The sequence below is a fragment of the Brachionichthys hirsutus genome, chromosome 19 (genome assembly GCF_040956055.1).
Source record: "Brachionichthys hirsutus isolate HB-005 chromosome 19, CSIRO-AGI_Bhir_v1, whole genome shotgun sequence".
Lineage (NCBI taxonomy): Eukaryota > Metazoa > Chordata > Actinopteri > Lophiiformes > Brachionichthyidae > Brachionichthys > Brachionichthys hirsutus.
In genome coordinates, this window is record NC_090915.1 from 10,820,914 (window position 1) to 10,941,184 (window position 120,271).

Below are 120,271 nucleotides of genomic sequence, written 5' to 3' on the forward strand. Positions count from 1 at the left end.
ACTGTTTGACGGCCATCATAAACAAGCCTCAGCCCTAAACAACAACATGAAAGCTTTAGTTTAGTGTTTAAAATGTTAATATGTAAAGTTATTGATAATGAGAATGGGGGTGTTTGAATATGTTTGTTCTTCTTCCAACTCCTTTTCAAGTGTAAATGTATGATTTCGAATTTCTCTACTCTACTCACTTGAAATAAACAAAATTCAATCAATCAATCCCAAAAAAAAAAAAAAGCAGCTGACTATTTAGACAAAAGTCCATTTTGTCATTTTCTGAGAGTCGGCTTCTTTATTCTCTAATTGTTCCCAGTTAGTCGCCGCATCGCCGCATCGCCGCAGCGGCGTAGAAAGCATTGCATCGTTCCCGCGAGGCGGCTCTGAGCTTTCAGCTGAAGACCGGAACTTCTCCGAGAGGGGCGCCACTGTTGCTTCCGATCCGGCAACCAACCACAAAATAGAGCAGAGCTTGTCAACCGCCATCGTTACAGCCACGACAACAGAGAAGCTTATTGTGGCCGCGTGTCTACCCCGAGCTTGAGCCTGTTTAACGGGGCAGATGGAATCGGGCGCTGAACGTAGCTGTTGAGCGTTGCAGTTCGTTCCAGCCCTCCCCAGCAACCTGCCAGAAACGCCATGTGGACATGAGGCCTTGGGATTAATGAGGCCCCTCCCTGACATGGAAGTTGCTGTTTGGCTATTTCAATATGGTAACGAAGGATCCCTTTTGTCCAGCACTAACACAAAGCTCAACGAAGACGACATGCAAAAGCATCAAGTGGTGCATTTGTGTCACCAACCCTGAACCGATCTCACACCAAGTGAAATTGTACTGGTAGTAAAAAAAAAAAAAATCACATTGAGGGTCGTAAAACAGAATTTCATTTTCCTGCGAGTTGATGAAAGGTTCAAGATTTGTGCAGTCATTCTTTGATCCCTGTACTTCCTGAATTTGAGCGGCCCCCCGTCCCAGCAGCAGCACGGGCCTGATCCATATGGCTTTTAATGGCTCTCTCATTTTGTGACAGGGGCAAAGCCTGAGCCGCTGAAAAACAATTACGCAGGCTGTCAACAGCTGCTGCACTTTACGCCCATGCGTCAGCAAGCAGCAGAGAGAACGCACACGCACACACACACACACACAGATTTCCCACAAAATCATAGCGAAAGTCAGGAAGAGCCTCAATCTGTGGCGCGTCTGCCCGTCACACACAGCGAGGCCTGGTTCCTTCATGTCGACGATGTGGCCTCATGCAAATCAGCGCAGCAGAGTTTATCCTGAACTCATTACATTTGAATTAAGCATTGAGCGCTCAGATTGAGTCTGGCACGCCAAGGTAAAGCTCCGTCATTGTGGATGTGATGAGTCTCCTCTCCACAGTGGGAGTATGAAAGAAAGAGCACGCACACTCACATGCACCAACTCCTCCCTCACAAAATGAACAGATGCTCAGATATTCTTCATCATCTGCCTCTTGTTCACTATATATAAGGTTTGAGTACACAGTAATGATGTTCCTCGTGTCATTGATTAAAGAACCCGAGCTAGACATTCATTAATACACAACAGACAGATTTACAAATATGTAATCTCTATTTTTATTGTGCAAGTAAGACTTATTTCGTACATCTCACAAGATGCCAAGATGATAAATGATAAGTGATTTTAAAAAAAGTAAGATCTGTCATTACCGTCACAGCAAGAGGGACAAAAAAAAGACGTTTTTTCTTATCATTAAATCCAAAGCACAAACTTCCAGACTGATCTGCGCAGGTGAAAACGCTCAGCCGTGGCAACACACCAGGTCTCAGGCTAATGTTTAAAGCGCTAATACATAAGCCAAAGAACGGAGCCCGTCTCCTGCAGGATGGTCAGCAAACAGAAATAGAAATGTTGCTGTTGAAATGCTGCGCAGTTGCCATTTTTAATCTACACGTGGAAAGAAATGTGGGCCGGCTGATTGATGGCGACCGAGCCACAGTAACAGATTTATCAGCAGCTCCACCCCACCTGCCTTGACTGCACTTGAAAGAATAAAACAAGGGACCCTGCTCGCCATTTATTTTCCATCAGATTCCATTTCTCTCAAAAAGCACCCTTAATAAACTCCCAGGCATTGATGCAGACAGCGACACGTGCTGCTGCAGTCTCTGGGGAAGCACGGCGCATTCGTTCAGTGGATTAGGTGGTTTCAAGGCTGTTTGTGTACATTTACTTCAACCAGAGAGCGAGTAAATGGGGGGGGGGGGGATCAAACTCGTAATATGGAAAGCTTTTGTTGTCAGTGTCATCACAGTACAACTACAGTGCAACATTGAAACTAGAGCCGGCCAAACAGCCAAATATCTTCCACATCCTCCACAGATAGGACCGTGAGAAAGACCACTCTCCATTTCTCCCAGGGATCCATGGCGTAGCCTGCTGCGTGGGTCCCATCTGGACAGGTGGGCTCCCCCGGAGCCCCATGCTTGGGTGAAAAGATGTGATCAATTCCATGATTTCGTAGACCAGAGCTCAGCAAGCAGACAGGCGAGACGAGACAAAGAATGCAAGCAGAGAGGCAGAGAGGAAAAAACGTCTGCTCTCGTCAAAGACCGGAAGAAGAATATGATGCAACTCGAAGGGGATAGACAGAATAATGTAAAAGAAAAAAGTGATGGAACTGAAATAGTTTCATATATATATTACCTCTTATTCAGAACTTCCCTTTTTACTTTCAAACTTGGCACTAGCGTTACCCACAATGCTATTATTGCCACCCTGTCATGGACACAGGCTTCAGGCTTTTAGCAGATCCACCTTGTGATTCAGGGCAGTTTAGAAAGGCGTAAATGGTTCCTCAAAGAAGCCGTTTGCAATAAGGTCCGTGACCTATCCGCTTTTATTTTTGCCACTTTGAGATGCACATTCTGAGTGCTATTACGACACCTCTGCAGCACAGCTCACCAAAACAAGTGCAGACAGACAAATAATCATTAGGGGTGCACCGATTGCAATCTTCTGGCCGATTACGGATTTAAAAAAAGTCCTGACCTGCTGATACCAATTTTTTTTATTAACTGACAGCACACATATTTCAATGTTCCAATCTGATTTTACTGAAAACAAACACAATTTGTGCAACAGGTTACCGTGCAAACACTGTTTTGAGCCACTCGCCAAAAATAGAGTGCACAGCACAAATAAAAAGGAAATGACAAGGTTTGAGGTCGTTAATAAAATAGCTATCTCCAGGAAAATATAACAAAACAACCTAAACCACCAACAAGGTGTCAAAACACAAAATGCCCAAATGCAGCAACTTCGTGACTATTTCAATGTAAAATAACTTGCAACAGATTCGAGGACAAAAAGCTCCTAAAAGTCAAAACATTCTACAAAAACATAGTTCAACATGTTTAACATGTTCATAAGTCAACGGCCAATAACAAGAATTAACACGGTACAGGTCATCCCTGCTTTTTCACCGGACACGTGACGTCTTTACTCACCTCCATGCCCAGCCAAGCTCAACAGGCGGTTCTAATGCAGCAGGGGGCGGAGCTATAGGCTCGGGCAAGTAGGCGGGGCTGTCAGTGACTTAAATGACCGAGCAGCTGGTGAAATCTAGTCATGACATCACGGTTCTACAATTCACAAGCAGCCATTGTCTCGTCAGTCTATAATTATGCAAAATAGTGTCTGAGCTGTCAGAACAAAAAAAGGTCTATGGTTTTCCAAAACATGGGGAAAATGTCTTCAGATCGCATGTTGCTGTCAGAAGAGCCCTTCCATTCCCAAGATGTGCAGTCAGACGGGACAAAAGCAAAGAAGTCAGCATTCCAAATGAGAATGTGAAAGCAATTGACCATTGGTGTTCGACCGAATGACGGATGGCTGAGGTCCTCCAGCCGGATGGAATGCAAGAAAGAGTTTGACGTTGTATTCCTTTTCACACTCGGTTACCAAAACAGAGTCCTGAGACGAGACGTGAAATCAAAAATATGAATTATAAATATGCAAAGGGTAGAAGCGCTTCAACTTAACAATGAAAGACGAAGCAAAGAAGTGGCATCTCGACCATTTACAGTCTGACGGGTTGAATCTTTCATGATCAGGCTCTTGGTCTGACACGACTTTTTTTGTGAGGAACAGAAATATCATAAGAAAACAGCTCTAAAAGGGAAGCTGAGTGCTTGAAGATTTTTGCCTCTTGACTTGGACTAAACCTCACATTTATGTTTGTCACATTAAAATTTAAATCCTCTATGTGGTGTTTTCTCTTTTGTTGCTTTGCTTAGTCGTCTGTTATCAGATTATAAAAAATAAAACAAAACAATGAGCCGATTAATGAACTTCCCAGAGGGCTTGATGCACAGGTGAGGCAAAATGTCTGGCACATGTATACAACAAAGAATGTTGTATACATTTGCTTTGTTGCTAAATAGCATGTTAAACCGCAGCCTTTGCGACAGATATTTGCGTAAACGAATAAAGCAAATGACGTCATTCTGTTCTTGTGTAATCATTTTATGGCTTATAAAGTATTTACGTCATCAAGGCCTTTTCTTTTCCCTTTCATTTCCCCCTCTGAGAGCTAAAGAGGCGAGTGACAGATTGTTTGCCTTTGGCACAGGTACGCACCGACTCTGCTTCCAACCTCCTAAGCCTCAAGACAAAGTGAACATATTTCTGTACGATCTCGCCACAGTCGCGTCACAGTGCTGATTGAGAGCAACCGCGATGACACTCAACCTACTTTAATCCCCCCCCCCCCCCCCCCCTCCGAAGCAGCCGTTTTTCATCTGGTCTCCGGGTTTGCAGTTTATTTTGTCTACGCTTTAAAGTGTGCACTTTCATTTTTCATAGCTCAGGCACAGCTTTATGGAGCAATTTTCAAATTTCAACCCAAGCTTCCAATCACAATAAGAAGACGCCGAATAACTCAAGTTCAATTTTACTCTGTCCCATTCGCTGTGGGACAGATTCAAAAGGGATGAATCGGGGCGTTTAAGCTCTCTTACAAATCAAATAGCAGGAAGATGAATTCAAATGAAGTGAAACAGTATCTGACGTGGAGCTGCTTTGGTCTGAGAAAAGTCGTGAAAGGCTATTTAAAAACACACACACACACACACGGCTGGTGTTATGCAAAGTGTGCGCGTTGTACTGTTATCCAAAGCAACATTCAACAATATCCGCATGAAGGCATCTGGTTTTTGTGGCTAAATGTAGCTCCTTAAAACCGAACTGATTCCTGGTTAAGCTTAAGAGGATCTGGAATCGTTCGAACTCAAACGATGGAAAAGGATGCTGCTTTTACCAGAAAGCAGAAAGTCATTAAATTTAGGATTCACGCCAAAGAGTCCACACCTCGGGTTAGAAACCGTAAATCCTGCACAGGAGGCGAGTGTGAATCTAAGGGAGGCAAGAAGTGGACAAGCCGAACGACATCTACCCTAAAGATCATGAAAATCTATTTTGTGTGCCGGCCTCTTACCACACACACTTTTGTATGCTGAGGCGACAGAAACCTTTCCAATGTGTGATTTCAGTTTACTTACCCCCCCCCCCCCCGACTAAACTAAAAAGGTTGGGGCCTCATACTGCACCAATCAGCAGGAAGCAACATTTGAATCACACAGGTGATAGTTGGTCTGTCCAAACTCCACCCACAAGGTTCTGATGAGGAGAGCGCTTGAATCTCATGAAGAACGTGTTTCTTTTCTTTCATTGTTATGAATGCTACTTTTGAAGACGACAACCTCCTGCCAGCTTTACCTCGATTCTGGTTTTAATCGTTTTTAGTTGTAGCAGACACTTTGTGGACGTGGCCCCCACTGATCTCCGCTAACTACATTAGCGGAGATTCCGACTGAATCTCCTTTCACATTAAATCGACGTTTTAAAAAATGACAGCAGGCTTTTGAGTTTTGAAGGCTGCACTCAGATAAAGAATGAGCTTAGAAGAGTTACTTCATTCCAATTCCAGTATTAAAAGGGAAGCGTTTATAGCATCCATATTTTAAGTGGTCAGGCCAGTCTTTGTCCTTTACAAAATAGTACTTATTATTTATTTCCAGTGCATCCATCTGGCACCTATAACAATCAAACCATAAATATGATGTGAAATGAGTAAATGCACCCGTGTGAAGGACGATATGAGAATATGTCTTCTATAATCTGCAAGATAAATAGTGACGCTGGCCTCAGTAAAACCCTGACAAACAAAAAGAGATGAGTTTTCATATTCTGGATCAGGCTCTTGTTATTGTGATTGTGAGGTTGGAAATTGTACAATATCTATGGTGTGGTTAAATGTGCCGAATAAGATAAAGCCCTGGACGGCTTGAAATGACATGGGGCAGCAAAAGTGCACTCCTGGGTGCCTTCAGGGTAGATAAAACATGCTACACACAGTGTATATTCTTGAAGAGCAAAAACAAAGAATAAACAGGACTTGTTCAAGTTTGATTGAAGACGTTTCGCCTCTCACCCAAGAGGCTTCTTCAGTGCTGAGACTGGTAGAACGTTTAGGTACATACTCTTGTTGGAGCAGAAAACAAAGAAGGGAGCGAAACCACCAAGGCAATCAGACTCCCCAGGAGTCTGATTGCCTTGGTGGTTTCGCTCCCTTCTTTGTTAGTATCGAAACTACATCTAAACTCTCTACCGGTCGCTCAGAACTGAGAGGTGAAATGTCTTCAATCAAACGTGAACAAAATCCAGTTGATTCTTCTGTTTACACTCTTCAAGAATATACACTTAACTCATCGGCTGTGTCCTTCCAGTGGATAGGAAGTGAGGAAGTGCCTCTAGGTGAGGTGCTGTAGCCTCACATGCTAAAATGGAAATGGCGGACCCAGAAATCTTGGGTCGGCCAGTGGGACAGGCTACACTTATTAGCTCAGACTCTGCTCCCCTTTGAACCGGGAACCGTAAAATATAAGTTCTGCTGAATGAAAAAGGCCCTCAAATAATTATACACGACACTAGTTTACAGTGTTGTATTTTTAAAGACCCAAATGTGCATTTAAGGTGATGAGAAAGACACAAAATTGCTTATCGAAGCTCACGTTTCCGGCCTCACTGTTGTCTCAAGGTTTCAAATGCTCAGTCAGAAAGAACTCTGTTACAAAGGTCGTAAAACACAAATAAAAGTAAATGAGAGAGAGAGAGAGAGAGAGAGAGAGAGAATGAGCATGAATTATTAACGCTGCGTCTGGAGTTACTGAAGCTGAATTCAACCTCAACTATATTCCAGATCAGTTGTTTCCCCCATTACAGTGAACCCCCCTTTTATAAACTTCATTGCTGCTGTTTTAAATTGTGAGGCACCCCGTCGGGGGGGTGAAAGGACATTAATCACTCACCAGTTCAGACAATCGATCCTCATCCTGCCAAGGACAGAAACATGCAGAGCCGAGTTTGAACTTATTCTACTGGAGCTCGGCTTCCTTCTTCCCGTGCGTGCGTCCAAACTCCGTGCGTCCAGTGCGCGCCGCCCGCCTAACAAGAAGCGGGCCTGAAACACGAGCGCGCTCTCTTCATTCAGAGCCGCAGGTAACAGGTGTTCGTTTTTCAGGTGAGGTGACGCGGCGACGCGCTGCCCCCCCCCCCTTTGTCCGCTCCCTTTATTCTCGCCTGTTCTCTTATTCTAAAGACTCAACCCACACAAAGTTCCCTCACCAGCCGATGGAGCCTCTCCAGGTCTAAAGCCGAGCCATGTTTGATGAGAGGGTGTTTGTGGAGGCGCACCCCCCCCCCCCGACGGCATCCAGTTCAGTGGTCACCACAAGAGGGTGTCCTTCACCTGACCAAGCAGACCAGGAGAAACTGTTTAGTCACATAAATGGTCTTAAATTTGAGATCAATAGAATTACTAGGGAGTTCCGTGTTCATCTATGCTCGAGTGTGTTGTGTAGTGCGTCTGTAATTTATCGATACATTGATTCGTCTCGCAGTAGATTGGATTTATTGGTTAAGAAAAATTACTTGTTTGCAACCGCAAAAAAAAAAGGAACCAAAAAAACCTGATGATCAGTTTTAAAAGCTAAAGGCAGCAGGTTGTCAGTTTGTTTCCCAACATAAAATGCTTTCATTACCTCCGCCTGCCCGTCTGTCTGTCTGTCTGTCTGCCTGCCTGCCTGCCTGCCTGCCTGCCTGCCTGCCTGTTTGGTTTCTTAGCAACATAACTCAAAAAGACAAAGAAATCTTGGTGAAATATTCAGGAAATGTTGGAAATGTTACATTTTGGTTACGAACCAGACGATAATGTGAATGCGCATCATGTTTGCAGCAGCTCATAGCAGAACTAAAGTAATTATAAAAAACCATTGGAACAACTTTGAGACGTTCAGTCAGTGAGAAGCGTCGTTATTTTGTACCTCAGTCGTATCGAGCTATTGCGTGAGCTGACACTCAAACAGCTGATAAATACTTCTGCCAGAAAATCTAATATACAGTGGCAGTTGAATAACTTCCAAGTGTCTTAGTATGTAAATGATTTAATTCATCAAGTGCAATTGTTTTTCACTAGTTTCAAATTATTTTATTTCTTCAGTCAAGCAAATGGTTTTAATGTACATCAATCTCTAATGTAAAAAAATAAATAAAAAATAATGATTGTTCACTAATAGCAATACTTCAGAAAGTAATACATTATATTCAAAAATATACTTGGTATTTGACAAGGTCATTCATCTTTGGATGGTAGCAATCATTTAGGAGAAACGCAGCCGCAGAGCTTTTCATTATATCTTATCGACCAGTCACAAATGCATATTTAAGCGACACAATGAAAGGGCTGCGCAAAGATCCTCAATCATCCAGCTCATGGGTCTTCAAGCAGTAGTAAACAAGAAGCATCAACACAGAGTCCAGAACAATGCTCTCCTGTTTATCATGTCTCGCACCACCTGCAACCATCGCGTCCGAATCTGACATCCTGCAGTCAATACATTTACCTTAAAAGCTTTTCTCTCACCGGCCGAACGTATAAAACATCTCAGGTTCATCAGGCCTTTGTGCAGAAAACCCAATACGAGCACACGACAGACATAAAGATGTACATACACATGCTAAAAAGTCTCCAGCCTCCATTCCAGGAGTCATAAAGGTTCGGCTTCAGTTGCTACAAACATTCAGGAAACTCAACAGCAGGCAAGAGTCGCAAAATCAGACTTAGAAGAGGGCGTTTGTGTCAGTCGCCAAAATCTGGGATGTCATCATAGGAGTAACCCCGGTAACCCTTGGCAGCATAGTAGGCGATTCTCAAATGGTAAAATCCAGGGAGGAAGACGAGCACCCCGATGATGATGACAGGAATGGTGCGGTCTGGGTGCTGAAACAAACAGAAGCAGTGATGAGGGTCGACGTGTCTCCCCACCTCTGTCCTCGGCCAGAGGGATGCCTTCATGTGGTGAACAGGCTTTAATGTGCTCATCTAGACAGAGCAGAAAAACTCCCTGTAAATGGAAAGGGGGGGGGGGGGGCACACAGACGGGATGACTTCATCCGTCTGAGGTCTCGTCTCATTTAAAGCAGTCATCTCATGTACATAAATAGCTGCTAACTAGCAGTCAACATCAAGGGCAAGGGAAGAGTTTCATTTCAACACCAGATGGCAGTCTTGAGTTACACCCTCAGTTTTTTTTAAAGATGGCCAGATGAACTAATCCCAAGGGTATCGCTGCGTGTTTCATGTGGGTATTTAAACTTTATTTAAAGCCTTATACCCTAAGCTTTACACAGGGGCATCCGTAAAGTGATGCATCTTCACAAGAAAAGAATGAAACTAATTCTTTCACCTCCCCGAGCTCACAGGTTTCCGTGTAACAGAGTCATCCGACATTCTTTCCGTCTCCGGTGGGCGAGCTGATTGGCAAGTGAGCAGCTCAAATATTCCAATGCTACGTTAATAGGGCAGATTGGAAAGGGAAAAAAACCTTTGGTTTTTACCTCCTACTGATAATTACAAATATAATACGCACAGACTCGCCCACACAGACAGGAAGTAAGGAAATGGAACCCACAGTCGGAGCTCGACCAAAATTGGCACTCCGAGGTATGAAATAACAAAATCATGAACTGCATTCAAGCACAAAAAAAGAATCTGGCAGCAAGGGAATAAAATGTCAAGGCATCGATTCAGTTAGTTATTTAAAGGGTAGATTAACAGCAGGTTGGGCTTTTTCTGATTACTGTCAGATGAAATTTCATTTGAAAGGTTGTGTTGGCTTTCATTGCATGTCAGTGCAACACTATTTTGGCAAATGCTTTTTTTTAAACTGTCAAGCACTGGAACATTGCATCCGTTAAAAATCCCCCAAATACTCAGGTTTGATCAGATAGTTCCTGGTTCACAGATGCTGCCGATTTCTCATTTAGGATTTTTTTTTACTCCTGTTGCTCTTTTTGTTAAGACAATATTTAATATTTGATAATTCAAAAAAATGAAGTTCAGAGAATAACATGCATATTTACAAAAGGTAAGTAGTGAGAAAAATACCCGGACCAACCCCAGAAACCAAAATACAAAAGTGCTCATGTCATCTAGCGTTACTCACCTCCACTTTGATGGTTCCCGACAGAAGAAGGGCCCCAAACATTATCAGCAAGGAGCCAATTAGAAACAGAAACACTGCCAGTGCGATCGCTTTGTATGGGACCTTTGGTGGGCTTTTTTTGAACTGCAGAAGAAGAGAAAAAGCTTTCAGATGCTGTAGTTAGCAGGGATATGCTAGTATCCATTTTGGTACAATCACAGATTTCCAGATTAATTGCCTGTGTAGTGAAACGTTTATCGATTGCGAGGCTCCTCTACAACCCATACAGAAGGCATCAGATAGCAGTAATAGCATCAATCAACAGACAAACACGCCTTACCTGTAGCTCTATGTAACCTTCATCGTCAGCAGCCAGCCGTGAATACTTCACCTTGTTGTTGGACATTCCTGCCCCCAACATATTGCCACGAGCTGCCTTCATTAAGGTAAGGGAGCTGTTGGAAAAAACACAAACACAAAAATCCATCGACAATGCCCCCAATGTATTATTTGAGGCTCTAATGTTGCACAAACACATATCAGATATAAGTGTGTGTCCCGGGACGCAGATGTTTCTACAACTGGAAAAGGTGTATCTGATCCCTTTAAGTCCAAGAGCGTCTAAAAATGTAGAACGAAGCAAATTGAAGATAATCAATCATGACATGCACTCCTTTGATGTCTCTACAAAGCATATGACAGTTCACTACATTCTTTTGGGAAGGTTTTGTGGACAGACTTTATTCTATACTCCCCTTTCACGGAAGGAATAATAATACGGCACACCTCGTAAGTGGTGAGCGAGCAGAACGATTCCATCCCCTCTTTATAGTTCAGCAGTACGAACTCTTCTTGGAGATGTAAGACCTTAAGTCAGCACAACTGACAGAAATTTCCACTTGGGTTTTCACAGTTTAAATAAGGGCGAGATGAAGAGCGTCTGTTTAAATTGGGAGATTTAGAAGTAGGCATTAGGAGCGACTGAAGCCGCTCTTTTTCCCACCCTTGAAGCACCGTCTGAAGGCACAGCAGGGAAAGAAGTCATTTATCACCGTTTCTGCTGAGGGGAATTTGCCTTAATCTTTCTCGGCTAGAAGATGTTCGTAATATTTTTTGTATTTCTCATACAAAATCCAGCATTCTTAAAGACTGATTATCAAATAAACACATTACTGGTATTGATACACACACAGAAGTGTGGCTGCGTGTGTAATCGTATATTTCTTTTTATTCATGACATTTTTATTATATGGATTGATGTGCTTGTCCCCCCCCATGGGACGCTAAAGCCATGAATAAAAACTGATGTTACTGCTTGGACTGAGAATGGAAGAGCTTTCAGAAGCTAGCAGCCGTCACATGAAATCAAGGCAAACCCTCTTTGATGAGGAAAGCTGCAGGTTGTAGCTGTCTGAGCAGCGTGGGAGCACTGTAGATTTAGCAAGACCATTTCTGGATGTCCCTCTGTTATCCAAAATAATACACGCATTCAAAGGCAAGCAACAGAACCCTTCATGCTGTTGAGCTTGTATGATCTTCTCATGTTAGAATATGAGACTAAAGCTAGTGGAAACAGAACTGAGCAGTGAAGAGCAGGACATCCTTCCCAGAGCACAAAGAAAAACGCGTCTGAAGTCATTCCATCAAAACAGGTTTTTCTGTTTGTGTTCTCCTCAATAAAAGGAATAGAACATTAACATTAATGTTAATACATGAACTTAAGATACTTTAGCTTTCATATGTGTCTTCATAAAGCACTTTACTGCAAAATGTCAAGCCTCCATTTGCATGACGGACTATAGCTGATTACTGCTGAGTAACGTTAGCCTCCGTGACTTATTATATTATGTAGCTGAAACTTTTATGTCGCAAACGGTGACGATGCGTGATATTGCGTGACAAGCTAAACGTATCCACGTCGACTGTTCAACGCACCTCAACGTAATTAGCAGCGGGATTAGCTTCCAAAGCTAACGAAACAATAAATAAACCAGCTCGTTCATCTCCTACCTTAAATCGAGGATGAGTTATATTAGCAGCGTAAATACTTTAGTGCAGACCGTCGCATCGTGAACGTCGTCAACAAACCTTCGTTGTTGACTTTGATGGAAATCTACAACTTCCTTATTAGCACATATCGCGCATGCGCACTGCTTCTTGTTCGATCATACGGTCTCGCGCTCGTTGACCACTTCCTGTCCCGCCTGGTTTAGTTCGCAGCTGATCATTACGACTCTGACTGACCCAAAGGTTTTACAATCATTGTAGTTTTTCAGGTGTTTTTTGCTTTTTAGAGATTCGAACTAGAGACTTTATGGCATCTGAGGCAACGTTTGAACACGTGATCAAATTCAATTTGACATATTACTTTCTGGAAAATTATAGAAACTTTGATCTCTTTCTCTCTTTTTTTTGTTGAACCAATAAGTATAGAAATTAAAGCCGCAAGCGGCGTTGTAGGCCCTCGCCGGCCGACAGGCCGTTGAGCTGACCCGCCGACGCACGCCGCTTTTGTCCTGAGTGCTTCGCAAGTGTTTAGATTTGAGCTGCATGAGTAGCTCACAGTTCAGTCAAATCGTTATTTGGATTATATGGCCATCTGCCATCAGGAGTTTCAATCCAATATGGCCGCCTTCCTGTGTGTCTGGGGGCGTGGCCATAATACTTTTTTTTTTGCCCTGACATGACGCATGTCTGTACCGAATTTCGTGGCTGTCCGACAAAGTTGGCGTCGGACCGCTCCCCATAGGAGGGGTTGCCATCGCCACGGCAACACCGTAAAAACAACAACATGGTTACGATTGTGTTTTTTGATCGGTACCACATGAGGGACTTTTCTGGTAAATTTCAATCATTTCTGGCAAAGTATTTTTTTAATTCCCTTTCAATTTTTGTTATCGTTCTCTAGGGGGCGCTGTAAGGCTGATTGTCAAAGTTTCCCTTTTAAAGTGTCCAGGTAGAAAGGGTCAATAAGTGTTTAAAATTTGGTTTGGATTGGAGTGTGTGTGTGTGCAAACGCTGACTCTGCAGTTTTTAAAATTATATCCAATATGGCCGCCTTCCTGTGTGTTTGGGGGCGTGGCCATAATATTTTTTTTTTTTTGCCCTGACTTGACGCATGTGTGTACCGAATTTCGTGGCTGTCCGACAATGTTGGCGTCGGACCCCCCATAGGCACAATGCATTGTGATTTTTGTAGGTGGCGCTAGCGCGCCACTTTTTCATGCCCAATTTTAAAACACATAAAATAATTAATTTTTCGCCGGTTCTGAGCTTGGTTCAAAGTTTGGTGAGTTTTCGAGCATGTTCAGGGGGTCAAATTGCCGTTTAAACAGCAGAACAAAGAAGAAAAAGAAAAAGAAAAAGAAAAAGAAAAAGAATTAAAGCCGCAAGCGGCGTTGTAGGCCCTCGCCGGCCGACAGGCCGTTGAGCTGACCCGCCGACGCACGCCGCTTTTGTCCTGAGTGCTTCGCAAGTGTTTAGATTTGAGCTGCATGAGTAGCTCACAGTTTAGTCAAATCGTTATTTGGATTATATGGCCATCTGCCGTCAGGAGTTTCAATCCAATATGGCCGCCTTCCTGTGTGTCTGGGGGCGTGGCCACAATACATTTTTTTTTTGCCCTGACATGACGCATGTCTGTACCGAATTTCGTGGCTGTCCGACAAAGTTGGCGTCGGACCCCTCCCCATAGGAGGGGTTGCCATCGCCACGGCAACACCGTAAAAACAACAACGTGGTTACGATTGTGTTTTTTGATCGGGACCACATGAGGGACTTTTCTGGTAAGTTTCAATCATTTCTGGCAAAGTGTTTTTTTAATTCCCATTCAATTTTTGTTATCGTTCTCTAGGGGGCGCTGTAAGGCTGATTGTCAAAGTTTCCCTTTTAAAGTGTCCAGGTAGGAAGGGTCAATAAGTGTTTAAAATTTGGTTTGGATTGGAGTGTGTGTGTGTGCAAACGCTGACTCAGCAGTTTTTAAAATTATATCCAATATGGCCGCCTTCCTGTGTGTCTGGGGGCGTGGCCATAATACTTTTTTTTTTTTGCCCTGACTTGACGCATGTGTGTACCGAATTTCGTGGCTGTCCGACAAAGTTGGCGTCGGACCCCCCATAGGCACAATGCATTGTGATTTTTGTAGGTGGCGCTAGCGCGCCACTTTTTCATGCCCAATTTCAAAACACATAAAATAATTAATTTTTCGCCGGTTCTGAGCTTGGTTCAAAGTTTGGTGAGTTTTCGAGCATGTTCAGGGGGTCAAATTGCCGTTTAAACAGCAGAACAAAGAAGAAGAATAAAGAAGAAAGAATTTTTGCAAAAACAATATAACTTTTTTTCTGAGTATGCGATTTTTACACAAAATACATTTTCGGAATGGTCTCGACGAAGGCCACGCGTCTGTGGGGGCACACAGACACACACAAACACGAGTTGACTCGCTGCGCTCGTCAACTCGTGTTTGTGTGTGTGTCTGTGTGTCTGTGTGTCTGTGTGTCTGTGTTGTTCAGTGTCGGGGTGTGTGTGTGTGTGCTGTTGAGTGTCGTGGGTGTGGGCGTGGGTGTGTTGGTCGCCCGATGGTTGACTCGCTGCGCTCGTCAACCATCGGAAGACAGTTACAAACACAGTTGACTCGCTGCGCTCGTCAACTGTGTTTGTCGATGTCTGTGTGTGTGCGTGTGTGTTGTTGAGTGTCGGTGTGTGTGTGTGTGTGTGCTGTTGAGTGTCGGTGTGTGTGTGCGTGAGTGTGTTGGATGCCGAGGGTTGACGAGCTGCGCTCGTCAACTTTGTCGAGGGTTGACGAGCTGCGCTCGTCAACTTTGTCGAGAGTTGACGAGCTGCGCTCGTCAACTTGTCGTCTTCTGCGTTGCAAAAGCAATAGCCCCTTACGCCTAGAATAGGCGCTCGGGCCTAATAAAGAATTTTTGCAAAAACAATATAACTTTTTTTCTGAGTGTGCGATTTCTACACAAAATACATTTTCGGAATGGTCTCGACGAGGGCTACGCGTCTGTGGGGGCACACAAACACGAGTTGACGAGCTTCGCTCGTCAACTCGTGTTTGTGTGTGTGGTGTGTGTCTGTGTGTCTGTGTTGTTTAGTGTCGGGGTGTGTGTGTGTGTGCTGTTGAGTGTCGTGGGTGTGGGCGTGGGTGTGTTGGTCGCCCGATGGTTGACTCGCTGCGCTCGTCAACCATCGGAAGACAGTTACAAACACGAGTTGACTCGCTGCGCTCGTCAACTCGTGTTTGTGGATCTCTGTGTGTGTGCGTTTGTGTTGTTTAGTGTCGGTGTGTGTGTGTGCTGTTGAGTGTCGGTGTGTGTGTGCGTGAGTGTGTTGGATGCCGAGGGTTGACGAGCTGCGCTCGTCAACTTTGTCGAGGGTTGACGAGCTGCGCTCGTCAACTTTGTCGAGAGTTGACGAGCTGCGCTCGTCAACTTGTCATCTTCTGCGTTGCAAAAGCAATAGCCCCTTACGCCTAGAATAGGCGCTCGGGCCTAATGAAAACGAAATGAAACTAAGTTCAATGCACAGCTGCGTGCACACAATGAATGTGCGTGCATGTGCACACACATCTTGTGCACGTTCTAACAATGTGACGTCACATTAACAAAGATTTCTGCCAGGCGCGTTTCAGTAGGTGACTTGATGGTTTATTGAGCTGTTTTTGGTTTGATAATGACCCAAACCATCCATAACAGTCTAGAAAATTGGGAAAAAGACATTCATAATATGGGACCTTCAAGTCAAGTGTGAGATTTCTGTGCAATGCAATTTCATTTTCATTAAAACATTTTCTTATTGAAGAAATACTTTTTGGTAATCACAAAATATTTGTAATTTGATTTCATACCAAGATCTGACACTGAAGGTCCAGAGGGGTATAAAGATATCGCACTTGTATTTGTTTGACTCTTTTTGTTAAACATCCTTTTCACTCCCCTTTATTCAGTAATGCTTGCCAATACCTTTCAAATAAAATGGCAATGCACTTTCAGAAAAATATCTACTTGAGCTCAGTACAAGGTTAGCTAGAACTCCACAAGGAATCTTTTAATTTGTGTCATATTGTTGCGGATTTTTGAAGGATAAGATGATGGCTGATATTAGCTGTGAATCAATAAATGTATTATCATGTAGATATCAAGAAGATGAAGATGAATGAATGTGATTGTTTGCGGCTGTCTACATAACATAAAAGAGAGGTAGATGGAAGGAGAGAGAGAGAGAGAGAGAGAAGCATTCAGAAAACGGTAAACTTAAATAGGCCCAACAGAAACAAAGATACAAGCGCGTTAGTCCTCTAAGTTAAAAACAGCCGTCCACTTCCACCCGCTGGTCTGGGGTCTTTGTCGGTTTCATTACAGCGGCTGCTACGAGCTGGGAGATTGGTCCCAGATTTCTGTAAAGTCTACAGCGCTACACAAACATGAGGAGGACCAAATGGTGAAATGAATAAAGTTTTGTGTGCCAGAATGTTGTCAGTTCAATCCTTTTCCATGTGTTTGTTTTGGCCTTGCATAGAGCAACAGTGTAAAACTCTGCACGCTGCGACTTCTGGGTGCTGAACCCCTCCAAAGGTGTCAGAATAATAATAATAACGCAGTGCAGGCCCATTTCAGGAAGGTTATGGGTTCAAATCCCTCCCTTCCATCTAAAACATGCCCACGTAGATGAATTGATTGTTCTAAATCACCCATGTGAGTGGAAGTGAGCAATATTTGTTTAATTTCTCAAAATGTATCAGCCCTGTGATGAATTTCAACCTGTTCAAGGGCGTACTTGAACCTGGTCCAGTGTCCGCTGGGATAGGCTCCTCCAGCTCACCTGCAAGCTTGTGAAATGTGGTTAGAGAAAATGGATGGAGGGATTGTAAAATCTCTGAATGAAACTTCCAATGTGAAACGCAGCAGCTGCTCTATTGGCAGGAGTTAATCGAGCATCCCTCTAGTTGGCTCAGCCTGCCATCAGTTACATGTCAAGGGCTGCCATTCTGTTTATTTTAGCTATTTGTTATTTTTATTTGTTCCTTTTTTGTCCCAACTGTTGATGTATCCATCCTGATTTTCTGTCACCCCCCCCCCCCCCCCCCCCGAGGCTTTATAAGTTAATGAAACAAAAGTGCTCCTTTCAAATTCCCTTTGCCCATCTCTAAGTGCATTCCATGATTAATTGGACCCCACATATCTTATTTTTCCCCCTGAACAAGTCCCCCTGGCATCCCGGCCATCCACCGACATCTCTGCAGAGCCATTCCCTGCACAGGAAATCAAATTAGAGTTGACGTCATTTCTTTGAAACCTCGACCTTGTTGTTTCTGCAGTGTGTCGTGCATTTGATGGATTGAAGTGCATCTGGGCTTATTATTAAAAGCAAACCTCGGAATCAAAAGGCTGCACAAAGATGAATATCAGTTGCCACGCTCAGCTATCAGACCTCAAGCTGCTGCTGCTGTGTGACAGCTAGATGACGTATTAAACAGTTAGCCGAGCATGCTGGGAAAATGGTCATGCTAATGCGAATTGTTGTTGCAGCGATTCGTGCAGGCGTGCGACATTTCAGTCAGAATATCGCGCATGAAAACATGAAATGTCAAGGCTGCAAAGGTGGGCTTACTTTGTGTGGCCCTGCGATGCGCTGGCGACACATCCGGGGTGCACCCCGCCTCTCGCCTATAGCAAGCTGGGATAGGCTTCAGCGACTCCCATGACCCGCGAAGAGGAAAAGTGGAAGAACATGGATGGATTTGAATCTCTTATTAGTTCGCTGATGGTTAAGGGTGTGATTGAAGAAAACAAGACTCCAACTAATTGCCAAATATTTGTTCAGTTGATCCAAAACCAAAACAATGAGATCAAAGAGGCAAAAAACTAAAAAGGAGTCGCACCGATTCTAAACTATCACATCATTTACCATTTTTCTCTGTCGCTTTCGTTCGATCTCCACAACATTTAGTCATTTGTGCACGCCATAGTATCAATTTCTCCTTCCTCTGAACACATTGCAAATGCTTTTGGACTTGCATAATTTGCTTTGTACAATTGACAACATGATCGTTCGCTCATGTCATGCCAGTCAAAATGAACTACACTTATGGATGCTGAATAGTCTTCATTTCATTGCTTCATTCATTACATACAAAATTGTAGAACTAGTTATCAAATTCTGTCAAGCAAAGTTGATTCTTTTCTTCCTGCAGCACGTGATGACATCACAGCAGTGTCATGCAGAGAGGGTGGATCCGCCACTCCAGGAGATTCTTTCCTCGCTGCATGGCAACGAATTATATCCGTTGTGATGTAAATGAAAATATGTGGCCAGACAGACAGGAACGTCTGGATGTTTCAGAATGATTTACCCACCTAGTTACAATGTGTACTGTTATATTCTTCGCATTTGTGCACAGCTCTACCAAAAAGGTGTTTCTTATGGTTGTTCTATATCTGTGACTGTAGCATATTTTTCTTTTGCACAATGCTGTAGAATTGCAAAGAGCACAGACAGTAGAAATGTGAAATGTACATATTCAGTGTCTTGTACTCACTTGAAGAATGGACTATCCATTTTGAGCAAGTGACGTGCTTTTGCAGGCTACCCACTAGGTTTTGCAGATTGCACTAATTGTCTTGAGAAATGCACTAACTGCTGTGCAAATGTTCATAGTGATGTGAGAAAAGCACCAAAGCGACTGAGGAAAACTGTAATGATTCACTGCAGAATGTAGTGAGGCTGCAGCATCACTCTCTCTTTCCACAGCCATCAGCAGGAAGAGTTTAAAGACTGACTCATATAGGAAAAAATACAAAAAAAATAACATCAGAGCTGTTAGACAATATGCAATATGCTGCATATGGATTTATCATCAGCTGCAGCTCCACAATCCCAGCTTCAGTTAAACTCCAAAGTCACATGCATAATCTCTGTAGGTAGGTTGGTAGACAGACAGACGGATAGACAGATAGATGGCCATTATCACTGAGGTCATTTGCATTAGAGAGTCCTGTAACTTGTTTCTGAATGTCATGCCTCCTTTTCTCATTAAGGGAATCATCCGGGCTGCTGATGTTCAGCCAGTCTCGCTCCTGCGGTTAAGCAGGAGTCTGGATGAACAATTAGTCGCAGTAATCTCACGAGGCCAAGCCTTTACCTCCCATGAATAATTTAGCATGAAACGAGCTGAAGCTGATAATAAATAAATGCATTTCATTTACCAAGTAGAGGCTGCATTCTCTGGATATGTTTCTTACTCATTCAGTGGAAGGATGGGGGGGGGGGGGGGGGGCTCTGCCAATGAAGTAAATGGACTGCACTTGTATAGCGGTTTTTCCACCTCAGCGGTGCTCAAAGCGCTTTACATGAGGCCTCACATTCACCCATTCATACTCCAGTGGGCGACTGCTGCCAGACCCACTGGGAGCAATTTGTGGTTCAGTGTCTTGCCCAAGGACACTTTGACATGTGGACAGTCAGAGCTGGGATTCAAACCACCTACTTTCTGATCACTGGACGACCCACTCTACCAACTGAGACACAGCCATCCTGTTTTTGCCAGAGTTTGTTTGTCTGGCTGGCTGATAACTCAAACATTTAAGGACGGATATTGACGACATTTTCAGGCAATGTTGGGAATGTTACCAGAAACGGAAGATTACATTTTGGTGATGATCCAGAAGAGATTCTGGATTCGGCCTGTGCTGTAGAACATATCATAATCATTGGTTAGGATCCAGAAACAAGCATATTTTTTATATTGTGTTTCTTGAGTGATTATCAAACTATAAATGATGCCAACGTGGTTCTGATTCCTAATGGTAGAATTCATTGGCCATGGATTTATATTGAGAGCATTGCATATCAAATATTTGATGCTGATATGATGTGGCTCTGCAAGTATTCTCAAATAAATGCACCAATCCATCCGTGCAATTCTGAGACATCTGACTGGAAAATTGAAACCTTTGGCCCATTTGTCACGCTTGAAAGCAAAACTGTCACTTTTCCTCTCCGGTCCACGAGTGTCTGACCTCAACACAGAAAAACCGGAACAATGAAATGCAATTTAAAGACTCCTCGGAACTTAACTTGTGCAAATAAAGTGCATGGTTTACATCATGCAGTTAAGGAGAAGTTGCACATATATTATCCTGCTCAGCCCCTGCTAAGTACGCCAACATAAAAAGTGCATCACCACATCCTGGTAGCTGCTACGTTCCTCAACACTCTCTGGGGGGCACTGGGATCAGCTGCAGTTTTCATGGGGTGAATATAAATAAGCAGTTTCTGTTTATTGTCTTCAGTTCAGTGTCTCGAGCACTCAGCAAAGTGACTCTTATGTGGGTGTGCTAAACCTATAAGAAACATTTTCAGCATGGAAAATTTCCTCTGCTTCTCCATCCTTCATCTTCTCGGTGAATCGTCTCGTCTAGTTTAGTTTAGTTTAGTTTATTTCAAGCAGAATAAAAATAAAAAATAAAATAAATAATACCTTTTCGTGTACAAGAAACCATATTTCGGCAAAAGAAAATCAATAAATATGTCCAAAACAAACACCAAATGTCATGTACACAAAAAATAGCAAAGAAGTCATTATATCGTGCTTGAAAAGGAGAGGGAGGAAGATAACTTATTAAATACCACCTCCTTTATACAACAAACATTTCAAATCTGTTGTCTATGGCCGCTTATCCGCCTTGCACGGGTCCGCTGGAAACCTCTCCCAGCTGACTACCGGCGAGAGGCAGGGTACACCCCGGATGAGACACCAGCTCATTATTGTGGGGTGACATGAAAGATAAGCCACCATTCACGCTCGCACCCACACCTACAGACAATTTGGAGTGACCAAGTCGCCTGAGTTGCAAGTTTTTAGAGGTGGGAAGAAGCCGGAAAACCCGGATGGAACCCACACAAACGCGGGGAGAAAATACAAACTCCAGTGCACAGAAAGGAATCGAACCCGGAACCTTCTTGTTTTGAGACAACAGCGAACCATAAACTCATAGACGAGAACGATCCCCGCGCTATATGTCAGAGCACCCAGCGGCGGCAGGCTTGTGAGACAACTCTGTCTTTTGAAGATGATGAATGCGTCACCAGGGTATTAAAGTGAAAAAATAAAAATACTCAAAGAGAATACTGCTGCTGGGGCCTTCAGTAGTATCCGAGACACCACCTGCGATCAGGTCACAGAGCCGCCGCGGAAACCGGAAATAACTGAAACAATAGCCCGAGAGAACAAACTGGCTGTTTGTAATTCTTGATGCTTTGCTGATGGAGTTCTCCCAACCACGGTCAGACTCTGTCTCGGTATATATGGTGTCTCCCTGCAATGTTTAAGGACGCCGTTCCCTTCGGCCTCTGGGATCGCACATTATCAGCCATCATCCGACCGACTAAAAGTCCTCTTGACAACGTGCTTCCAAATTTATGGCAGCAGTTTAAGCATAGGTCCCCTCCTTCCTTTAACCTGGCCGCGTCCCCGTTTGCCAAATCGGAAAGAACTTCAAATTGTGTCAGCCTGAGGCTCGTCTGTCGCCTTTGGGATGAACGCTGGCAAGCAAACCACATTTTAGAAATGAAGATCAGCTGTGGATCTGACTAATGCCCTCATGGCTGCATGTGAGGCATTCCTCTGCAGCCAGGAAGCCTTTAATGAAGAGCGGAGTTGTGATAACAGATGAACGCCTGCAGCCTTTGGAGTAATGTATTCAACAATATTACTTTTTTTGGGTGTCCAAGTGCTCACAGCTTATTACCACAATCCTTCTAACATTTACACTTTGGTGTATTGTTGGTAATGAAAGTTGCACTTGAGTAATGTAAAAGTGGATTTATCACATTGGGGGGGGTTAAAGAGTGGTCTGCCAATTGCATCAAAGTGATTCCACTGGATTGTTGGCTATTCTCTGCGCATAAATATCGACCTAGAGTAGCAAGTTTTCTTTTAAATTATGCATAATTGAAGAATGTATTATTGATGCTTTGTAGAAAGTTAAATCCTTTCACAGGGTCACATTGACAACCTATTCCAGCCATTATTCTGTCCTCAGAGGCGTGTCAGGGGAAAAAAGCAACAAACGAAAAACCATTTTGTGTTTGAATGACCCATAGATGCTGTCGTCTTTAAGTTTTAACATTGTTGCTGGAGCTGGACGCCGTCATGAAAATCAAATTGTAATGATCGGATTTATAAAAACTGGTCGGATCTGTCACTTGAGACAGAAGCTCTGGGAAGTATTTACGACAGCAATAGATCAATGTCTCATCTTCACACTAAACTGTGTGTCTTCTCACAGTAAGGAATGTGCCAGTCACAGTAATGGCTCCGCTCACGCTGGTGTGTGTTTAATGCTAATATGACAGCTTTTCTCAATGGCACAGCAGAATCACATACATCAGCCTGTAGCTACACTATTAATAATAATTATACAGGTTGGAGGATTTTTCACTGTCCGTCAAATATCAGTTCCAAGTGCATTTTGGTGAGGTTGTCTTCATTCTCCAAATTTGATGTCCTCTGCTGTAGTTTTAAATACACAATATTCACTGGAGCCTTTCACTCATTAACGCTGGAAAGGGAATTTAAACAAACAATATTTTGTTACACCTTAGGTGTAACAAAATATATTGTTGCTTTTTTAATACATATGTTGCTTTTTTGCAGCAGCAGCAGCATATTTCAGTGCTTTCTATATGTGGCCCTGCAATGAACTGGCGGCTTGTCCAGGGTGTGCCCCGCCTCTTGCCCTTTGACGGCTGGGATGGGCTCCAGCACGACCCGTGACCCGGTAACGGAGAAAACAGTTCAGAAAAATGAATGAATGAATATTTCAGTGTATACCTAAAACAGATGATGGTAATACACTGTATTATTTTTTTTATATTAAAATCGAAAATTATGCAATTTATCTTTACAAATTACTAATTAAGTATTAATTATGTAAAAAACACAAGTTGATATTATTGTTCATCTTGTTAGGTTGCATGCGTAAAAAAAAAAAAAAAGTAAATAAGCGCATAAATAAACGCCTAAGCATGTCACGTGACGCTCCTAAATACAAGGTATGCGCCACTGGCAGGGGGCGGAGTCTGGGAGCATCAGGTCGGGCGGTCCACAGTGACTTTCTGTCACCGCAGGACGCGTGAGGATGGCGGCGTTCAGGGGAAGCTGCCCCGCACGGTCTGCGGAGGGGGAAAAAGAAAAAAAAAACACCGCATGCTGCGTTCAGGGACCCGCTTTTAAAATCGGAGGTAAGTCTCATCATCTTACAGTTTCTCTTTCACAGTCTGAGCGATGGATCAGCCTGATGTTCTGTTTTGATTTATAGCATATGTCTCAAAAGTGCATAAATAAGATCAACAGGTAGAGCACGTTAGCATGAGAGCGCAGATTATAAATAGACTCACTGATAATAAAGAACAATAAAGGAACTTATGAATGATTGTAAAGGCTCTTGATTCAAAGAAGCGTCCTCCTCCTGAAGGACTGTTTGGAATAAATATGAACAAGAAAATGTTCTAAGTCAAAACTTATCACGAGCTATTTTGCCTCGTTAAACTTGAACACACGAAGCCGTCTGTCCTCAGAGACGATAAGAACGAAGACAGAACACTTTAGGTCTCTACGCGCGTGGAGGAAATCCTTGTCTGCTTCAAAGTCGTGACGTAATTCAGTGAAGTCGTGACGCCTTCATCAATAATAATAGGTCAACACATGAATCCACCCGTCTCTCCTGCCCTTGTGCACAAGAGGTATCGTAAATCTCACCTGTTGCAGGTGAGCAGGCTGGAGAAACAGTCTTAAATCAGTCTAAGGACGGGCCTGATCTGCTGCACAGAAGCGCCGCCAGGAAGATAATGTGTTAGTGTGCACATTACTGTTGAGGGAATAATGATGTCCTTCGCATGCAAAGCGGCCGCTGTGATTAAACATGCTCATGGCCAGGCTGCGTTAGCTCAGTTACCTCGGATAATCCGTCCAATCGTCTGGGGAGGCTCTCTCCAAGGGCAGAGCGATGCACTGGTGCAACACGTGGAACTGGTGCGCACTCGGTCGTTTAACACATCTTTGATCAGTTCTCGCTGGGGAGCGTTGAGCATTAGAGAGAGCGTAGGGCAAACAAAGATGGCGACGGCGCTGCCCGGAGACGGAACTGCACAGCACTGCGGGGAATGGGTTCTGTTTGACATTGTTTGACCTTCGTTTAATATTTCTTTCTCCCGTTTTGCCTCATTTCAATTCAAATCCATTTCCTGCTTCATGTTTTTTTCCACAGTAACACTAGTCCTTTAACGCAGCTGGGATGGGAGCATTTTCTTTTGTCGGCTCTTCAGCACGCCGAGAAATCTCATTACAACAACAAATGTCTTCTAAATATCGCCGCGCTTCACCCCAATTGTTTATTCACTGCCCCGTTTCTGCTTTTCCATTCCCATTCCTCGGCTGGCTACCGATCCCAGCGTCCACATGGTAGATTCTGCTCGACCTTATGGTGGGATGTGTCGGGCTCGGGCTCGAACCTGTGATGGGCGCGAATGCTCCCGGAGGCCTTTATCTCCAGCTGCTGCTACGCTCGCTTCGTCCTCGTCGGTGTTTATCTCACTCGGTGACATCCCAGATCTCTCACACGTATGCCGAGAGTGCTGCTGGGCGGGACTATTGCCACAGTAATGGAGTTCACTCCTCAAGGCTGTCATCCTGCAATTGAGTTAGAGCCCAGCTTTCAGGCTCTAGACCTGCAAAGGAGCCATCAAGGCTTCCCATTCATGTCTGCTCCTCACAGAATCCCTTCCTTCTACAAGGTAAAAAAAATAGAAAAAAAGATAAGAAAAAAAAAAAAAAAGAATCCCTTCCTTCCAATCTTCCTCTCTTTCATTTATTTGATGCCCTGGCTAGTTTTCTCCTCGTGACCGAGATGCCCCCCCCCCCCACCTTCCTTTAGGATTATTCCTGCCCCTGCGATGTCCTTGTTGTTACCCCTCTAGTTCTTGATCATATATAATCAAGTTGTGTGTCTTTTTTGGGAGGGGGGGGGCTTCTATTATGAGCCCGACTCTCCTCCTGAGTGAAAACTCAATTTTTCCTCCTCGCAATCACTGGAAATAGATATTTTGCCTGGTGAAGTAAAGCATAAACAAAGATTTGATATTAATAATGGGATGTTTCATGCTTGCCAGCTTTCTGTTTGCAGAGGCAAGTGGGCCGTAATGCTTTTTTTTTGGTTTTCTGGGATGAAAGAGAATTTGTGAATGCCACTTAGTTCATTCAACCATAACCTCTGTTTCCCTTAATGTGTCTGTAATGAGGGCGAATAATTTCCAAATTGAGAGCCTGTTCTTCTGGAAAGGAGGCTGCTCAATGATGTCTTCGCCCGTTAATCACGGCTTCCCGCACGATGATTACTTTGGCTTTAACAATGCCCGTAATGGCTTTTCATTTTATCTGTCACATTTTGCTTGTTGCAATGTTCTCAGCGACGGAACTGCAAGCGGTAATGATCCTGTTTGGGGTTTTCAGGAAAGCTGCGGAGGAGTTGTTCAAAATACTTTCTCTCTTTTCTGGTTCTAACAGGCTTCCTGCATTAAATCTTTCCGCGTGGCCGAGCACGAAGACCCGGAATCCATCGGCAACTGCCTCTCGAAGCGTGTTTGTCGTTTTGCACGAAGCTGTGTGGGACTGAAAATACGCAAACTGCCCGGTGGTGTTTGCTTCTCCCCGTCCGACTTCCTGCCAAGGATCCCGCGCCAAATACACAACTGGGCGAGTTTTGGCAAGAAGTCACTTCATCTACAGATGAATCTTTGGGGCGAGGTGTGCCGCAGGAAAGCCGCTTGTCCGCGGGAGGAGCAGGAGAAAAGACGAGTCACCGAAGCTGCAGCGAGTACGGATCAGATGAGCGCGATTACAGCTGGCAATGATTCCCACTGAGAACGTGAGCGCTTCCTCCGCAGCAGAGCTCTGTCCCAACTGCAGCTCCTCCACCTACCCGGAGGTGAATGTGGCCAAGGCGCTGGTTCTGGGGCTGGTGTTAATGTTGTTCCTTGTGTTCGGGATCCTTGGCAACATCCTGGTGATCCTCTCCGTGCTTTTCCACAACCACTGGCGCTCCGTTACACACTATTTCATCGCCAACCTGGCGGCAGCGGACCTTCTGCTCAGCTCCGCCGTGCTTCCCTTCTCCGTCACGTCCGAGGCTCTCGGCAGATGGGTGTTTGGCCGGTCCTTCTGCAGCGTTTGGGCTGCCCTGGATGTCCTCTGCTGCACTGCCTCCATCCTCAGTCTGTGCGTGATCTCCATCGACCGCTATCTGGCCGTCAGTTACCCGTTGCGCTACCCAGCCATAGCTACGGGGAGGCGAGGCCTCACCGCGGTGGCTGCTCTCTGGGGGCTTTCGGCAGCCATATCCGTGGGGCCTCTTTTCGGTTGGAAGGAACCAGAGCCAGAAGATGAAACGGTGTGCCGAATAACAGAGGAGCCCGGCTACGCTGTGTTCTCAGCATTGGGCTCCTTCTATATACCCCTGGCCGTCATCCTGGCCATGTACTGCAGGGTTTACACTGTGGCAAAGAGAGAGACAAAAACCCTGAGGAAGGGAAGTGAAGGAGACGGCTTGGAGACGGAGGGGGTAACGCTGAGGATGCACAGAGGAAATGCTGCTCAGGTGGAAAAGCAGGAGGACAATGAAATCCCTGCAAGGCATAAAAGCGCCACGTTTTCCCTGCGCAAGATGCTGAAGTTCTCACAAGAAGAGAAGGCAGCCAAGACCCTTGGCATCGTTGTCGGGTGCTTCGTTCTGTGTTGGCTCCCGTTTTTCCTGGTTTTACCCATCGGTAGGTACCGCTTTCATTTTCAACATTGACGAAACCCAAAATGTGTGCATGTTCTTCTAAAATAAGTACAATATTTGGTCACAAAGCTAAGGCAACATCCCCAGAAACCTACCAAATAAAGAGTCTGATGTCGTCATAGGTTCATTGCAACATTTGGTCCTGAGAAATATCCTTTTTTTTTGCCGGAGATTCAAAAGATATTCAACTTGTTGCCTGAACTCTGACTGTCTTCTTAAGCCTTTACTTTACAATGATTTGTGCTTACAGCAGCAGCAGAAGCATGATATGACATATCTTCACCTTTAGATTCAATAAAGCAAAAGCGATGCCTATTTCAGCACCCAGCAGCTACGAAGCGATATCATCGCTCCAGCTGATGCAGCTGATGCAGGTATACTTCGCAGCTCTCGTCATACTTCGCTCTCGCTGCGAAGTATCTCCTGCATCAGTGAGCCTTGCAGTGATTGATCGATTGATCGAAGAAATAACGTCACGTTCTCTGGCTTTAAAAACTGTTTTAAATTATCCAGGCATTACCTAATGTTAATTAAATACTAACATTTACACACAAATATAAAAATGCTTCCGGCAGAAATTAGACTGATCTCGCGAAGAAGGCTTCAGCGGCAAGCGTCTAACAGCGCTGTCAACATGAACGTAATTAAAAAAATATATCAGGATGAATGTCCAGTAGACATTTATTTCACATTCTATTAAATAAATTAAGCTCTGTCACAGAAGGTGATAACAGTGATGTTATCAGAAATGTAAGAACGCCGTCGAAATAAAACAACCGCTGTCAAGGCTAATCTTCGATCTTAATTGCTTCTGAAATAACTTTGCCTGCCTGAGATCAGTGAATGTCTGTGTAATTAGCGGTAGCAGTCTGGCAGCAATTACCTCGCAGGTCACAGATGGTGAGATTATTACCCCGACATGGGCTGAAATCTTATTTAAGGAGGGAGGAAACATAGACGGAGCACATCTGGATAATCAATAATGCGTTGTCTTTGTTCTTTGTTAATAACGACAGTATTGAAATCTCCTCGTGGAATCGAAACCTGCACGGAGGGGTTGCTGCATGACAAACCGACCGTTTCACCACGACAGTTTAGAGTAGACGCTGCGTTTTTAGAAATCGTCCTTAAATGATTGGCCATGTCTATCAGTTCCAATTTCTTTACAGATGATTGGTGGCACGCGATTGAAATTCAGAGAACCAAAATCTACCATTTATGGAGAAGACGTTTGCCATTTTTATGCTTTTTAAGTAAAATATTTCTTATCAAAAGTTAAATACGAGACTGACTGAAACGCTTGTGGGAAGAACGTAATGTAAGATTCCTTCTATATTCTTCATAATCAGCAGATTTTTTACTTCATTTGTCTCCAATGAATCTGTCTCACTTTAAGATTTGACTCCACATCTGATTGGACATGAAAAATTGAATAACATTAATCACAAAGCAGTGCAGCATATATAGAGAGATATTTATATATATATATATATATTGTGGATTTGGATTGGACGGGATCTTGGTCCAAACCCCAGATCTCAGACTGCCTATTAATTGTCTCAAGGGCGATGGAGAAAAATCACTTAATGGTCAGTGACATCATCAAAGTCATGCGGATTCATTGGCTGGACACGAAGGATATCTGCACCAAATGCAATGGTTGATGCTAAAAAGCATCAGCCTTCATGGTGGCCATGGGGGGGGGTCTGCATCCCGCAGCAATCTGTCTTGTAGAAAAGCACAAGAGCTAACGTTGTAATCTTAGGAGCTGTATCCCTGTCATGATTAAACGTAGCCTCGAGTCTAGATCGTTCTTTAGCGCATGCAGCCCGCAGCCCGCAGCCCGCAGCTCGCAGCCCGCAGCCCGCAGCCCGCAGCTCGCAGCCCGCAGCCCGCAGCCCGCAGCCCGCAGCTCGCAGCTCGCAGCCCGCAGCTCGCAGCCCGCAGCCCGCAGCTCGCAGCTCGCAGCCCGCAGCTCGCAGCCCGCAGCTCGCAGCCCGCAGCCCGCAGCCCGCAGCCCGCAGCTCGCAGCCCGCAGCCCGCAGCTCGCAGCTCGCAGCCCGCAGCCCGCAGCCCGCAGCTCGCAGCCCGCAGCCCGCAGCCCGCAGCCCGCAGCTCACAGCCCGCAGCTCGCAGCCCGCAGCCCGCAGCTCGCAGCTCACAGCCCGCAGCTCGCAGCCCGCAGCCCGCAGCCAGCCTCCAGTGGTTCAGCACTGCAGCAGAAACGACTGTGATTGAAAAGCTGCCGAGGCCTGAAACTGTTGCATAATGTCGCTTTGTGCTACGTTCTGCTCTTTGAACACATCAGGAAAGACCTTCAGCCGCCGTGTCTTGACTCTACTGTTTTGAGTTCTTCCTATGGGAACCCCCCCCCCCCCCCCCACACACACACACACACACAAAAATCCAATTACAAGCAAACAAATAGACCAAATAAAGCAGTACGCTGGAGCCGAATGGGCTGTGCTATGAAATGGAACGAGGCAAACTATTGCCATGAAAGCTATTAGAGATAACAAGCATGAGGCTTAATGTGCTGTAATGCTGGAAGGCCTCCTCAGTCACCCTGCAGCTTCCCGAGGAGCTGGTCGTGGGGGGGGGGGGTTGCATTTCAATAGAGACGGACCGCCGTGGCTCTCAGTGCCGCGCTCATTGGAGCTCGAAGGTGACGATGGGCCGTGGGTTGACAACATTCTGCATATTTTCTGTTGGTATTTCCTCCAAGCAGCTGAAAAGCCTGTTTTTGTTTTTGTTTTTTTGCCCAAAGCACTTGGAGTGGTCTTAACAGCAGGAGAGATTTGGAACAAAGAGACTGACGTTCATCAATGGCAGCTCAATCAAACTGTTGTGAAGGACTATTATCATAAAACTAAACAAAATGTTGTTTTTAACAACTTTTCTTTCTTTTTTTTCCACACCAATAAAGGAGAATATTTTTTCTGTCTTCTCTGGAATGATTTGGAATAGTTTGAAAGCCCCCCCCCCCCCCTCCCTCCCAGGTTTAAACGAAGCTGGTGGAATATTATGTCATGTGATTGACTGGTCATTTATATAATATATGATTGTATGTATCTATGAAAATCCGCTAATCTGAGTAGGATTAGGATTAATGCTTCGAGTTACATCCTTGTTTGCTGGGTTGCTTGGATGGACTGAAAAGAATTATTCAACAAATTTCAACAGAACTTGGCGGATGGAAAGCAGGATGTATTTTGATGAAAGGGTAGAGGCTGAGTGGCTGCGGGTCTGTGAAGCGTCATATTGGAGGTGTATTCATCTCAGATTTTCATTTTTGTCCGTTTGTGCGTGTTCTCTATAGGATCCATCTTCCCCTCCTGTAAGCCTTCTGAAACCGTCTTTAAGATCACCTTCTGGCTGGGTTACCTCAACAGCTGCATCAACCCCATTATCTACCCTTGCTTCAGCCAGGAGTTCAAGAAGGCCTTCCGCAATGTGCTTCGCGGCCGCTGCCTGAGAACCGGGGCTGCCCATTCCACCAGCATCGGCCCGACGTCGCGTCCGTCCGTTCTCTCAGCCCAAAGCTGTGGCGCCGCTTCCTCCTGGGGTCGCCGCAAGATGCCAAGCTCATCGTCGGCGTCGGCCGGTGGTCGGGAGCAGGTGGCTCGGACGCAGCGCGAGAGCCTGCTGAAGGCGTGGTGCTTCTCAGCGAATCAAACGCCGCCGCCGCAGAAACCCTGCCGTCACGGATCAGCCAAGGTCTTGCGTCTTTCTCTCAGCATTCCTGGAGAGGCTGTGTGATTTAGACACCGTCAGTCAACGGAGGAACTTCAGGTTGCCTCAGGGCGATCGTCACAACTGTTGCATGCGTATTTAAACTCCTCTGAGATGTCCTCTGATTTGACTCCTCAGCAGACTGAGGTTAGATCAAAGACACTCGACAGCCGCGGCTGAGCTGCACATACGAGTAGAAGAATCTGAATACGCATTAAGAAACACCCCCCCAAAAAGACACAAGTGCGGAAGCCGAGTTAGTCGGGATGAGTAGCTGTGCTCGGCAGGGAGATCAAGGCGTTTGGATTGAAAAGGCTTCGTAAGATGTCTTCAACGCAGTCGCGTTTCTGCAAATTGCACCAAATCCCTGAAGGGGGCCGAGATACTCATCAGTCCCAGAAACAATCGGCGCTGCGAAAGTCACGTGCAAAGCGTGTTTGTCTTCTGCCATTGGGTGTGGCCGCCGGTTAGAAGCAGGCAGGAGCCTATAAATGAAATGCTTTTTCGCTGTTTGGCTTCTCGTGTTAAATAATTGAAAAGGTGTGAGCGCCTTTAGGTGCCATCAAAACCAAAATAATGAGTCAAAAGATGCCAAAAAAGCCCCCACGGTTTTGCAGGGTTGGCGTATTTTTCTCTTTTAATTATCTTTTTGACTCCTTGTTGACTGAATAAACAGTTTATTAGGTTTTAAACCTTCCATTTAAGGTTGACTTTTTATTTACAGACAATGTAGCTGTCGCCTTAACGTGTGTGACCACATTTGTGACGTGCAAGATGTAGAAACTATTGAAAAAACACAGCGTCGCCTCATCGAAATATATTTACATTTGCAGATGGTGTTGAAAATAGACTTGTGCCAGAACGGAGACGCTCATTTGCATCAGGCGCACTCAGTGAATTAAAGCAGCTCCATCTCGCCACGACAAAAAGCGACAGCTTTACAGAGGCTTGCTTTCATCGCGCTAGATTGAATTATGCCTCGTGGAACGCCACGGCGGACAAACCCCACTTTCACTCGTTTTAATCAAGTAGCAGAAAAAAAAAGCTTCTCTTATTTCACAATTAATAAAAATAAAAAAAACTTCCAACAAAAACACGACTATAAGTAATTCCTTTCACAAACATGTGACGAATGATTCATCGTTTTTACAGTCACCTGAGGTTGTGCAGCAGGAAGTCGTCTCAGCCGCCGCGACGTAATGCGCTCGTTCCAAAGGACGACGTCTGAAAAGTGCATAACATTTGGATTTAATTTCCCTGAACATATTATCTATCAGAAGACAATTTTTTTTTATTAAGTCTATAACCCTGAAACATTTCAAACAGTCAACTGCATCAGTTTGACCATTTTAAGAAAAACAAAGAAAACGCAATTAACCTTACTTCGCTGCATTTGTCTGTTTTATATGAATGCATTCAACACAATTTTAACTTGTTAAAGTTAACTTTAACTTTAACACAATTTGCCATCCCTGTAATAAGTCGCTGTGCGCCAGCATCGTTGAGACAATCGCCTGATTATCAAAACACAGACGTGAAATGAGCAGAGATAACATCTGCAACAACTTACAATGTCCACGTTCAGTTGATTAACTCGATTTGAAACATTTAAAGAAGACCGCCCCGTCTGTGTGATTCTCGAAACAGAGAAAATGTTACCGTCACTTCTTCTACCTCGTTAGCAGGCGGCCTGTTGATTAGTTTTAGCACTGCTGCCACCTAGTGGCTGGAGACTTATTTGCGGTTCAAGCATGAATAAAGACGGGTGCTTTTCACACTGCACCAAGAGGACTCGGTTCGTTTGGGAGCAAATTCTTGATTGACAGTGAATTCGCTTAATTCACTGTCAATCAAAGAGTCTGCCTCGGACAGATCGTCCAATCATCATGCCCCAGAGACGCTGATGGGCGGGACAAAGCCCCGCATTTATCCAATGACCGTCCAGTTTCGCGCTGTGGAACAGCCCACTCTAAACAGTGACGGCAGCGACCTCTTTCAGCAGGATAATGCTCCCTGCCGCAAAGCAAAAAATGGTTCGACGAACACAACAAGAAGTTTGAGGAGCTGACTTGGCCTTTAAATTTCCCAGATCTCGGCCCAATCAAGCATCTGTCGGATGCGCTAGATCCGTTGGATGGTCTGGAGGCGTCCAGGCCTCCAAGGGTCAGGGCTGTTTTCAGCAGCAGAAGGTGGACCTGCAAAATATTAAGCAAGTGGTTATAATTTCGAGGCTGCTCGGTTTATCTAATATCAGTTCGAGGTGCAAATGAGTTATTTTACTTTAATAATTTTGACTATCGTGCTGCAGATTCGACGAGTTCGCACAAGCACATTTTAGAATCCACCAGCTCTTCTTTCTGCTGGCTTCCAAAAGGTAAACAGGAACCTTGAAAAGTCATAATTCATTAGACGGAATCAGTGGGAGAATCATCAAGCCCTTTCTTCTATGCGTGCTGTACATCCGTGCCCAAGTGCGTTTGAGTTCGTCCATGCGCGTGCACATCTGCGTTGTAGGTTGAGCTGCTTTGTTAGTGTGTGCGCGCATGGATTCCAGCCCTGCGACGTCTGCGCCCATCAGCGTCACTATTATGTATGGATAAATAAATCAATGCATCACATCCCTGTTTCACGTTTGTCTCTCAGTTAAGCATCGTGGGATTCAAAGAGTTGCAGCAGCTGCTCAGGCGCTGCCGCGATAAATGGATCCAGGCAGAGTGTGTGTGTGTGTGTGTGTGTCTGTGTGTGTGTGCTGTCGAACCCGATCAGTCGACTCAGTGATTCATTCCAAACAGCGATTGTGATTAATAACATTGTCGATCAGAGAGTAAAGCAGGCGACAAGCGAGGGGAGGAAGTCTGAAAGGCCTCGTTCCTAGAATGAAATACAGTCTGTGTTAAATATCAAACTGTCGAGACTCGTTTAAAACTTCCTCTGAGAGGTTTCGCTTGGGTTCCTTCCAAAATACTGAGCGGCATCAATTTGACATTTCTTAGAAGCGCTCCCTGTAACGAAGTCCAGGAGCCAAATGCCTCTGCGTTTGGCAGCATAATGCGTCTGTATGCAAATGAGGGGATCTACTGGCAATTGCGACTCCCAGCATTAACAAGGTTGCATGTGTTGTTTAACTATGTTCCGTTTAATTGACTTGTAATGTGTTTAATACAAGATGTGGCACATTCTTGACTCCCGGCTGGAATTAAATGGGACTTGGAGGTTCCTGAATTCTTTATTCCTACTTTGGAGTAAAGGTTTTAAATAAACATTTCCACACACACACAGCATGCTTTGGATAGTTTCTTGGATTAGACAGCAGCGACGTGGAAAAACAAAAACCTGTATATACGGCATATATGCCAAAATAAAATGAGTGAGAATGACTCAGCGGCTTCATTTGTTGAGTCAATGCAAGGCGGAGTCTTCTATTCAGTAATTCTATTCAGGCATATTCATCAGAACATCTTCAGATTGATATACAGACCAAAAATAGTAATTCAATTATTTCAAAATAACAATTAACCGCATTAAACAAAGGCAGCTAATTAATCAGCAATTCCCAAACCACACATTTTACAAGCGCCTTTATTTTAAGTTGGACGATTACTCGAACCATGAACTCAAGTCTCTCCATGACCTAAACCCGCTGAACGACACGTCCAGACTGAGAAAAGCTTCTACCTGCATTTGCTCATCCATCATGAAGCTCCGTGATTCAGATAGCTGCAGCAGGTGATAGAAGGTAATCTGTCTCCTTCAAAGATGAGCAGACGGGAGCCTCACCGTGTCGAGATTGCCTGACCTCCCTCAGCCTGTCTGGGTTTACCCCTGCGGCTCCATCTAAATGATGTTATCTACGCTACCCATAGCTCTGAAGGTGGGAATACTTGCATGGGTCCCCGCCAGAGATTGTGCCCCCCCCCCCCCCCCCCAATGACCAGAAAAAGTGGGCACGGAAAATGAGTCAGAAGGAATCTGAATCTGTGGGAGAAAAGCGTTTGGACTTGATGTGCGCCCTGCTGTGTGAAAGACATGACAGACTTGATATGAGGCGACATCAAGGACAGGAAGGAACAACGTCCAACATGGTGGAAACTGGGCTTCCTGAATATGCCTGATAAAATTCACAATATGCATCTAATTTATTATTTAATGGTTGAGAATTCAGGCAGATCTAATTAAAATACAAGGTTCGAACAAATTAATTAATTTGATGAAAAATGTCATTTATTATTTTTTGCTTTATTCCACGTGGCTCCGTTTTAAATGTTTAAATTCATTGCAGTGCGGGAAATTACCTCTTTTTTATTTATTTTTTTACCGGAAAATGACTCAGCGGCTTCATTTGTTGAGTCAGTGCAAGGCGGAGTCTTCTATTCAGTAATTCTATTCAGGCATATTCATCAGAACATCTTCAGATTGATATACAGACCAAAAATAGTAATTCAATTATTTCAAAATAACAATTAACCGCATTAAACAAAGGCAGCTAATTAATCAGCAATTCCCAAACCACACATTTTACAAGCGCCTTTATTTTAAGTTGGACGATTACTCGAACCATGAACTCAAGTCTCTCCATGACCTAAACCCGCTGAACGACACGTCCAGACTGAGAAAAGCTTCTACCTGCATTTGCTCATCCATCATGAAGCTCCGTGATTCAGATAGCTGCAGCAGGTGATAGAAGGTAATCTGTCTCCTTCAAAGATGAGCAGACGGGAGCCTCACCGTGTCGAGATTGCCTGACCTCCCTCAGCCTGTCTGGGTTTACCCCTGCGGCTCCATCTAAATGATGTTATCTACGCTACCCATAGCTCTGAAGGTGGGAATACTTGCATGGGTCCCCGCCAGAGATTGTGCCCCCCCCCCCCCCCCCAATGACCAGAAAAAGTGGGCACGGAAAATGAGTCAGAAGGAATCTGAATCTGTGGGAGAAAAGCGTTTGGACTTGATGTGCGCCCTGCTGTGTGAAAGACATGACAGACTTGATATGAGGCGACATCAAGGACAGGAAGGAACAACGTCCAACATGGTGGAAACTGGGCTTCCTGAATATGCCTGATAAAATTCACAATATGCATCTAATTTATTATTTAATGGTTGAGAATTCAGGCAGATCTAATTAAAATACAAGGTTCGAACAAATTAATTAATTTGATGAAAAATGTCATTTATTATTTTTTGCTTTATTCCACGTGGCTCCGTTTTAAATGTTTAAATTCATTGCAGTGCGGGAAATTACCTCTTTTTTATTTATTTTTTTACCGGAATGTATGCCTCTTGTAGGTTGAGCATTACTCACATCTTAATGTGTTAATCTAACACGAACATGACTTTAATTCATTCATGCATTTTACTATTTAGCCAGTTAATTCGCTAATATGGTTGGTTCATAATGAAAACAGCGTGAGATTTACCGTAAACCTGTAAGGAAATCCCACCAGACTGGGCAGAGGAGGAGAGAAGATGGCAGCACTGCCCCCTAGTGGCCGGACACGGAACACACGCGCAAATCTAAGAGGATCCGATGGTGGAGTGGTACCGGCATCTGTTTACCCCATCCAGCAGGAGAAGAGTCCAGCATGCACTGAGCACAATGCAGGGCTAACAGAACGCCAGACGCATCCTCAATGCTGCACTGTCAAACGCTGAACACAGAAAGAACATGCTTCTGCACATGTTATGAAGTTCCAGACTGGACATCCTGATGCTGAGATGTCAGTGTTAACACTCAGCCACCAGGATCCAGAGGTGGAAACCATGAATCAGAAAATTTAAAGAGTTTTGCTTATACCTTTCGCAGCAATGCCTCCAGTGATCAACGGTTCTGAAACGAGATGCTTGTTAGCAATTTAATGCAGACTTCTTGCAAAGCGCTAAACAACACCTCTGAAAACACCCACATCCTTCCGAGCTACTCTTTATATCCTTTTTTCCATGTTTGATTGAGCTCGACATCAAGAATCCCTCAGAAGGGAGGCTGTTTTTAGGATTATGTCGAGCCCACTAGAATTTCTGATGAAGTTCCTGTCAGATTACTTTTTCATCCACCTGACGTGATTAGTTCTGGCTTGGATGTGGCTTTTATGATGTTCCTATAGGATGTGCATGATGAATTAATGTATGCGAGCTGAGCTGATGGTGCTTTCCTTCATCAGACTGTGGAAAACTGGAGCAAACATCCACTGATGCAGCCACATAAAGGCGTGGGTGTTCATTTGTACGTAGAACAACACTAAAGCCGAGGCCTGCGTTGCATTTCCAAGAAATACTGATCAGTCCGTACGTGACGCGAGTATCTTATCTAATGTTTCTCGTCATCCAAAGCAAAAAGTCTTCTTAGAAAGCGACAGGTTGATTTGAGTCCCTTCACTATAGAAATCCTCCGTGTGGAGCCGACATGTTTTGTCTGTGTATTTACTTTCACGCAGATTCTTACATGAAATTTTAAAAAAAAGGAACGTTTCATTCTTTTTATGAGTACATTTTTTTTTATTGAGATTTGACACATTTCCCATCGTGAGCAAGCATTCCAGAAACCCCACAGCCACCAAGACAAATACCATCACACAGTTTCACGTTCACAGAGGGGGGGGGGGGGGGGGGGGCTCACAAAAGGGAGCTAAAGGTTTATGGGACAAGACGTTGTTGAACAGCGAGCTCAGGACGGAGAAGCTCCTCTGCAGCGTGTTGCGTACGTACATATCACTCGTATATCGTTAGCATAATATGGCATAGAAAAGCATCCAAGCATTAAAGGAGTATGTGTGTGTGTGAGCGAGCGTGTGTGTAAATCTAGGAGGCATGGGACACGTTCAGGATGCCAGCTCTGGCAGCTGGTTTTTAATATGCAAGCCAATTCTTTCAGTATGGCTGCTGCCTCACAGCAACGGCTGTGTGTGTGTGTGTGTGTGTGTGTGTGTGTAGGCGCAACGTCGTTCTAATAGCACCAGGTCAGGATGGGTTGCCATGACAAATAAAAAGCAGAATGAGTCTGTCGTCGGGGCAACAGCCAGAAACAAAAAAATGAAGCAGGGAGGGAGGGGGGAGAATGAATGCAAGAAGAAGAAAAAAGACACGCTGAATAGGAGTGACTCGGAAAATACGAGAACTGAGAGCGGAATTGTGTGAGGGTTTGAGGGTTTTCACCCATTTGGCTTTGGTGTAGTAGCAATGAGCTATATATATATAGAGAGAGAGAGAGAGAGGAAGAGGAGGAGGAAAGCTAAAAGTACGACTAGGGTTAGACCTCGTGAAAGGCTTGTGATGCGTGGGCCGGAGGTTCTTTCTAATTTCCAGCGTGGATTCTGGCCGCGTCCACGTCCAGCATTGCCCTGAGGCCCGGCGTTGAAAGATGGCTGCCGGCAGATGGTGGCCAAGACATCGCTGACATAGGAACCAACAGGAAATGAGCTGTTTGGCTTAATGAAACCCAGAACATGGGAGAAGAAGGGGGTGGGGGGGTGGGGGGGGGAAGAACAGAAGAGTGTGCTGCATGGCCTGATGTTAACATCGTTGGGGGGGGTGCTGTACAATCGCCTGCTGCTCGTGTCCCATCCCTTGCACATCAACACTGCACTAGCAATAAGCGCGTTAGCTCATGTCTACTTTCAAGCGTAAATCAAGTGCTCAGCCCTCAGGCAACCAAGTTACAGACGGATACTATTAAAAAAAAACATCCGACAAGTTAAAAACTCTAAAACATTAGAACATTTCAAGATATCGAGCGTTTCTCTTCTTTACAGAGGCTCTACCGTCGGAATAGGCCCGATGAAAGCTCAAAATCTGGCACCTTTGAATCGGTTCATCCGGGCTATTTTACATCTTACATCCTTCACTTACCTCGATAACGATAAGAAAACAAGAAGAAGAGGAAAAAAACTATCAGTACAACTTCTGTGGGTTCAGGCACATAAAAGGTCGAAAGAAAGGAGAGAGAGGTTTCAATGAGTATAAAACGGTCACATGTGTAGGAGGAGAATCATCATCATCATATATAAATGCACAGGTTGGCGATGAACGTATATTTACAATTCATGGGAATGCAGAGTGACCTGGAAAAGATGTCGCTGCATCGTGAGCGACGCCTTCCCTGCACCGCCGAAAGAACGGCGTTGATGGAGAATCGGGCGAGGAACGTTTGAGCCTTCTCTTCCCGCCGCTAATCTTATCTTCACTTCCTGCACTTCGCGGTGCGCTAATGCTCAGAGACGAGGCATGAAGCTCTATTCACTACTACCGGCTAGTGCTTCGTCTGCTCTGCAGGACTCGCAGGCTGAGGCAGCTGCCAAACATGCAATATGGATTTTCACTCATGTACCGAAACAAAAAGCCACATGTGGGGAAAACATGAAAGGAGAGACTACGGCTACGACCCTCCAACCCCAATTCATTTTCATTTCTTTCAATCTTAAGGCCGTCCTCAGTGCAAATAATCAGTGAGATATTGATAGTAGCGTTTGATGGATGGGGATGTACCGGAAAAGTGAAGCGGATGAATTGGACCATTCTCAGCTGAAGAAATGAAGACTTGTGGTCTGCATGAGGAGAGAAATAAAAACGCTGACTTTGTACCTCGAGCGCATTTACACTGCACCCAAAATGAGAATACATTTATGAAAATGATCCTTTCTTCATTTTGTGACTTCAGTTTAGTTTCATTCAATGACAGTAAATCGAACATCAACAGGATTCAGCGCTGGGGGGGGGGGGGGCTAGTAGTTAACAGAACGATGCAGTCAAAAGTGCTTAAATAAAGAGTGTGTTTGCTTTTTCATTTCTAACCGTGTCCTTTAGGGTCGGGGTTTAAGGAGGTGGAGAGTGGGTGCATGAAAATCAGCAACCGAGGAGGTGTTGGGTGGCCCCGTCTGGAACCGCTGAGGGTTTAGCTCCTGATGTCAACGACACGGCTCTCGACCCCCCCGCCCCCAGATCTTCAGTTCCTCCTTAGGAGCCAAGGGCAGACGTCTAACCCAGGGTGGTGATGTTGGCCCTGCCCCCGGGTGGCGCCACAATGCGCTGGGTGTTCCTGCGAGGAATGTTGTCATCAATCTGAGCACCTGTCCGACCAAATGGAGAGTTGGTTATAAATGATTGCGTTTAGAAGACTCCAAAAATGCTAAATAAAGAGTTTATTCAGTAACCCCCCCCCCCCCCCCCGCAGTACAGAGCCACTCATTTAATAGAGTAGCGACGCAGATGTATAAAACATTATACATTATATAGCCGCACTGACCGGATAGGCTGAAGCCAGACTGATGTAGATTACGGGCGGGCTGGCTGGGTTGTTTGGCCGGGGAGGTTTTAGCAGAGGATGCAGGAGTCATGGCTTTGGGTGTGCCTGACACCTCGCAGACCGGCCCATCGTACAGTCCTCTGGGCACGCCTCTCAGCTCAGCCAGCTGCATGGAGGAAGCGGGGGGCAACAGTCAGGGCAGTGGAATCAAACCGGGTAACACTCGCCTGAGAGGCCGATCTGCAGCTGCATCGCCCTTTGACATTTCTGCCGCCATCACTCATTATGCTCAGTATTGATGTGGGCTTCATGACCGACTCTATGGCTGCCCCCCCCCCCCCCTCCCCCGACCACACAAGGGCTGAAAGTGCCGCTGTACCCTGCTGCGAGCTTTTATCCTCTTGTAGACGTAGTCAGGGAAAGGTTTTCTGGCCACGTAGCGCCCTGAGCCCTCAGTGGCGTGGAGGTTCCCGTCCTCCAGGACCATCTTGCCCTGGCTGATCACCACCAGCGGTCCGCCGCGCACCTCCATGCCTTCAAAGATATTGTATTCCGCAGTCTGCAGAGGAGAGCAACGGCATAAATGAAAAGGAAGTCAGGTGCATGAGTTAGTAAAGATTCCGGTGGGATCAGTAATTATAGCTACAGCCTCACCTGTGCATTTTGTTTAAATGTCTAACATCATATCACAATGTGTCGCAAAGTATCGTAACCAACGGCAACATATCCTGACATTCCAATTCGCTGGGAACCCTAACCCCCCCCCCCCCCCCCCCCACAATCATAACCTCCCTGTAGCGCAAATGCTGTATCTGGCAGGGCTTTAATTCACATATTTACCAAAATCGCTTTGAGAGTTTATCTGAGTAACCTCCAGTCTGTGCTCACAGGATGCCACCATGTAGAACTGGCAGAATATTCACGGATTAAAGCGCACTTAGGAAAGGAGCTTAGCGGATTCGACTTGCACAGAGTTAAACGGGATCCCTTTGGCACATGGCGCCGACGCTGAGAGTCAAGCTGATTGCTGCGGAACAACGGCCGATGTGGCGGAGAGAGGACATGGCTGTCAGACAAGAGGAAGGAGAAGCCGGGGGGCGGGGGGGTGGGTTGTTCTGGGGGGGGGGGGGGTGTTGGGGTTTACGTCCACAGCACAGGGTGGGGACGAATGAGTTTGGAAGCTAAATGACTTTCTCTTTCTTAAAAAGCTACCAGAGCTGAGGCTGAGGTCATGGCAATCATGGTGGACGGCGTTAAATGAGGTCACCAGTGTTGCTGGGCTGTACTGTGACACACACACACACACAATGAACACACACTCCATATGAGCAGCTTCTTCCATGAGTAGAAGTCTGTCATTTTCTGATTCAGCAGAAATAAGGGAAACCAAAGAACATGACAGGCTTGAGCAAACAGAGTCCAAGAGCATGCACACACACACACACACACACACACACACACACACAGCAGTCTGAACTCAGAAACAATGTGTTCCATCCACCGACGGATTTGAAGGATGACATCACTCCCTTGACGGCGTGCGAGCGCCCCGCCCTGCTCACAGTGAAAAGTGGACTAATAGCCGTCGCTGCTAGCCCTGTGAGCCGTTCGTTAGAGCTTCATTCACCACCACACCACAGATGTGTTGCATGCTTCTTCATTTCAGGCTATTCTAGCTTGTTGTGGCAAGTACGAGGACCAGGGCGGCGCCGTTCACATAGTTTTTGTGCCTCGTCGTCTGGGGGGGGGGGGGTTAAATCACGGTTCATTTCAGTGATACCCTGCCTGGAAAAGCTGTTGCACATGGAGGGAAAATGAACTGAACTTCATTAACAGAGAGGAAAGGAGACTAGGAAGAAGGGATAGAAAGAACCAGAGTGTGAAAACCAAGACAGATGCATCGTCGTGCAAAAATAAAAAGGTCCCTGTTGGACTCACATTTACAAAACTAGGACCATGTAGCCTTTAACAGAGTCTGGCACGAATAATTTATACCACCTCAGTTTGGCACCCCCTCAAACGTAACGCTGAGATGGTGCTGATGGCCACCATGCCCAGATTAGCTTCAACGTTCAGCGTTAAGACGACTCGGTCTTATTATAACCAGGGAGCAGGGCTAGAGGACGACCCAGGAGACGATACATGGACGTAGTGAGGGAGGACATGAGGCTGGTGTTGGGGAGGACGATGCAAAGGACAGGGTGAAGTGGAGACGGTTGATTTGCCGTGGCGAGCCCTGATGGGACAAACAGGAAGAAGAAGAGGAAGAAGAAGATACCGAGTTGTGACTCTTAGCGGAGATAATCCTTGTGGCGTCCGGGTCCCACAGCACCAGGTCAGCGTCTGAACCCACGGCTATGCGGCCCTTGCGTGGATACAGGTTGAAAATCTTTGCCGCGTTGGTGCTGGTTACCGCCACAAACTGGTTTTCGTCCATCTTACCCGTCACCTGAAAAGGATCAGAGCTGAGAGTGAAGCTGATCGAATGGCTGCTCTCAGGTCAGATTCTGTCGCTGGTCATCTCTGCATCAATCAATCATTCTTTCGTTTGACTGTTATGTGTATTGTGTTGTGATGTCCTTTTGGCGCACGCTTTGTGCTCCATTGCCTTCTCCTGTGTCGTGCTATCGGCTGTGCATACTTCTTGTGTGACTATCATGAACCAAATGTCGGCGGCACCCGAAGAAACGTTCAGCATTGAAATAAGTCATCAAGAATCTCCTTCTCTCGAACTATCAGTGAAGGCTTTCATGATAATCAAAAAGTTACGTTTCACTGAAAGCCAAAAGCTCCAGCCTGATGCTAGCATTGGAGAAGAAGACGCACCACACATTTATCCCAGATGACAGACATCCTCTCCTCGGCGCCGTTGACGCCTTCGGGAATCAGGCTGAAGTCGTCTTTGCCCACGGCGCGCTGGGCGGTGTTGAAGGGGCAGTGCGCGCTCCCGGTCACCTGCAGGTCACCACTGGGCAGAATCAAGGTACAGAAAGAGTAAGGAAGGGACATTATGTCCATCAACGTAGTCATTCTGCAGAGAAATAAGATGGCTGTAACACAAACATTCTTACCAGGACAGGAGAGAGTTGAGATAGTCGGCCGTGGTTGGGTCGGGGCTCAGGGGCGGAGAGGTAACGTAGGCAGCTGCCTTGGCCCAGTTCTTGCTCCAGTAGTGGGATCCATCTGTCCCCAGGCTGGCAGCGATTGGTTCTCCATAGACCACGGTTCCTACCAACTCAATCCTGTTATTTACGGCGGCCACCACCAATGCAAAGCGTTCTCTGATGCAAACCCTGAGCTAACGGCACAAAGCTGCACCGACAGTCAGGGCAAGGCGAGGCAATGACTCCACGTCAGTCTCACCTTTCTTCCTGGCCTGAGCGATGACATCAGCGGCGCTTTTGCTCATCACCTTGGTGACATAGAGAGGGCAATTCGTCTGATTGGCCACGGTCACAGAGCGGTTCACAGCCTCAGCCTCCACCTGGAGAAGAGACGTGCTTTCATATCAGAGAGCAGGTGGAGGTGGTTTGATCTTCTTCCATTCTTCCTTTCCACTATTACTGTACTTTCACAAGAATGAAGATGTAAAACTTTGTGGGCTGGGCATGGAAAATTACAAGCTGATGAGAGGCGATGTGAGTTTAAAAAAACAAACAATGAAATCCTGCAATTTTGTTGAGATTTCTAAATACTGGCAGTGTCAGATAAACTACTTCCCCAGATTCCAGTCTTCGAGTCGAGCTAAGATCAGCTGCTGGCTTCATATTTATTTATTTATATTGATTGTATTACTGATGTATTTACGGAACATGTGAGTGATATCAATCACAGCGCGTATGTCTTATATGTCCCTTGAATGTGTAATAGAATGTATGTATGACTGCTGAAAGTCAAATTGCCCTCCGAGGGACAAGTCAATAGTGAAGTTAAGTGAAGGTTCCCAAAATGGCAAACTGATGCATTATTTCATCTCATTTTCTAACCGCTTATTCCGCTATCGGGTCGCGGGCCAAGCTGGAGCCAATCCCAGCAGTCAATGGGCGAGAGGCAGGGGACACCCTGGACAAGCCGCCAGTTCATCGCAGGGCAACACAGAGACAGACAACCAGCCACACACACACTCACACCTACGGGCAGTTTAGTGTCACCAATCAGCCTAGGCCGCATGTCTTTGGTGGTGGGAGGAAGCCGGAGAACCCGGAGAGAACCCACACAGACATGGGGAGAACATGCAAACTCCTCACAGAATGGCCACAAGCCGGAGACGAACCTGCGACCATCTTGCTGTGAGGCAACAGTGCTTACCACTGCGCCACCGAGCCGCCCTGATGCATTATGTTCCCAAAAAAACGTTTTTCTTCCAATAGCAACAAAACGATGGTAAAACACTTTCACCCGCTGAAAAATGGAGATAAGCTGACAGGACTGTGATTTTCCAGAGTCAAACATAAACAAGATGTTCCAAGAAAAAAAGAACACGCTGGGATTCCTTTTGGATCATGCTATGTCTGCTTTTGGTATTTTTTTTGTTCTTTTGTTCTTTTCCAGCTTTTGAATCAATAACTAAAAAAAAAAACAGTTTGGATAACAGTCAGGATCAGATTAACCTGAGCAGTAATGGCCTTGCAAGGGAAACTTTCTGCAGGGAGAAAGTTAAAACATAGATTTCGTGAAAACCGTCCCCAAAAGTTTTCAATGAGTCCGGTCAATAAAGGCCATAAGCTAATATCATGTCCCGTAAAGATGAAACAGCTTTTCAGCAGAAGTCTAGAAGACCTTTTGGAGTCTAACATACTTCCTTACCTCCTCAGGGTGACTCAGCACATGTCCTTCAGGCCCAGTGATCCCCTGCTCCAGGATCCTGCGCTGTTCCTAAAGCAAACACACAAACATGCATAGAGATGAAGAAACACACACACACACACAATCTTCCACGTACACGTGAGATGCTAAATCTTGTGCGGCACAAAAATGAAAGCAGTTTTTTTAAGGCCTTCGCCCAGCTGAATATTGCGTGTATTTGTGAAGGAGTGAAACGTCGCACCTCAGCCACGATGTCTCCGTTCTCGGCGTGCACCTGAGCGATGGCTCCCAGGTCACGGATCACGCTGAACACCTCGTAAACCTGCGGCGAGGAGGAAGGCATAGCCGTGACCCGTCGCGTGAATGCATCTCACATGCTCCTATCAGCAGCTAAAGAAAGGTTATATAGCTTACAAGGCTCAATCAGATGAGAAAGCAAGCCTGCATGGTGCGTTTACGCAAATACAATGAAAAGAATATGATTGGAAATATTTTTGATGCCGAAATTTCATTTTAGTGGCAGTTTGCTGTTAGCAAAAGCTTTCATGCTAAACAACAAAGATTGTGTCGGAAAGAATGCTAAATATGCTTAAACGTAGCAGCATAGCATTCTGACATTAGCATTTAAACAGGAGTTTAACGGTTCAAGACGTTTTACATCGTCATTCCTGGTATATATATATATGTATGAATAAAGGAATTCACAGTTCACAAGAGCTGCTTCAAAAACCCCGCATCTCTATTTTCTTAACTGGAGATCGTTGTTGCCATGGAAATACAGAAAATTCTAATTATAAGCATTTCTTAAGAGAAAAATGCACCATTTAAGTGCAAGGTTTATGCTTAAGTTAGCATCTGTAAATATTTATCTGTAATATCCAGACAAATACTCCACACATATTTTATGGAAACCAAATATATTCAACGCAATCAGAGAAAACAGAGGAGATTCTGTGGCAAAAGGTCAAAAGGTCAAAAGGTTTGCTTTTCTTCCTTGAAAATCTAGTCGTCTTCACTTTAAATATAGAATAAGAACCTGAGTTCTGAATATTCCTGTGCCAAAATGAAATGTAAGCGCTGACTTCCACTCAGAGAGGGTTGTCGTTTCTCCGATCGTTCATTAGCGCCGACGCGTCGAGCGACTCTTCGCCTCATGGCCGCCAAACACACGCAACAACGGAAAGCCATCGCCGCTTCACACGCCGGAGAAGACGATAAGCTGGAGGAGCAGTAAACAAGTCCCGGCTTGTTATTTACACTGATCCGACTGACTCATCTAACTATTGTTACACCGATGACCATTTGGCTCGCTGTAACTTTCGTAGCTCTGATTTGGACTAATGTCCAGCAGCCAGGCTGGAAGAGGTTGCATGAGAGCAAGACACACACAAAAAACAACAACTTTTACAGTAGAATAAAACAAGTCCCACCTGGTTTCGTCCTCAAGAATCAAGACGAACAATTTGACCCGGCATCTACATCTGCAAAAAAAAAAAAGAAAATCCCCTCACCTGAGAGTCAGTCAGCTGGAAAATATCCTTATAAGCCAGGTAGACGAGGAAGGAGTTGACACCTAAAAAATGCAAAAAGGGTCAAAAGAAAACACGAGAAGGGCAAGACAGCGACGCATTCAGGTCCCAATAGTCACGCGTCCACACCAGCAGAGCCCCGAGTCATGCTGTTTGCGTCTATCATGGCAGCCTCTCATACAAGTGTGACTCTGTGCAGGGCGGGGTCGCACCGTGGTCCTTCACAAGCGCCTCCATCTCCTCCTGAGTGCCTTTGTGCCACTCGGTGACGTCGACGTGCAGCGAGTAGTCGCAGCAGGACTTGCTGTCGGCCCATTCCCGCCACTGGTCGAAGGCCGAGACGAGGCTGACGCCAAGCTCGGGGACAACGTGGTCGACTGGAGACACACACACACACACACACGCACACACAGGGACTGTAAAACACACTCGGAGAACGCAGACCTCCGCCGAGCACCTCAGTCTCCCTATATTGAGATTTACACCAAAAATAATGGCCCTGCGTTTATTTTATCTTTATTTTTAGATTCCTTAACTATGAAAACAAACCTTTAGAAATTAGATTCACATTGATGTCATTATGAGTTTAGAAGTTATTCACAAAAAGCACACTTTCAGTAATGGTGGATTGTTCTGGATCTAGATCCAGAGCTTTTCAGCTACTACTGCTGTACCTTCTTCTTGTCCCCTGAGGGGTCGCCACAGCAAATCAACGTTCCCCACTTCACCCTGTCCTTTGCATCGTCCTCCCCAACACCAGCCACTCTCCTGTCCTCCCTCACTACGTCCATGTATCTTCTCCTGGGTCGTCCTCTAGCCCTGTTCCCTGGCAGTTCCATCCTCAGCATCCTTCTACCGATATAGTCCCTGTCTCTCCTCTGGACATGTCCAAACCATCAAAGTCTGGTCTCTCTGACCTCGTCTCCAAAACGTCTAACCTTCACTGTCCCTCTTTTTGTCTCATCTCTAATCCAACCTGGTCACTCCCAAGGAGAACCTCACTGCTCACAAATACTCGCTTCTGTACTTAGTCTAGCCTCAACCACCGTTTTCCCGTAACTTCATCGTATGACTCATCGGCTTTATCCCCCTATAGTTCCCTCAACTCTGTATGTCTCCCTTCTTCTTTCCGCCGGAGCCTATCGCAGCTCGCTGTGGGAGAGAGGCAGGATGCACCCCGAACGTGTCGCCAGCGCATCGTGGGATTTGCAAACCATTTTGGCTTCTCAATTGTGAGAAGCCAAAAACCAGTAAATGGAATTTGCTTGACTTAAAAGACAAGTCAATATTTATTTTATTTTTTTTAAGTTTGCACGTGGGTCGCACAAATATGAAATATGCAGCATCCCATCTGATTTCTGGAATATTTGGACTGGATTTAAATCCACCTCAGACAACATCAAACGTAATGTTTGGCCTCCAATTCAGAGGTTTATTCTGTATCTGGCTTCTCAAATCTCATTTCAATCTTTCACTTTGTCTTTTCCATTCCAGTAGTCCGAGTTGACCCTGCAGTTTATTCTGCCGAGTCAGCAGAAGGAGCGCCGCTGCTAGAAAGCAGCTTCATCGTGCACTGCTTCTCTTTTCACATGACTAAACCTTTTTTAATCTGCGCAGCCTCAAATCTCTTTTTGAATAATGCAAGAATGAAATGCAGCCACTGTTGAGCCCAACGATAAAATGCAAGAAAAGAAGTATTAAAGTCTCAAACTGACCTAAAGATCATGAAGTAAAATGATAAGTTGTTCTGATGGTGGGCGTCTGGAGGATTTATGACCTCACAGATGAGTGTGATCAAACGCAGCAGGCTCCCGCCTCTGAATAACTCACTGATCATGGTGGTGCCTCCGGCCAACGCCGCTTTGGTGCCCTGGTAGAAGTCGTCAGCTGACGCCATGCCTCGATCGGGCATCTGGAAACGCGTGTGCACGTCGATGCCGCCCGGGATCAACATGCGACCCTGGGCATCGATGGTTTTTACTCCGCCGGGCACGATCAGGTTTTCCCCAATTTGTCTGAGAAGATCATCAGAAAGAAACCAAAATAAAAAATTAGGTTATTGCATCATGAAGACAAAAATGTCTGCTCTGACTGTAAAGCACGATGAAATCTGTGACTTTATTCGAGTGTCTTCAACAAGTCAAACCCCCAAGAACTCACTTGATGACCCCATCCTCCATGTAGACGTCAGCGCTGAAGGACTGGTCATCATTCACGATCTTCCCTCCTTTGATCAGGAGACGATCGCTCTGCGAAGCCAAAAAGACGATTACGAGCCTCCGTGCATTTCACAGCAGTTAGAAGAATTCAAACGCTGCCAGTAAAGCACACGCTCATAAGGGTGAAGCAGATTTAGGAGCATTTCATGGAAGACGTTTTAGGAAATGTCACAGAAATTGATGGATGCATGCTCTAAAACAAAAAATGTGTACATTAAACACGTTGATAGTCCACTGCACCCTCCGTTTGGCCTTTTAAGGAGGCATTGGGATAAGGAGAACATGGCTGTGCAGCATCCTCTGGCTGATACTGGCTTTCTTCACCTCCTCACATATGCATGCAGACACCTATAAAGTCATGACACACACTCTTAAAACACACTCATAATCCAAGGCGGGGAGCGAGACGCAGGCGCTATCCTGTCACGTTTGGACAAGCACCAGGTTTTTGTGAGGATCTGTGAATAATGACGCTGTTTATAAAATAAGAGAGAGAATAAGAGAAAGGGAAAGCTGGAGGAGGGGGAAAGAGGAGAAGTGGAATAAAAGCTGTGGATGGGAGGAGTCTGTGTGTGTACAGTCTGGCTGCAGAAACACAGGCTGGAGAGTTGATGACTAACGGCGACGGAGCTGCAGTCCGTCTCAGACGTTCTGTCCGTCCTGCTTTACTGCATTCTCTCCCATTGTTGCCCATTTAGAGTGATAAACACCACAATAATATCACAGGAAGTAACGAGCCAAAGAAAGGAAATGAGCATAAAATACCCAGGATGCCACAGCGGCAAAAGCCCTGAACTGAACCAACGATGGGAAGTCAAGCAACAAAAGTCCATCAGCAGCAAAAGACACTTCTGTACTCGGCTGTTGGTGGTGGGGGGGGGGGGGGGGGCATTCCAAGAAGGAGTTGAAATTCAACTTGTAACCATGGAGATGGGGAGGAAAAACAACAACAGACAAATTCCTGAAGGGAAGAAAACATTACTCAGGCCATGAGTGATGCATGTCCAAGGTTGGGACAGCTGGGACAGCTGGGACAGTAGACCCGGGACGCAGACAATGAATGAATGAATAATAATGGAACTAATTACGTCATTTTATTCTATGCTAAAAAATATGTTGAACCACAATGAATGAATAATATTTAATTTGTTTTCGGTGCTTTGACTCACTTTGATTTGTCTCCGTCTGATATTCAGAATTTGTAACCTTTTATGTAAACTGGATAATCCTCTAATAATAATGTGGTGACGCTCTCACTATTGAAACGCGTGTGTTTGTGTGTGCGGCGGGGGCGGGGGTGGGGGGGGACTCCTCTTCTATCCAGTGTTCTGCTGCAGCACCAACAATGAAGACAGGACCCCGCCTCCCCTTTGTTCTTCTCATGTGGTTGTCACAGTGATGCAATGAGGCCCAATCAGAGTGCAGACTGTGTAATCAATCATCTATGCCCATTGCCTATTGAGCCGCTTCACTATGTGCAGGAGGATGGGAAGGGGAAGGCGAGGGTGAGGGTGAGGGTGTTCTGCCACCTCCATGTCCTTCCACTCAGAGCATCATAAGTCCCCCCCCCACCCCCCTTGTCTATCCCAAAAACAAAAGGAGCAGCAGCTCTGGACCTGCTAACAAAGGCTGCTCTGTTGGAGTGGCTGCTGCTGCACAGCCAGCAGCTCTGGCTCCAATCACAGCGCTGCTCTCCAAAGACCGGCCCTCCAGCCCCGCCCTGCATCTGAAGCGTCTCACGCACCGCTCTGTCTAACTTTATCCGTCCACAAAAGCGCATGTTTTGCATGCACAACCAGTAAACAGGCGGACTGTCTGGTGCAAACGCTGCTGTGAACTGTGATGCAACATGCGTAACCTTTCATGTGAGGGTGTCACAGCTGCAGTCTTTGGAAAACGCATTTAACTTCACGCAATCTGCATTTGGACTACTGCACTCAGCCATGCACATCTAACAGCATGCGACTCGTGATGGATGCAGCAGAACCACAGACGTCGTCTTCATTCCACTCGTTCCTCCTTAAACTTGGTGCCTACGTTACCCACAATGCAACTCAGCATGCTCTATTAATGTTTCCTTGAGCTAGCCTCAGCAAAGCAGGTTCCCGCTTCCAGATGAATTTTGGCATTTTTTACATGCGCTGTTGTTGAGAGACTCAACTGCCTCAAGCGACATCACAATTTATTGCATGTTGCCCAGCGCCCCCCCCCCCCCCCCCCTGGATCTCCGGTAAGTAGAATTCCGGTTCTTCCTATGAAGATCTGAAAAATGCTCCGATGGAAACAAAATCCTTTCAAAGATCCTCGTCTGTTTTTGTGGTGACTGCAGCTGTCATGTAAAGGGCGTGGCAATGGGCCCAAGGCGCTGATGGGGTTAATGCAAATAGAGCATGTGGTAACAGCGGACTGCGCCGATGGAGCGACTGGCCTCGCTCCAGCCCAACGCCGGCCCGCTCTCACCATAGCAACTGCTTTGAAATATGCAGTGACATCATGAGCCTCATCCCGACTGTCATTATCGTATTACTAAGAGTTCATCAAGGGACTCTGGCTATTGAATCAATGTTCAAGGCCTAAAAACTGCAAGACAAAGAGGCCAAATTCTATTTTCTGATTCAATTGCTCATCCTTGATGCATAAAGGAGGGCTAGTAGTTTGGTAACCTGCTTTGGGAGAGGCTTCTGAAATTGCTTTTGTCGAGGCCTCTAAGGATTCCTCTTGAAACGGTGCTACATTAGCAGAAGAGCTACTTGCGCTGGATCCAGACTTACTGTATAATGGAGCTCACGGGGGCGGGAGAGAGTCTGGCAGGATCAGAGCCAAACCTGACAGCGACCTTTAGTTCACTGGAGCCTCCCGGGCCTCACAAACAGGATGTGAACGAAATACAATGGATTCTCTGCTGCTAAACCTCCGTGTTTTCGTTCAGCCCAGCACTGAAAATGTCACGTTAGACCAATTTGTCCAGCACAGATGAGAAAAAAACCCTGAGATTATTTGTGCATCTCTAAAAACTCATTGATCGCCATGTTCAAGGCAATAACTTTGATCCGCATTTGTTTCTTTGGAGCAAACATCCCGGTGTGTGTGTGTGTGTGGGGGGGGGGGGGGGGGGGGTAATGTAAACGGCTTACGTGGAGGCCTGTGTGACCACAAGAAAACATTTTTTAAATGTGACGTGGAAATAAACATGCAGGAATGATCACAACCAAAGTGTGCGTCAGTGCTAGCAGGGCGAGCTAGATTAGGGTTAGCTTTAGCTTTAGCCTTCTTAGCAGGCAGAACATGATTATTACATCGTTATTGAAATGTTAAATACCAACAAAGTACCTTTTTGAGCGCAGCGCGTCAGTAAACGTAGGGTTATTAAAAAAAATAAAGATTTTCAAGCGTTCATCTATTCCAGATAATGGTTACAGCCTCATTGATTACTGATAATCAATATTGATCGGGTCTACATCATTAAACTGTGCAGTCGAGAGCAGTGAAAGTCAACGTAAACATTAGACTCACGGGCCAAATAAACAGAAACCAAAGCATTCGTCTTGCAGGTGCTAAAAGGCTTCGTTGATCTGTAGAGAACTGGGGACTGGAACCTTTTCTATTTGAGCTACTCGGATCAATCAATCAAACATTTCACGTGACTCCTTATTAAAACACAGCGTGGAGAAAAGAACGGACGGACCACACAGGAGGAAACACCGAAGAGCCCCGCAAGGCGGTACCAGGCGACCGGGGATACAGGGTTTCATGAAAACAGGACAAAATCGGTTCTGCTGCTATGAAAACATCCCAGTGTTGCACGTAACCATGGCGACTTCGGATGCTGCCGTCCACACGGAAAATTGCCTGAGATCATTTGTGAAGTCTGGTGGCGAATGTTGCCAGGTCGGACACTCAGAGCTTTGATTTATGTTCTGGTTTATCGAAAAGCCAACCTGCTACCAAAATCCCCTCTGAAAGGAAGGAACCGTTCTCTCATCGACTCCCAGTCCAAACATCGACTCAACTTACTTCCTGACTGGTGGAACTCCTTTGCTCTGACATTAACACTGAGTAATTCGATTGTCCAGATGAGGACCACCTATCTTGGGTTGCTGTGGCAACGACACGGGCGTCGGTCGCTACGCCTCGCCCGTTCAGAAACGTAACCCCAGCGTTTCCAGCAGCACACAGCTTCGTCTCATTGCGTCCACAGACTGCCGTCTCTTAGTCATTTGTCCCGTCACTGTGGACACCTTGAAATCCAATTTGAGCAGCCAGAGACGTTCCAAACCTCAAACGGGTTACAAGCCGAATCGGCCAAAAGCAACTAACTTCTTTCTGACATTGTGGAGGTTCCATTATTCCTCCCCACTGAGTAACGACTCTCCAAATACACAGTTCACAACAAGTTTTTTTATTTTATTTTTTATTTACAAGTTTACGAAAAAATAAACAAGAGGCCCGGAAACATCGGGTTCTGACTCCGGCTTCTGTTGTGATGAACGAAGGAGCAGACGTTGAAGGTGAACAGAGCGGCTGAGCCGGCGGGTGAACACATGAACACAGCATGAACAGCAACAACACACACTCTGAGCTGCCCCAGGGGGCAACTAGTGCGCTGATGGGGTATTAGCAAAACGCCGACTGATCTCTGATCCTCTGAAGATCGGAGTCACAACGGATTTTATCCAGGACAATCTAATTATAGCCACAGACTATTTTTAGCTCTCCTTAACATCAGAGGTGCTTTTTCTTCAATTAAACACTTTATTTGTTCTTTTTTTTTTTATATTCTTTTTTTTTTATTCTTCGCTTCTAAAAAGCACGTCCAGGCAAACAAAATAAAGGGAGTCTTGAGTCTTGTGATGGAACGACCAGAAATAATCCAGCACGAGAAAGTTATTTGGTAATAAATGTGATCGTTATGAGGGTTTAGGTTTTTTTTACAGTTAAAGTGACATATATTATCTGTTTAATGTCATTTAAGGCGGCAGCTAAATGATCATTTTGTTGCTTCTTGTGTCTGAGCAGCACTTTAAAACCCAAAGAAATGCCATTAATAGTGAAGCAAAGCTGAGATGTGAGGAAGTCGACAGACTATAATCAGAACTTTTGAGTTATGAACTGTTTGTCAAACGAAAGAACAAGTAATTCCGAGGTGGCACTTTGGACTTAACCCTTTAATCTGATAATAAACATTTTCAACTGAGCTCTGAAGAAATATTTCAACCTGGCATGTTCAATAGATCTGAAAGTAATCCTGCTTGTTCCTTTTAGAAAGAACTGACTTTAATTAGAATGTTATTGGACTTGGTTTCCACAGACTGTCCCATCTGGGCGTGATGCTCCTTTCTTCTGAGTCAGCGGTGTTTTTATCCTTTGTCTGAGCAGCATGGAGGAGCGGTTTGTTAGCGCCGTCGCCTCTGATTAAAAAGGCTGTGGGTTCAGATCCCAACCTGGGTCTATTTTTCCTCTGAAGAAATATTGGATGGGATCTCTTTTACCTCCATCCCTGCCTTTGCAGCTGGCTCCATCTGGCTCGGCTCCAACCAGCGACTCCGCCCATGATGGATGGATGGATGGATGGAGGAGACAGTCACATTCAGCGCTATGCATCATCCGAACTCTAAATCGCATCGCCTCGTGCACAGAACACACACACGTCATTGCTGCAGCCTTTCCTGTTTAATTCCTTTAATTCAATTTAGACCCATTAATTTCACTCTTCAGCCTCTGCTATAATGACATCCTGTCTCCTCACTGACCGTCCGTTCAATGGCCAGAGCACACAGGGGTCAGAGGTCAGCCAGCGCCTGCAGCCGAGCCGATTATTCTCTCATGCACTGTTCACGAATGGGAAGTGCATCCATTTAGGCCCGGCTCAACCTCTGCTGAATCCTCTGATCTCTCCGCCAGCCGGCTGCTGCTGCTGCATCTCAAGCACCCAAACACGATTCAAGTGTTTGACAGTTTTCACCACAGAAACCAACGCAGAGCAAATTATTATCACTTCGCTTTCTTTTTGCTTTCAGAGTGAAGCTTAAATTTTATGTTTCCTCCATTAAGCCTCATTAGACTTTTTTTTATTCCATTTACATCATTTCGATGAATCAACATCTCCTCTCCGAGCAGCACGGCTGAAACCTTTTCGCATTATCACAACACAAACCATTGATTTATTGATACATCAAGGCCTTCCCTAATTAATATTGAGCCGATGTGATGATGACGATGTGCTGCTCCCACCCCCGAGGTTTTACTCTTTCACGCCACACCACTCCCTCCTGCTGCACTCCCTGCATCCTCCCTTCATTACGCAGAAGAGAGAGAAACAGAACCATCTCCCCCTCCTCCCCCTCCTCCTCCTCCCTTCCCCTCCCTATCCTCTTGTACTTCCCATTCAACCAGCAGCAGCGGCACTCCTGCAGCTCCGCTGTGAAATATTCCGTCTCCATCATGATGTCCTTCATTCCCGCTGCGCCGCTGAAAACACTCGATGGCGGAAAAACGTGAAAATAACAATTCAACGGAGGGTTCGAGCGAGGTGTCGGCACGCACGGTGCGCACCGGCGTGAGATATCAACTAACGCGCACACACGCACGAACACCAAGACCGAATAATGAAGAAAAAAAATCTGTCGTAATTTCAGCTCCAGATTTTAATTTGAACACTTGTCGCAAATGTGCTGCAAAAAAAACCAAAAACGTTTTCCATGCAGCGTCACCGACGTCAGTGCGCGCGCTCATCCGTGCATGGAGCCTAACGCGGGGTTGGTCTCCGTAACGCACATCCCAGAATACAATCAGTGGATCTACATCACAGATTAGATTAAAACAAACATAAATAAAAGGAGCCGAGCTCCGATTAGTCGCGGTGCGCAGCGGCGGCGCACGGACCGCGCCAGCCTCCGGCGGCATCCTGCACCCACACCGGAGGAGACACCGGAGGAGACACCGGAGACACGGTCACATCAGCCCAACACTCACTGTGATGCGGGGGATGTTCTTCTTTCCCTGGTAGCCAGACATCTTGACCGGTGGTTCCGTTTTGCGCCGCGTCACCGCTATCAATGCGACGTCGTGTGCGGATTGCTGCTGCTCGAGGAAGAGGAGGAGGAGGAAGAGGAGGATGAAAGAAGACGCCAAGGGACCGATCCTCGGGAGGCCACGGATGTAGAGAATCAAGCCGCCGCTCCACTCCCGGTCTCCGCCGATGCGCCAAGCCGAGTCAGACAAGAGGAGAGGGAGGGTCCAGTGGAGAGCCCCGTGCGCGTGCGCAGAGCCTCGCCCTGCTCCACTGACAGGAGAGGGCCGCTAATCCCATCAATTGCTCTCCTTGGATTAGTGAGGACGGAGTGAGCGAGTGAAGAAAGAAGAAGGAGCCATTTTAACGCAGTTCTGTTCCTCGATCTGAATCGCTGGAGCTCTACCTGAGTCTCTGGAGCTCTACAAGAATCTCTGGAGCTCTACCTGAATCTCTGGAGCTCTACCAGAATCTCTGGAGCTCTACCAGAATCTCTGGAGCTCTACCTGAATCTCTGGAGCTCTACCTGAATCTCTGGAGCTCTACCTGAATCTCTGGAGCTCTACCTGAATCTCTGGAGCTCTACCTGAATCTCTGGAGCTCTACCAGAATCTCTGGAGCTCTACCAGAATCTCTGGAGCTCTACCAGAATCTCTGGAGCTCTACCAGAATCTCTGGAGCTCTACCAGAATCTCTGGAGCTCTATCTGAATCTCTGGAGCTCTACCAGAATCTCTGGAGCTCTACCAGAATCTCTGGAGCTCTACCTGAATCTCTGGAGCTCTATCTGAATCTCTGGAGCTCTACCAGAATCTCTGGAGCTCTACCTGAATCTCTGGAGCTCTACCAGAATCTCTGGAGCTCTACCAGAATCTCTGGAGCTCTACCAGAATCTCTGGAGCTCTACAAGAATCTCTGGAGCTCTACCAGAATCTCTGGAGCTCTACCAGAATCTCTGGAGCTCTATCTGAATCTCTGGAGCTCTACCTGAATCTCTGGAGCTCTACCAGAATCTCTGGAGCTCTACCAGAGTCTCTGGAGCTCTACCTGAATCTCTGGAGCTCTATCTGAATCTCTGGAGCTCTACCTGAATCTCTGGAGCTCTACCAGAATCTCTGGAGCTCTACCAGAGTCTCTGGAGCTCTACCTGAATCTCTGGAGCTCTATCTGAATCTCTGGAGCTCTACCAGAGTCTCTGGAGCTCTACCTGAATCTCTGGAGCTCTACCTGAATCTCTGGAGCTCTACCTGAATCTCTGGAGCTCTACCAGAGTCTCTGGAGCTCTACCTGAATCTCTGGAGCTCCAGTCTGGATGGGAGGCGTTTGAGATTCTGTTCTGTGGAGTGCTGAAACAAAAAAGTGTTGCTTTCAGGGCCAATGGATCAGCAGTACGTCTGGAGGAGGAGGAGGCCTTCCATCCGTGAAGAAGATGAGGAGGATCAGGAATCATTGGATTTTCCACGAAAGAGGAAAATGATCCAAAGCAAACGCCCCCCAAAGTCCGCTGTGGGTTTCATAAGGAGGTCCGGATCATTCCAGGCCAGATCGCCCGACGTGAAGGAAAAGCTACTGCGGAATTTGAAGGAGGTGATTTTGCGGCACATAAAACCAGGAATATTACAGAACTCAATGGAATGGGCTAAGATTCCTCGGAAGTGCTCCCAGATAGGGTTCTATAGAAATGCATTCTTTGTTGCCCCAGGTCAAAGGTCTCTACATCGTTGGATGTGGGTGTTAAAAAAAGACAATAAACCCACGATAGGCTGAGGTTGGATAGTTCTGCTTTAAATGGTCATTTATATCGGACTAAAAAGAGATTGAGCTAATTGCTGCTATTTTATGCTTCGTTTGGAATCCTGGTGTTATCCCTTAAATAGGATCAATAAAGTATTACATGTATTATATTCCAGAGCGCAGTAAAATGTGCGATATCCCATAATTCCGTTTTTATTATTCATATGCAAGAACAAGCCGAACGTCATGAAGAGGCCTTCTGTGCATTAGAGCTGCAATGCTGCCGATCAATACGTAACTCGATACGGTGATTGGAGCTTTGGGTCTAAATCCAGCCCCCCCCCCCTCCAGCAGCACTCCTGGGAAATGTAGTCAAGAGGAGTTTATGGCGATTTGCATCCGCTGGAAGTTTGAATAAAGATGTTTTTCTGCTCGGTAGTTTGGACTAACTTATTCCATTCATCGGATGGATTTCCTGGATGGATTAGAAACATTCAGTAATATCTAAACATATTTAGTCTATAAGAATGTAATAACTCAATCTCAGCCGCACGTGGCCCTCGGTCACCCCGCTGGGCTTTCTGGGAAATGCAGTGACGGCAAGCTGTTAAGCTTAAAGAAACTCCAAACGAGTGGGCAGAACATTTTAGACAAAAATGACGCATCATTTATAGGAAGGGGGGGGGGGGGGGGATGGAAGTCACAGGTATAGAGAAAGAGGAATAAACTCAAGAGAGAAGAGAGAAAGAGGAATAAACTCAAGAGAGAAGAGAGAAAGAGGAATAAACTCAAGAGAGAAGACGGTCACCTCGTCATCGTCCAGGTTCTGCAGCGCTTCCTTCCCAGCGCTCTCCCTGATCTCCACCTTCCTCGCCTGGGACTGGGAGACGCCGCTCTGCCGGTCGACGACCCCCCCGCCTCTCCGGCCCCCGCACGCGTCAAAGTCGAGCGTCTTCCCGTCCGAGGAGGAGCCCCCCACGGGGCAGAACACGCCACAGAATGTCTGCCTCGGCCTTGCGGGACTGTCAGAGTCCATGCCCTTAAAGGAGGCTGGCACGTCCCCGGCAGTCGACATGGTGTGCAGGCTTGGGGGGGGAGGGGGGGGGGGTACTTTGGTTTCTAGGGGAGCAGCTGCTCAAATATTCAGAGTCCCGTCTCTTCTTTTTTTTTTTGCAGCCACCGCCTTTCAAAGTGGTGGTCACACCCAAAAAACCTGTAGGAACCCCCCCCCTGCTGACCCCCCCACGCTCAGATCAGCAGTTTAAAATCGCTTACTCATGAGTCCCAATTAGCTTCTATAGGCTGCAGCCGATTTCAGTCCGGAGAGATCTAGTCTGTCTGAATGAGAGACCCAACAGGAGGATTACCTGCACGGCTGCGTGGGGGGGGGGGGTCCGCGGCAGGTTGCTGGTTCCGATCTGGACCGGCGTCGGAGGTCAGAAAGCGATCAGCACCACGGAGAGCTCCTCCAGAGTCACACCCAGCCCAACCTCGATGAGCGCTGTCCCTTCAGCACCGCCCCCCCCCCCCCCCCCACGCAGGCAGCCCCGCGCAGTGTAATGAGACACATGAAACCCAGTCGGAGAGAGAGAGAGAGAGAGAGAGAGATCCCAAAGCAGAAAAGACAGATGGGAGATGATTTCCAGAACGCAAAAAGACCATTTAAAAAATTTTTAAAAACAGTCTAAATGTTTGTTACAAAAGATAAATAGCACATTTAGAAGAAAAGAGGGGCGGAGCCATACTTTCAGAAAGGAGAGGGCAGATTACAGTGGCAGGCGGTGCATTTTACACCTAGGCCTTCAGTGAAGTCCTACTTAGTCCGACTTGAATAAATACCCCTCATAACACCATCATTTATGACACCACTGCTTTAGAAATAATGTACAAACACACACTTACGCACTACTGGGTGCTGCATCACCTCAATCGTGTACAACACAGGATATTTTTTCCGGAGCATTTAAAAATCAATAGACTGCATCAGCAATTAAAACTTACCACTATACGTGGTACTATCAAAGTCAGAAATAAAAGGGAATTTAACATTATTTTTCCAAAACGTTTTAAAGTCCACCATGAAGCTTTAAATTGCAAACTTGCAGTTTAATATAAGAAAGACTGCAACACAACGTGTTGTACTTCCACTACAATCACACAGCTGCACCGGCGCACCACATTATTTACACACATTGCATTTACAGTATATCTGTGATTTTATTTCGTTATCATGTTAAATAAACAAAATGTTGGTACTCACCAAAACGGCTGTCCCGTTTGAAAACAAAATCCATTCTCCTTTCCTAAAGTTCCTAAATCCAGTGTTGCTCCAAACATTAAATCGATCCCTTGCAAACAAAAGGCATTCCCAGCAGAACAATTTGCAGCGACCCTCAGAAGCTGTAAGCCAAAAGTTTGAAGCCTGGAAGTGGCCAATTCTTTCCCCACCCGGGACAGGTTAACTAGCTCCGGAGTGGGACGACGTCGGCTCACGAGAGCTAGCTTCTCTGTAAAGGTCCGTCTTGAAAATGGCCTTTCAAGAATATCCACAACCAAATCCACACTTTCCCCTCCTTCGGCCATTGTGGGTTAAAAGCGCAGGAATAATTGTGGCTTTATCTTCGGTGGGTCGCCGTACCGGTGCCAGCTGATTAGCTGATGACGCAATATGCCTAGCGCTGCCCTCTCACACGGAGTATCCAATCACAGGCAGGAAGGCCTTACTTTCACCAACTCGTGATCTGATTGGCTATCGCAACTGTCTATCAACGCTAAGAGCCAATCACAGGACGCGTTATTGAGTTGTGACGTGAGACACGCAGGAAGGACTTGTTTCACCAACTCGTGATCTGATTGGCTATCGCAACTGTCTATCAACTCACCTCTAGGAGCCCGTTCACTCACACAACACAGACGGCAAGCAGCGCTGATTCTGAAGGTCTCGGACGGATAGTACTTGCCACTGGTACTATGAAATCCGCCTGGCAACACAAGCTAGCTGAATTCTGATTGGATAAAAACTCTCACCTAAAAATACATCACTGTAATATAATATGACATAAATGTGAAGAATATATATATATATATATACATAAAATTTAATTGATTTTATCATAAATATGATCATGTATTCTTGATTTCTGGTTATGTTAGGCAAGCAGAGAAGGCCTTGCAGGCCCTGACCGCCCGCCACTGGCAGATTATTCAGCACGTGTTGAAGTTCCCTCAGCTCTTCCTTTAAAAAAAAGAGGAACCGACAACCATCAAGAGCAGTTCTTGAATTTAGAATCTGAGATTGATTGAATTGAATTGACTTCCATCCTCCTCGCCAGGAACATTAAGGCTCCCTGTCCTGAACCTGCACAGCTGTCCCCTTGTCCCTTTGTCCCCTTGTCCCCTTGTCAATGAGTTATTAGAACATGTCCACTTTACTTCCATTGGATTTTTAGATCTTTATAAAATGCTGATAGATACCAACTTAAATATACACATTTATAATAATAATAATAATAAATATTTAAGCGTGACTCCCTGAGAAGTGTGAAAGTCTTGGATCTGAGATGACGTTTTACTGGGTCTGTTCTGACCCAGGACTCACGCTTATTGGACACGGCTGAAAGCAGGAAACCTTTTGATGTGTTGAGAAGAAGTTTAAACAGAGTCGTCAGCATCGCCTTGGTTAATTCACCAAACTGATATCAGATTGGGACACTAAAACATTTTAGTGCTGAATCCATGTCATCCCAGTCTCCATAACAACGTACTGGGCGCTGCTATTTCCTCTCCCTGAGGGCTGTCAGGGGTTCGATTCCGCAGGAGAGGCCGACACAGTCAATCTGGTCGCCAGAGGAATATTCTGAAAACTGAAATGGTCAAAGCTATACGGCCACGCCCAAAGCCTGAGACCCTGCTGGAAACACTTGTTACTGAACTCGCAAGCCACAAAAGGAAACAAGCGCAGCCTGCTGGGAGCAGATTCTGGGGGTGGGGGGGTTGAATAATTAGCGGGGAAAGTTGGCAGCATGCCTGATGATCAGTTGGAGGAGGCAGTGCGATCGCCTGGTCTCTGGACAGGAAGGCCAGTCCTGGCATCCTTTTCCTGGCCACGCTTCGGGGTACCTGCTGCCTTCATTTCAGAAAGACCGAAATATTTCATCACTTGTGACGGTGCGTTGCTACGGAGACACGGAAGCAACCTGAACAGACCAGAAGCAGCTCCCGTTTGTCAGCATCCGCTGTTGGTTCTGTTGTTTATACTTCATACATAAAAGGATTAGCACAGTCCATGTTTCACATTTATATAGTTTTATTTGGAGACACGCTTGCTGACTCGCTGAATTATTGATCAGCACTGATTTCTCCGTCTTTATCTGGGAGTCAACGTTGCTGCAGGACACGGCTGCTATTCCTGAGGAGACGGAGGAGGAGAGTCTCCTCACAGGAGGGATGGAGATGGGAGCCGGCCACCACCCCGTAACCCATGGTAACGCCGTCAGCTGCAATGGGAGGAGCCACGCGTATTACCGCGTCTCGATTGGCCAGGAACAAATGGTCAGAGGTTCCATATAAGGAGGAGGACCGGAAGAGGCCTTTACTCTGACTGGTTGGAATGAACCAAACAGGAAACCTCGATTACATCCTTTCTGTCGACGCGTCGGGAGGAAACACCGGAAACAATCCTATAGGTCCATTGCAGGAGCTCGTTACCACGGAAACCAAAGTGAAAGCGTCGGAAGCAGCAACAACCTGGCTGCACACGAGTCACTAGAGGAGTGAAGTAGCACAGACTGGCAGCCAACCGGGCGAGGATGGTGGGTGTCCCCCCCCCCCCCCCCCCCCCGGCTTGTTACAGCCCACAGAAACTATATTGGTCATTTATTGCCGATCATATCTCATGAGGAAGTAACTAAAACCTGCTTTTATGCTACAAATGAGATCTTATTGTATGTAAGTAGAGTAAATTAAATACCAAATGTACCCAACATTTACTTACAAAGTGACTCGGGAGTGTTGTTAAATCATTCAGATATTCAGGAAGTACAGTTTGAAAACAAAATAAAATGAACAAAGACGTCTGAACAGAATCATTCTGGTAATTTTTAATGAACAAATGTCGATCATTTTTTTCCAATGTACAGGGAAAACAAAAATTAAAGCAACAACTGTCACAAAAATGAAGACAATAACTTTCCACGCCATCAGGACCTGTCGGCAACAATGAGTTTATTTTTTTTGTTTTAATCCTCACGCTTTTAAATGTGTGTCTGCCATGCTCGAGTCCCGCTTTGCTCACTTTCAGCAGATTTGATGGGAAAAGAAACTAATTTGATGACTCAAAAGAAAGCAACCAGGTGCTGCTGTCAAACGGAGACATGCACGTCTCACTGTGGAGTACCGCTGGGACGGAGACGGAGACGGAGACGGAGACGGAGACAAGAGTGTTATTCAATCCGTCGACATCCCGAGTCAACCTGACGGACGATATTTGCAGCGAGACTGGATCTTAAATGGCACAAAAGCAAAATCCTTTTTGTTTGGTTTTTATTAAGCATAAAGTGGCACAACAGCAGCTCCATGTCAAAGTGGCCTTTCAGGTAGGAACCATCCTAAATATCGGAAACTTTTAAATCTCAAGGCCAGTACTGGGGAATACCGCAAAAGCTCTGAAAAGCAGCTTTTAGTCTTAAATAACTGAAATAACAGACGTCTGAAGGATTATTTAATCCGGGTTGGGATGAGTTCACTCCAGAAAGCAACTTTGTCCCACAGAAACAGGAGTAACTTCTTAAAACATCATTAAGGGGGGGCTGGCTATAAAGGCTGCAGACGTGAACATGCTGGCTAACTGTCTGTATTCATGCATGAAGGACTGGTTGTCATGGAAACCGTGTCGTGTGCTGTGTGTCAGAAATAGAAGTTGAATTCAAACTTAATACTGAACGTCTAGTTTCCCCCAAAGACACGTCAAACATTCTGAAGAACCACGTCAAAGTAAATTCTCTTAAATTATTTGAGCTTTTTAATGATTTAACATCTAAAAATAAATAAGATAATAATAAATCATTTAGCAACCTCCAGCCCGGACCGGAGCAGACGGGAAGACATGCTGAAGACAAACCGGGAGGACCTTTTGGACCATGCGGCGCCGTTTTTAAGACCCACAACATAACGTTGGTAGACACGCTACCTGACTGACACACACACACACACACACACACACACACACACACACACACACGCACACACACAACATTTGGTTTCCAGTTATTATCACTTTGCATCATCTTCTTTCAAATGCAGAATAAGTCAGAAGTTTGCAGTTTCCATCCAAGAATGTCATAAATATCTCTCAGTCGGAGACACCCCCCCCCCCCCCCCCCAGTTTTCTTTTAGCCGGTGTAACCGACGAATTTGGTGAAACTCTTTCAAGATCAATCGTTGTAGGCGACACAATACGGCCACTTCTAAAAGCCGACAGTCGTCCCTGTGGCTCGATGACGCCCACCAGAAAGAAGGAGACCGCCAGCGTGGGAAAGGGTTAAACCACCTTAATAATTATCTGAAAATCTACTAGAAAAGGGGGAATAACAGGAGAAGAGCGAAAGAGAGGCGATATCTACAGACGGTAGCGGAACAGCGAAGAAGAAAGGAAAAAAGAGGAGCAGAACGATAAGGTAGAGGCGTGTCCTCTGAGAACACGCCTCTGTTCTCAGAGGACACGCCTCTGTTCTCTGAGAACACGCCTCTGTTCTCAGAGGACACGCCTTTGTCCTCTGAGAACACGCCTCTGTTCTCAGAGGACACGTCTCTGTCCTCAGAGGACACGCCTCTGTTCTCTGAGAACACGCCTCTGTCCTCAGAGGACACGCCTCTGTCCTCAGAGGACACGCCTTTGTCCTCTGAGAACACGCCTCTGTTCTCAGAGGACACGTCTCTGTTCTCTGAGGACACGCCTCTGTTCTCTGAGGACACGCCTCTGTTCTCTGAGGACACGCCTCTGTTCTCTGAGGACACGCCTCTGTTCTCTGAGGACACGTCTCTGTTCTCTGAGGACACGCCTCTGTCCTCAGAGGACACGCCTCTGTCCTCAGAGGACACGCCTTTGTCCTCTGAGAACACGCCTCTGTTCTCAGAGGACACGTCTCTGTCCTCAGAGGACACGCCTCTGTTCTCTGAGGACACGCCTCTGTCCTCTGAGAACACGCCTCTGTCCTCTGAGAACACGCCTCTGTTCTCAGAGGACACGCCTCTCAGGGGAGACACGAACACTCTTCTTCCGAAAGCCAAACGTTGTCCGAACACTCGCGGCCACTTTTCAGGCACTTCTCTTCTCTGTCGTGTTCAGAAGGAGCTGGCAGGAGGCGGAGTCAACCTCTTTCCAATGTAGACCCTGTCAGGGAGGAGGCGCAACGGGGTTAACGCACCAGGGGGGGACTACTCGATTGATTATCCACCATTGTCCTGCAATGCATGCTGGGAGGGTTGCAGTGACATAAGACACAGGGCATGATGGGAAACACCGGAGGCCAGATCATAGAGCTGACTGGTTTGGAGACGAGAAAGGACCGGGCCGGTCGCTGTGCAGCTTTACAGCCCAATATGAAGAGGGAGACTGCCTTACAGCTCCCCCTACTGGACAGTATGCACAACTGAAATATATTAAAACTGAAGCAAATGAAAATGAAAAACAACAACAAAGTAGTAATTCCTGTCAACACGAGTCTTGTTTATCAGATGATGAACCCGACGGTGGACCTTTTCCTTACCCCAACCCCAAAGCCAGGATGTGTGACAGCAGCAGCGACGGGATGAACACTTTGAGGAACTCAGCGGAGAAGAAGCCTCCTTTCTTCATGGCGCCCGTCTTCCGCATGCTGAGAGATACGGAGCGTCGAGGGTGGCGGAAATGAAATTCCCTGCAAAAAAATCAGAAGCACTTTAGACAACCGAAAGTACGATTAAACAAAGTCCAGAAGAGACATATAAAAAAAATTTAAAAAAATAAACTTCTGGCTTCAAGGGAAAAAAAGATAACTTCCATCTCACTTTCTTAATTTGAGATTCAATCCAGAGATTTGGTTTGGCATAAATAAAAACACTTTATTTATACCAGATCGAGAAAATCATTTCAATTACGACCAACTTTATTTCCGTAGCACCTTCTCAGAAAAAACCCAGCTGTGAATTAATTCGGTTGCCTTGGAAACACACCGAGGAGTCGAGGCTTACTTGGGAGGAATGTTTTCCGGCCGACTAGACCAGTCAGCAACCCAGCCTGCCTCCATCAGGATGTCCATGTCCCTCTCCTTGTCCAAGAAATCGTCCTCTGTCTAAACACACACAGACACACACACACACACACACACAAACATTGCTCATCATTTCTATATATTAATGTTTTTGTCAGAAGAATGCTCTTTTTGTTTTGTTTCCAGAAGCAGATATGTACAATGGGCGTGGGAGCCATCTCCATGGAAACTAAAAGCAGGCAGATGTTGCACACGTAAAGGCACACACACACACACACAGCGTCTTCAGGGCTAGCGGTTGAGGCTGCTATGGCAACAGACTGAAGGAACCTCTTACTTGACTGTCTCTCCTGCTGGTTGCGTCCACGTCAAAGGTGATCTGCCCCTCATCTTGGGGGCTGTGGGGCCGCGGAGGGCTGTGGGCGGAGTCAAATCCGACAGGTTTATCGGCAGATTCATGAGCTCATGACATCACGCTGGAAACCCCTCGGGTGAGTTAGCAGGATTCATGGAAACGGGATGGAGAGCATTGCAACTAGGTGACCGCTGTTAGCAATGCAAACAGGAAGGCGTTCAGGTAACTATAGCAACAGTTAGACTATTGATAGATTTCATACAAGATGCTCTACATCTGTTCCTGTACTGGAACGTTTGTCTGCAGGTGAATTCAAGGAATAAAAGGCTTCAAAATATTTAGAGCAGGTCTCAGTTGGATTAGAAGCAAAGAAAGGGAAAAATAAAAATACAAATGTAATGAATGAATTTGTTGATAAAGGTTTTAAAGTATTATGTACTACACAGCCAGGAGAAGTTACTCAATTTAAAGACACTGATAATCGAGACCCTTCTGGTGCTGATCCAGATCACCGTGTGGACGGTGTGAATAAATCCAATGAGGGGAACGAGCTGCTTGGGGGAGGTCTGCGCTCCGAGAGCTTCTCTCGTTTTATTACTTTACTCACATTAAGCCCTCATTACAGATTCAGAGCAGAGGAGCGCTCCACTGACGATGCGACGCCTTCGGGGGATTACAGGATGTTTACCGAGGGGTTAACTACCGGTGTTATGACTCACCGGCGGCCGACTGGAGGGCTGACCTTTACACCGATTAGATTTACTACACGGCGAGGGACCCAAAAACGTCTCCTTTAAAAAGGTTTTGAGACTCACTTTTGACAGCGACCTTTAAAGAAGTCAGGGCTAGCTGGTTCTGACATGCACATCAGAATCTCAAACGTAACTTGGATATGCTCCTAATGTCAGGATAAGATTTCTAGAATTCTCCCTATTTCTTAGAAACAATTGTGTAAATGTAAATCACGTGTAGAGCATCGCTTCACGCTGATTTCCTCAACGCCGACCTTCCGCGGCTGCTCACACACACGTTTCCCTGGCAACGTGAAGCCTTTGGGCCTAAACCCGCAGTGTTTCCTGAGGTTACTGTTACTTTAGGCCCCCCCAACGTTTTCTCACCCCGTTACTTGTGAGATGTGAAACCGCAGCGATGGGGGCTCGGCGCCCCGCTTAACGCTCACCTGGCGCAGGAGGAGTTGCTGCGGCTCGACTCGTGCTGGGCGTCCAGCAGGATCTTCTCCATGTCTCCGTTGTGGATCGAGGATGAGGACGGGACATGCTCCAGCCCCCCGACCACGGCCTCCTCTTCCTCCACCGGAGGGAGGGGCAGCAGGCCTGTGTCTGAGGTGGAAGACTGGGGTGATCCGGCGGCGCCTCTGCTCATGTCCAACTCCACCCAGGACCCTGGGGAAGCAGCAAACAGCGAATGTTTGTCGCCTTGGTGTTAAATATGCAGAGAGCCCTCCCCCGATCGTATCGCTGGAACACCTGCGTGAATTCTGAAACATGGGAGCTAGCTATTCAAAGCAGTGCCTCAAATTAATTCTACATTTAATGAAGGTCACAGGTTCAAATTTACCAAAATAAAAAAAGCAAAGAGAGGAACTGTTTACTACTACAGTATGTGATGAAAGGGCGGTTTGTGTGTTGTGGCTTCTTGCAGAACTCGACTGTGTACAGTTGTACACGAGTTCTGACACAGACTGGCAGCTGCGGATTCACAGCCTGACAGAGTTGGATTACCAACAGCAGGGGAGGGGCAGAACTTCCAAGGCAATCGTCTGGAGAGCGGCGTACAAATATTCAGTGTCACTCAGGGTGCAGCTTCAAAAAGCACTTTCACCATCTCCCTGAATAAAAAATAAAAAATAACAAATCCATATTGAGCTTTCAGATGCCACCCACCGAACGGGCTTGGGTTCCGTACCCACTCTCATCACGCCTTTGTCTGCAGCTCATCGTCTCTGCTCCCGAACGTTCCGTCCACAGAGCGGTTATCAGCTGATGCGTCGGTTCAGAGGAACCAGATACAACGCGCCCGCGTTTATCTGCTGATTCAGCGGATGTCAGGAAGGACAGGACCGTCTCTCGTCTTAAGATCTATAGTACTAAACAAAAATGTTTATGACAGGAGAGAGTGCCAGGAAAGCCCCAAAATAACAACGTCTCAGACGACTTCTCCGTCCGATAATCTCATTGCTGCTCAAGATTGGGATTCTAGAATGTGCTAAACATTTAGCTAATCTGTCAGATGTTATAAAGACTATTAAAATTATATGTCGTAAAGCAAGCTAAAATAAAGTGTTGGGCTTTTAAGTTATGGCAGAATAGGGCTCCCCCAAAAGTAAAGACACAATGTCCATTCCTTCTGATACGTTTCATTCCAATCCATATATTAGATAATAGTTATACAAAGATATTGATTTTACAACCACTGAACATTATGAAAAGAAGTGTCTCTGGAAAAAAGGAACGCTTTCTAGCTCATAGAAAAAAGGGGACAGATATGGACTACGCTGTTGAAGGTACGAGTTATAACACTTTTATTACCATCCACTGGCCAAATGCTTGCAACAGGCCGTTTTTAGAGAATGAGGATCTCACAACCATCCATCACTCGCTATCCGGTTCAAAAATGTGTCCTTTAAAGGGGACATATTATGAAAAACTCACTTTTCCCATGTTTCTACACTATTATGGGGATTTTGGCCAAATAAATGTGAGGATTGTGAGTTCACTGAGTTATTATTCAAGCGTGCAACATAAACCATCGAGTCAATCCTTCGTAGTCCGGGTGGGTCTGGAATCACCTCCTGAAACACGTCTGTGATGTCACAGCGGGCAAATCAACGCGCTCCCTGTCTCCTGCACGAGTCGAAGAAGAAGTGCGGAGTGGACAAAGTTAATTTTTTGTCCCTCATGGTTACCATGGCAGCACTGTTGCACGCGTGCTCGCTGTGAACGTATGTTTGCTTCCTGGTTTAGAGCTTTTCTGACGGAGCTGTTTGAGACAGAGATGAGGGACGCTGTCCTGCAGCATCTGTTTGAGACAGGAAAGAGGGACGCTGTCCTGCAGCGTCTGTTTGAGACAGAAATGAGGGACGCTGTCCTGCAGCGTCTGTTTGAGACAGGAAAGAGGGACGCTGTCCTGCAGCATCTGTTTGAGACAGAAATGAGGGACGCTGTCCTGCAGCGTCTGTTTGAGACAGAAATGAGGGACGCTGTCCTGCAGCGTCTGTTTGAGACAGAAATGAGGGACGCTGTCCTGCAGCGTCTGTTTGAGACAGAAATGAGGGACGCTGTCCTGCAGCGTCTGTTTGAGACAGGAAAGAGGGACGCTGTCCTGCAGCGTCTGTTTGAGACAGAAATGAGGGACGCTGTCCTGCAGCGTCTGTTTGCTGTTTGGACCACAGACTGTCACAGATATTTCAATGCCCGAGGGTAGAACATGTCTCCTTTAAAATAAGAAAGGTGGCTGGAAAATACTATCCCGGGTTTGAATAGCTGGGCCACCGTGATGCTACACCGCTGGGTCCTTAACTTCTGTCACTGTGGCCACAAATAGCGCCTAAAGTCACGGCGTAGAGCCGTAAAATAAACCAGCGGTCAGAAACGCAACGAACGTGGCTTCGTTTACGTCGCCATTGGCCCCTAAGCAATAAGTCGAAGTTCTCCCATCTCGCCTTGTTGACAAATCCTGAATCCGCCTTCGTTTCTCCGGCCGAATCGCTGATTGGACGACTCACCCGTCAGTCAGAGCTGTCATTAACCCCATTGGTGCGACCACTGTCAGTAAACACACGGAAAATAGAGATCTCTCTAATGGTTTAGAGAGAGAAACACACCGATTAACGGCTCCGGTGCAGCCTTACAGCGTTCCCCGGAGAGAAACACACCGATTAACGGCTCCGGTGCAGCCTTACAGCGTTCCCCGGAGAGAAACACACCGATTAACGGCTCCGGTGCAGCCTTACAGCGTTCCCCGGAGAGAAACACACCGATTAACGGCTCCGGTGCAGCCTTACAGCGTTCCCCGGAGAGAAACACACCGATTAACGGCTCCGGTGCAGCCTGCGGCGGTGCTTAGCTTACCGTTTAGCCCCGGCTCTCCGCTGGCTGTCGCGCTGTTAGCCGTCTCGGACATCGTTCGCGTTTAAACCGGCCGCACCGACGTGCGAAATGACACAGATCCGTCACCCAATTCCCCGTTTCCCGTTTCCCGTTTCCCGTCCCCCGTTCCCCGTTTCCCGTTCCCCGTTTCCCGTTCCCCGTTTCCCGTTCCCCGTTCCCCGTCCCCCCGCTGCGCTCACTAATCTGGGAGTCCAGGTCGCAAGCGGCTCAGACCCCCAGCCAGAGCTGCGTGATGACGTCACAGAACGCCAGGCGGGCTGTGTTACTTTACGATCGAAGGTATTATTGTAACGTACATCTAAGTCAATGGTGCGAATTGTGATTCTATTTACAATTATTGTGTTGTTGGGCGAGACTGGTCCGTCCACAAAAACACTCCGACCGGAAACATCCGCTTTGTGATACTATTTACAATTATTGTGTTATTGGGCGAGAATGGTCCGTCCACAAAAACACTCCGACCGGAAACATCCGCTTTGTGATACTATTTACAATTATTGTGTTATTGGGCGAGAATGGTCCGTCCACAAAAACACTCCGACCGGAAACATCCGCTTTGTGATACTATTTACGATTAATATCGTTGTTGGGCGAGACTGTTCCGACCACAAAAACACCCCGACTGGAAACATACGTTTTGTGATCATAGGCGGAGTTTGGGAGGGGGGGGGGGGGGGGCAGGGGGATTGCCCCCCCCCCTAGCGTCTGAAAAATGGAACTGCATTCAGTTCTATAAAAAAAAAAAATTGGTTTAGTCTGTAAAAAATGCCAACATATTCAACTAATGCCGCCAGAATATGAGTTTAAATAAATAAACATATAACCTGTCATTATTCACCTAAATCTTAAATTAAGTTCTAATCATCCACAGAAGTTCTGATCAGTGATATTAAGGGTCGCTCATTATTTCCCACCCCTGCCGTAGACTGTACTGATCCCATCAACGACGAGGCGACGACAAGTATGCAAAAAGTACTCCTTTATTACCTTCACTGTCAGATTAAAATTGTAATAATACATGATTAAAGGCATCAATATAGTCCGAATTGACCACATTTTATGGAAACACGAACCCTGTGAAGCTTATTGTACCATCATATACAGCAACAGTGAAAATATCTGCAGTAGTTTCAACACGTAAGTGACCTAATGCCTCAAATAATGTTTTATTATAGCAGTTTATAACACATCCAACGCAGTTTAGTTGGTGCAACAAGAGAGTCCAGTGTCAAATGTCAAGTTTCAGAGCTTTAGCCACAGCACAGGAAGACAAAGAAGATCACAAAGGTCCAGCTTCCTTTCAAAAAAATAGGACGGCACACATCTGGTAGCTTTTGATTTTTCTTTATAATATATATATATATATATATGACAATTGGAACAACCGTCTTTGAACAGGCCATCTCTTATACGATTTGCTGGCCACAAACAAAAAGAGAAAGAGGAGCCAATGCACAGAAGATGTCAGGGACAGAGGCAATAAAAAAAAATACATCTCTTCTTGGGTCTGGATTTCTTTAGGCATCAGAGCCCGACGGCTAAAGTTAGCGGGACGACTCCTCAGTGGGTTCGGCCTTCAATTTAAAAACGCCTGGAGGCAACATCTGAGGCGTTACTCCCCACTGTGTAAATTATAGTAGTACGTGCAGCGACTGCCGAGTATATATGAAAGAGCACGTCTCCCACATGTGAGGAGATTCACTATGACTGTATGACAGATGAATTAATAAAAGGTCGTACACACACACACACACACATTCTTACAAAAAATAACTAGGATGGCACAGAAGAATAAGGGAACACACTAATTCAATGTTTCTCATTTTCTACCACATTGGGAAAATTATAAAAAAAATACGTTTTGAGGAAACTAGACCGGGACGTCCACGATAAGTCAAGGGCAGGCGGACTGACAGAAACACAGACACAAAACTAAAAAGACGTGAGAAAGGAGGTCGTTGGGATGGCACGACATCATCTAACAATAAGGCGGGCGGCTACTCTGCCACGGGGGGCTGAAGGTGGGGCAAGAAGAAGGATTCGTTTGTCCACATCTAAAACAAAGTGGCAAAGACTCGTCATCCAGGAGCGAGAGCGCTCGAGACGCTACGCTAGCAGCCGGCGCTACCACAGATCACCCTGAAGGACGCCGCGAGGCTGCAGGAAGTCGCCCCAGAATCAGTTCACTTTATCCTGGAATATGTAGAGATTGTTGGTCGTCGCCACGGCAATGATGTTGTCCTGGGGATGCCACGCAGTGTGCAGGATCTTCTTATTGAAGTCCAAACTGTCCACGCTGATCTCATCCTTCTTGCGTTTGCCACCAGCACACACTTTACGGGGCTTCAGGACCTGCATGGCTTTGCTGTTTTCTCGCGACGCCTCCAAAGTTACATCCCGTCTTTGGCCGCGGTCAAACATTCGGAAGAAGTTGTTGTAGGAGCCCGTCATCACCACACTGAAGGCGGAACAGAAGAGCGGCACGTGGAACAACGACAACATCTGAAATGTTTTCCCATCATTCAATGAAATTCTCTTCGCATATGCAGTTGGACTCTACTCTGCCTCGTTTGGTGCATTTCCTCACCCGTCATCTCCATTCCAGCAGCATTCAAACTTGTCAAAGATGCAGTCGTTCTCGTACAGCGAGCACAGCTTACTCCGCAGGTACTCGTGCACCTGTAGGAGCAGAGGGAGGCGTGAACAGGCCGCTCAAAACTCACCGCCGTGGAACATGAGTAAGCTGGATGCGTTTTACATGAAAGCGGATCACAATGGGGAAAAAAACCTTCATATTTATGGTGCCCCCTAGTGGCCAACAGTTGAAAAAAGAAATTATTCAAAAAGGTGTGGCAACTAAATAAAGGCTTTCCATGATTCTCTACTATTAATAGTGTTTGTGGGGAAAAAAATACAAACTAAAAATACAAGAAACTGGATTTACAAAGTTAGAAAATTTAAAGGGAGCATCATATTAAGACTACGCCTTCTGAGCTACATTAAATGAAGTCAACATTTATGAATCCAGTGTTAAACAATACAACACTCGTCGCCTCTCACCTGATACGTCTCCACTGGCCTGTTCTCCATATTCAGATCCCATATCTTCACAGACAAGTAGTCTCGGGTCATCATGTACCGTCCGTTGCGGCTAAACTTAACATCCGAGATGGAGGATATGATCTCGGAGAAGAAGGAGCGATTACTGGGATCTTCTGGCTCCTCAAACACTGGGCAGGAGGAAGACGCAAGTTAAGCGACGCACAGACACGACCGCGAGGGACAGTTTATTTGTGCACGTTAGACCAACCAGAACTGAGCGCTCACACACAGAGACCAACCTGAGATACTATTACGACATTTACAAGTTATTTTAACGAGGTTTCCGTCAAAGTTGAACCAGTTTATATTTGGTGTATAAACTAAAACACTGCAGGCCTTCCAGCGGGGGCACCGATCTAGGGACGGAACGCCACCAGACAGGCATTTTGTCTCGTCGTCATGTCTACCGGGGAGGGGGGGGGGGGGGGGGGGCAGAACAGAGCCAGCAATAGCACAGCGTGCGACAAGCAGCAGTCGTTAATTTGTTTGCACTAGTGATCAAAAGCGACCAGCGCAGGCAGCTCACGTTTGGAGTGCCTGTCACAGAGGGCGGAGCTCCTCATGTCACACAGGCGGATGGTTCCTTTGCTGCTGCTGTAGACAAAGGTGTTACACTGGTGAGGATGGAACTCTGCCGCGGTGATCACCTCCGTCAGCTCCTCCATGTTGGCCGGTTTAATGTCCACGATATCTGAAGGGCGCCCGGTTAGGACCAGTAAACGTGTGGAACGATTCGGATGAGGACCGGCATGCTGTGTGTGTAGACATTTCTAGTTGCCCCCGCCGAAGGGGAGGAGAGGGTATTGCAATTGGGTGCGTTTGTTTGTCTGTTTGTCTGTCTGTCTGTCTGTATGTCCGCGCGCATAACTCAAAAACTAGTAACCCAATCAACTTGAAATTTTCACACAAGCAAGGTTCTGTCCGCGGCTCGGTCCTCCCCGAGAATGCCGTTGATCCGGATCTGGATCCAGATTCTAGAATTATTTTTACATCTGGAATTGTGCCTGTGCTGTAAACTGCCACTTTAAGAGGGAGGGACACGAATGGCATGATGGGAAAAAGAGTCCAGAAGGAGTCTTGTAGTACGTTCCGGAGCAGCAAGCTAGAGCAGGTTTAGCCCCTCTGATCCGGAAGCCCTGTTTACTGTCTCACAAGAACGAATAGTCTTTTGGAGGCGGAGTCTGCAGTCTCTGATTGTCTTTCTAGTTTCGTTTCATTTTGGATCTTTTCTTCATAAATCGCAGAGAATAGTTCTAACAAAAAAAGCCATAAGAGCGTGTAGCTCGGTGTGGATCTACAACAAAAACAAATCCAAACCCCGATGGGGGTGGTGAGGGGGTCTTAATTCAATAGGAGGTTGCAAAGAAATCAAAGGCCACACGCAGGAAAGGATACTGAAGCTGCGGTCGGTGATCTCCAGGTGCCAGAGGTTGACCCGGAGGTCATCTGCAGACAGGTAGGTCTCATTGTCACTGTTGACGGAGATGGAGTTGATGTGGTAGGTGTGGGCGTTGGCAAAGACCCTCCTCGGACTGGCTTCCACCATGAGGTCCATTGGCATTAGAACCGGGACCTGGATGAGAAACAGAAAGATCAGAGACGGGAGTGGACTCAGGACCTGGAGCTCATCACGGGGCATCAAGTTCACGGCGTTCGTCAGACTTTAAACGCCAGCGTCACCAAAGAATCCGTTTTGATTGGACGACATGAAAAGACGCTTTATTTGGATTTTAATTTGAGTCTGATGAGCAGATCGGCTTCTTTTTCCACTTAACCAACTTTCTAAATGGGCCTTAAAAATAAGGAGAAACGAGTCCGTGCAGCACTTGATAAGTTCATATTCATAAAATAATAAAAAATAAAAGAACTTTATTCTCCGTTTAAAACCATAAATCAGCCATCATTTTGGCTGAATAGCTAACGAGCATGAAAACCAGGAGGGAGAACATTTCCACAGGTATATTTAGACGATCCAATTCCCCACGAAACACTTTCGGGCAGGCCTTTACGTCCTGACCGAACGCGCTTCTAGTTGCTTTGGCGGATTCGACATCTCAGATTCTAAATACAGCCCATTAATCCCACCCCTTAAAAAAGAAACCGCAGGCTGCATTTGGCTCAAGTGCTGACCCGCAGGGACGTGATGGAGTTGGGGTCTTTGTAGCGTCCGTCCTCCTCCTTCAGATTATAGCCCTCCGGTCTCTTGTCTCGTTCGCTGATTTTCCATAACTTAATGGTTTTATCTGCCCAAAAAAAATAAAAATAAGAAATGCCGTCAATGCAAACAGCCGTCAAAGCAGCACTCTGAGCACGCACACACCCTGGACATGTCGCTCACCTAAAACCTACCGTTAGTGGACAACAGGAACTGGGCCGCGTTCTTCTGAGGCAGCCAGCGAATCTTGTTGATCTTTTCTTCGATTTCCAAGCTCTTCAGGTAGTCGAACTCGGGCTCGTGGCTTTGGAAGGTGCTGTAAACGTTGTACTCGCTCCGGAGCTGAAGCTGATTCTTGTTCTGCTGGGAGAGCGGGGGGGCGAGACATCAAAGAGGAACGAGACACCGATGGTCAGCGTTCTACTTTTCTCAATCCCCTAAATAAGCAGCGACAGGTTCCCAATTATTAATCCAACTGGCACGAAGATTTAGATTCATGAACGTCCAGTTAAACCGTTAGTTTACGGAATAGTTCCAAGAACAAAAAAGTCTTTTTTCTTCGTCAAGCTAAGACAGTGACCTTTTCTAAAATGGATCGCATGAGGGACTAAAATCAGGACTTGCAGCTGTACCTCCTCTTCCTGTTGGAAAATGACTACGCGCCCCCCCTTGTCTCCGGTGGCCAGCAGCTCCCCCGTGGGGTTAAACTCCACCGTGGATATGATGTCAGCTGCAGAGAGAGAGAAACCAAACATCTCAACGCTTCAGACACGGAGCTCATCCCAGCTGATCCAGGATCCGTTCTTCAGAGCGAGCTGGACGAGCATGGAGCCGGAACACAGAAGGAAAACCCAGAATAAACCAACCCCCCCCCCCCCCTTACTGAACACAGCCTCGTTTAACCCTTTGTTGCCCGCTGAAGCAGAAAGACACCCAGTCCTAGTAGCAGGTCTTTGTGTGTGTCGTGTTCCCTGGGGGGGGGGGGGGCAATGCATTTGAGTGTGACCCTGGATGAGATGACATACTTCTATCGGGGGCAGTTTCATTTATACTGGATTCCTGTTCAATGGAAGGATGTGCCGCTTATTGTCCGCTAACATCTCTCAAATGGAGGAAATGTTAACACGAAGCAGCAACAGCAGAAGGGTTTCGGTTATAAAGCCTTTATAACATGCATCCCCAAAGAAGCCATGGATTCAGGACATGTGATCAAAGTAGAAACGCAAACCAATGAGCCGACCCACGAAAGCGCGGGAGCAACAAAAGCGTCCGAACGTTTCCGGAGGAGTTCGTACCTTCGGCTACGTCGTCGTCGATGGCTCCCTTCACCTGAGAAAAGCACCACTGCATGTCCCCGGCAGACCCTGGAACGATGGAAGAACACACCTCTAACATCACCGTTACCATTCTGACAGGTTCGTTTGTTTGTTTCTCACAGGCACCGTCACCTGAAGCTTCCGGCGTTCCTCAGACCGCTCAGGTAACCAAAGAGACGCCCGAGTTCAAACGTGCACGGAACAAAAACGACACAAGAACGACCGAGTCTGTGTGAAAGAACACAGACGCCCCCCCATCAATGGAAGTACCCCCCCCACGTGTGCATGCACGGATGGATCACAGCCCGTTACCACAGGTGGATATTTCCCTTTCCATACAGCATGATTAGCCGGTGGGGGATCAATAACGGAACGGGGTGCATTTAAGAGGGGTCATTAATTCAGTCTTTTGTTTCCTAAAAATAATATTGATGGAGGAGAATATATTAATATCATGAAGAAAAGCATTCTTCCTTCCATTTGGGACCATTTTAATGATGATCACATACGACCAGAAAGTTAATGTTCCATGGAATACTTTTCTGTGACGAACCCAGAAAGGGTTATTTGGTTATTATTTATTTTATTAATAGTGTTATTTATTTTATTAATAGTGTTATTTGGTGGCTGTCTGATATCACCAGCATTTGAATTCAGTCCTGAATCATCTTTTTAAGAGGATCTCCGGCTCCGTCTCCAAACACATGAAGGGAAAAGAGAAGCCGCTCCGCCTCGTTCCATAATAATCCGTCTCAACAGGTTCCTCCGTCACACCTGAACACATCACAGCAGGTCGGGCCTTCCTATCCGAGCATGCGGTGACATTTACATGATGATGATGCGATCCAGAATAGCAAAGAGCAGCTCTGCAGAACCACGAAGGACGTTTGTGAGTCACTGGATTCACAACACAATCTAAGAGCAACAACGGAAGCATTTCTGCTACGAACCTTCAGTAAACACACAAAAGCGTCTCACCAGGTCGAGGGGGAGGAAGACCAGCCCGGCCTCCCCGCCCAAACGGATCACATACCGGTACATGTTCCTATAAATAGTGGTTTAGAAAAATAAAAGAGTCATGGCCCCTCGATCCCAATCAATAAAAACAAACAGTCTGCACATTCTAATGGAGAACATTCGGTGCACAAGTATCAGATGAACCAGACTCTGCTACTTCGGTATATTCATGTTTCCAACACTGGAGATCTTTGAGTCGGAAATTGCACAAAAATCGATCAACCTAATGCGTCCGCAGCGGGGCTGAGGACGCACTGGCGTGCGTGCACACGGACAATGTCAGAGTTTAAGCTTAGCGTTAGCTTGTCAAGCCAGTCATGGCATGTTTGCCACGACGCCGGGGTCGAACCCGCCTCTACCGGGGCAGAACCCGCCAGCTTTTAGCCCGCAGCTATTTGCCTTTCTGAACCGCATAACTCCGACAAGCAGCGCTTTACAGGTGAACGTTAGGGCGAGGCTACGTACCGGGAATGCCGGTGCTTTGGCTGCGGCAGCGTTAGCGTTAGCATTCAAAAAAAAAAACACTCGTCCCGCGCCGGTAAACATAATGTTAGCTAGCTAGCTAGTTAGCTAGCCTTAGCCGGCAAAGCAGGCCAGAAGGGCGCACTGGCTACTAGCCACCGTTAGCACTTGCTACATAGCTTCTGCTAGCTCCGGTGGCGTTCCGGCGGACCGCCGACACCCTCAGCTGCCGGGGCTTGCTGCAGACACTAGCCGCGCTGGACTAGCCTGGTTCGCGGTGCTCGCGGTTTGAGTGAATTACCTGCCATGACAGGACAGGCCGCGCAGCGCAGCTTCCCCCCCGCCAGTCACGATCCTGCGTCCCGCTCCCTCGCGCCGCGTTGCGGCCTCTGATCTTCCGCGGATCAATAACCCTGGTTGCTGGGTGAATGTGTCCTTTTCTTCCCCGCTCCCTGTCACTGCCGGGCCGGCCACTCCCCTCTGATCCACTGTGATCTACTGTGATCCACTCTGGTTCCGTTGCCGCGGCCCAGAAGTCATTTTCTCCCCCCCCCACCCTCGAGCCTCTTTCTGCACGTGAAGGAAAAGGGTTTTTATAAGGCGCGCGCTCCCAGCGTGGTGCGCCGACGTGCTCGTGAACGTGCTCGTGAACATACTGTGCATGTGGACGGTAATAGTTGTTATTCCATACAAACGTATTAGTCTTGTGCTCGTATTGAAGTTCACGCGAGAATTAATTCCAGAATAAAGTATTTTCCCGCACAGTAACATCTTTTCACGGTGAAAGTGTCACCTTGTCTGGGATTTAATTCTTACAAGCAATTATATATATATAATATTCCCTGCTTTTGTTAAAAATAATAATTAAATGTCAAATAGTGCATCAGTTGCGAATGAAATAGAATAGAATAGAATGAAATTAAAGAAAGAACGTTAGCGGTGAAATCACAACTGGTTCCAGTTTATGTGATGAAATGTTATAAACATGTTATCAACAAGTTACATCTCGTGAATTGGAGATTATTCATATACTTTCATCAAAATATGTCTTGTTCGGTAAGAACTGGTAAGTTAATTTCCTCATCATAAACTAAATAAATGCCTTTTATTTATTTGACTAATTTGCATGAAGGAAACGTGAAATCCAGACGCTTGCTGTACCTTCATGAGTTCATTATCACCTCACCTCATTGGCTATGCAGCATTTATTCTGGATCTAAAACCAACTCGGAAAACAGAATTATTATTTTTCTGACTCTCTATTGTTACATAACGTTTTAACAAAGAGAGGGGGGGGGGGGGGGGGGTGCATGCACCGGAATGCATGCACCAGCATGCACCATAAATGATGCAGCATGTACCTTTGCCTTATTATTAGCATCTAGTGTAGTTGCAGCCCTGCTGCACAACCAGGCACGGGCGGTGTCGCACAAGGAGCGCATGCCTTCTGTTGGGGCCCGGGTGGGGGGGTCAGCCCGGGAGGGGGGGTTCACGTTACAACGAGCAAAAACACATTCAGTGTTTCCTTGAGCTCTCACACGTGCTGATCGTCATTTTGACATGTGTGTGCGTGTATAGTGCAGGTAAGGTTGGCTGACTTGGTCAGGCTTGCGTAACCGCTCGCGTGCGCGTCAACGCGTCAACGCGTCAGACGCGCCCCTGCAGGCTGTGGGAGTGTCGTAACGGGGAGTGTCCCGGGCCACTCGCATAAACAGCGGCTCGCCGCTCCGCCGTCCCTCCGACCCGACGCGCATCCAGCCCGGCTGCAGCTGAAAGCGCTCACCGCTCACCGCTCACAGTCCTCAGAAGTCCGTGCGTCCGACTCCGATCAAAAGCACCCAGGTACGCTGAAACCCTCTTTGCGTGACGTCATCTAGCCTGGAGCACTGATTTTCTATTTTGGAGGTGAATGCGCTGTTGATTGGCACATAATGGAACAAAGGCTTGATTTATGTCACAATTATGTCTTTTTTTATTTTACTTTGTACTTTTTTGAGTGAAACCAAAGTTAGGTTGTTTCCCCGTTTCATTCAAAGAAGGGTCAACCGAGCTTTTTTTGTTGGGGGGGGGGGGGGGGGGGGCAGAAAAGCCACGCAGCTGCTGCCATATATGGGCAGGGAGTGGAAACCGTGGAATATGACTAATAATGCGCGTGGATCTACTTTGAGCAGCTGGCTCTGGCTTCCTCATATCCTTTTACCAATGGGGGATGGCAAACTCCAAACATAACGGCGTGGAAAAAAGTTCTTTGTTTGAGCATCCCACCTAAACTCCATTTAAAGATATCTGTTGCCATAGAAACACACAACCAAATAGCAGGAGAGAGGAAGTTAGTCACAACATCCAGAGGAGTGTGTGTCTGTCATCAGTGTTTCAGACAGTGTCTGCCTGTGTGTGTGTGTGTGTGTGTGTGGGGGGGGGGGGGGGGGTAGGAGACAAAGACAGCCAATCAGAAAGTGCTGCGTCAGCTCCACACTCATTTGTGAGATGGGTCCAGATTAGATGCTTGAACGTCACATTCAGATTTCAGGCTCAAACAGCTGAAGCTGCCCGTGTGTGCTTGTGTGGCGACACATGCTCAAAATGTATTAGAAATATTGTTCCTCTTTTAGTGGAAAGCCATCTTGTCTTACTCTGTGACCCCTTTGGACATTAATTTAACATTTAAATGTGTGTATTTCATGTAAACTCCTACCTTTTTAAACATAGCAAATGAAACAACGGTTTAACTTGGACAGACGCACAAAAAACGACAACTTTAATTGTCCAGATCTGAAAAAGTTCACACGAGACAGTTCATTTGGGCGTGGTTTGGTGTAGCATTCCCCAAAAAACCTCAAACATGCCCTTTGTGAGTCCTGAGCATCTCCCTAGTGGAAAAAAACCAGCTCGAAGTCACAACCGAAAACACTCATTTGAAGAGACTGAATTAGCATCTGATGCCAGAAGCTGTTGTAGAAAATGTTTACTGTATTTATTACAAAGAAACTTCACACTTTTTCACATTGGTGAGAAAAGGCCCGTACCACTCAAAACACACGGCCACTAATATTTGGGGCATTAAAAAAAGTTCAATCATCTGCTTTTATGAGTGTAAGATTTTGTCGTCAGTGTTTAATAAAGACGATTTTTGTTAGAAATGAATGCATAATACGTGATAGTCTGTGAACAGGACGGGATATGTGCTAAGTTTTAAAGCCTGCTGCCCATCAGAGCAGTTATTACAGAGTCATAAACAGCCATCTGGGTTGTTTTTGGTTTACACTGTGTAAACAGCCATCCAGGAAGCTGCTGCCGTCTCTGGAGTGCAGGGATGCCCAACCTTTTTCCACTGAGGGCCGCATGCAGGAAAATACACGTTAGTTAACATGAAAAAATCATTCATTCTGTCACGATGGATTTTCATTTATGTTGTTGCAAAAAATGTTCTCAGAATAGCAGCCTCTGATTGGTTCATAGACAGGAAGGAGAAGCCCTTCACATCCTGTATAAGGAGGGAATATCAGGGGATAAGGAGGTATATTTAAGTTATGCAAAGAAGTTATTGGTTTATTAACACATAAACATTTGTTAGGAAATCCACTTTGAAACTGAAATTACAAAGTGTTTCTGGATTCTCAACATATGAATGTGTAAAATATTTTTGACTCACAGCAAGAAGGACACAGGTTCGAACCCGACCACCAAAAACATGCAACAGGTGAATTGGTTATGCTAAATTAGCCATAGGTGTGTGTGTGTGTGTGAATCATTGTCTCTGTGTGTGGCCCTGTGATGAACTGGCGGCTTGTCCAAGTCATGAAGTTCTTGAACGGGTCGGTCCTTCTCGTTCAAAAACTGGTAAAAAAAATGTTTACCTCAAGGAATAAAACTGTTTCCGTACAGAGTCAGGGCCGGCCCAGCCTATAAGGAGTCTAAGCAGCTGCTCAGGGCCCCAAAATATCCTGGGCCGGCCCTGCACAGAGTGATAACTGAGCCAGCGCACTGCAGAATGATAAAGTAAATCTCTGCATTCAGCATGAAACGCCAGAGGAAAGCTTGAAATTCTCCGTGGTCGAGCCCTGGTGATCGGATTGTTATCACATGCAGGAGTAAAAATCAAAAGCACCAGATTTATGTGACACCAGGTGGTTTGTGAAGCGCTTTGGGCTCCATGACGGTGCAGAAACCGCTATATAAGTTCAGTCCATTCACCATCCACCATCTCTTGCAGCATTTTTCCTCTGTATTGATGAGTCTTCGGTGAATATTGGTGGCTCCGCTTGTGGCGAAAGTAACAATTACTACTCTGTCATGTGCAAATTTCATGCACAAGGCCATATTCAATTCTATTTTTGTAAAATCTTCTGTGGACAAATTACAAATGGACCATCGGGCCACATTTGGCCCACGGGCCATAGATTGGATAGCCCTACCATAGTGTGTTATCTGTCCGGCGCTGGCTAGAGGACAGCTGCACAGCCCCCAAGAGGCTCAAACGGGCACGGAGAAAGTGAGTCATCAGGAATCCTGCTCTTGAAGGAAGAATCCCTTTTTTTTGGAGGCCGGGGGTTTGTTAGTAACGTTTTAACAAAGAGGGGGAAAGATTTCAAATTTGCACACCCAAATACGCCAAATTATTGACCGTCTGAAAATCACGAGCAGCTTGCAAAAGTGGATCACATTAAACAGTGAGCAGCTTGTACTGAATAAGGTCCTGGACAGGAACCCGGAAATGAAGCATTCACTGATCATGTGAATCAATCTATCATGTGCTTGATGAAATAGGACACTAACAGATAAACCACACAAGAGAACCAATGTTCAATGAGTCACATCTGCACAACAAATCGAGATTAGAGCTCTGACCCGAAACGAAGTCAGTCAGAGTCGCTGAAGCTGGGGGGAGGGGTCCGTATAGCTGAGCTCGGAATGACCGACTCCATGTCCGCATGCAGGCAAAGGAGGACAAAGAGCCTGCAGCAGCAGGCTCTGCAGTGGCCTGCAGGCTCCACCCGCTTTTTCCCAGCATGCCATGAAAGCGCTGATGCTCACATGATGTGCTCGATTTAAGATGCGTGTCTGATGAGTCGATGCTCTTTATCCAGCTGCCACAAACAGTTAGCGGCTAATGTTGAATTCACCAAAACCCAACATTAACTTCATGCCTGATGGATATTAAGTTATTATTCAAAGCGTGGGTGTTCCAGAGACATAAATGTGCAGCGAGGCGATATCTCTCCGCTAGAACATCGCTGTCACACAAGTGTTTGGTGTCATAGAAACAAAAGGTCTTCAGAAAAAGTGATATTTTTGGCGCGTGAAATGTTTCAACGCAGATGTGTTTGTCTGCCGCAGGATAAAAAGTCGACTTGAACAACTTTCCAGGATTTTGATTTTGCACAACTTGGCACGTGTTTGAATATCTACCATGGAGGATCGAACGCGTTGCATTCTCTTCTGTGGTGAAACTTTCAGCACGTTGAAGCACTCGTGTAAAACTTTACTCCGAGTGCAGCTAGGAAGTGAAGCCGAAGTTTCCTTGTTGCTCACGACTTGAGTTTTAGACGTTATTCCCTTCAGGGCTTCGAGCAGGGATTAGTTCAGCGAGCTTTTAATGAGGATGCTCAGCTCAAATGTAAGCGTGCTATTATCATACTGCGGGGTGCGATAGTTAAGGCTAATGGAAGACTGTATATCAACCCAAGCAGAAGTTAGTGATTTATGACCAGTCGTTGCTGGAACATACGTTTATTTTTATCTCTCAAAACAGTTGAGTTGGTTCCCAAGATATTTAGGAAGTACCAGCAGGAGGATGTGGCAGGTTCCTCACTTAGACGCGATGCATCAGGTTAACTCCGCAAACTGTTGCACCCCTGGGCTGTAAGCCGGGGGTCACCCAATTCACTACAGCTACACTGCTTAAAGAAACCTGGTTGCTTTCTGGACAGCCCTGTGGCCGTATGATGGAACCGTTGCTATGGTGTCCTCAACATTATAGAGGAGCCGCTAATGATGAAAGCTGCAGTTCCCATAACTGCCACTGTTTGTGGCAGCTTTCAGACTTCTCCAGGGCGGGAACTCCACCAGGCATCTCGATGCTGTCGGAAAATGCAGCTTTCCAAACCCTTTAGCCACAATGACCCCAGTGGAACGCTGCAGCAGTCCCAGTTTCCTCGTCCAGTTGAACCTGGACACTGGCGCCGCGGTGCCATGGCCGATCAGACGGTGCACGGCTCCAGGGTACCCAGCTGAATGTTAGTTTTCCTTGACGCATGATGGAATGGGTGTGGCCTTCATAGCCTCTGTTCAAATAACTCATCCTATAGAGAAAATAATGCGCCAACCACACACACCCCAACCCATTCAAAAAGCAGGAACGCTAATGCTCCCCGGCAGTCATGAAACCTGACTAAGGAATCCCCTGGAGTCATTAGCGTTAGCGTCCATCGGGTGAAGGGTTGATCTAAACCGTGCTGTGAGTCTAGAATAGCCGTTGCGTGGTCGAGAGGCAGAAACCGGGGAAAGGAAACCCCCGTATTTGTTGCTGTGTTTATGTGAATGCTGAACTACTTCCACCCTTCCAAGGTCAGGGACAGATTCCTGTCATGCTTGTGGGTCGACGGCCCGCTAGAAGAATGAGCCATTCTCGCTCCAGTGGGGATGGGTAGGCATGAAAATGGAGAGGCGGGCCAAGCTGTGGAAAACGGGATTCTGTTACCATTTTGAACTGGATGACCTCGTTTTTTTTTTACAAATCTTTTTGTGAATCCTGAACATGATCTTTATTGTAAAGAACACTGAAGGCTTGAACGCCTTCTAACTACGTCATCGTATGCAAACGGGTAAAATATGGAAGAAACGCACCAGTGAAGGCCATAAAAGCCCTTTTAGGAGAGGCCGGGCTCTAATTTGAGAAACACTGCTTCACTTCAGAGAATTTGTTTACCCTCTCAGCAGTTGCTCAGTTTTCTGTGTGGTGCAATTAATGTGTGGGGAGGTTCAGGAGTGTGCTGCAAAATATCAGAAGAAATACGCAAGATTTCTGAAAGCAGCAGAACTACGAAGGCCCACGAACGACTTACAGGTCGCTGAAATGTTTCAGAAGATTGTGTTTCTTTGTTGAACGGATTCTCTTCCTCATAAAACGGGCGACACTCTGTCATTCATTCACTTAATCTGGAGCCAATCCCAGCAGTCTACGGGCAAGAGGTGGGGGTACGCCCCGGACAAGATGCCAGTTCACCGCAGGGCCACAGACAGACAGACAGACAGACAATGCAATGCGTTCAGCGCTCCGGCCTCACTTGAAAAAGGTTCCGCTGTGCGACTCCTATCTCGGCACTGTTTGACCGCCGAGCCTGTTGCCATGGGAACACACCTACATGTTTAAGCCTGTGCAGTAGAACATCTCTAAATGTCAGGCGTGTGACTGTTCCAGGATGGCAGCGCATCACCCAGAGTTTGAGCGGGCCGGACGGAACCCGGGCCTCCAGGTGTGGAGGGTGGAGAACTTTGACTTGGTGCCTGTTCCAGAGAAGCTCTATGGAGGATTTTACACCGGCGATGCCTATCTGATCCTCAACACCATCAAACAGCGCTCTGGCAACCTGCAGTACGACCTCCACTTCTGGCTGGGTGAGCACGACTACGATGGCGTTTTTTTAGCAGAGGTTATCTCTACAGATTGAAAGCTAGCCGTGCTTCTTTTTACCGTTTGTTTTTATTTACACCGTTTATCAGTGTGTGAATAAGATCAATAAAAGCTTGTTTTTGTGTGTGTATCAACACCCTCAAATAAAATGATAAAAGCACAGATGAGAGTCTCAAGCATTTTAATAATGATCGTAAATGTCCAAATAACTCTGAAATGTTTGCTGACAACATTTTCATATAATGACACAGGGGGAAATATTTGGACGCGAATTCTAATAAAGCTTTAAACAGCAGGAGACGAACATTTGTGGGCCCACGTTGCTTTTTTACATTCGCATTGTTGACGGCGATTGTCTGATCGTTTGTCCGTTTGTTACCAGGATTAAGGACGAACCTCTGGATGGACCCTGTCCATTCGGTGGAATTTCACACGTGACATTTGTACATCTGTGGTTCCTCTTGTGCAGGTGATTCCTGCACCCAGGATGAGAGCGGCTCAGCAGCCATCTTTACAATCCAAATGGATGATTTCCTGGGGGGGAAACCCATCCAGAACCGGGAGGTCCAGGGATATGAGTCCAAAACCTTTCTTGGCTACTTTAAATCTGGAATCAAATACATGGTAAGATTCATTTGTATTCACTACAAGAATTAGATGCATGTTTCTCTCATTTACTTTATATTCTCTACATGAAGTGGGTTTTCTATGTTTTGTGCTAATTTTATGATTAAACGACCTTTTCATCATAAACTAAATTTTAATTCAGTGTCTATCAAACTGAAGGCACAATGTTTTCCATTTCTTTAAAAAAAATATTAGTCTGCTGAACAGCCAAGGAAGAGGAAGAGTGATCATTTTACTTTGAAATGCAACTGTCTTTCAGAAAGGAGGCGTAGCTTCTGGGTTCAAGCACGTCATCACTAATGAGGTGGTCATGCAGAGGCTTTTCCAGGTCAAAGGTCGACGTTCCGTCCGGGCAACGGAGGTGGCAGTCAGCTGGGACAGCTTCAACCAAGGAGACTGCTTCATCCTGGACCTCGGAAATGTTAGTTAGTGAAAGCCCTCGCATCGTCAAGCTTCTCCGGCATCGAGATCGACCTTGACCCGGCTGACTCTTCACCTGCTTTACTTGCTGTACAGGAGCTTTACCAGTGGTGTGGCTCCAAGTGCAACCGCTTCGAGAAGCTCAAGGCCACACAGGTCTCCAAGGGCATCCGCGACAACGAGCGCAGCGGCAGGGCCCGTGTCTGCGTCTGCGACGACGGCGGCGAGCGAGACAGGATGCTGGAGGTGAGACGGGTGGACGGCGACAGACGGAGTCCCAAAGACCTCCGTGCTGAAACGCCTCGCTTCTGTCCTCAGGTGTTGGGCCCTAAACCGGATCTGCCTGAAGGAGGCGATGATGACATCAAAGCCGACGCATCAAACAGGAAGATGGCGAAGCTCTACAAGGTGAGACCCAGACGCTGCCGTCTTTTCAGCGTGCTCCAGCGACCAAAGCACAAAAGCTTGTCGACCAGAATTCAGATTAAACCTGAAACAGGAGGTTTCAGTGGCTCGTGGATCGCTTATTCTCTCTGGAGCTACTCTTCATGCCCGTGATTAAACCCATCTGGCCACCTTTGCCCTGCAGGTGTCCGACGCCAGTGGAGGCATGACCATCGCTCTCGTGGCTGCGGAGAACCCGTTTGCCCAGAGCGCCCTGGAGTCCGGCGAATGCTTCATTCTGGACCACGGCTCAGACGGAAAGATCTTTGTCTGGAAAGGTGTGTGTGTGTGTGGGGGGGGCGGAGCATCACGACGGTGTGATACCCTTGAAAGACTTGGACTTAGCAAGACTAACGGTTTCGACTGTGACAGCCATCATTCATTTCATTCCTTTTCTGTCTCGCAGGCAAAGACGCCAACATGGATGAACGAAAGGCCGCGATGAAAGCAGCGGACGAGTTCATCAAGAAGATGGGCTACCCCAAACACACTCAGATCCAGATCCTGCCAGAGATGGGCGAGACGCCACTCTTCAAGCAGTTCTTCAAAAACTGGCGGGACAAAGATCAGACCGTGGGCATGGGCATCGCCTACATCGCCAACAGCATCGCCAAGATCGAGAAGGTGGCCTTCGATGCTGCCACGCTCCACGACTCCCCCGCCATGGCTGCACAGCATGGCATGGTGGACGATGGAGCCGGAGAGAAAACGGTGAGGAAGGATCCTGGACTTTTGGATTGCCGCCCGTCTCTGACAGGCTTTTCGGGGGATCTCTGGGAGCATCTCTCCAGTTAGTCCAGATGCATTTCATCTCTCTGAAAGTGAATGTTTGAATTAAATAGAAGCATAAAGCCCTGGATTTACTGCTGCAAGTTATCTCCCATCCTGTAGGGGGCGCGTTCTTCCACACGTTAGCACAATGATCAATGAGCTCCACAGATCACAGTTTAAATAGAAACTAGGGAGGGAGGCACATATGCCATCAAATAAGAGCACATGAAATGAAAAGAATGGAAGAAAAAGGAAAACATTTCTAACATTCTTGAGAAAAAATTCCAAAGATTAAATATTTGGATATTCTCAGAGATAAAAGTTGCAAATATTCCTCATGAATCATTGACTTTAATGTCAAAGTATTTTTGAAGTTTTTGTAACAAATATATGAAAGAACGCTCTTTTTTCTTTTTTGATCTCCAAAACCCATTTCTCAGGATATTAACATTTATTTTAATGCTATTATTTTAGCACAATTATATTTTGCATGTTTTAATTTCTGTGGAAATTTGCTGGGAATGGGATAAAATACAATTTAGAATGATGTTTCTTGTTTGTTCCTGCGCAGATCTGGCGTATTGAAGGGTCCGACAAAGTGCCGGTGGATCCGTCCACATATGGACAGTTCTACGGAGGAGACAGTTACATCATTCTTTACAACTACCATCATGGAGGACGCCAAGGACACATCATCTACATGTGGTGAGAACGGCAGGAAATGACTCAAGACATCGAAAATACACACAATGAGAAACACTGAATGTAAAAAAAATAAAGTATTGTAATTAATTAATTTAGGTGCTGAATTAAAAGAATATTTATACTGAACAAGCGCTTAAATGTCTGCATTTTCAGATTTCCAGTATCTAGTGAAATATTGTGACTGTTTGAACTGTAATAGCCAAATGGGTCCGTTTCCAAACACACGTTACTACGTGGATTTAAGGGCGTAGACTTTTGAGTCCCCATTAGTGCCTCTTGGAATGATGCGTGAAACGTTTCCTAGGCAGGGCTCGGACTCCAGCCAGGATGAAATCGGGGCTTGCGCGGTCCTTGGTGCTCAGCTGGATGAAGAGCTGGGCGGGGGTCCTGTGCAGGTAAACACATTGACCTTTCAGTGACCTTTAGTGACCTCTTCTCATTAATGTTTCTCCTCTGGCTTATTCAGCGCTGCTGCCCTTCTCCTTGACCTTTACATTCATTCACTGTCTCCCCTTAACCCCAATGGGTTTTTTCCCGCTGTTTCTTCTGTCCTCCTTGGTTCCGTCCTTTTCTGTGTCTTCAGGTTGTTGGTGCTCCTATAACCACGCAGGTATTTCCCCTTCATCCCCTGCTCCTCATCCTCACAAAGAGACTCATATGATTTTGGTCAGGATTCAGTGCCACTGACTTTCGACCTTCCAGACAGATAATTTAACCCCCCCTCCCCCCGCCTGACTTCTTTATTTAGTGTTATCAGTTAAATCGCATGTACGGAGAAAGCAAACACAAACAGGATGCCCAGTGTGGACGTCCGTGGGAGGTTCCTCCTTATAAATGGCTGCTCGGTCTCAGAGCCACTTAAAGTCACGGTGACTGAAATCTCCAACCAGGTCCTAAGAAATAGGATCTCTGTGTAAACTGTCCTGGCTCCACAATCACAGAGTCGTCATTCATTTCTGTGCTTTGCTTTTTGTGCGTGTCCTCACTTTGCATGTTCAACTGTGCACGTGTGTGAGTTAACGGATAGAGGGAGCTTTAAAAAGTAAGAGAACATGTTTTCATGTTGAGGAGGAATGTTCCCGTCTCTTTAAACGGTGCAAATCCCCCCCAAACCACCAACATATTCATATTCATATCCATCTATTTAGTTTGTTGGACATTTTGGACATTCTTTTTCTAATTTCGAGGGATAATATTTTTAGTAAGGAGCATAACTTTAAAAGTGTTGGCGTGATGCCTCTTGCTACTTTGGAAATGTAGAACATTTTATTTCTTACAATTCCATGGTAGCAACTATATTCTTGAAAGAGAGTTTGGGGGTTTTTTTGGAAATATTTTTTACGTCTGCATTCATTTTGGGGCACAAATAACAGGGATGATGCAAAAGAAAGAGCTTCCCTTCATGCAATCCTTCTCGGCCCTGGTGATAGGCTATATTTAGCTGATCCTGATATAATAGCCTATAGTATTTCCAATACGCCATCGTTTTATGGTTATTTTCATACAAAACCTGCTTCTTATTCACACATATTTAAATGTTGCATAAAGGCTAAAGCATCATCACAACATGAAACTGAGGAAAATGTGAGGACTCACAAACATTATTGTTTTGGACTTTACCTCATTTCACAATCCTCCACCTCGAGACAGGCAACAGGCAGCTCAGCTGAATGCTGCCATCTAGCGTCCGTAGCCGGGATTACAGCAAGAAAAGCACGCTGAGCGCACAGACCTCCGCCAAGCACCTCAATCCCCCCTACATTGTGATTTAAAACAATAATTATTGCCCTACATTTATTTTTTTTATATATATTTTTATATTCCTTAACCATGAAAACAAACCTTTAGCAATCGGATTCACATTGATTCATTATTCGTTTAGAGGCTATTCACAGAAAGGAACACGTTCAGTAAAGTCGGATTCTTCTGGATCTAGATCCAGAGCTTTTGAAGACGCAACAAATCCGTTTGCCCTCTACTAACTCCACAGTGTCCTGGTGAAAGCAGCAGAAACAGAACCTCCTTTGTGGAGGTAACTAAATAGTTTGCACGGATCTGTCTGCCGTGATGGCTTTCTGCACCCACTTCAGCAGGAGAATATTGCATGCGAAAGCAATGGCTGACAGCTACCTCATCATTCTGGAGTTTTGACTTTGCCGTTTGTGTGCCAGGCGCGGGTGGTGCAGGGCAAAGAGCCCGCCCATCTGATGAGCCTGTTCGGAGGTCAGCCCATGGTGGTGTACAAGGGAGGAACGTCCCGAGGAGGAGGTCAGTCTGCTCCTGCAGAGACGCGGCTCTTCCAGGTGCGCTCCAACACCGCCGGACACACCAGAGCCGTGGAGGTAAGAGAAGCAGTCTGTCGGTTTTTAACTCTCACTGCTGCAGGTGCTTCCAGCCAGAACGGTGAGACGTATCGCTCCTACTGGGCGCAGCGTCACTTAGCTACCTAACCGTAGCAACAGATATGTATTACTCCGCTACTGAAAGTAGTCCCAACACAGCGAGCAGCAACATGAGGCAACATTTCAGCAAATGCCTTCGGGGGCTTCATAGAAATGAACCACAAATGGATTTAAAAATAAACCGATGAGGGTCAGACAAAACCCAAACATCTTCGTGGAAGCCACGCCCAACCCGGTATCGGTTTGCTGATATTGATCGGATATCATTTTTTACCTATTTCAATCTTCATGCAGGTTGATGCCGCGTCATCCCAGCTGAACTCCAACGATGCTTTTATTCTGGTGACCCCAGGAGGTAACTTCCTGTGGGTGGGAGTTGGCGCCTGCGACACGGAGAAGCAGGGAGCTCTGCAGCTGTGTGAAATCCTGGGAGTGTCGTCCTCCGAGCTGAGAGAGGGAGGAGAGACTGGTGAGGAGAAATGAGGAAACGTTGGCTTCATCACATGCTGCAGTTACACTTAAACACTTACCATTTAGAACAATCTGATTCAAAATTCATCTTAAATTAAGAGCTATTCTGCACAATGTTGTATCTGCCTTTAAATGATCAATCCATATTTGATATGGATCAATAATGGATGAAATGAAAGATTGACGGCCAACTCTGAAGCTTTTCAATGCCTCCAAGGTGATCGTTTGTTAGCAGTTAGCAGTAAAAACATTACTGCGAGCTAATACTAATGTAAAATACACGAATAGATATAAATATATTGATTAACAAACACTTAGCCGGTTAGTAGCCAGATATTTGCTTTCAAAAGAGGACAGAGACCAAACAACATCAGACACGACTGTTTTTGTGTCGAACAGGAAACTTTGTTCTTTTTCAGGTTTCTCTTCTTGAATTCTTAAAAAAAAGACTTTTGCAGTTTTAAAACAACAGTTTGTGGGAAATACGAGACAGGAAAGGCAATACGAGATGAAAAAGACATTTTTTCATGTGCCCACTAATCATGGAGCCATTAATCGATCGGTAAGCCTAGAAATTGTTTCTTTCGCATGCCATGGGGCTGAAAACAAAATCAAAAACATGAATAATTCATGAAAGTAGACGCCTAAACGCGGACTGGATGGCGTCCGAGGCAGAGTGAAGCCAAAACAAGAGACACGCCGACGTCTCCTTTAGCCCTTCACTCATGAGAACGACAGAATTAAAGGCAGGTCTTTGAGACTTTAACAATGTTACGAGACCAGAAGTGGAAAAGTGCTGGAGGCCTGTGTGATCTGTTCGGGAATCTGTTCCGGACGCCGTGAATCCGACGCTCCTCTTTATGTTCCTTCGACATTCCGGGCTGCCGGAGTTTCTGCTCATTTAAACGACTCTCCCGACAAACGTCAAAATGTTTCTGTCCTTCTTGCAGACCAGTTCTGGAACGCTCTGGGAGGAAAGGCCCCGTATCGCACGTCCACCCGCCTCAAGGACAAGATGGACAGCCACCCGCCCCGACTCCTCGCCTGCTCCAACAAGACTGGGAACTTCATCGTGAGTCTTCGGCTTCTATCTTGCCTTTTGAAGCGAATTGCTCTGGATCATCCAGACAACTCGCAGATGTTCATTCAGCTCCACTTTCACCCTTCTGCCTGTGTCAGATCGAGGAGGTGCCTGGGGAGATAACCCAAGATGACCTCGCCACTGACGACGTCGTGATCCTCGACACCTGGGAGCAGGTAAGGGAACCGGAGCGCCACAGGTGGAAACCGCAGCGATTGGGATTTGGAGCATTTCAGCAAAGAAATAAATGCTCTAAAAAAAAGTTCCTCTTGCGTAGGTGTTCGTCTGGATCGGGAGTGAAGCCCAGGAGGAAGAGAAGACCAAGGCGATGGAGTCTGGTAAGATGAAAAATGATGAGTGAAAGATTTCAAAATGTCATTCAATATTATTATAAAAAAAAGCGACTCGATAGATCGAACTTTAGAGCTAAAATTGCGCAGAGCTGAAAAAAGGAAAAGGGTACTCCATTTTTGTAGTTATGTAAAAATACTCATCTCACCTTTCACGCCCTCCTTCAGCGAGCCGCTACGTGGAGACGGATCCAGCCAACCGGGACCTCAGGACGCCCATCGTCCAGATCAAGCAGAACTTCGAGCCGCCGACCTTCACCGGCTGGTTCCTGGGCTGGGACCACGACTACTGGACCAGCGACCCCCTGGAGCGCGCTATGGCCGAGCTGGCAATGTGAGCCCCCCCCCCCCCCCCAAGGCTTCCTGTAGGGTTTTGCACCTCGTCTTCTTCTTTGACTTTTACTGTAACTAGTTATTTCTCATTTTATATGTTGTCAATTGAATCTGCTCACTTCAAATTCAAAGCGTCTTCAACTTTATTAAACTCACAGCCGAGGAAGCGCATGCCTTAATACTGGTTTTTGGTTTCCAGTGCTTTAGACGGGTACCGGTACCTTCACGGGCGTCGCTGTCGATGCATTTTGAAATATTTATTTTTAAAAATAAACGCCCGATTCATGCCCAGGTAGTAAACGTATGCGATGCTACAGGTGGAAACACTAAAAGTGAAAGCGAGGCTTTGCTTTAAAAAAAACAAAATCCAGTTCAATCTTCTGTCGCTTCCAGCGCTTCATTCTTTCAATAAACCCAAATGAAATAAACCCAGTGTCCGTTATGCCTGTTTTTTTTTACATACACTCAATAACATCCGCAGACAGCCTTATTTTATGACAGACCTTTATTTAACATCTCACATATATATCAGGATAAAATCCCATCAAACTTTAGGAAACTAAACGTCAGTCGCAGAGACAATGAATTCTGAATGACGCGTCGGCGTTCCTTCTTATGGACGTCCCAGAAAAGCACTTTTGTCTCGTAACAAATACAGATTTCCAGGTGAACCAACGGAGACGCCGCCCAGGGATGGATCGGAACACTTTGCTTCCTTCTCTAACAGGCTTCTAGTAACAGAGGGCGAACCCGGCAGCAGGAACCCAAACATAGAGGGGTTTCCATAGTAACACAGACAGCGCATTCCATACCAAAAGGAAATAAAGCAACGCTTCAAATCTGAACACATGTCCAGCCACAACCAATCGCTAATACTCTTTAGAGGACTATATGTATACGTATAGTATATATATATATATATATAGTGTATAGTATATCCTGCACAGACGTACAGCATATACTAACATTCCAGCCACAACCTACTGGACACCAACATGTTTAACACTGCTGCCCTTTATGTGATTAAATGAGGACAAAGAACACATTTACAGTAGAAGCGGTTTACATATTTGGCTTGTTAGTTTACACCTGCAAAAAAAAAAGAACCGTAAAAGAGCATTTTTAGAAAAAAGGTAACTAAAATCCTTGATCTTCATTTGAAGTGCATAGAAACAGTGTTTGCCGGTGAAATGAACTGGTGGCAGAAGGCTAAGGCTTTTTGGCAGACATGCATTTCTTTCTTTTTTACACTTGTACTAGACAAACCGGTCGAAACAGCTGACCGCACAAACATCCACACGGGGGCGGGTGGTGCTCCTAATATTTAGCCCACCCTTCTAAATTCAGCCGACACAGCGAATGAACACTAAACAGAGTAAACGTATTTGAGTAATATTCGACCCGACACCCGACACCTCAGCCAGGTTTGAGCTTGAAATCAAAGAACTCGTAAAAACAGTCTATTTTAGCAGGAAATGTCTTTCGCTTCTTTTCCACTCGCAGAGCAAATCAAACGAGGGCAAATCAGGACTTTAAAGGACAGTATTCTTTAAGTGGTTACAAAGTTACTGCAGTGAAGTAGAAATGGGTTTGACATATAAAAAAAGAAGAAAAAGTGAGTGCACAGTTAACATCTGAAAATACTCAGTTTGGTTTTGGAGATTGGGATTAATGTCATTCGTTTATTTATGAATAAAGGCGATGCTTTTGCTTCTTAAATGATTGCAGCCCTACAATCCTGGCAGTGGTTGCTGCCATACGACGCATCAGCAGATGCAGAAGTACAAACGCGTTTTACTTAAGGCCGCAAATCCAGCAGGCACCTCATATGAACCGTCTGAATAATAGGTCCTGCATTCCGAGCGGAATAAGACGGCAGGATGAACAAACAACCTGCGCTGTGACCGTTCCGGTTAAACCTGTGGCATCAGTTCAGTCGGCGTTTAGCTCGAGCTAACAGCTGCACTTATTTTTGGCACTGGTCAATCAGCAACAATGACGAGGAGATTAAGCTTTTAAGCAGCTTCGTGAATCGTGGGACAACAGGGTGATTCTAGCACTGCTGGTTTGGAGCCCAAATATGTTTGTGTGATGCATCATGGGAAACGTAACGGCCAGACTTAATGTTTGATGAAGCCCTGCATCATCTCCAGTGGAAGCGGGAAAATGATGGTGGAGTTCTTTTCGGCAGCGATGGTGTTGAGGGTCTGGAGGTAGCGCAGCTGCAGGGCCGACGGAGACTCGGCGATCACCAGGGACGCCTCCTTCAGGGCCCGCGAGGCATTCATCTCGCCTTCGGCTGCGATCACCTTGAGAAGGAAACGGCGAGCACGACAGGTGAATGAAGGAGACCCGAGGGACACCCGCAGGACCCCCGCGTTCAAAGGCGGAGCCTCACCTTGGCTCTGGCCTCGCGGGTGGCCTCGGCCTCAGCAGCCATGGCTCTCTGGAGCTGCTGGGGCAGCTTGACGTCCTTGATCTCCACCCGCTCCACCTTGATCCCCCAGTCGTCTGTGGCGTCATCCAGAGTGGACTGAGAAAACAGGAAGCACCGTTTCATGTCGTTTCTTGAGGTTCTGTTCAGCATTTCATTTCACATTTAGCACAAACAAATGTATATTTTTTGGGGGCCACATTTGCTAAAATGAGTGACAGAGAAAGCCCCCAGCAGATGGCGCTGGACCTGGGTGTACGCTTTTATTCCAAGTTTGAGTTAATGTACAACCTAAAACAGGGATGACGGCCGCTGAGAATATTCACACCGTAGCACCAAAGCTCTCTCGTCATTTTACAGATGAATAATTTAAGCTCCTACGCATCGATCACTTCATGCAGGATGTTTTCAGATCAATAACGCCACATTAGGCTGCTCGGAGATATGAAATCGGATTCTCCCATTAGTAAAGCAGCAGTTTGTTTTCAGCATATTAAATAAAATCGCACACCATCTGAGGAAAACGTGAGAGGCTATTCTTTACGAAGCATTCGGGATTGTCAACTTTTAAAAATTAACGATAAATGTTGGCGTGGAGAGAAGCCCATCTCACATTAACAGTACCTGCAGCTTCATCCTCAGCAGTGTGAAACCGATACGTGCTCAATGCCCAACATGAGCCGACGTGTAATGAATGATCGACAGGCTCGCTGTGAGAAAACCTCCAGACTGTGAAAGCGTCAACGTTTATATTTCATCCATTACGAAGGCTCAGCACGAACGGGAAATAAAAGTTTGATGCATGAACGCATAACCGAACTCAAATCCAAACTAACAGCTGTTCTCTACATAGAACGCGGGAACACTAAATGTTTCTCGGATTAAAGCTGATGCACATTTTTAACAGCAGTTTGTTGGTTTAACTCAGGAGTTCAGGCAAAGCCTGCTCCGAGCAAAGCGGCGCCGTAATCCTCCATTCTGTTTTCTCCGAGTCGCCCGTCTTATCAGAGCCTCACATTATCGCCTACGTTCCTTTCTACTCACGTCAAAATAGGTTTACGATGCGATTCCTTTGTTTTCCCAACAATGGCAGGAAGGAATGTCACCCGAGTCACTAAGAACTACGGAAGCCGTTCATCGGCATCATTACGGAACATTCGTGTGACAAAACGTTGGTGCATTTATGTACAGTATATTTGGAATTCAAACAGATTAGCAAATAAAAAATAAATAAAAGTTACCTTGTTTAAAGTAAAATGTGAAGTACTGACTGGTAATACCGAGTACTAGATGCACTAGCGTCTTAGCACGCAGCACGTATCCTACTAGCCAATGCTCCCTACCTGCATGCTGTGTGCTATCTCTTCACGGTCAGACAGGATCTCTGCCAGATTCTTGGTACCCAGAACGTTCCTCAGGGTGGTCTGGGCCAGCAGCCGGGTGGCAGCGTCCGCGTTGGTGATGTTAGCCACAGCAAGAGTGGCGTTCTGGACCCGGTAGTAGACCACGCCGTCAACGCTCACAGTCACAGAGTCTTTGGTCAACACCTGGTAGCCCGGCAACAACAGGTAGGCAATGGATACGTTAGCGACGGTTAGCTAGAACTGCTACATGCGCAGCGGAAAATGATTATAGAAATGTTCACCGATGCACAAGAATCCGCGGAATTATTTAGACGCCTTTTAAATTCTTGTGAACGTGTCGTACCTCCTGCGGCGGGATGTCGAAGGTGATGGTGCGCATGTCCACGTTAATAAAGCTGTCAGTGCACGGCAAGATGAAGAAGAGCCCTGTGAAACGGGATGAATGCAAATCATCTCGACAAAGAGTGAAGCCGCTGCAAACGCAAGAATGAGAACGTGTCTTCACAAACATGAATGAAAATCGGGCGGGGGGGCCAAGTCGAGCGTCTTCGTGAGACCGCAGCCGCAGCCACAGCGAGGCGCAGCCGGGGATGTTTGCAGCTTTCAGAAGCTCTTCTCAAGTCGCAGCGATTGAATTAGAGCGTTAGACAACGCTCGGCCTGCGCCCGTTAAACAGACATGCGCTAGGCGTGCCATCATTTAGCAAACATTAACGCCGCACCGGACGAGGGGGCCGCATTTCCTGTCAGGATGTGGGCGTTTGAGTTGAGATCTGTTCCAGGGTGCAAGCCGGGACAACGTCACCACTTAGTTCTTGACATTTCAAGCATTCTCCATTTTACCGCCTGCCACAGGAGCAAAGCAGCCTCAGAGTCTTTAAACTGTTTCGTGAAGGAGTGGAAAATTCCACGATCAAGGATGCTGGGGGGTGCAGAAAGATGTAAAATGTACACACTGTACATACATTTAATTTTTAAGTAAACCATCCCATCCTAACTGCAGATTCTGAGAGCGGCCATTACGAGAAACCAAATTGTAGATTGAACTCTGGCATCAGCTCTCGGGCTCCCATGTGAATAAAGCCTGCTGGTAGAGAGCTGTAATTACCACACTGTCATAAACAAGCCCCCCCCCGGCTCTCACGTTTCAGCACTTTGAGGACACTGCCTTTGTTTTCGATCCAATAAACGAGGAAATCACAGCTAAAGAGACGGGGACTTATGGGATGTATTCCTTCTGGAGGGGTTTGCATTTTAGAATTCAATCTGCCTTTCAAAAACAGAAGCCACAATGAGAGCAGATGCTTCAGACATCTATGCAGTAAGTCCTGACCGGAATACGGCTGCCGGCAGAGCCCACGTTGGTGGTAGAATGCCCATTGGTTGAACTTTGAGGTAGGGCATCCCTCTTGTTATCATGGAACCTTATATTTTGTTTCCATTTGCAAAAGATTAATTATTTAACTTTCAACATCCTGCCCACAATCAGGAAGGGGATGGGTGGGAACGTCCAGCAGAATGCTGGTTTCAGAGGCTGGAAAGAGAGACCGTGTCGATTGGAGACTCGCCCCACTGACTCGCCCCACTGACTCGCCCCACCGACTCGCCCCACCGACTCGCCCCACTGACTCGCCCAAAGCAGCCTGCATCAGAGAATCGATCTAAAACATCATGTATGAGCTCAGGTGTTACTCGGAGCTTGTAACGACTGTAAGAAGCGGTGAATGCAGACCCTGAAACTACATTGGGAGTATGTTTCAATCAAAGAACTCAAGATGAGGATATTTATAAGTACATGGTGGTACTGTAAAAATGGTCTGACCTGGTCCTTTGGCTCCACCCCGTATAATGCGCCCCAGACGAAAGATGATGGCTCGCTCATACTCCTTCACAATCTGTTCACACACAAACACACACGGGCTGGTTGTGGGCCCTCATTTTTTTATATATACGGTATATTTTAGAAAAAATGCAACGCAATCTTAAGTAAAAACAAAGCAATGGGTCAGATTCTAAATTACTACACACAATCGGGTATTAGTACCGCTCTGGCCCCGGCTGAACAGCGTGCTCCTTTTCCTCCATAATTAACTTCACCACACCTTGCAAAAATGAAAAGCAGAATGTGAGCAGTAGCTGACCTTGATGCACATCCAGATAGAGACGGGCAGCGTGACCACCATGAGGAGGAGGGAAAAGAGGACCAGCAGCCAGCCACAGACGCCGATGCCAGAATCTGGATTCTCCAAAGCTGGGACAGAAGAAGACAAACTGAATACAACTCATTTAATCCATTTTAATTCAGGCATCCTTTACAGCAGCTCTTTTACATTCCTTACTTCTGTACTTTCAGCTTGTCCCGTGAGGGATCGCCACAGCAACCCAACCTTCTCCACTTCACCCTGTCCTTTGCATCGTCCTCCCCAACACCAGCCACTCTCATGTCCTCCCTCACTACGTCCATGTATCTTCTCCTGGGTCGTCCTCTAGCCCTGTCCTTTGCATCGTCCTCCCTCACTACGTCCATGTCTCTTCTCCTGGGTCGTCCTCTAGCCCTGTCCTTTGCATCGTCCTCCCTCACTACGTCCATGTCTCTTCTCCTGGGTCGACCTCTAGCCCTGTCCTTTGCATCGTCCTCCCTCACTACGTCCATGTCTCTTCTCCTGGGTCGTCCTCTAGCCCTGTCCTTTGCATCGTCCTCCCTCACTACGTCCATGTCTCTTCTCCTGGGTCGACCTCTAGCCCTGTTCCCTGCTCCACCCTCAGCATCCTTCCACCGATATAGTCCCCGTCTCTCCTCTGGACATGTCCAAACCATCAAAGTCTGGCCTCTCTGACCTTTATCACTAATTTTCCATTCCTTATTGCCTAGATTTTATGTCGTTTGTAACTTCGTTAGATCTTTGATCAGCTCTGCTGGTCTCACTCTCAAGCATATATTAGACACAACCTGCACACCGACAGCATTTCCTCCAGTCACATGCAACATCGAATGATATCCGTACCTTCAATATCATGTATAGCTTGCCTGCTTGAACCTACAGACAGAGTTGGAAGTCAATACGCCATCAAAGGATTTGTAACAGCGTTACTTAATATTAAATCACTGATACAGGCAAAAATACTTTTATATCCTTAGATTTAGTAGTAAGTTTCTTTGATGTGAAAAAATAACAAGGATTACTTCTGAGGCAATTAACTTATTCCATGCCATTGACGTCTAAAGACACACACACGGGATTTGCGCTAGCTGTTACAGCAAAAAAAAAAAAAAGCTCACATTTTTTTTGGGTTAATTAAATGTTGATGTTGTGCAGTTTGATGGTTTTTTTTGTAAAGGTGTTATAACATCAAAAGCTCCTTCTCAGCGTTGCTTTTATTGTTTTTTAGAAGTAAACAACTGTTGAGATGTCTCAATAAAACAAAAAAGATCTGCTTGAAATGTTTCTCTGCACAGAAAGCTCGTTTTTTTAGTAATCCTTCATTAGATATGTTTGTTGTTTACATAGTACTAAATATTCCGTGGGCCTTGATAAACACGCTGGAGGATGGCTGGCATCGAATGAGTTAATAAGAGCTGTACTGACATAACGACCCTTCTGCAAGGCCTGAAGAATTACCACACCCATAATTAAAACGACAAAATACAACTGGGTCAAGACAACCAGATTAATTATGAATCCGTCAACACGAAACAGGCTAGAAAAACTGACAGTTCGACATTTGAGAGGAAAGTGTAGAATTAGGTTGTCACATCCGCTAATAAACACGTAGCTATAAGCTAACCATAAAGAAAACAAATGCACGCACGGTGTTAGTCTTAAGACGCTCTACGGTATTGAGTTGCATTAATATTTTTTTAAATTTGTTTGTTTGTTTGTTTAACAACGTTAGACAACGCCAGACGACACCGCTACCTTACGGCTGGTTTTCGAGTCAACATGCTAACACCGTTAGCTTTGGATCGGTCCATACTAGCTAACAGCGTCTGCTAGCATGCATTCACTGCTAATATAGCAAATAAAGATGTCGTTGCGGTAAAAGTAAAAGAACACACGTAAAATGAGCGCGGCTTACCGGCTTGGCGTTCTTGTCTTCTGGCTCCTTTCATTGTTAAATCTTCTTTCTCGGAATGCATGTTTACCGTCGAACAGAGTATCTTCCGGCTTCAGCTAGCAGTCCTGCGTTCGCTCAGTGAATGCTGCCTGGGCTAACTTTACCCCGAACTTTGCCTCAGGCGCTTGTGACGCAGAGCTTTTACTGGACGTGGGCCCCGCCCACCCGTCGCAGCGTTTTTGGCCAATCGACGGACCAGTCTTTGCAGCAGGAGAGGAAATGAAGTTAATTTTTCAATTGTAGTCTTTTATCGAACTAACCAAAGACGTAAAGCACGTAGTTCACAAGGTGGGGCTCCAGAGGTCCTCACAGGGAATCATATATCTTATATCTTTACTTTGTTTCCGTCCATAGGACATCATTTACGGTGGAAGAATGTTTTACTTTAAATTGTCATGTGTGCCTTTTGTTTTTGATTACTCATGAACTATTAGGGCCGCTACTACTACTACTACTACTACTACTCATAATAATAATAACAGTAATTCGATGATAGATAGATAGATAGATGATAAATAGATAGACAGACAGACAGACAGATAGATAGACAGATAGATGACAGACAGACAGACAGACAGATAGATAGACAGATAGATGACAGACAGATAGACAGAAAGATAGATGATAGACAGATAGACAGACAGACAGACAGACAGACAGACAGACAGACAGACAGACAGACAGATAGATAGATAGATAGATAGATAGATGATAGACAGATAGATAGATAGATAGATAGACAGACAGACAGACAGACAGACAGACAGACAGACAGATAGATAGATGACAGACAGACAGACAGACAGACAGACAGACGATAGACAGACAGACAGATGATAGACAGACAGACAGACAGACAGACGATAGACAGACAGACAGATGATAGACAGACAGACAGACAGACAGACAGACAGACAGACAGACAGACAGACAGATAGATAGATAGATAGATAGATAGATAGATAGATAGACAGACAGACAGATAGATAGATAGATAGATAGATAGATAGATAGATAGATAGATAGATAGATGATAGACAGATAGATAGATAGATAGATAGATAGATAGATAGATAGATAGATAGATAGATAGATAGATAGATAGATAGATAGATATAGTATAGCTTTAGTGACAGGCTAAATCGTTGGCGTACTTTCCCATTGGTTTTCACTGAAGCATGTCCATAAGTAAACTGTAGCCCACCAACAGCACGATATTCTGGGTTAAGGCCTCAGAGGACCATCTTTGTAACTTGTTCACATACCAGTGATGGGAATACGTCCGTCTGTCACGACAGGCATCCAAAGAATCTCAGCGAGCTAATTATAGGCGACAGTCAGTGTATGAATAGTTATCATGCGAAGCATTTTCTATTGTTATCCCCGAAAACGAATTTTCCGCTACGCCTCTGCCCATCTTGTCTTTTGATTTTCAGTTCTAATGCCTCTGAGGTTTGTCAGTGACGCATTAATTGAGTCATTTTATGACCATGATGCACTTTCAATCTTCATTTTTGGCTTGTCACTTGATCTTTGGTCGGTAAATAAATATATTTGCACGTTGGATGACTGGCCAGATTCTGTCACAATTGGTTAATAATCGCTTCAGTCATTGGAATGAATGATGGGTAGGACATTCTGTAACAACCGACCGACCGTGCCTTTTTAAACATGTACCATGATGTGAGATACAGAATCATTTACCTGACAGTGTCAGGCTTCCTCAGCATGGTGTGAACCCAAAAGAACCTGAACGTGATCGGCGTTCATTTATATGTAATAGAACCTAACTGTAGGAAATCATAAATGAACCGATTATTGTCGTAACTAGAGACACCAAGATGCGTTTGGATGAAAACGCAGCAATAGTGACCCTTGGTGTCAGTAAAGCTGCCTTGCAGGCTGGGCCTGATGCCAACAATTCACAAGGCTGGGCCAAACTTTCCCACCGACTCACTAGTTTGTCTCTTTCCTCATCAGTTAGACTCGAGTCGTGAGGCGATGCAACTGACAGAGGGATAAGCAGTCTGTGCTGATATGTTGCATCATCTTACAAAGAATAAAATACAGATAGAAGGTGATAAAGGCTTGTATCCTTCCGTCCATCTGTTACTCCACCGCCATTTATCCGAGGTCAGGTAGCGATGAAACAACATAGTCCAGGTGTGCCTCTCCTCAGTACCACTTTCTGTGTTGCTGCTATGATGCCAGATAATACGTATAATCCCTCCACTGGATCCACCCTGGCGTCTCTTGTCAGTGGGAAAAGCCCCATAGGGGCATCCCAATGAGATGCCCAAACTACATCCGCTGGCTTCTTTGGATGGAAAGGAGCAGACAGACAGACAGACAGACAGACAGATAGATGTAAAGGCACAAAGTTCTATGCCTATTTCCCAAATAACTTTGTATTGTTTTAAGGGTATATATCATATAATATAATATAAAATATCATATAGTCGTATATATCATACCTGTGTATATATAAATATTTAATATTTAATTGACATTTATAATATAGAGTTTGCTCCAAGGCCTCTTCTAATCAGTTGATATTTGTATCCATTCACTGTCCTGCTGAGAATCCTGGTGATTCCTGTAAGTGTAATAATTATCCTGGGAAAACCAGGGGACAGTAGTTATGCATGCTGGAGTACCCCAGAGCTCCATCCCATATAATCCTCTTTTAATTAGGGTTAGATAAAATGTGGAACCCCTCCTGGATTAGTCACAGCACATTGACAAAGCAGCAAGCTGGGACCAGTTTGCAGGACTGGTGACCAGTGTGGCCGGTCACAGCACAGACTCAAACAAGGAAAGCGTTCTCGTCATCTGAAGATTGACTCTCCTGCCTCCCTCGACAACACACCTGTGGTCTCCGGTGAACCGGGAAGATAACACGCAGCAAAGGATTTGCTCATTTCTGAACCATCCCCTATCTTTCATTCTCACTTGGGCTGCTGTGCCACGTTTGTTCCTAGTATCCCCCCTTTTTGCTAATCCTGAAGGGCAATATCTCTCTTCATGCTCGGTCTGTCCACTTCTCCATCACTCCTGCTTTTCTGGCCAATAATGGAGGATAAGCTTCACGCTGCTAAATAATCTGTTTTTAATATCTTTGGCTAAAATGTACAATATTCATGCCTACAGGAAGACCAATCAGGATGCGAAAGAAAAGTGTTCTCAATAAAATATTTTCACTGTTATAATATAACATTTTACATTCATTTTTATTTTTGTAAATGCGATCTTGAATTTCTTTTAAGATCTTGGCCTTAGACACCACTGACGTTCAATAAATAATTGATCAGTGACCACTGGGGGTCACTGAGGGGGTTCCACTGGGGAATTTGCTGGAACTGCCAGTGAATGGAGCTGATTTGGTAGAGTAAAGATCTCTTGATTTTGTCTACCCCCCAACACCCCACCCATATTATACACTTTAACATACAGAGAATGAAAAACAGTACTGATAAATACTGCCCCCCAAAACATGAACTGGGTTATTGTACACTTTCTATATTTATAGATTTATATATCAACAAACATTAAATCCGGCAGGTGTTGGGCAGACTGGAGTGGAGTCAGCGATTGATTAGAGAGTAGAAACGGATCTGAACCTAAAGTGTCGATTGTTTGTGGATACCGTTGCTTTTCTAGGGCAGTTAGGTGAGTTACTGTACTTTCGATAGAGAACATCTCTCACAGCGTAGCCGCAGGTCCTCGGTAGGTCCTCAAGATGGCGCTCACTCCAAAAAATGTCACGTGACTGAAACCCATGATCCAAACAGCCCCTTATCCTCCAGACATTCAGATGTCTTAAAGGCTGTTTTTTACACTCAAGCAGTGAATATTGTTTTTACATTGCTGCTGCAGAAACAATGAAGATCTCTCCAAGTGCCCACTTCCTTTCTTTCTTTTTTCTTTTTTGCTGACAAGAGAAGCAGTTCATGGGTTGATGGTCGGAGAGGGTCAGGACTCGAGGGATTCGTGGGTGGTGGTGTCTGGTCATTAGCCATATAGACAAGACCAGAAGCGCTTCCTCCGCCTGGATTCATTTTTTGAGCGCTCCTGTGGCAGGACGTCATCCTCTTTGAGGACCTGGACTTCCTCCCACTGGTTATATGAAAACCCCCGCATGTGGTGCATCACAGGCCATTACTGTTTCAGTATATGAAGATCAAGACCGATTTGGATGCACCTGTGGACTTGCTTTAGACTCGGGAGCTTGTCATGTTCTCATCAGCATTCAGAAGCCTTTTATTTGCCTGTAAACTCACAGCAGTGGAAAATCCTCATCCTCTCAGAATCGGTATCTCTGGATCAGGATCCAGGATCACGAGCGCTGAGGAAGCGTGAGGTGAGGCGACAGGTGTAAGGAAGGGACACATTTCGGCTGACGTCCTGCCTCGCAGCCTGTAACACTGGATGGCAGTGTATCCCTCTAAACAAAATATAGTTCACCTTCCGTATCCAGCAGAGGAACGCAGTCGTTGACACCAAAAGCCGGTGTGACCAGTCTGAAAATGAAAACCGCGTTCTCACTCACCGGATATTGTTTTTGTGTTCACCCCAGAAAATTGGATAGAGAGATAGGGGCCTGGAGCAAAGAAGACAAAAAAAGACGTGGTGTCATAATGTATTTATTTTTAAAGTCTGGGGTTAAAATTATATTTAAAAAAATGGACAAACTTTTAAAGTCTGTTTCTATAAAGATTTCTTTGTAGCTGTGAATGATTTAACTGAAATGTAATTCAGGCATTCATTAATGAGTTGTAGGACTATATTTGTCTCATTCATATATTTAAACATAACATGTTGAAACAAACTTAAATTTGTTAACACTTCTGGATTTTTTAAAATATTCTTAGGATTTTATGATCTGAACAGTAATATAAGACACAAAAATGAATATATTGAACTTGCGTCAGCAAACACCAATAAATTCATTGAACAGCCTAATCCAAGCTCATGACTGTCTTCCATAAAGGCAGCATATATTTAAATAGACTGACAGTCGCAGATGGATCTGGGGGATTTATCAACTCTGCATGAAAGATCAAAGAAAGGTCAATTATAAAATCACACAACATACATATTTTTGTATTTTCTTTAGCTATTCACAGAAAATAACCCCAACACGAAGAAAACAAACAATCCCTTTTCTAGAATTCCTGATTATCGAGGATAACTCGGCAACAAGCTGCAAAATAAGGCTCCAACAGGATTTTACTCCAAAAGTTGAAAGTGGAGATCGAGGTCACGCAGGTCAGAGCGCGGATGAGATGACGGCTTGTAAATCCTGTCGCTCTGTTTTTAAATCACTGCCGTAGCAGCATGCGAGCTGTTGTTTCCGAGTATTATGGTAATGTAATATCTGAGGCAGGCCTTGGTCTGCAGCTCCTGCTTGTTCGCAGGTACGCTGCGCTCGCTGCGTTTTCATTCTGCTCCACTTCTCCCACTGAAATGAGTCCCCCCCCGTCCCCCCGTCCCCCCCCCCTCTAAATTTACAGAGGACACGCCACAGCTGTTCTCCCCTGAGCTGGCGTACATAAAACATAAAAAGGCGCGTCTATATGAAAAATGCACAGAGCGCTGGAATATAATGTGCGTGATGCCCCGCTGCTGTCGGGCATGGCGAGAGATAAAGGGAGAGGCCTGCCCTGGATAGATTCCTTTTCTGCAGATTTCCTTTGACTTGCAGGGCTTGGATGGTCGCCCGAGCAAACATTTACTCGCCACGCTCAATCCGGATGACATTACAGAGATTGATTGTTTGCGTGCCTCTCACTGGCCCAATATCATCATATAAATCTGAGAGGCATAAACTTTAAATTCTGATGCGCAAAAGGGAACCATGCGCTCACCACCGGGCGCACGTGAACGCGGCGGGTGTGCGCGGCCGTGTTTCAAGCAAATTCCTTCCCTTCCAAGTATGCTCGAGATGAATTGAGATGCGGAAACAAATCACAGTGAGTGTTACGGTTGAAACGGTGGCGCGCTATCGACGCACGTGTTTCCCGCCCTCACGGCGCCTTGTAAATCAGCGGGGAACTGGCAAAGGCGATTAATTGGCGACACACAGGTGCCTCGCTATACCTGCCGCTGCGTCGTTGCAAAGTTCACAAGCACGCACACGCACACACACACAAAAAACGAAATTAAACAAGGCAAACACCGGATTGAGCGCGCGCTCTGTGGAGAATTTGTAGTCCAATTAAAGCAGGTTGGAGACGGCACACGCGCCTCATCCTGCAACCGTGCCAAACGCCGGCGCGCATCATTTCGCCAAATATTTACTCAGTTGTTTTGAGGGCCTCTGAGTACTGTATCAAGAAGCCTAACTAAGAAAACAATTGCTCAGGAGGCAGAGAGGAAAACTCATAACTATACCGGAGAATGCCTCGCAGAGATCGAAACAGACATTACTCTTCATTCAAGGTGACCCTGCAGCTTATTTGACCCCCCAGTGCTTTCCGACCAACTCCACCTGCAGCAGCCACAGAGAATTGCACCTTTCTCTGCAGGGAGGGGGGGAGGGGGAGGGCCATCCAACTCCTGCTAAACTTAAAGAAAGGATTGCAGGTGAGTCTGAGCGCAATCAAGGCCAGACGTGCTGGTCAAACTGCCGAAGTGTAAGTAAAGAGCTGGGATCAGGTGACCCTGGAGGACGGAAGGTCGGCACACAGGACGCCGGCGTTCTCCTCTGCTAACCTGCTTTCAAAATAACCAAACTGCTCCCGGAGACCCGGAGCAGCAACAGATTAGCCTCCCTCTGCTGCCAAACACGCTCGCTCCCTCTCCCGGTCCCCCCCTCGGTGTCTTCTTCTCCATCATTCCCATCGTTTTCCTCCTCTTCTCTCCTCTCCTCTCCTCTCCATCTTCCTCGCCCCCTCACGTCGTTTGCATTTAGATAGTTGAGAGCAGAGGAGCTTGGGTAATAGGCTTCCCTCCATCCCTCCTGCTCAAATCAGCTGAAGTAAGAGGGATTAAATCAAAAAGAACAACAGTGATGATGAGAGCGACTGAGAGGGGGGAGACGGGGAGACGGGGAGAATCAGGGGGCGGTGGTGCATAACGCTTGATCGGCTGTGAGCTCATTAGCCCGGGCCTTGGCAGAATTGATGTGAGAGGTGATTGGAGATTATCACATTTAGGAGATACTTCATCCCCTTATCTCTCTCTGCTCCCCCCCTCCTCTTTCTCTCCATTCCATCCGGGTCAGCTGTCCTTGCTCGATTCCCCCCGGCGCAGGGAGGGGGCCCATCAACACCAGCGCATGTGTCTGCTTGATCTCCTAATTCTGCTTCATTTAAACCTCATCAACTGTTCCACTGGACCGGAAGCAGGGAAGAATGAGAACAGCTTATGTGGAAACAGCTTTTTCTCCCTCGCTCCTCTTCTGTTTTTCAATCTGATATGATATTCCCCAAAGCTGCTGCAGCAAGCCACATGCAACAGACACACACACACACACACACACACACACCTGCACTGCAAAAAATAAAGTGTGTGTCTAGCTTCTGAAATTGCATGAGTTTAGTGCTGCAATGATTAAAATAGTGTACGGGCGGAGTCCTCCAATTAAAACATACTAATGAGGTGTTTCATGGGAAGGAGAAACGGTTGTTGCTTTCCTCCGGTTTACATCATTGTAAATGGAATATCTTTTTGTTTTGGGGATGTTGGCTAGCCGTTTAAGGGCGTGGCAGACAGTTTCCCCAGGCTTTTCATTTACGCAAGTAATCAGTGGACTCATTATGAAAAGCCTGACATGTGAAAACGATTACCTTTCAGTTGAAAAAGTAGATTTATTCCAGACGCATCGGTATCGGTATTAGGGTGATAGGTACTAAAACAATAATATTTCATGATTAAGATTTGTTTTCAGGTTCCATCTTATATCAGATCAAATCTGACAATACAAATCTCAACAGAATCAACCCAGTTTACTTCCGGTTTGATCGTATAGTTCAAAGCTGTATCATTATTAGATGTGAATTTTCTGCGAGCCCCACCAGATCTGAAATAGTATCGATCCAGATCAGTTTTTGTTGGGTAGTGGATCTTATAGAAACATCTGTGTGTCCTTTTTGGGGTCAGAGTATCGCACTGAAGTTCTGGGATGTGGGAACGTGGCATCACCAAAAACAAAGTAAAACTGAGACAATCAGACAAGCAGTAAAAAAAAAAGCTAAAAGTGATAGATTATCCAAATCAAATGATTGGACAATGTGTGTGCATTAAAAGTGGACCAGCATGTTTGCGTTTTTGAGTCATGATCTAACTGTTACAGAACTTCTATTTCTTGACAGGATTGCAGTATGTTTGCATCTCAGGTTGAAACCATGCTACAGATTCTACCCAAATCGTTACATACCGGGATTAGACTTTAAGGATTCAATAAATACAAAAGTTTCTTGGTTATTTTTCTTCTTTTTTTTTGCAGTGCACACACACACGCACACTCACACACACACACACACACACATACACACACTCACACGCACACAGACACCATTCCCCTTCTCCCATCACACCGGGAAATTTAGCATGCCCTCTCGGCTGAGGCAGAAAATGAGATTACTGTATTTAAATGACTATGGTAATGGCGAGCATGCTGCCGGGCCCCTGGAGGATAAGGGATTTCTCCCGTGCTCATTGTTAGCAGTTTTGCAAAGTGCCATCGTCCTGCTCTGCCTCACAATGGGGATGTCATTTAAAAGACATTTCTCTTTATTTCACTCTCCTCCCTCAGTTCTTTTTATGCCCCCCCCCACCCCATCAGTCCATGTTCCAGTCCCCAGGAGGGTCTGCCTCGTGTACGCCAACCTTCCCGATCCACCAGTCCAGACATAAGGTGTGCATTCTCCATTCAAAGCCTCACTAGCGTGATTGGACACGGTCGGCCTGCTTGGGAAGACATAATCCAATCTATGTTTGTAATGAAAGTGTACTCTCTGAGGATGAACGCCATGTGTTCCTCGGAGAACGTCAGAGGCCAGGTGGCCAGGAGGTCAAAGTGTTTGGCCTCACCTGCTCAAGTATGAGCGTTCTCAAGGACCAGGATGTAGTCTGCTGTCTCACCTGTCCTCCAATTAAGAGTTAAAACAGCAACAATAAATATGTGCTTCATAACGGTAAATTATTATTCATTCTAACACAGAAATGTGATGTGATTATTGACTGTACGTCTTAATGAGTGTCACTAATGTGGAACTTGCTGCTAATTTTCATTAACGTTCTGTTAAACCAATGAGGTTCGTTCTGGTTGTTATATTGTGAATTTCGAATTGACATTTTAAAAGTGAAAAATCAAAATTAAATCAGGTTTAATGAGAGCAAGCTCAACAAAAAAAAAATGTTTCTCTGATTTAGAATTTTGGTGATGGACCGTAAATCTTTTAAAGACACATTTGAAAACAGATTCGTGGAATTTTACAAGGAGTTTCCATATTATTATTTTTTACACATCATAAGTATTTGTGGAAAGAAAACAAACAATAAAGAACAAGGATCTAGAATGTTTCTATTCAAACACTAGCTGCAATTTATGTGGGAGGAAGCCGGAGAAGGACGTATGTAACAGTTCTGCGATGAACTGGCGGCTTGTCCAGGGTGTACCCCGCCTCTCGCCCATTGACTGCTGAGATTGGCTCCAGCTTTGCCCGCGACCCGACGACGGAATAAGCGGTTGGAAAATGAATGAAGACGGGGAAGGAAAGAACCCACGCAGACACAGGAGAACATGCAAACTCCTCCACCTTCACCTCCACCTCCCGTGGACTTCCTGGCTCTACGCCAGCATCTCAAAAGGTTTTCTGAGTAACTGGGGTAAATTTATACTCACTATACGTCTGTATTTCTGAAAGCCATGCGGCAGCATTTTCTTTTAGCCGATCACTGATCACAGGCGACCTGATCCAAGCTAATTGGGAATATTATGCCTGCGCTAATGTAGAATTCCACTCCTTATGGAGCAAGGGAAAAGCTTTGGCGTGGAAAGGGGCTATTCATAAAGAAAACGGATGAGCCTAACAGAGGCACAGAGGAGGACGCCAGAGAGAGAGAGAGAGAGAGAGATACTTAGAGATGAGTAAAGGAGAAACAGGAATACGCTCAGAGGGACGGCAGAACCCCGACCGCGAGCCGTAATGTTGCTGCTACTTTTTCCGCGTGTCACAGAGCACTTCATCATTGGTGGGTTTTTCCTCCTGTCCCATCCAGCCCCCTACCACCATCCCCATCCCTTGTCCCTCATTGCATTCCAGGCCCCCTGCCGCATGCCTGATCTATCGGTTTTCAGCAGCGTGCGAAGCGATAAATCACGGGAATGGGGGCCGGCAATGATTAGGTTGGGGTGTGCAAAGAGGAGAGAAAGGAGGGGATGGATGGATTGGAGGAAGGTGTGGAGGAGGTGGGGGTGAAGGGTGGGCCCTGCAGCCTCACATGCGGCAGACCGGTTACTGATGGTGTTTGTTTCTCCCAGGCCTGTACCTGTGCAGGGAGCAGATTCTCCTGGGTGTTACATAAAGGAGCTGCGAGTCTGGCGGGGGCCCCGTCGCAGCCTGGAGGACACATAAACTGAGCTGGAATTAGCCAGGCGCTGAGATACATAAGGGCACAGCAGCATTGCTTATTCTAGCCAAGCCCATTATATCAGCCCTGTTCCTGGGACGAAGAGGAGGGAGAGGTAGAGTGGGAGCGAGATGAACCCATGGGAGCAGAAAATGTGGATTAATATTCTGCATATTTCTCTGCAATTAAAACTTCATTTGTCTCAATGCGCAGACTTTAGCCTCATTTAAGCTTCGGTAAGTTTTTAACTGCAGGAAAATTAACTGATTGACCAGAAAAACAGCTTCCAAGAATAAACACCGCAGCTTTAAAAATGGATAGTTACGCCTCATTTTGCCCCCAGCAACTAGAAATTGAGCCCCCTGTCAATTATCGATACCCGCCCCAAATCTGATTATACGAATGCTGGAAGGAATGTTGACGACATCGTCCCGAAGTTGAGCGGAACCCGAGTGCCTTGCCTCGTTGACAGAGATTTGCCAGCCAAGCCCCCCTTTAGCCTGTCACCTTATCTCAGGTAACAAATCCTGCACAGCGTAAGCAGCCGCCATGTCTGGGGCCGAGGAGTCGGAAAACACAAACACGAGCAGGGACGATAATGAACAAGCTGCCGTGTGTGTCTGAGCGCGCCCCCCCCCACCCTCACATTGTACAACTCGGGTTTTACCGCTCGCCCATTTAATGGCTGTTCTCTGTTACTGTATGTTTCATCAGCAGCGCGGCATGGCAGGTGGGAGGGATCCCGCCTTTGGAGGCGAGGAGAGGGGCTTTGTTTGCGTTAGTTTACACGCTCGCTTGTTGTTTGTGGCGTGTTGGCGTGCCAGATCTCTGCCGTCAGCCTCGCTATCATCAACTCTGACAGCTCCGCAGCCATGTTTCAAAAGGGAGCGGAGGAATTGAAAGAGAGAGAGAAGAAAGGATCTCGGTCCCGCGATTTAACCTCCTTCAAGATCTTCAAAACTGGCTGTCGTTTTGGGGTCTCTGGTTCGGTTGCTCCGGGTGACGCCACAGACGGCACCTTTGGAGCAAATGGGGGTGATTTGCCTCCTTTTCTTGGGTGCGGGTGGAGGGTCTGTGGGGTCGGGATTACAGAGATGATCCAGGCATTCATCCTGGCTCTAAACAGAAGCCCCGTCTTCCCTACCCAAACCCTGCTAATTCCCTTTTGATGAGGCGTGCTAAATAAATCTTATTTCCACGCTTTTATTCCCCAACGACTCCCGGAGCGTAGATCAGGGACGCAGATTTCAGAGGCTTCTGTCGCCATTTGGGAACCACAATGGAGCCTGTCTGCACGGCGGGCCAATTCTGTCCAGTCAGCCTCATTATGCTTTCACCCCAGCACATGCCCAGTTGTCCAGGAAAACACACACACACACACACACACACACACATGCACACAAACACAAGAAGATTGACACATTTACACATGTAGTTTCACAAAAATGTGCTACGGTGGCTTTGTGCATTTGCTAGGACAAATGCTGGACATCATGTCATGTACTTCAAATTTGTGGCTGGAGTGTGAGAGGATACTCCAGGTGACTGTATACGTGTGTGTGTGTGTGTGATACTGTACATCTCCCTCCTGTCCTGTCGGCCCTTCGGCTCTCACATGCTGAGTCCCTGCGCTCGGATATGACGCTAACAAGCTCCTCCGTCTATCCCGCTCTGTCTACACCGGGGCCCAGTTATTAATGGGGACCAGCTGGGAATGGTGAAGGTACATGCACAGCCAGACAAAGCCCCATATATAATCATAAAGTCATAACAAATGACCCGATGTAAATGAGGCTGGGGGTGCGTTGGAGGAGGGCTGGGTCTGGAAAGAATAGGGCCACGCATGCTGGGGCGCACTACATGAAGAATCAAGGTGTCGTCTGACATTAAAATGGGCGGTGCCCTCGTGGCTGGCTGGCATTGACCCGCCTGCTCGACCTTTGACCTCCCCTCTGCGCTCCTCTCTGGCCGCTCAGTTCTCTGCCGAGCATGGCGACACATAACCCCGTTGCAATGGTCAGCAGAGCGAGATTTTATTTTGAGATGAAATGACGATTATGACGCCATCTTACAAACGGCGACGGGCCCCGGCCCAATCATCTGCAGCGTGTCTTGCATTGACGAGGCTTACCCAGACACATGCTTCCAATTAGCTGGGCTTCTTCATGTAAATGCTTCATAAATTATCCCCCCCCACCCCTGCACTGGGATTAGGTGCTCATAAAGAGAGTTAGCATCTCAATACACGGAATGGAATGGAAAAGGGCGCGGTCGGAGAGCGGATGTGACGCGGTCGGACCGGATGTGATCGCGCGAGACCTCCCGTGTGATTTTTGGATGAGATATATGACGGCTTTTTGCTACTAATATAATATTAGATATCACCATCGCATAATTCGCCCCTTTCGATTACTCTCATTAATCGACGGATTGGATTATCGCTCAGCGTGGAGGACCTCGAGGTATTTATCGACGAGTATTATTCCAGCTGCTGCGTCATGGAGGAATCCGCGTCGGGCGATAATCCCTCCAAGAAAAGAAAGGCCGACTCGGCTACTGATACGGAAGATCTCGGCAACGAAGATGCTCCGACTAGCGTACTGGACTCCATTAATAAAAAACTGGACGTCCTCGGCGTGCTTCACGCCGACGTTAAAGACCTGAAGGCTAGCTTGGAGCTCGCGTATGGTATGATGGCTGAGCTTCAGCGCGAGAACATCGAGCTACGCTCCTCCGTTGCGACTGTGTCAGTCGAAATGGAGAAGATTAAAACAGAAAATAAGACGCTCAAAGAGACAGTCCTGGACATTCAGTCGCGCAGTATGCAAGACAATTTAATATTCTCAGGCATCTCAGAGAGCGCCGCGGACAACCCAGAGTCCTTAATTAAAAACTTTATGACGACGTCACTGAAAATTCCCCCGGAGACGGTAAGTACAATCTCCTTTCACCGCGTCCACCGCCTCGGAGCCCGTAGAGGCGATAGGCCCCGTCCTATTATCGCCAAATTTGAACACTTTAAACATAAAGTGCTGCTAAAGAGCAAAGGACGGGAGCTTAAAGGAACCTCTTTCGGGATGAATGACCAGTTCCCGAGAGAGATCAACGAGCGGCGAAAGGTACTGTATCCGATCATGAAGCAGAATAGGCAGAAGGGCAAACGAGCTACGCTGGTTGTGGATAAACTATATATCGACAACCAGCTGTACCGAGACCCTGCCACCACCCCCTGGCTATTCTGAGTCAGAAACACCTGTAATTATTCCATTCAGCTAAGAATTAGAGGCATTTTCATGTGGATGAGGATTATGCTTTAACATAATGCTCGTCAATATGTGTAGGTGTAGTTATGTTTTGGTGTATATGTAGATGGTTATGTATGTATGTGTATGTATTTATATATGTGTATGTCCGTATATATATATATATATATATATATATATATATATATATATATATATGTGAAATAGAGAAACAAATGATCCAAAACTCACTGGGCTATTAGGAATTAATGTATTCCTCTTGTCCCAACTCTCCCCTCAGATCCACTCCCCCCCCTCACTGCTCCCCCTCCCTTTCACTCACCCCTCCCCTCTTCCCACACACACACCCTCTATGTCTATCACTTGTTTGTTATACTTGTTTATGTATCAGTGTTCTTGATTCTACTGTGCACGCATTTAAGACTCTTTATATCCCTCTCAGCTATCCAACCATCCAACACCTTGGCTTTAACTTATCACATGCAGAGAATAGTAAGCAGCTTACAGAGATACACACATTTAGACCTGACTGCTCACCATCGGTATGTCTAAGTTAATTTTGGTATCTTGGAATGTGTGTGGCGCTCGCTCTCAGGCAAAAAGAATCAACATCTTAGACCATCTCTCAAAATTAAAAGCAGACATTTGTCTCCTACAAGAAACCCATTTACAAAAGTCAGAAGAGAAATTACTCACAGACACAAATTTCAGTCAAGTTTTTTCTGCCTGCTATAACAGCAGACAAAGAGGAGTCTCTGTATTAATACACAAGAGACTACTCTTCACGTTAAACAACACTGTAACGGATCCAGAGGGCCGATACATTATTATTCAGGCAACCGTATTCAATAAATTATACACAATTGTGAATCTGTACGCTCCTAATAGTGATGATTCGGCCTTCTACCACACATTGTTCTCCCAGCTACTTGAGCTAACAGCAGAATCAACTATCATCATCGGCGGAGACTTCAACACGGTTCTAAATCCATCAGTAGATCGCTCCAGTACTACAGTACACACGAGGCGTTCACAATCAGCCAAAGTACTACTGGAATATATGGATGATTTTGGCCTTGGCGACGGCTGGAGATTAAAAAATCCAACGAAGAGGGAATACACGTTCTTTTCTTCTGTGCACCGTTCGTTTTCAAGAATTGATTATTTTCTCACAAATAATTCTGTGATTGAGAATATTTCTACTAAAATTAATCCAATAATTATCAGCGATCATGCTCCGGTCACGCTTACCTTACAAATCGCAGCGACCTTTAAACCCCCGTCGACGTGGCGCTTTAACACCTCTTTGCTTAAAGATGCAGAATTTGATAGGGTCATAAGAAGAGAGTGGGCAGACTATCTGGAAACAAATGACTCTCCAAACTCATCTCCGTCTTTACTCTGGGAAGCAGGGAAAGCTGTAATCAGAGGTAAAATTATATCATATGCCTCTTACAAAAAAAAACAGGAACAGAAAATGGAAAAGGAATTAGAGGAGAAAATTAAACTATTAACCGATGCTTACGCAGCGAACTCAAGCAATCAAATGTGGACTGAACTACAAAACACAAAACTAAAACTAGATGATATATTATCAAAGAAAACAGAGTTCATATTACAACAATTGAGATACAACGACTTTGAATATAATAACAAATCAGGCAAGTTTCTGGCGAATCAACTCCAACGTAACAGAGAAAGATCTCTCATAACAGCAATTAAAGGGTTAAATGGTGAGTGCACGCAATCACCAGAAGAAATCAATCAGATATTTTACACGTTTTACCACAACTTGTATTCAGCAGCTAATAAACCCAACCCGGAGGATATTGAGGCATTTCTCAGTAATCTGAATATGCCTCAACTATCAACAGAGTATAAGAACATTCTGGAAGCTCCGCTGTCTATAAATGAACTCCACAGCGCCCTAGATAGTATGCCTAACGGCAAAGCACCAGGCCCGGACGGCTTCCCGGCTGAATTTATGAAGCATTTCTGGACTATGTTAGCGCCGTTATTCTTCAGATCAGTGACAGAAATGAAAAACAATGGTCATATACGACCCCACATGAATACAGCAGCAATTAAACTTCTACTGAAGCCGGACAAAGACCCCACCCTCCCTTCAAGCTACCGACCTCTATCATTAATCAACGCCGACATCAAAATTATAGCAAAGGCACTCGCATCCAGGCTGGAGACAGTGATCCCGTCTGTAATTCACAGCGACCAAACAGGATTCATTAAAGGTAGACATTCCACCAACAATATTAGAAGACTGCTAAATCTGATCAGTATGTCGCAGCGACTTGGAAAAAAGGCAGTGGTTGTATCGCTGGACGCAGAAAAAGCCTTTGATAAAGTTAGCTGGTCCTTCCTCTTTGCCGTCCTACACAAGCTTGGGTTTGGAGAGTCATTTATTCACTGGGTGTCAGTATTATATAACTCTCCCAAAGCGACCGTAACCACCAACGGGATTACCTCACAGAGCTTCACCTTGCAGAGAGGTACCAGGCAGGGCTGCCCACTCTCTCCTTTATTATTTGCAATATTTATTGAACCCCTAGCAGCAGCAGTGCGGCAAAATACCAGGATTAAGGGAATCAACACTGCGGTGTCAGAACACAAAATCAATTTATATGCTGATGACATCTTGCTTTATTTACAAGAACCCTCGGATTCGCTGCAGGAAGTATTCAAGTTGATAGCTAAATTTTCACAACTTTCAGACTATTCCATCAATTGGACAAAATCAACATTACTTCCCATTACAGAAAAGTCATGGAACCCTGCAGACCAGGACCCAAACTACTCCTTTCCTACGGGCAATTTAAAGTACTTGGGCATTAATATTTCACCTAAACTGTCTGAGTTAACCCGATTAAACTTCACCCCACTTCTGGATAAAATCAGCAGTGATCTGAAGCGTTGGAATAACCTCCCGATATCCCTTTTGGGAAGAATAGCCACCATCAAAATGAAAATTTTACCACAAATAAATTATTTATTTTCAATGATTCCGTTTAAACCAACTTCCAACTGCTTCCAGTCGTTGGATTCAGCCATCACCAAATTCTACTGGAAAAATAAAAAAGCAAGAATTAGTCTATCTACCCTTCAGAGGAGTAAATCTAAAGGAGGCCTGGAAGCCCCAAATTTTATGAATTATTACTTGGCTAACCAGCTACAATATCTTGTACTATGGATGCACCCGAATAGAGACTCTAATTACTGGTTAGAATTGGAACAGAAGGACTGCAAGGATATTAGACTCGCAGATCTCCCCTTCATCACAACAACCATTAAACGGCATAACTGTTTTAAAAACCCGATGATTTCTTCCACCTTGTCCGCCTGGTGGAAAGCGTTAGAAGTTACAAATTCTAAACTGGAACCCTGCATGTTCTCTCCAATCTGGAATAACCCTGACTTTCAGGCTAGCAATCAACCTTTCCATGTAGGTATGTGGGAACAGAAGGGAATCTCTCAACTCCATCATCTCTTTCATGACAATACGTTTATGTCATCTACAAAATTGTTCCAAAAATATGAACTCGGAAGCGGAAATTTCCTTTACTATCTTCAGGTAATGAATACAATTAAGAAAAGAATTCCAACGCTCCGGGGCCCGCCTCAGCCACCTGTATTTGTTATGGAAGTCACAAAGATTTCCCCGACAGTTAAAAAGACCCTTTCTAAGATTTATAAACTCCTCTCAAGCACAGATACGTTACTTCTTCCCATCTCAAAATGGGAGACGGATCTGTCACTAACCCTAGATCATGACTTTTGGACACAAATCTGTGAAAATGTATTTAAAATGACAAAACACAGAAATCTTCAACTCATCCAGTATAAGATCCTTCATAGAACACACATTACTCAATATATGATGAAGAAAATGGGCTTCTCTGAATCTGACATCTGTTCTCAATGCTCCCAAAATACTGCTGACACTTATTTCCATGCCCTATGGTTGTGCTCACCCGTCCAGGATTTCTGGGTCGCAGTATCACATAGACTGTCGTCCATCTTAGGTTGTACGTTCCCTTTATCTCCGATCTCTTGTCTACTCGGTGACTTGGCAGAAATCGTTATTTCTAAGAAATATACGCACCCCACACTCGCAGCCCTCGCCATCGCCAAGAAAACAATCCTCGTTAACTGGAAAAATAAACAGTCTTTAAACATCAATCATTGGTTGAATCTCCTCATAGAACACATATCAATGGAGAAAATCTCTGCTTCTAAAAAGATAAATAAAAAACATTTTAAATATTTTACAGAAAGCTGGTCTCCTTTTATTAAATCATTAAATATAAATATTACAACCTGATTCTGCCTGCTAGCGAAAGCCACCACAACGATGTAAATGGTAATGCTGCTTGTTTCTGTTTTCTGTATCCAGGACCGAGTGGACCTCAGAAATACATCGTCGCCCAGCCATTCTAACTTTCTATGTTTCAGCTCCAGTCTCCAGCTCAATGTTCTTCACACAAGGATGGTTGATCTCCGGGACTGTTGGCATGCTGGGCTAACTCTTCAGGGGCTGTCCCCGTGGCTTGATATGTGCAACCCGGCCCCTCGGGTCTCTGCTGGGTGGCGCATGCGTCTCGGGCGGCCGCCGGTGTTCCGCTAGGCTGCCATGCGGGGGTGCTGGCCTATGCGTTCGGGATGGCACTGAGCTGGCGCAGTCTGTCACTCCTCTGCTGGTAGTAGCGGCCGGGGTCCGGCTGGTGACCTGGCGTGGCCATGGCCCCCTCACCTCCCCTCCCTCCTCCCTGACCTCTCTCCTCCACCCTCCCCGTCCCCTGCTCGCCCTCTTCTCCTTGGTCTCGTCTCCTGTCTTGCCTCCCCCTCGCC

At 45.9% G+C, this 120,271-nt stretch overlaps 7 protein-coding genes across 9 annotated transcripts; 2 read left to right on the forward strand and 5 right to left on the reverse strand.

Annotated features, from left to right (window-relative positions):
* Nucleotides 1-8,483: 8,483 nt before the first annotated feature.
* On the reverse strand, nucleotides 8,484-12,649 carry LOC137908480 (transmembrane protein 230-like). 2 transcript variants are annotated; one of them, XM_068752887.1, is made up of 4 exons: nucleotides 12,535-12,649; nucleotides 10,865-10,979; nucleotides 10,546-10,668; nucleotides 8,484-9,320 (listed from the first exon to the last, which is right to left on the reverse strand). In XM_068752887.1, exons 2-4 carry the CDS (start codon nucleotides 10,964-10,966, stop codon nucleotides 9,180-9,182), a joined length of 366 nt encoding a protein of 121 aa, XP_068608988.1. In that variant the 5' UTR covers nucleotides 10,967-10,979; nucleotides 12,535-12,649; the 3' UTR covers nucleotides 8,484-9,179. The 2 variants fall into 2 exon arrangements, with proteins under 2 accessions (XP_068608988.1, XP_068608989.1); XM_068752888.1 differs by having other exon boundaries at nucleotides 12,613-12,642.
* A 13,789-nt stretch (nucleotides 12,650-26,438) lies between these two features.
* LOC137908482 (alpha-1A adrenergic receptor-like) lies at nucleotides 26,439-31,130 on the forward strand. Its single transcript, XM_068752890.1, has 2 exons — nucleotides 26,439-27,354; nucleotides 30,691-31,130. The coding sequence occupies exons 1-2, from the start codon at nucleotides 26,439-26,441 to the stop codon at nucleotides 31,128-31,130; spliced, it is 1,356 nt and encodes a 451-aa protein (XP_068608991.1).
* An 8,937-nt stretch (nucleotides 31,131-40,067) lies between these two features.
* Nucleotides 40,068-58,706, reverse strand: LOC137908936 (dihydropyrimidinase-related protein 2). The gene is made up of 14 exons (XM_068753365.1): nucleotides 58,440-58,706; nucleotides 48,831-48,919; nucleotides 48,501-48,685; nucleotides 46,883-47,047; nucleotides 46,653-46,714; nucleotides 45,383-45,463; nucleotides 45,142-45,210; nucleotides 43,699-43,819; nucleotides 43,407-43,563; nucleotides 43,162-43,303; nucleotides 42,614-42,784; nucleotides 40,715-40,894; nucleotides 40,336-40,501; nucleotides 40,068-40,159 (listed from the first exon to the last, which is right to left on the reverse strand). Exons 1-14 carry the CDS (start codon nucleotides 58,704-58,706, stop codon nucleotides 40,068-40,070), a joined length of 1,947 nt encoding a protein of 648 aa, XP_068609466.1.
* Nucleotides 58,707-64,588: 5,882 nt separating this feature from the next.
* On the reverse strand, nucleotides 64,589-70,520 carry LOC137908303 (BCL2/adenovirus E1B 19 kDa protein-interacting protein 3-like). Its single transcript, XM_068752689.1, has 6 exons — nucleotides 70,327-70,520; nucleotides 67,416-67,638; nucleotides 66,218-66,296; nucleotides 65,861-65,961; nucleotides 65,398-65,547; nucleotides 64,589-65,021 (listed from the first exon to the last, which is right to left on the reverse strand). The coding sequence occupies exons 1-6, from the start codon at nucleotides 70,376-70,378 to the stop codon at nucleotides 64,973-64,975; spliced, it is 654 nt and encodes a 217-aa protein (XP_068608790.1). The 5' UTR covers nucleotides 70,379-70,520; the 3' UTR covers nucleotides 64,589-64,972.
* An 815-nt stretch (nucleotides 70,521-71,335) lies between these two features.
* LOC137908953 (serine/threonine-protein phosphatase 2A 55 kDa regulatory subunit B alpha isoform) lies at nucleotides 71,336-78,991 on the reverse strand. Its single transcript, XM_068753385.1, has 10 exons — nucleotides 78,719-78,991; nucleotides 76,918-76,986; nucleotides 76,255-76,352; nucleotides 75,817-75,982; nucleotides 75,598-75,710; nucleotides 74,863-75,040; nucleotides 73,994-74,158; nucleotides 73,426-73,595; nucleotides 72,953-73,044; nucleotides 71,336-72,823 (listed from the first exon to the last, which is right to left on the reverse strand). Exons 1-10 carry the CDS (start codon nucleotides 78,723-78,725, stop codon nucleotides 72,544-72,546), a joined length of 1,338 nt encoding a protein of 445 aa, XP_068609486.1. The 5' UTR covers nucleotides 78,726-78,991; the 3' UTR covers nucleotides 71,336-72,543.
* Nucleotides 78,992-80,159: 1,168 nt separating this feature from the next.
* On the forward strand, nucleotides 80,160-94,025 carry gsna (gelsolin a). Of its 2 annotated transcripts, XM_068753343.1 has the most exons (17): nucleotides 80,160-80,259; nucleotides 85,838-86,034; nucleotides 86,520-86,674; nucleotides 86,937-87,098; nucleotides 87,194-87,343; nucleotides 87,416-87,505; nucleotides 87,687-87,819; nucleotides 87,948-88,252; nucleotides 88,884-89,017; nucleotides 89,322-89,412; nucleotides 89,601-89,627; nucleotides 91,189-91,359; nucleotides 91,714-91,888; nucleotides 92,841-92,962; nucleotides 93,070-93,147; nucleotides 93,249-93,309; nucleotides 93,490-94,025. In XM_068753343.1, the coding sequence occupies exons 2-17, from the start codon at nucleotides 85,839-85,841 to the stop codon at nucleotides 93,657-93,659; spliced, it is 2,220 nt and encodes a 739-aa protein (XP_068609444.1). In that variant the 5' UTR covers nucleotides 80,160-80,259; nucleotide 85,838; the 3' UTR covers nucleotides 93,660-94,025. The 2 variants fall into 2 exon arrangements, with proteins under 2 accessions (XP_068609444.1, XP_068609445.1); XM_068753344.1 differs by lacking the exon at nucleotides 89,601-89,627.
* Nucleotides 94,026-94,141: 116 nt separating this feature from the next.
* On the reverse strand, nucleotides 94,142-101,667 carry stom (stomatin). Its single transcript, XM_068753345.1, has 7 exons — nucleotides 101,529-101,667; nucleotides 99,593-99,702; nucleotides 99,274-99,346; nucleotides 97,796-97,878; nucleotides 97,432-97,635; nucleotides 96,053-96,187; nucleotides 94,142-95,963 (listed from the first exon to the last, which is right to left on the reverse strand). Exons 1-7 carry the CDS (start codon nucleotides 101,587-101,589, stop codon nucleotides 95,775-95,777), a joined length of 855 nt encoding a protein of 284 aa, XP_068609446.1. The 5' UTR covers nucleotides 101,590-101,667; the 3' UTR covers nucleotides 94,142-95,774.
* Between the last annotated feature and the right edge of the window lie 18,604 nt (nucleotides 101,668-120,271).

Excerpts from the sequence above, each read along its gene's own strand:
- LOC137908482 (XM_068752890.1), top strand. The coding sequence starts at position 26,439 with ATGATTCCCACTGAGAACGTGAGCGCTTCCTCCGCAGCAGAGCTCTGT. Across the intron at positions 27,355-30,690 it reads TTTCCTGGTTTTACCCATCG|GATCCATCTTCCCCTCCTGT; the intron begins GTAGGTACCGCT and ends TGTTCTCTATAG.
- LOC137908936 (XM_068753365.1), bottom strand. The coding sequence starts at position 58,706 with ATGTCGACTGCCGGGGACGTGCCAGCCTCCTTTAAGGGCATGGACTCT. Across the intron at positions 46,715-46,882 it reads GGCGCTTGTGAAGGACCACG|GTGTCAACTCCTTCCTCGTC; the intron begins GTGCGACCCCGC and ends TGCATTTTTTAG. Across the intron at positions 42,785-43,161 it reads TCATCTGGGATAAATGTGTG|GTGACGGGTAAGATGGACGA; the intron begins GTGCGTCTTCTT and ends GATCCTTTTCAG.
- LOC137908303 (XM_068752689.1), bottom strand. The coding sequence starts at position 70,378 with ATGTCCGAGACGGCTAACAGCGCGACAGCCAGCGGAGAGCCGGGGCTA. Across the intron at positions 66,297-67,415 it reads AGCAACTCCTCCTGCGCCAG|CCCTCCGCGGCCCCACAGCC; the intron begins GTGAGCGTTAAG and ends CTCCGCCCACAG. Across the intron at positions 65,962-66,217 it reads CCAGCAGGAGAGACAGTCAA|ACAGAGGACGATTTCTTGGA; the intron begins GTAAGAGGTTCC and ends GTGTGTGTTTAG.
- gsna (XM_068753343.1), top strand. The coding sequence starts at position 85,839 with ATGGCAGCGCATCACCCAGAGTTTGAGCGGGCCGGACGGAACCCGGGC. Across the intron at positions 89,628-91,188 it reads GTGCTCCTATAACCACGCAG|GCGCGGGTGGTGCAGGGCAA; the intron begins GTATTTCCCCTT and ends TTTGTGTGCCAG. Across the intron at positions 91,889-92,840 it reads GAGAGAGGGAGGAGAGACTG|ACCAGTTCTGGAACGCTCTG; the intron begins GTGAGGAGAAAT and ends TCCTTCTTGCAG.
- stom (XM_068753345.1), bottom strand. The coding sequence starts at position 101,589 with ATGCATTCCGAGAAAGAAGATTTAACAATGAAAGGAGCCAGAAGACAA. Across the intron at positions 99,703-101,528 it reads AAGACAAGAACGCCAAGCCG|CTTTGGAGAATCCAGATTCT; the intron begins GTAAGCCGCGCT and ends CTTCTGTCCCAG. Across the intron at positions 99,347-99,592 it reads CTATCTGGATGTGCATCAAG|ATTGTGAAGGAGTATGAGCG; the intron begins GTCAGCTACTGC and ends GTGTGTGAACAG.
- LOC137908953 (XM_068753385.1), bottom strand. Across the intron at positions 76,353-76,917 it reads CGACGACGACGTAGCCGAAG|CTGACATCATATCCACGGTG; the intron begins GTACGAACTCCT and ends CTCTCTCTGCAG. Across the intron at positions 73,045-73,425 it reads GGCCAGTGGAGACGTATCAG|GTGCACGAGTACCTGCGGAG; the intron begins GTGAGAGGCGAC and ends CTGCTCCTACAG.
- LOC137908480 (XM_068752887.1), bottom strand. The coding sequence starts at position 10,966 with ATGAAGGCAGCTCGTGGCAATATGTTGGGGGCAGGAATGTCCAACAAC. Across the intron at positions 10,669-10,864 it reads AAGGTTACATAGAGCTACAG|TTCAAAAAAAGCCCACCAAA; the intron begins GTAAGGCGTGTT and ends CTTCTTCTGCAG. Across the intron at positions 9,321-10,545 it reads CGGGAACCATCAAAGTGGAG|CACCCAGACCGCACCATTCC; the intron begins GTGAGTAACGCT and ends TGTTTGTTTCAG.